The sequence below is a fragment of the Leptidea sinapis genome, chromosome 29 (assembly GCF_905404315.1).
Source record: "Leptidea sinapis chromosome 29, ilLepSina1.1, whole genome shotgun sequence".
Taxonomy (NCBI): domain Eukaryota; kingdom Metazoa; phylum Arthropoda; class Insecta; order Lepidoptera; family Pieridae; genus Leptidea; species Leptidea sinapis.
In genome coordinates, this window is record NC_066293.1 from 1,828,400 (window position 1) to 1,972,578 (window position 144,179).

A 144,179-nucleotide genomic window follows, 5' to 3' on the forward strand; every position below is an offset into this window, starting at 1 on the left:
CCGATGGTGGAATTCGGCCGCTGGAATCAACCCGAACAGCTCCTGTGACCACTCCCCGTGATAAATGCGGTAGAAGATACAGAGAGAACCCACATCTCTACGCAATGCTAGAGAATCAAGCCGATCGGAGATGACTTGATCGTCGATGATTCGAGCCGCTCTTCGTTGTATGCGGTCAAATGGAAGAAGCTCGTACTGGGGCACCCGCCCAGAGGTGTCGAACAGTACTCCATGTGAGGCCGAATTTGCGCCTTATAAAGTTGCAGGCGGTGGCTTTTAGTGAAGTACTGTCTCGCCTTACTGAGTACACCAAGCTTTTTGGAGGCCAGTTTGGCCTTCTCTTCCAAGTGACCACGGAACTGAACGTCGCTCGATATATCGACGCCAAGTATGCCAATACAGGCTGTGGCAGTTAGAGGAGTGATCTCGAATCGAGGGGATACGACAAAGGGAGACATTTTAGTGGTGAACGCACAAACTTGTGTCTTCTTGGGGTTGAATTGGACTAAATTTTGTCGGCCCCATTCCGAGACTTTGCAAAGCATTGTCTCGATTTCAGACACAAGTTTGTTCCGGTTCTCGTCGACGCTATCCCGGGACATGTTGGCACGGCCGGTGTAGGAAGCATAACCTGTGCTGTCGTCTGCATAGCAATGAATATTGCTGATTTGCAGCATATCATTGATATGCAGAAGAAACAGCGTAGGGCCCACAGCCTTGCGGGATACCAGCGTTTATGGGTTTTAAGTCGGAGCATGCACCGTTGATAACAACCTTGATGATCCGATCAGCCAAATCACATCTGATGTGTGTTGCATCCTCCATTGTGCAGTAAAAACTTTCTTCGACGTACCTACAATCGAATTGTGGCATATAAGTTCGATACGACATGGATTCCTTTAAGATTATCCTGTATATCTATCTGTCTTAAAGACCAGTGACGCTGCTGTGATCCTCTATTGCTTAACGGCCGTTTTCAATAACCTATCATTCCTTAGTTTAACTTACCAGAGGTAGACAAATCTATCCTTTTAGGCTTACTTACATTTCAATAACCTATCGACATAAGGCACTGGACTGTGGCCATTTTCAATAACCTATCTATCCTTAGTTTAACTTACTAGAAGTAGACAAATCTACCATTTTACGCTTACTTACATTTCAAAAACTTATCGACATAAAGCATTGGACTATAACTATATTGGAGAAAACTATGGATAAATAAGATCTTTTCATTAACGGTGACAGCAATGTATCCGTAACTAGAGATACGGTATTGAAAACGGCCGTCTAACTATGGATAGATAAGATCTTGTCATTAAACGGTGATAGCAATTTATCCGTAACTAAAGATACGTTATTGAAAACGGCCATAAGTGAACACGATCACAACTGTCACAGTCTATTTAGATTCTAGACGTATAAAATTACTTAACATGGTAAGGTTTACATTTTGGTTCATGATAACCAAAACCATCTCAATCACAATCAATTTACCTCTTAATAAACAGCACGGAAGACGCAGTGTTGGTAGGCCCCTCACAAGATGGACCGACAATCTGGTCAAGATCGCCGGAATACGTTGGATGAGGGAGGAGCAGGACCTATCGTCGTGAAGATCTTTGGGGGAGGCCTTTGTCCAGCAGTGGACATCATCCAGCTGATGATAATGAAACAGCACACCCAATTCACATCGAAACCAACAGCCTTCAAACAAGCTTTGTACTCTATAGACAGTGTATTGACATTGTAGTATACTTAGAATATTACTGCCTTGCGTGACCTTGATTGTCAACGGTTTTCAGTTTTCCAAATCATATCAACACTGCTCGGTAACGCAATTGTGATTTTTCTTTGTAACAAGGGAGTGTATGGGCGGCGGAGATCACATATCATCAGGACATCCGGATACATGTGTCCCAAAATACGTTTTGAACAACGAACCTTTATATATACACCGGCACAATTAGCGGAACACAATAAAAGCAGGATTTTAAAATCTTTTACTTGAGGAACTGGCCAGTTATGATATTTTTTTAATTTATTGTCAAATTTGAAAATAGAAAATTAGATGACATACACTTTTTTCATTCATTTGTTTTATTTTCCCGAACAATACGTATTGTCAACTTGTTCGAGTAATAACTACGTAATTGTAATTTTTTTGAAAAATGGCACTTAATGGTTTTTTATAAATTTGTTATTCTATAGGCAATTTTGTTCATTAAAAGCTCTTTATTATGCCTGACTTAACATTACTGGAAATCATTAGGGCTGATGAAATGAGAAGAAATGGCATACCTACCGATCGATTGCCTCAAGGCTTCGTCGTCCAGTATCAACGATTCATCGCAGCATCCAGCGGTACAGATCGTCTAATTCTCTTGTGAGGAGGAGGGTCAAGGTAGAAAAAGGTGTACATCGAGGCGAGATGACAGTTTTTTACAACTTGGAGTTCGTAGGAATACGCGATTAACAGCTGTACAAGCTCGAAATGAACTGGAAGACGTTCGAGGAGTACGAGTAAGTGAGCGTACAGTTCGCAGGAGATTTGAAGAAGTTGGTTTAGGGTCGTATATACCTGCCAAAGGCTCAAAACTTGAGAGACGTCACCGCGTAAACCGATTAAGCTATGCGCGAGAACATCGTCATTGGGATTTGAACGAATGGCAGCAGGTTCTCTTTACTGATGAGTGCAGAGTTCTTTTAAAACAGATCGATGGGAGACAGCGAATATGGAGACGCAAAGGAGAACGCCACATACAGTCTAATTTTGAACACACAGTGGCTTATGGTGGCGGCTCGATTATAGTTTGGAGAGGGATATGTTTGGGAGCTCGCAGGGAGTTAGTGATAGTCACAGGAGGGACCATGACAGCAGATCGATACATCAGAGACATTTAAGAAGAACATGTTGTACCATTTGCCCCATTTATTGGTGACGACTTTATTCTAATGCAAGATAATGCTCGTGCTCATAGTGCACAATCGGTACAGGCATATCTGAGCCACGTAGGTATACCGGTGATGCAGTGGCCAGCAAATTCCCCCGATATGAATCCGATAGAGCATGTCTGGGACTTGCTAAAAAGAAGGGTAAAATCCAGAATGCCACCCCCCAACAATAAGAATGAACTTGGAAACGCATTACTTGAGGAGTGGGAGCGGTTGCCTCAAGAAATCATCGATAACATAATCTGTAGCATGCCCAGACGAATGGAAACCGTAATCAGAGCAGGAGGGGGAAACACTCGTTATTAATTTTGCTTTAATTTTATTGTTAAATCATTTAATGCTTACTTTTTTATTTTTTGTGATGGTTCATAATCATCTAAAAATTTCACTTATTTCAAATTTCTTTATTTTTCAACTAGCTATGAATACCCGCTTCGCTGGGTCATTTTTAATTGTATACTTATTTGTTAATGTTAATAATCTATCACTACTTACTTCACAATTTTTTCACATAAAAGACACATTTTCTTTTTTCTTATTAATTTATTGATCTTACTTATTTTTACATTAAAATCTTACGACTAAGTAGACATTAATATCTTTTATCATCTAACATTAACTGATATCCTAAACATTTTTATTGAAATACATTCTTATATACTACATTTACAGTTTTGCATTCTGGTGCATAAACAAATAAATTTTCTTTCTGTCCTACGCGTGAAAAAGCTACATAGAGTTGACCATGTGAAAAACAGGATTCTTTTAAATTAACTCCACAAAATCGGAACGTCTGACCTTGCGCCTTATTGATAGTCATACTATAAGCTAATCGTACAGGAAATTGTAACCGTTTAAAATAGAATGGTAAATCATTCGAAATTATTTGAATTCTTGGTATAAAAACCAAGTTTCCTTTTTCTTTGCCAGTGAGAACTTCTGCCTCAATGATGTTGTTCAAAATTTGTTTTACGCATAATCTTGTACCATTGCACAATTTTGGCGTATTAAGATTTCGCATTAATATAACTGGTGATCCAATTTTTAGCTTTAATTCATGAGAAGGCATACCAGGTGGGTTTAATGAATTTAAAAATTCCGTTGGAAAGTTTAAACTTTCATCTTGATTCATCATTGTATCTATTGATTTATAGATTTTTTCCTCTCCCGGTATCATTTCCTGTATTTTTTCATTTATTCGTTTTACTGCATCATTTTTTGTAACCAAAATTGTTCGCTCAGACAACCATGTTTTATTTAAATAATTTTGTTGTATGGATGGATAAATTTTGTCTATAAGGTGTTCTTCGGTGTCTACCACATGACATATCTCTTCAGTTAAAATTATTTTACCAGACTGTGGATCTAGTGGGTAGGTGCCATTCCCAATTTTCAAAAGATTGTCGGCAAACTCTTGTGCTTTTGGATCTCCAGTAATTAACGCTCTCATATTTTCTGTCAGTGATAACTTTTCAACATTGTTCCAAAAAATTGATCGCTTTAAACATGCATTTATTTCGTCAGCTGGTGTTGATTTTGGAATAACTGGTAACGTTTGTCTAAAATCCCCTGATAGTAGCAATAAAGCATCTCCCATTAGTTTTGTATTTTTCCGAAGATCCTGTAATGTTCTATCCAGCGCATACAGTGATTTTCGATGAGCCATCGTGCACTCATCCCATATTATAAGTTTGCATCTTATTAAAATTTGGCCACGTACAGAAAATTTTGTGATATTACAGACTGGGAATTCTTGTTCAGCTACATTTAATGGCAAATTTAGTGCAGAATGTGCCGTTTTTCCACTTTCCATTAATGTCGCGGCAATTCCAGAGGATGCAAATGCTAATGCTATTTCATTTTTCACCCGAATTGATGCTTCACGATACCTTTCGCAAATGTAACCATCTACTGTTCGAAGATCTTCAAAAGAAGTTGGTCCACGTACTTCATGAAGTAGTAGACGTAAATAGAAACATTCAGCATTCTTTGGATGTACCGTATATACTCGACCAATAGCTTTATCTTTAAAGACACCTTTAAATCCTTCAACCGAAACTCCTTTCTTTCGTCGATTAAATACTTTTCGCGATGAGTCCCATGTGTAATAACTGGGAACATCTCCATAAAGAAGAGTTCTAGCAAACAGATCACTTCGACACAATTCGAAAAATGCAGTTAACGTAGTATTAACAGGTTGGTTTGCAACTTTTTGTGCTGTTTGATTAGTAAAATAGTAAAATATACCCGTTGCCCATTCTCAAGGTGAACTGCTAAGTGAAAAACAGCTGGATCCCTGCCATGAATTGGAAACCCCAATATACGCCAAGCTGCCTCATTACTATTTATATATCGTCCCATTTGATAACTTAAAATTTCATCATATCTATTTTCATTTGTAATTTCAAAGACGGCCATATCACTTCCTTTGTTAATATTATAGTTAATAACACACATATTGAATTGACTGAACTGAACTGCAATATTCTACATTTATATGTGCATTAAACATTTTCGATAATAATGGATTATAAGGGACAACCCATCGATTATCAATTTCGATTTCTTCACCCCGTACTCTAATTTTTGCTGTAAATCCTCCTTCACTCGGTGGTCGACGTCGGTATTGCGAATATCCATCATCTCCCGTTTGCGTCTCACTCAAAAATGATCTTGGATATCGTTTTGAGCATTTATTATCTTTTATACAGGGTGATTGCAGATTAAGTACCCCGCAAGGTCCATGTATCATTTGTTTCACGATTATTTCATATAGAACAGGATCTTCAACCGGATTTGGGAATTCTGCTTTAATAACGTCATCGATTTGAGTGAATTTTTTCTTTCAGCCAAATTAAATTGTGTGAGTGTGGCAACCCTCTCTTTTGCCACTCAATGGAGAACATCCAGCTATTAACATTTCCGAAAATACAACTCTTCACAATTGCATTAATGAATTTTACTTGTTTCTGTTTAAACACGCGCGCAATTAAATCATGTCTGTCATGTGACTTTTGTCCAAATTGTAACTCATCTTTAATTTCCTTCCATGACGAATTGCACGTAAACGTTATGAATAAGTCAGGACGACCATATGTTCTCACATACGCCATTGCATCTTGTGCATATTGAAGCATATGCCTAGGGCTACCAATGAATGTAGAAGGCAAAATTACTAATCGTTCCAAATTTTCAACATCCCCATCATTGGCTACCGCATCTCGTAAGTGAATATATTCATCCGTTCGTAATTTATTTTGATTTAGACGAATAAATAACAATCTTTCTGCTTGCATATCAACAATAAACTGTAAAAACAATTTCCGACAATTGAGTATATGATTGAATTTATTCACTCTCTCCATTATCCGATATGCGTAAAATTCCTTGGAAGAAACTTTTTTGTTTGTAGGGCTATTTGTTTGTGGATCAACATGCTGAATATTAAAATGGTAACCGTCTTCACCATGACAAAATATTAGTGGATACTGTAAGGCGTCATACATGTGATGAGTTTCAGCGATGCGTTCCAACTTATTACTTCTTCGTTGTACCACAATATCCCTATAACTACTTTCATTGTCCACCATAACTACGGCTATTTCATTTACTTGAGGTGCATTTAATCGTCTTTCGTGTTCGCCAATTGGCTTTTTATCTGCCCGAATTATTATTTTATAATTATCCGAAACCATTTTTTCCATCGCAGTCTTAAATATCTTTATCAACTCATTATTTTCATGTAGAAAGCGCTGTAAATGAAGAATTATATCTCGACGCAATTCTGTAAAATTTGAAAGCCTTTGATCCAGTTCGTCTTCTTCATTTCCTACAAAGTAAATTTGTAAAAACTTCGGAGTATTATTTGGGAGTGACAATAATGATCCAATTTTATGATATACTTGTCCCTGTATTTTAAATACTGGATTAAATCCTTTTTCTTCAATTACTGCAGTTGCTCCAAATGAAGTCATTTGAAAGCATGCATTGTAATTTCTAATTTGTTGTAAGAATTCTTTAGAATTTTGTGTTTCTCCTTTCATATATTCTAGAAATTCCGGTGGCAGTGATTTTAACTCTGGTAATTTAATTTTGCCACTTGAACAGCATATACTTTGCGTTTCTCCTTTGAATTTTTTAGCTTCACAAAATTTGCATACTTCATTCATTCTTCCGATCACTATACTTGAATGTTCAAAATAATTTCTAGTAGGATTATAATGAAACGCCTCTTGTTCAAGACTGTATTTTTCCCGACGTTTTTGACGAACAGAATATACAGTTGTTTTAGAAACTTGAGCCTCCATTTGTTCATTTAGTCGAAGATCACGCATTCTTATTGCATTTTGTATTCTTCTATCATCTGCCTGTTCATTTGTCTTTCTTTTTCTTTGCAATCTTTTTCTGATTCGGTCCGTTTCTTTAGAATCATTAAGCTGCTCTTCAGTCTGATTATTTCGACTTTGATGATAATTTTCTCGAAGTAATGTGAGACGTTGTTCTCTTTCGTCTGTAGTTTCATTTCTCCGTGACATTTTTTGCCTTTTCGATACAATTCGAGAACGTGAGAATACGCATTTACGTTTCGGCATCGTTAGTAATATTTTAATTTTTTTTTCACCTTTTTCACACTGCACTAAAATAAAAAAACTAAAAAAAAAAAGAAACAATATTGTGTATTACACTGCACGTTAAAACTTTTGATTCTTCACTTTAAAAAACACTATACGCTGTTATTTATGATTATTTAATTTTTAATATTTATTTTTTCGTTATACAATTCTTATAAAAAATCGACTGAAGCACGGGTTTGACATTTCGGCTTATATAGTCGCAAAAATTATCCCCACTACCGACCAAATTTTCCGGATTGTTCTAATAATTTCGACTTTTAAGTATCTCAAGAAATTTTAAAAGTTTCTAGAACGATCCAGCATATTTCTAATCTATCAAAAAGTTGAGATACATTTTGGAGCTTTCTAGATCATTGGAGGAATTTCCAGAACATTCTATATTGATGAGAAAATTAGCATACAAGCATCAATCTAGTAATATATAGAACATTCTTAATCGTTCAAAACCGTGGCATATAAATCATTTCTAAAACATTCTGGAATATTCTAGATCATTCTAGAAATTTCTAGGTGATTCTAGAATCTTTTCGAACATTTCAAATATATTTGATCAATCAGAGCCTTGGAATACATTCCAAAGATATCCAAATTATTCTTGGATGTTCTAGATTATTCGATAAATTTCTAGATCATTCTAGAATTTTCTAAATCATTTTTATTCAATCAGAATCTAAACGTAGATTTTAGAACTCTTTATATAATTCTAGAATTTTCCAGATCATTCTAGACATTTCTGGATCATTCTAGAATTTTCTAGAACATTCTCATTCGATTAGAATCTAAATGTAGATTTTAGAACTTCCCAGATCATTTTAGAATTTTCTAGAACATTCTTATTTAATCAGAATCTAAACGTAGATTTTAGAACTCCCTACATCATTCCAGAATTTCCCAGATCATTCTAAACATTTCTGGATCATTCTAGAATTTTCTAGAACATTCTCATTCGATCAGAATCTAAACGTCGATTTTAGAACTTCCCATATCATTTTAGAACTTCCCATATCATTTTAGAACTTCCCATATCATTTTAGAACTTCCCAGATCATTTTGGAATTTTCTAGATCATTCTAGAATTTTCTAGATCATTCTAGAATTTTCTAGAACATTTTCGATTGATCAGAACATTGGTATACATATTAAAGCTTTCTAGAACATTCCAGAAATTTCCTGAACAATCCAGACCATTTTAGATCAATCATAGTCACATTTTCAAAGTTAACATCTTTCAACCTCCGTATCTTTTACACCCTTATAATTATCAACTTGCAACCACCATAGTGCACAATGGGAACCTTGTACCTATTGCCACATACAAACACTTTTGGTCTGCGATGCGTAGTTTTGGCTGCAAGGTGAAATATAGGGACACACACCTCCAATTTTATATATATAATAGATAAAAAATAACGAAGACTTTTCAATGTCGTTGTTAAAAGATGTTAATCAATTTGTTATTTTGTGTCTAATTACATTTTCGTCAAATATATGCGTTATTATCTCATAGTCTCACTTTTTTTTCTGTTCCGCTAATTGTGCCGGTGTATATATATATATATTTATATATACAGTCAAAATCTGTTATAACGACATCGAAGGGACTACTCATATTGAGTCGTAAAACCAATTTTATGATATACTTGTCCCTGTATTTTAAATACTGGATTAAATCCTTTTTCTTCAATTACTGCAGTTGCTCCAAATGAAGTCATTTGAAAGCATGCATTGTAATTTCTAATTTGTTGTAAGAATTCTTTAGAATTTTGTGTTTCTCCTTTCATATATTCTAGAAATTCCGGTGGCAGTGATTTTAACTCTGGTAATTTAATTTTGCCACTTGAACAGCATATACTTTGCGTTTCTCCTTTGAATTTTTTAGCTTCACAAAATTTGCATACTTCATTCATTCTTCCGATCACTATACTTGAATGTTCAAAATAATTTCTAGTAGGATTATAATGAAACGCCTCTTGTTCAAGACTGTATTTTTCCCGACGTTTTTGACGAACAGAATATACAGTTGTTTTAGAAACTTGAGCCTCCATTTGTTCATTTAGTCGAAGATCACGCATTCTTATTGCATTTTGTATTCTTCTATCATCTGCCTGTTCATTTGTCTTTCTTTTTCTTTGCAATCTTTTTCTGATTCGGTCCGTTTCTTTAGAATCATTAAGCTGCTCTTCAGTCTGATTATTTCGACTTTGATGATAATTTTCTCGAAGTAATGTGAGACGTTGTTCTCTTTCGTCTGTAGTTTCATTTCTCCGTGACATTTTTTGCCTTTTCGATACAATTCGAGAACGTGAGAATACGCATTTACGTTTCGGCATCGTTAGTAATATTTTAATTTTTTTTTCACCTTTTTCACACTGCACTAAAATAAAAAAACTAAAAAAAAAAAGAAACAATATTGTGTATTACACTGCACGTTAAAACTTTTGATTCTTCACTTTAAAAAACACTATACGCTGTTATTTATGATTATTTAATTTTTAATATTTATTTTTTCGTTATACAATTCTTATAAAAAATCGACTGAAGCACGGGTTTGACATTTCGGCTTATATAGTCGCAAAAATTATCCCCACTACCGACCAAATTTTCCGGATTGTTCTAATAATTTCGACTTTTAAGTATCTCAAGAAATTTTAAAAGTTTCTAGAACGATCCAGCATATTTCTAATCTATCAAAAAGTTGAGATACATTTTGGAGCTTTCTAGATCATTGGAGGAATTTCCAGAACATTCTATATTGATGAGAAAATTAGCATACAAGCATCAATCTAGTAATATATAGAACATTCTTAATCGTTCAAAACCGTGGCATATAAATCATTTCTAAAACATTCTGGAATATTCTAGATCATTCTAGAAATTTCTAGGTGATTCTAGAATCTTTTCGAACATTTCAAATATATTTGATCAATCAGAGCCTTGGAATACATTCCAAAGATATCCAAATTATTCTTGGATGTTCTAGATTATTCGATAAATTTCTAGATCATTCTAGAATTTTCTAAATCATTTTTATTCAATCAGAATCTAAACGTAGATTTTAGAACTCTTTATATAATTCTAGAATTTTCCAGATCATTCTAGACATTTCTGGATCATTCTAGAATTTTCTAGAACATTCTCATTCGATTAGAATCTAAATGTAGATTTTAGAACTTCCCAGATCATTTTAGAATTTTCTAGAACATTCTTATTTAATCAGAATCTAAACGTAGATTTTAGAACTCCCTACATCATTCCAGAATTTCCCAGATCATTCTAAACATTTCTGGATCATTCTAGAATTTTCTAGAACATTCTCATTCGATCAGAATCTAAACGTCGATTTTAGAACTTCCCATATCATTTTAGAACTTCCCATATCATTTTAGAACTTCCCATATCATTTTAGAACTTCCCAGATCATTTTGGAATTTTCTAGATCATTCTAGAATTTTCTAGATCATTCTAGAATTTTCTAGAACATTTTCGATTGATCAGAACATTGGTATACATATTAAAGCTTTCTAGAACATTCCAGAAATTTCCTGAACAATCCAGACCATTTTAGATCAATCATAGTCACATTTTCAAAGTTAACATCTTTCAACCTCCGTATCTTTTACACCCTTATAATTATCAACTTGCAACCACCATAGTGCACAATGGGAACCTTGTACCTATTGCCACATACAAACACTTTTGGTCTGCGATGCGTAGTTTTGGCTGCAAGGTGAAATATAGGGACACACACCTCCAATTTTATATATATAATAGATAAAAAATAACGAAGACTTTTCAATGTCGTTGTTAAAAGATGTTAATCAATTTGTTATTTTGTGTCTAATTACATTTTCGTCAAATATATGCGTTATTATCTCATAGTCTCACTTTTTTTTCTGTTCCGCTAATTGTGCCGGTGTATATATATATATTTATATATACAGTCAAAATCTGTTATAACGACATCGAAGGGACTACTCATATTGAGTCGTAAAACCGATAAAATAGGAAAGATAATATGTATATTCATGTAGGAAATGAAACTGCATTTTGTTTACTTCAATACAAACGTATAATATAAAAGAACAATATCATTTTTCCATCATTTTTGTATGCATAAAATCTGTAATTTTAGTTTGTTTGAAACACTTCTGTCGTGCATACACATTTTGTAATTCACGTTGGATTTTAATCAGCGTATCGTCACAATTTCCCTGCATGTGGAACTCTTCATTAAAAAGAACAATCTTTCGTAATATACTAACAGCATTGAGACCTTCAATCAAAGTTGGCACTGTAAATTGTTCTTCCGAGTCTTCCTATTCATTTTCATTTTCCTCTTGAACTTCACGTACAATATCATCCTCCGTAGCTGGTGCACAAATTGCAATAGACTGATCTACATCAATGAACTCGTCTGTTTCAGTAGTAGATAAAGCAGGTCGTAAATTTGGGCTAATTGAGCCAGAGAAATATTGTCCTCTTCATCGTCGTCAATCACATCATCTGTGGTTCTTGTTATAAGACTTGTAAGATCTTTAAAACCTGCATGCCCAAAGCAGTTAGCTACAGTTTTTTGTGAAACTTTTTCCCATGCTTCGGATATCATCAAGATGGCATCAAGAACCGTAAAGCTGTTCTGATTATTACTGTCAATGCTTTGTATTAACTTTAACACTTGCAGTCTTCTATAATGAGATTTTAAACATCTTATTACACCTTGGTCCATAGGTTGCAGTACAGATGTAACATTTGGTGGTAAGAACACGAGCTTAATACACTTCAGATTAGTAACAGCCGGATGAGCAGGACAAATAATTGTCCTGCTCGTCCTGATAACAATTACGTCAACGTCGTCTTGATAACAACTAAAAGAAGAACTTTCTTATTGTTTGCTTTTTATTCAGCGTCCCAGTTTCGTAACCATTTTTCAAAAATTTCCGATGTCTCGTCTTGGACATTTTTCCTCCCGAACAATTCTCTCCTTTGAATTTTAAAGTCCTGTCTGGTGTCATATTGTAAAAAAGTCCGGTTTCGTCTGCGTTATAAATGTATTCTGGACTGTAGCCTTCGCATAATGTAGGACACTTTTGCGTAATCCATTCGTCTACAGCATCTTTATCCACACTGGCAGCTTCACCACTCATTTTCCCGCCGACAATGCCATGTCGAGCCCGGAAACGTTGAATCCAACTAGACGAGCAAACAAAATCTTCACCAAAACGTTGAGCAAAATCGTTTGCTTTTTGTTGAAGAATTGGTCCATTTATTGGCACATTATTTGTCCTTTGATTTTTAAACCACTTAAACAAAGCTTCCTCAATCTTCGTATGCCGCGTTGTTCTGGCTCGTTTCATTTTCAAAAAAATTCTTGTCGTAAAGGATTTGAATTTTCTCCCTTTCTTTCCAAATGGTTGAAATTGTCGAGTGAGATACACCATATTCTTTTGCCAGGTCTTTGTTTGGAATTCCTTTCTCTAGCTTTGAAATAATATGCGATTTTTCTTCGATACTGATTTGTTTTCTTTTTTGCGACATGTTACAATTTTCACAGTTAACTCAACAATAATGTCTTGTGTAAAGATAAGTAACAAACTGACTTAAGAGATATGACGAAGTGGGCCTTGAGGCTACGGCATGCATGTGCTTTGTTTCTAAGAATTATAAAAGACCCTTCAATCAAACAGAAACACATTGAACTTTTCACTAAATCCATTCGATTTCACTTATAAGATATACACAACAATATTGCTGCACAATACGTCAGCTGTATAGCTACAGATATACTGCTATAAGCATTTCGGTAACGCGAACTCACGAGATTACTTACACTCATCCAGAAAGTGTCTAACTATATACTAATTATATTATATATTTTTTTAATTATTTACTGCTAACCTATTTTTATCAACGTAAAAACGAGTTTTAAAATAATTTACAGCCGCGCTGAAATTACGTTTGATTGTAGGTAACTAATCAATATCGCATATTAATTACTGTTAAAAACTTAATATCTTAATATCTACAAGTCTTAATATCTACAATATACCACTGGTCAGTGAGAGGTTCCTTTGCAAAGGATGCCGGCTAGATTATGGATTACCACAAAGCGGCCTTTTTCTGTTGTGAACCAGTAGGTAATGTGTGAGCATTATTGTGTTTCGGTCTGAAGAGCGCCGTAGCTAGTGAAATTACTGGGCAAATAAGACTTAACAACTTTTGTCTCAAGGTGACGAGCGCAATTATAGTGCCGCTCAGAATTTTTGGGTTTTTCAAGAAACCTGAAGGGCATTGCATTGTAATGGGCAGGGCTTATCAATTATAATCAGCTGAACGTCCTGCTCGTATCGTCCTAAGTACAAAGTGGTTAAAAAGGAACATACCTTTTATAAATAAAGCACATTGACAATTAATTGTAACTGATAATACCTAGTCTTGCCATAAATACTGAAACAATGAAAAAAAACTCTTTTTCTGTCACAAACAGAGGAGGTCTCCTTGTAGATACCTATTAATATCCCGGTACACAAATATTTTACTTATACCAAGCGTATGGAGAGTTTTAAAATAATTGCATTTGGCTCCATACCTAGTTTGTGATTGCAATCACAGCGATTCAGTTCTCTTTATAACCTCACTCCATTTTAATATCGCAAAATATTGTACAATGTATTGGCGCCAAAATGCAAAAGCTCAATGAACAATTATATAAAAATTACAGATTCCAAATTCAAATGTAATATTTTGTTATTTTTTTTGTTACATTATCTATGGCCAGAATAAGTATATAAATTAGGTAGGTATTTAAAATAAGTAAGTTTTTATGATGCTGACTGTATGACTGGTTCTTGACGTCACGATCGTTGGTTGGGCATGATTAAGAAGCTCAAGAGATTTTCTTAATTTTGGTATTATAACTATTATATTATAACTGAAGGTTGCTGGACAAGGAAATCCAATCATATAATATTGAAAACACAATAGTTCTAATTATATTTATTTGTCTTTTTTAATATTCTAAGGGGCTGTTTCACAATGTCCAAGTAAAGTTCCTGATAGGCTCTGTGCTACTTACCTATCGAATAAAGACATCATTTTCGTTTCACTATGAATAGATGGTGTAATCTAGCAGGTTTTACTGTAATCTACCATTTAAATTATAGGATGGAAGTAGTAGCAGATATCATAGTTATTTGATGGATCGCCTGACAGAGTGACAAGCATTTGACAAAATAATTTATTTGTTTTTGGGATATAAACAGTATTTAAAACAATTACAAAAATACATATAAAATTGTACACACACCAATAAAATTTTCTACTAATACACATATCATGTGAGCAGTCTAAAAAGAAGATAAACAAAATAATAAACTTACAAAGTTATAGAGGAAAAATAAACAATCGGATTATTGCTAACTTAAATGAAATTATATAAACAAATATTCTCCAATTTCTTTCTCAAACTGTTTGATAATTTAATAATGTCAATTTATATAATGGTAGGGGAGCCCAAGAGACTAAATAGGGATTTACTCGAGCGTCGTGGGATTGGATTGTGTAGGTTAGATGCTAAAAAGAAAAAAGTTTATATGTGTTACTTGTCACTGGTGAAGAGCATGTACAACAATGTAAAAAAGCAGTCACATAGAAATACTCAAGCGCTACAGATATTAATAGTGTATGAGCCCCACGTGTTACTGATAAGGGAAAAATATTAATCACATTATAATCACAAGGTTTGCATGGTGGTCAAACGAAAGGATAGAAAATAGGAAAAAGAAATCTTATACACCGTGTGATTGACTGGAGATATTAAGTTATTCCTACTGTAGCAATTGGTCAAAAGACTGACGATTTTGACGTGACCAAAAGTTATGACTGATTGAAAATGCAAAAAAAAATCGGGACTATGACCCAAGCGCGTCAGATTATTATACAGACAGTTCACATTAATGTCCTTGTCGTTTCACCAATATGACAATTGTATGGAGGAATCCCCTTAACCTGACGGTTTGAATATAGCGGTGAAGTGATTGTGAAACGCAATCTGTTACATCTGGAACTTTTATGTAGCCATTAATTTATCTAGCCTATGACAATCTGCTAATTTACTTTGACATTGTGGAACAGCCCCGTGGACTTAGAGATTAATCTTTCATTCACCAGGTAGAAACTGTGATGGCTTGTTTGATATAATTTGTTAGAAAGCAGAGGTTATACAGTATACTTATCTGTAAAAAAATGGCACATTTTCTTCAATAATACATATAACATATCCTGCCAGTTCAATACTCCAAGACTCATTCTATTCGAGCGGATAAATAGTAAAATTTAAATGGCGGCTCGGTGATCCTGTACCGTCAGCATATTATGAATTACTACTTATCTATTTGCTACTAATATGTATCACGAATATTATTATATTTGTAATCTATACTGACACGCTAAGCAGTCGCTTATGTCTATTATTATTTAAAATCCTGATTTTATTTTAACCATCAATCAATCCTGAATCTGTATCTCAACATGTGAATCATTATTTCCAAAACCATGTAGCTTACCCTACCTGTAGGCCTATTGAAATATAGGGGTCACTATGGCGGTACAACCAGTCGCTGCTACCAAAAAAATGTATACAGGTCTATAGAGAGTTACTCACCTGGTGTCCGTTTGGTTGCGCAACCAATTTGGCGGCGCGACCAGCTCGGGCACGTGCACAGTATGTTATCGTATTAGTATGGTATATCGTAATGGTAATGTTAATGTGGCTGCTAGTGACGCTCCCACCTCATACAATTCAACATATTGTGTACACTGTTGTGTTTTATTTTTTAATGGATTATTATTTTTCAAAATAGGCCATCAATTTGGGATAGTTCCTCACCAGATTATTCCGATAGAGTTTTAAAAAAGAAATGTTGGGAGGCAGTTGCAGATTCGTTTGAAGAACATTATCAAATCGTTTAGCAATTGAGCAAAAAAGGAGCTCTGTTCCTACGGACATACAGTTGTAGTGATCTCTTTGAGGTCCATTACTGTCTCAGTGTGGTGTGGCGACTCTGGTGTTTAGTTTGGTAGCTTACGGACACCACGTTGGCGCTACTGGTTGCGCCACCGTGCTGTCTAGGTGCAATATAGCCCTTAAAAAAACTTTTGCTTGTCACATTCATACAAATACAGAATTATATAAAAAATATGCTTTCTACAAAAGATCGATTATTGAAATGCAAAAAGCAGGACTTTTAATAAAATATTATCAATTTCTGATCGCCACTTTAGAATTGCGATTTAAACCTGCTGTTAGTTAGGACAGTGTTAGCATATGTGTAAAGTGTGTAAATAGTGTCTCAACTCGGTCACTTAGAGCAACGGTGGGATACGGTAATGAAAGACAGCAACGTCCCAATACTTTCCATTGACAATCGGTACTCGTATACTTAATGGCATGTCACGTACACGAAATCAGTTGCTCGCGTTTGGATATCTTGTGCCAAAAAAAAACTATCTTATTTAGTGAAGTTTATTATCAAATTAATACAGTTATCACGCGAGTTGAAAGCAGTCGGTGCCTGAGATAAAGAACGGGAGCATCTCCCCCCCGCTGTCCGCACGCCTGCAGTGTGGTGCTATGCTGCAGTTGTCGCTTACCGTGATATCGCGTTAATAATAATAACACGAGTCCATTGGGTTTCGTTCCAAAAAAAATGTGTGTGCACTTATGTATGCACGCAAGAAGTTATAGTTCCATAATTTTTTTTTCATCATTTTGACCTGGTTTTAAATGGTGAACTTGAAGCATTATTTAAATTTATAGACACACTCATAATTATGGTCATCAATTATAATAAGGTCACAACACTATCATATTTCTGAACTCTGCATTAAAATCACGCTTAATCCTGTAATTTTCACTTTAAATATGCTTAGATCTGCGCTGTTAATGATTGTGTGGTGTGCGCTATATTTTAAGCAAGTGACTGTGGCAATATTTGCATAACTTTAGTAAACAGAGCCGATGCCATTTATAATCCCATTGTATATCCGCACGACTACTACCAGTATTTAAGTATTTAACAATCATTAAAGTCATTCTGTCCAACACACTCGCCGCAAACTGTGTCTAAATACGCGAATGGTACTAGTATTGTTGTTTCGTTGTGTTTCTTGTAGATAAGCACCCCCGTTGACTCCGACACAATCCTCACGCCATCATTGATTGGTACCAACCTGAAAATAAATATATACATTTTAAATTTTAGTCTATAAGAAGTTTAAAATTTCTTACAAATAATAATATAGAAATAAATTTAGGTATACACATGCTACCTATATATTCGCAATGCAAACAATCCAGTCAACCAACTGACACGAGCGAGCGCACTGAATGCTCATTGGTCAGGTAATGTTCACAACTTATCGTAATTTGTCAGTTAATCTGTTCCTATTTATATATTTTATAATCACAACATATTGTAAGCAATCACTATTCGCTACTGGCTGCTGTAGATTTATATAACATATATTATTATTTTTTAATTTATATAACTATTTATACTAAATAATGAGGAATAAAAATTAAACAAACATTCTTCTTACAGAGACTTCTTATTCTTCTTACTACGGGCTTTTTGAAAGTGGGAGAGTCACGCTGCTGTCTTATGACGTCAGCACAATCGGGCCAGACTCGTCCGGGTTACTTACCACACTCGCACAGAATACCGGCGTGAAGTAGCGGCCTAGTGCCGCTATGTTTCGCATAGGTTAGTGTCGAGGACCGGAGGCCATTCCCCCCCGTCCTTCCCCCCCCCCCCAACAAAATATGAGAGCGGTCCTAAAAAATAAATTACCCCATTCGCGCTCGGGCTGCCCCTCGTATTCTGGGGAGGGCACAGTACCGCGTATGTCACAGGACAAACAGGGCAGCAACACCACGGCACCCCGCTCCACGCTTAATGTGGACTTTTGTAACATCCGGGGAATTCACTCCAACTTAAACGCCGTCCACCACCACCTTGAGACGGCGCAGCCGGCCTTGTGTTTCCTTACGGAGACGCAGATATCTCGACCTAGCGATACGTCATATTTAACGTACCCCGGGTACAAAATTGAGCATAATTTCATGCCTCATGCCGGGGTATGGGTGTACGTTAGGGAGGATATCTGCTGTCGCCGTCTCGGCAATTTTGAGGGTAGGGGCCTATCTACTCTCTGGCTCCGCGTAGATTTAGAGGACCGCGTCCGCATCTATGCGTGTGTCTACAGGTCCCATAGTGGTAACGCAGAAACGGATCACCTCATGGGCTGCGTTCAAGCGGCATTTGATGACGTGCTTGCTCAGATCCCCTCCGCTGAAATCGTAGTCTTGGGTGATTTCAACGGGCACAATGCCGAATGGCTTGGATCACGTACCACAGACTACGCAGGGCGATCTGTGCATAATTTTGCATTGGCGTATGGTCTGTCCCAATTGGTTGAGTCGCCGACGCGGCTCCCGGATGTGGATAGCCACATGCCGTCCTTATTAGATCTTCTGCTGACTACACATCCCGATGGTTACCAGGTCTCTGTCGACGCCCCTCTCGGAACGTCCGACCATTGCCTGGTCAGGAGTGTAGTGCCTATCCGACGCCAACGTCGCAGACCACCAGCGACCCGCCGCGTTTGGCACTACAAGTCAGCAGATTGGGATAGGATGCGTTCCTTTTTTGCATCCTACCCTTGGGGCAGGGTTTGTTTCCTTTCAGATGATCCTAGTGCCTGCGCCGTTGCAGTAGCCGATGTGATACTGCAGGGCATGGATATTTTTATACCAAGCTCTGTAGTACCGATCGGTGGCAGATCACAGCCCTGGTTCGATGCGTCAGTTAAAGCAGCATCTGACTGCAAAAAACAGGCGTATCGAACTTGGGTTGCGGCGCTGGGCTCAAAGGATCCGAACTGCAAAGTTCTGAAGAGGAAATATAACCGTGCCTCCAGATTTTTTAAGCGGCAAATCGCCCGTGCGAAATCGAAGCACGTCGTCAAAATTGGCGAGCAGCTTTCCAGTTACCCGACCGGAACACGCAAGTTCTGGTCGTTGTCGAAAGCTGCTCTTGGTAACTTCAACCAGCCGTCCATGCCGCCGTTGCACATGAGGAATGACACCCTGGCCCATACGGCAAAAGAGAAAGCCGATCTCCTGTGCACTCTTTTTTCCTCCAACTCGACTCTTGACGACAACAGAAAAACACCGCCGACCATCCCGCGGTGTCAGAGCTCCATGCCTGAAGTACAGTTCCGACAGAAAACTGTTAGGCGAGCTCTGTTTTCGTTGGACGTCAGGAAGTCGAGCGGGCCGGATGGCATTTCTCCAATCGTGCTTAGAACGTGTGCCCCTGAGTTGACGCCGGTGCTAACGCGTTTATTCCGGCACTCTTATTCAAAAGGCGTAGTCCCTGATTCATGGAAGTCAGCCCTTGTCCATCCGATCCCAAAAAAAGGAGACAGTTCGGATCCGGCAAACTACAGGCCTATTGCTATTACCTCCCTACTCTCCAAAATTATGGAGAGCATAATTAACCGCCAGCTCTTGGTATACCTTGAGGGTCACCAGTTGATCAACGACCGGCAGTACGGCTTTCGCCATGGTCGGTCGACTGGCGATCTTCTGGTATACCTAACACACAGATGGGCGGCGGCTATTGAAAGCAAGGGGGAAGGCCTGGCAGTTGGTCTGGATATAGCGAAGGCCTTTGATCGTGTATGGCACAAGGCGCTCCTCGCAAAACTTCCATCATTTGGGCTTCCCGAGAGCTTATGCAAGTGGACCTCCAGCTTCCTCACTGGGCGCAGCATACAGGTCGTTATCGACGGTTATTGCTCGAATCCCAAGCCCGTGAACGCTGGAGTGCCCCAAGGCTGTGTGCTATCTCCCACGCTGTTTCTTCTGCATATCAATGATATGTTGGACACCGCCAACATGCATTGCTATGCAGACGACAGCACTGGTGATGCCGTATACACGGGCCATGCAGGTCTCTCTCGGGAAAACGTCGACCAGTGCCGGGTGAAACTTGTGTCTTCTATCGAGTCCTCTCTCGAGAAGGTCGCGGAATGGGGTAAGTTGAACCTTGTCCAATTTAACCCCCAGAAGACTCAAGTTTGCGCGTTTACCACTAAAAAAACCCCATTTGCCGTATCACCGCTCTTCGAGAACACTTCCCTTAAAGCCTCGCCTAGTATCGGAATACTGGGTCTCGAAATCTCGAGCAATTGCCAATTCCGTGGCCATCTGGAGGGCAAAGCCAAACTGGCTTCAAAGAAACTGGGCGTCATAAATAGAGCACGGCAATACTTCAAGCCGGCCCACATTCTAGCGCTCTACAAAGCGCAGGTCCGGCCTCACATGGAGTATTGCTGTCATCTCTGGTCTGGCGCACCCCAGTATCAGCTCGATCCATTTGACCGCGTGCAACGCAGAGCAGCTCGAATTGTCGGGGACCCAGTACTCTGTGAACGGCTGGATCACTTGGCGTTGCGTAGAGACGTCGCTTCATTGTGTGTCTTCTACCGCATTTATCACGGGGAGTGTTCCGAAGAGCTGCTCAACCTGATTCCTGCCGCCGAATTTCACCTTCGCACGACACGCCACAAGTTACGATATCATCCCCACCATCTGGATGTGTGGCGGTCCTCCACAGTGCGGTTTTCAAGGAGCTTTCTTCCTCGTACCACGAAGCTGTGGAATGAGCTTCCTTGTGCGGTGTTTCCGGGACGATAGGACATGGGTACCTTCAAGAAAAGCGCGTACACCTTCCTTAAAGGCCGGCAACGCTCTTGTGATTCCTCTGGTGTTGCAGGAGAGTGTGGGCGGCGGTGATCACTTAACACCAGGTGACCCGTACGCTCGTTTGTCCTCCTATTCCATAAAAAAAAAAAAAAAGAGACTCAAAAAGATACAACAGCTCTTTAGATTTTGCCCTGTGCTTCCCCGAGGCATAAAAAAAATAGGGAAGTCCCAGGCACCTTTAGACCTTAAGAGATGCCAGCTAGATTTTGGGTACCACAACGGCGCCTATATCTTGCGTGAAGCAATAATGTAAGTAAGTAAGTATGCATTTATTCATGACATCACAAAACATATATACATAGTTAAATTAACAAATAAAAAAAATACGGGGTCATGAAAAGGACACCCACTCAGTATTTTTGGAAATGATTTCCAGTACTGATTTTCAGTAGGTACCTACCAAGTCGACTCGTTGACAGTAGCTGTAGACAACACGGTTCCTTTTGTTATAGGTCTTAAAAGTGACCATCCAAAAATAGTAGAAAAATAAAATAAAAGAAACTAAAAGATTGAATTGGAAGACGAGTTTAAAAATATTTTTATTTTAATTTTATTAAATAAGACATATTTTGATTTTTTATTTTATTTATTCATGCTGTTTATTTTTGATTTTATGCCTCTGAACATTTTTGTTTTTCTAATAGAAAAGATTTCAGTTTGTTTCTAAAGGAGAACAAACTTTTTTGATCTTTAATAGGTGGCGGCAAATCATTCCAGCATTTGGAGGCGCTGTATTTAAAGCTACCCCTAAATGCTGCGGTACCGTGTAGAGGCACTTCAAGGAGAATCTTGCCGTGACGCGTCTGATAACTCTCATTTGAGTCCGATAACCACCTAAGCCTTTTATATAGGTAAAATGGTATTCTGTACTTAACCACGCTAAAAAGTAACGAGGCAAACTGAAATTGCCTACGTAATTCCATCTTCATTATTTTGTTGGTGTTCAAAAAGGGTGTTACGTGTGCACGGTAAGGAATATCATAACAAAATCTTGTGCAAGCATTTTGTACCCTTTGTATAAGTTTTTTTGAAGCCACCAACAACCTAGGCCCAATCACTGTATTAGCGTAGTTAAATTTAGAGAGAATAAGTGATTCACATAACTCTTTGCGAACCCAAACGCTTAGCGAATTTCTGATGCGATAAAGTAACTTTAACCTATAAAAACAATTTTTCGCGACACCAAGAATGTGATTTTGAAATCGCAAGGATTCGTCAAATACAACTCCCAGGTTGCGCGCTTCAGAGACTCTGTCTATTTGTTCTCCATTTATAAAAATTTTGGGTTTATGGTCTGATGTTGTGTTGACTTGATGGTTACTTCCTAATATCATATATTTTGTTTTTTTCGCGTTTAACTCAAGGCAGTTATTTTTTGACCATATAGAAATGCGATTTAGGTCTTCCTGTAATTTCACAAGAGCAGAATTGAAATCTCCTACTTTAAAAGATATATACAACTGTATATCATCAGCATAGATATGGTATTTGCAATTCTTTATACAGTTAGCGATATCCGCTGTGTAAAGTATAAACAGAAGTGGCCCTAAAATTGAGCCTTGAGGAACTCCTCTACAAACATGGGCGCAACGAGAGATACAAGTGCTAAGACCATTTTCACACCTAATGTTGACGACTTGTGAACGATTACAAATAAAGGTTTTAAACCAGCAAATAGTCTCAGATTTGAAACCGTAAAAAGAGAGTTTCGCTAAAAGTAGTTCGTGGTTAATTGAGTCGAAAGCCCGGGAAAAGTCTAATAAAATCAAAATGGTACACTCTCCTCTGTCCTGGGCTTCAAGAACATTATCAACCACATCTAATAATGCAGTAGTCGTGCTCCTATGTTTTCTAAAGCCAGATTGTAATTGTGGAAGTAGGTCATTTTTTTCTAAGAATCCTCTGAGCTGTTCATAGATTACTTTTTCTAGGACTTTCGACATACATGGCAAAATACTAATTGGCCTGAGGTCCTTAAAGGAAGAAGGATTTGTAATTTTTGGCAGCGGAGTTAGAAGGGATTTACGCCAAGCAGATGGAAAAGTTGAAGATGCAATGGAGAGATTGATTATAGCTGTAATAATCTTACTTGTGTATGGTAGAGATAACTTTAACATGTCTAATGAAATTCCATCACACCCCAATGCATTTGAATGTAAACTTCGAAGATGTTTAAGAATATCAGTTTCTAACACAGTTGTAATGGAGAACGTGAAATCCCCTCTCTTATGATTTAGGTTATAATCAATTTCAGAAGCAGGCGCAATTTTATTTCCAGGTACATCCAGGAAATGATTGTTAATTTCATCCGCCATACACAGGTGTTCTGGAAGTACATATTCCCCTTTGCTGTGTATGTTAATATTTTTTTTAATTGTCTTCCATAGAGTGCGCGGGTTGTTCTTATTTGAATTAACGTAGGTACTGAAATAGCATTTTTTTTCACGTTCAATGGCATCAAAAACAATTTTTTTTAATTCCTTATAGTATATTATATGTGCATTGTTCTTTGATATTTTAGATCTTAGGTAAGCTTCATCCCTACGTTTCATCATTTGCTTTATATTGAACGTGATCCACGGATAGTCATGATTTTTTACTTTAATGATTTTTACTGGAGCAAGTATATCAAATATAGAAAGCAAGATGTTATTAAAATTGGAAACATAGCTGTCTAAGTTTTCAACATCTGAAAAAGACGCCCAGTCAATTTGAGATATAAAGTCACCGAATAGGATTGGACCAATGTCTTTGATAGGTCTATAAATTATGTGTTTAGGAATGATCCTTTCCTTCGCTACATTAACTTCGCATGAAATAAAAGAGTGATCGCTTAGGTCACTAATGTGTTCCACTGAAACACGCCTTAATGACATATTGGTGCAGAATAAATCCAATAAGGTTTCCCCATGGAGTGAAAAGTGTGTCGGCTTGTTTACATGTTGTGACAGATTCGTGATGAGTAAAAAGTCCATCAGCTTCTTGTATCCTGAAGAATTTTTGTCTAAGATGTTGATATTAAAATCTCCTACTAGGATTATGTTGTCAGCCCAAGAGAAACTAATAAGTGACTCATGCAACGCTCCAATAAAAACATCAGTGTTCTGCCATGGTGGACGATAGCCAGTGCCAATTACAAGCTTTTTTCCGCCAATGCTTAAGCTTATCCACATTTGTTCGATATCATTGCAGCTGGGATGTTTTAATACTCTAGTCTTAAGATTATTTTTTATATAGAACCCGACTCCACCTCCGCGGCTGCGGATATGCTGAGAACGTGGAATATGGGCCAGCCGATAATTCGAAAAAATAGGCGCGCGACCCTCTTCTCCGTCCTGTAAGCCACGTTTCATTTAGTCCTAATACATCAATATCATGACGATTAACAGCAACATGAAGTTCTTCTTGTCCAGTGCCAAGAGAACATATATTTATGAAACCAACTATAAGATATTTTTTTCTAGAAATCATCATTTATGTTATCATTGAGAAAAGGACCGAATTTAATGCAATAAAGTATTTGCCTGGTAGTACTGTCAACAAGCCGATTAATATAGAATGGTTTCCAATAATAATATTTAATTAATAAAATTAAAAATAAACTTAATTGACTAATACACAGAAAACAGTTAATATCTACTATATGATGGGTAATCCTACTAATAAGTAATAATATGGTTACATTAGCGAGACTCGAAGGGGCTATATTACATAGATCCAATGGTATACAATAATAATATTTAAAGAATAACATTAATAATAAACATACTCGACTAATACACAAAAAATAGTTAAAATCTGCTAAATGATGAGGTAATAATATAGTAACATTAGCTAGACAAGAAAAGGCTATATTACAGAGATCAGTAACAAGTTTTAAATTGATTACATACAAAAAACCTTATCGATATCGTTTTCACAACGAATGTTTAATACTTTATTACGATTTTCGCGCCTAGCATATATTCGTCCTCCCCGGGTCCATATAAAACGCCAGTTTTTATTTCTTCCAAGCTTTTCCCGCGCTAAATAAAAAAGATTTCGGTTCATGTGTGACAGGTGTTCATTTATGTAGAAACGCCGTGACTCCCCTCCCACTCCGGTACCACTGGTGTCCGCACCGCGTCGCACCCGAGCAGCATGCAGTAGTTCGTCTCGTAGATGTCTGCGAGTGAAACGCATTACGATCGGCCGCGCTCGGGTATGCTCGCCAGTGGTTGACTCAGTCAGGCGTCGCGCTCCTCGACGATAGACGTTCACGATATCGCGTTCGTCTATAGTAATTCCGACCTTCTGAGCGAGTGTAATAGTCACGTGTAACAAGTTTTCTGCACTGCTTTCGTTTACACCGGTGATCTCAACGTCATTTAAAAGATTCTCCTGGTCGCATACATTTATTTGTTGTTGCAAAACCTCAATGCTTTTTCTATCTTGCAAGACTTGCTCGTTAGCCGCCTGTATTGAACACGAAGCGTCTTCCAGCTGTGACACTCGCTCCTCTACGCTATCCAACCGTGTGCTCAAGGTTGATACAAGGGTTGACAGGCGGGACATTTCTAATCGAAAACTAGAAAGTTCGGATCGAAGCATCTTCATTTCGTGCACAAGAGAATGTTCCGGCTGTTGTTCAACGTTCTGATATATTGTTTTATCATCATGCGTTTGCGCCGGCTTATCTTTGGCAGGGGAGGATTTTGCGTGTTTGGATTTGCATGCTTTGCACATCCACTTAGGATTATTACGTGCATCAGGGCTGCTGCATAATTTATGTAAAACGACATTGCACTTGTTACATTTTATGCCATCCATTGACGACACAAACTTTCCACACGAATTACACTTATTTGTCATAGTATTGGAGAATAATATGTATAGAAATTGATATGACTAATTATAAGATACTCACAATTAGGTGTGCTTTGTTTGAGGTAAACCAAAATACACACACTTCAAGTCAGAGGTATGAATTATGAAACTTGAATCAGCTGTTTAATATGGCTGCGCACAAATCAGCTGTTTGTTAGCGTCAAGGTAAATCATAAATTATCTAGTTCAATATCACAAATTCATTAAGAGAACACTGTACTGTTTGATTTTTATGTCTTATTTTTCTAACTTTACACTTTTACGGTGAAAATTTTCCACTACTAATTATTATAAACTTTATAAAAATACGGACCGCGTGTTGTCACTACAACTCTACATATATACGATTATGCACAGATCCTACATATATACGATTATGCACAGATCCTGCATATGATAATGTGTAAGCATTATTGCGTTTTGGTCTGAAGAGCGCCGTAGCTAGTGAAATTACTGGACAAATGAGACATGTTATGTCTCAAGGTGACAAGCGCAATTGTAGTACCGCTCAGAATTTTTGGGTATTTCAAGAAACCTGAGCGGCACTGCAAGGGCAGGGCGTCAATTACCATCAGTTGACATGGAAAGTATCCGCGGTAATTTGGGCCCGCTATGTACACATTACATATATTAGTAATTATTTTATTTGCAATCTTTCAACTTGGATTTTATTTTATACACTTATTTTATATACTTTTGTAAGGAAAACTTTCAAGATATTATATTACTTCAAGTTACACACTTATGACGGACCGATGAACAAAAATATAGAGTGTCTTTTTGTTTTCGTTCATATCATTAGTGTGGCCAGATTAAAAAAATCAAACCTTTTTATTATAAGTAATTGTTATCTTTTTTCATTTTGTAGATCTTTGACCACGGTTTCATAATCTTAATTAAGGCAAGTGATATCAAACCATGCAGTGAACCCCACGCTCGTTCGATAATAATATAATACTCACGGAGACCCGGCCGTTGTTCTGTTGTCAGCGGCGCTGTGGTCGACGTCGTACATTTTGATTCCGCCATCTTTTTGTCGGAGAATTACGAAACTGAAAAAAACATTTACACATCTGAGACCTTAGATAATTTATACGTCTAGATAGCTTGTGACAGCTGTCAACACATCGAAAATAATTGCTACGAACTGTTAGCCTCCATTTTCAACAACTCGACTATAAAACAAAGTGATTAATAAATCTATAAAATATGTAAACATAGCTTGTCATGCATACTAAAGTATTTTAGACAGCAGTAACTTAATAATAATATTGTTACTCAATGCTTGCGGCCAGTCGAACGAATCAAATTAGCTCTACGGGTACTGTTACTGTACCTGTCTTCTGTGAGTAACATCGCTTACACTGCAATCCTCTACCATCTAACTCAGCATCCTTTAGACTTTAGAGTTCTTCTATTCTATACTATTCTTCTTTCATCCTTCCAATCAGTCAGCTCCGAGCATCCAATATCAACACTCATATTAATTTTAATTAAATAAATTCTAGTAAAATAAATAAAGTTGTTTTTTAAGAAGCTTCTCCAAGACTATTAGTACGTTTTTTGAGGTCCGGTATGTTATTGAAAAATCAAAAAACAGTTGTCAGTTTAAAATATAGGTTTTATAAAGTTTACAACCTAAGATTAAGGATTGGTCTCCGCTGCGCTCCAACTAGATACCGCACTACCTATGAACAATAGCTTTTTATTACGGTAACTATTAGATGCTTGTGTGCGTGGCATCTTAACACTCAATGGCTTCATGTTATTTTACATTGAAATTATTAAAATACAAAATAGTTACTGATGATATGTGATCCCAGTGCCTATCTTATTTCTTGTAGTATTAATTTTACAAAGTTTTACTACCCTGCCTCGAGTACGCCCACTTCGTCGCCGCCCTTTGCGACTACGCTTGTGGTATCTAGTAGGAGCGCAACGGAGACCGATCCTAAATCTAGGCTTACAATATAGTTCGTTATTGTGAAAACTAAGTTTATAGTTATACAAAATACTATATTACATGTTTCAACTCATGTTGCAAATGTTGTAAAGTAGCCTCGCGAAACAATAATATTTGCACATTGCTACCTAGCTGTAATCCTGTGCAATGAGGCTTCTCACTGGTTAAAAGAACTGAAAGCAATCATAGGCCCTCCACGCACTAGGCAGCCAGGCTGCGGCAGCCAGTAAAACATATGACGTTGTATTGGAGCCCGCGCACTAGGCAGCCACTAATTCCTGGCTGCGGCAGCCAATACGACGCGCCTGTTTGCACTGCAGCCAGAGTGTGTATAGGCGAAGTATGTGGCTGCGGTCAGTCTCCGCGCACATGTTGTAGTAGCCAGACGTATTTTGGGTTCCGAAATTTTTTCGAAAATTGACTTTCGATACAGATATATTTTTTCGTTAAATTGAAAGCCGTAAAGCAATTCCACGTCCATATCGCTCGGCGGAAGGATCTAGACTAGTCGTCGATTCGAATCTTTCATCAATCTAAGACTAGTGAGTGTATGGACCCATTATTTGCAAAAAAAATTTGAACCTTCGAGGTGGGTATCCACACCATCGTAAAATGCAATACTTTTGTGTTTCTTCTGGTTTTTGAAGAGAACACGACGATTCAATATTATAATCCTTCTAACTTCTGCTAACTTACCTGGGCACTTCAGAACAGTCTGCCAGGAGTAAGGTCTCTGCGCACTGCAGGGGTTGAAGCTGGTCCACGGAGCCAGAAAGAGTTTCCACTGTTGTCGAGTGTACCTTACACTCCCCTGAAATTTATTATTTTGTATAGGTACAACTTAAACGTAAAAATATTTGAATCTAAAAATTTCACAGAAGGCATTCTGTGGTTATACTCGTAGATTGTAAACTTTGCAAGGTTAGAATTTAACTTTATAATATTATCACATTGGAACAATCTTATTTTGCGTGTGATAGTACTGCCCCGGACGAACACTGTACATACAGTTAGTTGTACTGCTACTACAGTAATATGTGTGGTGACAGTACTGCCCCGGACGAACACTGTACATACAGTTAGTTGTACTGCTACTACAGTAATATGTGTGGTGACAGTACTGCCCCGGACGAACACTGTACATACAGTTAGTTGTACTGCTACTACAGTAATATGTGTGGTGACAGTACTGCCCCCGGACGAACACTGTACATACAGTTAGTTGTACTGCTACTACAGTAATATGAGTGGTGACAGTACTGCCCCGGACGAACACTGTACATACAGTTAGTTGTACTACTACTACAGTAATAGATGTGGTGGCAGTACTGCCCCGGACGAACAATATAAACTTAAAACAAAAGTTAAATTTTGATTTTAGGGCTTAGTATCAAAAAGTATATTTGTATATATTCTTACGATATATTCCAAACTTCTTCATGAGCTGTGTTATAGTCAGGTTGTCCAAGAGCCACGCGAGACTTTCCGACTTGAACTGCATTTCTGGTCCTCTGTTCACCACTATAGAAGCTACTCCATTCCTCTCCTGTGGCAAGAGGTACAGTTTATCTCGATAAATTTACATCATCTTTAATATACTATCTCTAATTTTCCACCTCAATTTTTTTTCTTACCATAGTTATTTCACCAATTTCTATACTTTTTTGAAGTGTAAACTTATGTAACGGTGTTGAGCACTTTTCTTGGAATGGGCATAAAATGTTAAACTTGCGTCAGGACACGTGACCTCGTCCAAAAATTGTAAGACAGTCGTTGAAATTATGGATGAAACTTGATTTTTTTGAGAGATTAACTTTTTAATGTAAAATAATTGTAATAGTTCTGAAGTGTTAAATTTTTTATGTTATATAAATTGTCATTTTTGTGTACGAGAGCGCAGTAAATGAATATTGTATTGAACCACATAAATGCATGTACTTTTATACTGATAAAATATCAATTCGTGGAAAATTATTCCCTTACCATTCCAAAAAAAAAATCAAAATTACACAAGTTAATGTTCAAGTTTTCACTTCTGCCGACACTCCCGGAATGCAACTCATATTTTTTGACTATTGAATTTAGTCAATGATATTGATAAATGATTCAAAATAGGATTTTAAATCACTTACTGAACGACCGACCACCCATTCGAAATAGTGGGCCTCAGACCTAATAAGAACAGGCGCAACAAACTCAGCTGGTGTTTTTTTTAAATTCTTTACAATATCTGTACTTTCGTACAATAAACCAATAAACAATTATAATTGATTAAAACAAAAAACAAAAAACAACCGACTTCAAAAACACTATTCTAAAAAAATCGGTGTCCTCCCGCCGCGGCCCCGCTCTCGCCTCTCGCCTACTCACGTCACGCGTGCGACTCAAGCACATCTCACCTATAACTATGTATGTAGTTACAACCCTACCTTGGCTGACACCGAATCCAGAAATAACAATAATAGAAACTAGAATTTGATTAATTAATTAGACTGTATAAAAATACGCAATTGTTTTTATACTTTTTAGTACATATTAGATATACCAATTGTTTTTGCAATTTTTTTATTCTTTGTGAATCTGAAGTACACTAACTAATAATTTGTCTATATATGTGTAGATCTACTAAATTTTATAATGCAGCAATGAACGTAAGCGCATTGCAATTTGATTACAGACAATTCTGACACAGATCGCACTATTGGTCAGTCGGTGAGTGACAAATTCAAGAAATTTTCAAAATAAACTACTGGTTCAAATTGAATGAATTTTAAATATACTGTGTTTATACAATGCCTGCTTGGTAACTGAAAATTCAGGCTTCTACTTGAATCCACAACGAAAAGTTGTAAATTTCAATAAATGCGGTAAATTGCCACGAAGCTATCGTTCGACCTAATGAGGTTTGACGTAAAGAGGTTACTGTAGTATAGATTAGCCATCTCTATGTGGAGTGACTATATACAATATGGAGTACCTTTATAAGCACTATGGCGTTGATGGAGTCCTTCTCCATACTACCAATAATCTGACCAGCTGGTGTTCCACCCAGCAGTCCCAGCTTCGGCAGCAAATCGAAGTCGTGAAGCTGAAATTAATTAAATTATAATTTTTTTCTTTTCATAAATTATTATGTTTATAAATCATAGACGTATAATAAACAACTCAACTCACAATCACGTTCAAAAATTGTCTGAAGCGAAACTCTGCCTACGCGTCTATTAGGCATATTTTCGTTCAGCTGTGTTTCGACCACGCTTTGAATACAACGCCACGCAATCACAAAGTGTTCAGTGAGAAACTGTCCGAATAAGAGCAAATCGGAATTTAAAAAGGATGGAGTATCGTATTTATGATAAGCGTCTGTTTATATAAGCAAAATTGTGTATTTAATATGACCTTTTTAACCATTTCGCTAAATAATTACATTTCAGTTGCTAAAACAAAATATTCTTGCTTTTATACAATAGACTTTGAACATTTCTATGCCACAAAATAAGGTTTCAATTTGAATGAATGTTTTAATATTATCAGTATAAGTAATATACATTTATTCAAACAAAACAAATGTTATAACTATATTTACAACACTATGACTACATTAAATTAAATCTATCATTATGTGGAAGCGTACCTAAAATACTGGCAGCATTTCCGCGTTGGATAGCTAGGTTGATCCGTTGGCACACACTTGGCCCGTGGGGCCCAGAGGCGCGGAAAATATTCAAAATACTATATTCGCGCCTCAAGAAGGCTACTGGAAACCCGAGCGCTGGTAGCTATCTCGGTCAACGGATCAGTATAAGTTTATATAAATAACAAGTATGAAATTCCCGTTTTATTGTAATAGGTACTTCTAATTGACATAGGACCTTCATGGTTTGAGATTAAGTGAAAATTTTGTAGTTCGTCTGTTAAGAATGTGCAACGTTCGATTATTGACTTTCAGTTGTTTTTTTATTCAGCTTAGACGAGAAAGATGGATAGTTCGTAAATTCGAGTGATTTTTGAATACGATTTCCAATGCGGAACTAACGCGGCAGAATCGGCTCGCAATATCAATGTTGCGTTTGGAGAGGGAACTGCTAAAAAACGCACCGTGTGATTTTTATTCAAACGCTTTCGTGATGTAAACTTTGATTTGAAGAACGAACCACGTGGAAGACCGCCCACACTGGTGAATAACAATGAACTGAAAGAAATGGTGGAAGCCGATCCGAGCCAAACTACCCAGGAATTAGCGTCATGGTTTAATGTTACCTTACCAACAATATTGACTCTATTTCCGTCTAATTAATAACATTCAAAACTATGTAAAATGGGTGCCTCATGATTTGACTGATTTGCAGAAATAAACGCGTGTTGAAACTTGTATTGCCTTGTTGAATTGATACAGAATATCGGATCGAATTGTGACATGCAATGAATAGTGGATTCTTTACGATAGCGATAAGCAAAAAATGCAATGTCTGACCCCAAGTCATACGCCGCAACATTCTCCTAAAGTAATGCTTAACAATAAAAAAGCAATCTGTTTGGTGGTCTCAGCATGGTATTATTCACTATAGCTTTCTCCGATCTGGTCAAGCAATAACGGCAAATGTCTACTGTGCCGAACTCCGAACAATGATAGCAAATCTAGCAGTGAAACAGCCCCGATTCTTGAATCATTATTGCTCCATGATAACGCGAGACCTCATACAGCACGAGAAACCGTTTTAATCCTACAGCAACTGCAATTAGAAACAATTCGTCACCCTCCGTATTCGCTAGACCATGCTACAACGGGCTACCAATTTTTTCGTGATTTGTACAATTTTCTACGTGATAAAAAGGATTTTCTCAGGAGGCAGAACAACATGCTTTCAAACATTTTGTCGAATATGGATCACCATAGTTGTATCGCAAATGATGCGTTGCCGGCCTTTAAGGTACGGTCCCTAAGTCGTATCGGTTTGGGTAAACAGTAGACATAATTGGGCTGTGCGGGTTAGGAAAATCTCTTTAAATTATTCACCTTTTCTCCCATTATCTCCATTTCCATTTGCCTCTCTAACGTTCCACCCACATATTTCGGCAAGCCTCTGTAGTGCAGATCTATTCTACTTCCGTCATCCGTGGCACAGCTGATGAACCTGTCAGATGATCGGTACGTGATAACCACGCGACCTTCATATTCCGCTGGGGTGATGGTGATGTCCTGGTCCGCTGGGGCATGGCTTCTGTCGTTCTCGGAGTAACACAACTGGAATTTGAAAGGTTCTCGTAAATACTTTTGTAATTTCTGATTGATTGATTAAAGCTGAGGCATTTCTTTTCAATAAATCATATTAGTGTCTGGCGATCTACAACCGTTACTTTTGTACGAAATTCCTTCCATCCATCCATAAATACCTTATAACCCTATAAACTTATTAACCTTGTTATTTTGAAAGTCGGTTAAAAAGGGACGTAACAGGCAGATGGCAAAGATCTTAAGCGTTCACGTTTGTCCATTTTAGCGACAACACTATCGTAACGCTTCACATAATAAGTTATAGCGAAGTAAATCGTTAAATGATCCCTTTGACTTTAAGTATGTCCTATGTTCCCAATGTCATCTGAAAAATAGGCCCGCTGAGTTTATTGCGCCCGTTCTTTTCAGATTCATATGCTTTTCGAATCGATAGAAAATTCTGAAACCTAGTCATTCACAATGCATCATCGATAAAAGAAAGAATAACGGAAAGGATCATGGAGGCGAAACACAAGGGAATTATAAAACTAACTGATGTGCTATCAAAAAAGACCAGCTTAAGTGGAGAATGACAGGGCATATGATGGGAACCGCCAGGATAAGAGAAAGCAATTGTGATATGATATTTCCCCAGAGACGGTTAATGAATTGGAAGTCTGATAAACGGTGGGACGACCTTACAGTTGGTTTGACTTGGAGACGAATTGCCATGTACAAGGTTCAATGGAAAACTATTAGAAGAGGCCTTTACCAAGAGGAACACTGATGTCAGGGATATTGTTGTCCACCTATAAATAATAAATACGTAGTCAGGATAGTTCTTCTTATTATTACATTCTGAAGCATAATGATTTGACAACACAACTAAAACAATTCAAATTTAAATTTATATCCGCATCTCTTTGGACCAGGACAATGCAATACTGCCCGAACGTACCCTTAATTTGTGATTAGGATTATAGTTGTGTTTGGATTAAGATTTACCTTCCAGTGAGTTTTCTGAGGATCTGTGGCATGTGGTTGTTTCACGTATAAGTGCCATTCTACGGATACGTTCCTTCCAGCGCTTTTGACCTTCGTGTTGGAGTCTATCTTCAGATAAATGTCCTGTTCGTCGAAACTGCAAAATATAGTTAACGTTAGTTAAAGTTAGTTAACTAAATAAAACGAAGCTTATTTAGTTTAGCTTCTAGGAAACTTAGTTTTACGCGTTAACCTTATGTGCAAATTTACAATGTAAACCTAATGGTTTACACTGTTCAGATACTTCTGAAGTCTTTCTCAGATTTAAGAATTCTATATGACAATTAAAAAGTCAGTGCAATAAGGGGAAATCCATCTCCACCTAAAAATCTTGAGTAATAAGCTCGGAAATCGAAGTTTTTTTTCTCGACTACAAAACTTTAAATAATCTAAACCAAAAATGTGGAAACTTAATTGGAAGGGAAGGTTTTATTCGGCTTATTTAAAAAAATATCAAATAAGCAAGACAGAGAACTTATTTCATAAACATATTTTGAAAAACCAAGGAGAAAACAGTCGAGAACGTTTGTATGTATAGAAATAACCGTAGAAATAATATTTCCACTTAACAGAATTCAGCAACACACAAGAGGTGTACGTCTTCAAAAATCGCAAGGCTTTTTCAGCGCTTTATAATGTGACATTTCCGAATTGTTAAGCGATAGTGGAGAAGTGACAGACTAGCGCATAAGTGCGTTCAGAGTCCACAAACAGTTCAGGGCTTCATCTAAACTGTTATACGAGTAAGTAAAAGAAAATGTAGGAATTTTATAGTGAAATGTATGGAGATCATTAGGTCTGATTAAATAAGTAATTTTAATTAATTTTATATGATGTTCATTTCGAAAATATTAATTTTATGATAAGTGTTAGATTGGTTTTTTAATTATTGTAGAAGTTGGGCCAGAGAAAATTGTCTGCTTCAGTTCGTAAAAGTCTATATTTTGTTGTCCAAGTTGTTAAGGAATGAAATGCTAGTGAGAGGGAGCCGATGGGCAAGAGACTCCCATGAAGAAAAGTGATTAGGCTACCATGCCCTACACAAGGGGTTAAACAAAAAAAAAATCCAACTTAAAGAAGTTGGATTTTTTTTTCGTTTGAGTTATTGCTGTCATCTCTGGCCTGGTGCACCTTAGTATCAGCCATTTGACTGCATGCAAAGAAGGGCTGTTTAACTCATCGGGGATCCAATACTCTGTGAAAGGCCAGATAGCATGTCATTCCTCTATCTTCATTGTGTACCTTCATGCCGCATTTATCACAGGTTCAGCTCCGAAGTGTTGTTAGACCTGATACAACACCACACCCATATAAGTAAAACACGAAGAAAGAAGAATTTAAGAAAATTTCTTCCATGTAACAACCAAACTGTAGAAGGAATCACGTTCTAAGCGTGCTATAACAGTGATATGTGCTCTCACCCTCTTGAAATACGTGAGAAATCTTGCTTCCTCCGTCTTTTAGAAGGTTGTACGCACTTTTTCTGAGGATATAGTCATCCTCGAATGGTCATATGGTGTTTTCTGGCGATGACCATGTCGTATGGTTTTCTCTGAGGAAGATCACGTCGTATGGTTTTTTCTGAGGATGGCCATGTCATATAGTGTTTTCTGGGGATGGTCATGTCGTATGGTTTTTTCTGGGGGTGACAATATGGTATGTTCTTTTCTGAGGATGACCATGTCGAATGGATTTCTCTGACGACGATCATGTCGTATGGATTTCTCTGAGGATGATCATGTCATATGGTTTTTCTGAGGATGACAATGTGGTATGTTTTTTTTAGTATGACCATGTCATAATATGGCTTTTTATGAGACACTGTGGTAAAACAAGCAAGAAATTTTGGACGTAACTCTTGCCTGATGGTACTTGTCATCCTGTCCATAACAATGCAAGTATCTACTGTACCACGTGTGCCACGATCAGCCTAAACAGGTCTTCGGAACACCATCCGTGAACAATGCGTCAGAAGACATACAATGAAGCGATGTTTCTACGCAACGCCAAGCGATCAAGCGTCACAGAGAACGGGATGCCCAACAGTTCGAGCAGCTTTTGAACAGGTTCTAGCTGAGAGTTCGAGAGTGCCGATAAAAAGTAATGAGAATAAAGACCTTACCTATAATAGCTCAGTAGTACACCGAAGTTGGCTTCAACTCTGTCCACTCTCTCTAGCGATACATCCCCCAAGCTAAACTTAACTTTTATTACTTCATCTCCTCCCTGGTCTTGTCTGGTAGGAGGGAGTATCAGCCCGCACCCTGGCAAGGGGGTCAATTGGTGTATAGTATCCACGAGGGAGTTTTGTGATTGAGGCGTGCTGAAATATAAAATAATTATTATTAGTAAAACTATTAAGCATGTGTTTAATAGCTACTGGTTGAGTTCCGTGCCTCTAAAATGAAAAAGGAACCTTGCAAATAGCTCGGATGTTTGAGAAAAGAAAATAATTCTAAAGTAAATATATTTTATACATATCTCATACCTTTTTTTTATGAAAATAAGGGACGAGACACCGTCTCACACCGAAACACAGTAATGCTTACACATTACTGCTTCACGGCAGAAATAGGCGCCGTTGTGGTACCCATAATCTAGCCAGCATCCTGTGCAAAGGAGCGTCCCATGGTTAAACTATATTTACAATACTATTATTACTTGAATTTAAAATTATCGTTACAGGGAAGCGTACCAAGAATCCGAAGGGTTGTTCAACCTGATTCCTGCCGCCGAATTCCACCTTCGCACGACACGCCGTAAGTTAGGATATCATCCCCACCAACTGGATGTGTGGCGGTCCTCCACAGTGCGGTTTTCAAGGAGCTTTCTTCCACGTACTACAAAGCTGTGGAATGAGCTTCCTTGTGCGGTGTTTCCGGGACGATATGACGCGTACACCTTCCTTAAAGGCCGGCAACGCTCTTGTGATTCCTCTGGTGTTGCAAGAGAATGTGGGCGGCGGTGATCACTTAACACCAGGTGACCCGTACGCTCGTTTGTTAAAAAATACTGCCAGCAAATCATTTCATACATAGTCTTAGAATATTAAGCGTAGGTACGAGGGGCGGTCAAAAAGTTCGCGGAATGGCGGGGTTGGCGGGGGTGAGGTCGCTCCTCCAGGTAGCCGCTACTTGAGTAACTCATAATTACTATATATGCCAATTTCTAGCCTAATTGGGTCATTAGCTTTCGAGTTACAAACGAGTGAACAAGTAAATCGGGAACAAACTAGCCACTATGGAGAAAATTGAACATCGCGCCGTCGTAAAGTTCCTCACCAAACAAGGAAAAACGCCTCAAACTATTTTGCAAGAGATGTTAGCTGTTTACGGAGACTCTGCTCCTGGTAAAACCATGATTTACAAATGGCACGGCCTTTTCAAGCAAGGAAGGGAGTCAATTGAAGATGATCCTCGACCTGGACGGCCCATTGAGGCCACTACGCCGGAAATCATTGAAAAAGTTGAAAAACTTGTATTGGAAGACGGAAGGTTGAAGAAGAAACAACTTGCAGCATCAGTTGGAGTATCAGAAACCACAATTTTAAATATTCTTCATCAACATCTTGGCATGAGTAAAGTGTGTTCAAGGTGGGTCCCGAGAATGCTCACGCCGCTGCAAAAACGTGAGCGCGTCAACTGTTCCCGCGAGTATTTGGACCGCTGTGGAGAAGTTAGGGAAGAAATTATGGCCCGAATTGTAACCGGTGATGAAACTTGGGTTCACCACTATGAGCCTGAGTCAAAGCAGGAGTCGATGCAGTGGCACAAAAAAGGCACACCACCCCCAAAAAAATTTAAAGTGTCGCAATCGGCCGGAAAGATCATGGCGACTATTTTTTGGGATACTGAAGGTATTCTTTTGATCGATTATAAAGAACGTGGTGTTTCTATAACGGGAGAGTACTACGCTTCCCTATTGGACCGATTAAAAGAAGCTATTAAAGAAAAAAGAAGAGGAAAACTGACAAAAGGTGTACTCCTTTTGCACGACAACGCGCCCGTTCACACGAGTCATGTTGCGACGGCTGCCATTCATCGATGCGGTTTTGAACAACTACGCCATCCACCCTACAGTCCAGACCTGGCCCCTAGCGATTTTTATTTATTCCCAAAGATGAAGAAAGAGCTGCGTGGAAAAAAATTTAGAGACGATGATGAAGTCAAGTCGGCGATTTCGGCGTATTTTGACGCCCAAGACAAAACCTATTTTTTCGACGGTATTAATAAGTTATATGCCAGATCCCAAAAATGTATTCGTGTTAAGGGGGAATATATTGAAAAGGAAAAATAACATAATGTATCATTTCATCTTTTTTCCCAGTCATTCCGCGAACTTTTTGACCTCCCCTCGTATATACGACCCGATATTACATGACCACTTTTGATTTTTCAATGTGTGTGTTAGCTATTTTAATATTCAAAATACTCAGAAGCTGACGTCATGCGTGGCTTACTGTTACGACTTGTCAATCTAAATCGGTAACAGATTCGCTTTCCTTTTCTATCTTGCTGTTTCTTTGTTAGAGATTTTTTTTATGAAAATAAGGGACGAGACGAGCAGGACGTTCAGTTGATGGTAATTGATACGCACTGCCCATTACAATGCAGTGCTGCTCAAGATTCTTGAGAAACCTAAAAATTCTGAGCGGCACTACAATTGCGCTCGTCACCTTGAGACATAAAATGTTAAGTCTCATTTGCCCAGTAATTTCACTAGCTAAGGCGTCCTTCAGACCAACTTGCACATTACTGCTTCACGGCAGAAATACGCGCCGTAGCGGTACTCATAATCTAGCCGGCATCCTGTGCGAAGGAGCCTCCCACTGGTATGTTGTAATTCTAAATTTTATACTACAACTTCTTCGAAACTGCAGAACAAATAGACAGTAGAAAGAATCGATAGAACAGACAGAAGTCCAGAAGAAAGTAACGACTTTGAATCCAGAGCAAGCGAAGGATTCTATAATTGAATCACGAGTATAACAGCTATATTTGCCTAGTTATAAAAACCTACTATAAGTTCCAACACCAATAATAAATACAACATTTGCAAGTAGATTTAGCCCCTTTCGATTCATATTGTTAACCATAGAATGTAAATTGGTTGCCTACAGGACAGGCTACGCCTAGGGACCTAGGTAGGGACCAAATATGATATAATATTATGTGGTAAAGTGTCTGTATATAATAAATAAATAATAAAAAAAATATTTACTCTGAGTTAGAATCCTGGACCTAGTGAGGGTAGTTATAGCAAAGAATGTTGTAGTAAATTTGATATTTTTTTACGATGCCACAACCTGAGACTTGAACAAGACGTACAAGATTTATCAAGGAAACGTTACTCGAACAGTTGGCTCAGTCGAAAGAGGGCTCGCACGGAACGCAAGTCGCGGGTTCGTGACCCCGCATCGTTCATAAATTTTGTTTTCAAATTTGTATAATGTTGTAGATACTTTTGGTAGCAGGTTAAGAAAACTATAAGAAACATTGGACCAGAAGTACAGAGTGCTGTTTGAATTTTTTAAGTGTCCAGGTAGCTAAAACTTGCAATGCGAATTCGTACTAAAGGTCTCTGCCCACTACATGGTACCATGACCGTGCTAGGAGCGTATCAGGCACGAAAAGTAACACGATACGCTCTACTATGCCCACCGAACGGATTGGCACGCGACGGTGTTGGTCGGTGATGGAACGGTCTAGTGGGAACAGTGTCATACTTTTCAATACAAATAATATTTATTTGCCTGATACGCTCCTAGCACGGTCATGGTATGATACGGTGAAGTGGGCAGAGACCTTAAGTGCACATATAATGTGACCGTGTATTCTACTTTGTCTTAATTCTGATCATGACTTACTTGTAATTTATAATTTTAGACATGAGGTATTGTTCTATAACTTCCGCACCCGAAGTTTGCTGTTCGCAGTCGAAGAAAATACCCTTTTCATTGACCTGCAAATATAATTAGTTTTTAATTGTTATCCCTATATTGTGAAGGTATATAATATAGTACATTACTGAAGCGGCCAGTCAAAGAGGCATTGAGAGGAACACATACTAAAGCTAAAGAGGATATAAATAGTAAATACTACGTAATAAGACCAGACTGCACTGACCTGTATAAATACTACTGGACAGGCTGATATATGTTTGACAGCAAATTTTTTGTGCCTATTTGAAGCGCCACTCGCGAGCGTCCAGAGAACTAATTTTGACGTATAATACAAATGGCTGCGAAGGAACGTACAATACTCTGAAGTAATTTTGTATTTTTAATTAAATTCGTTCGTTTTCCGTGTTATTTATACCTCAAGATATGTTGATTCTAATATATAAAGTACACTTTTTTTGTAAGTAGTTTCCTACCATTTATCCATTTTTGCTGAGGTTGTTAGTTAGTTTTAGTACCACAGAAAACGCGAAAATTTCGAATATCAAATAGGCAGAAAAGCACTTTGACAGCCGCCAGTCCAGTGGTTTGAAGTAGAGGTCAGTGCGGGACTGCCTAAGTAAAAATGAAAAATAAAGATCTGCAATATGTTTGAAATAGTAATTACAGTATGGCGACGAAGTATAATCCGGCTAAGTTTGAAAGCGAACAGTTGCATAAACCGTAGTGGATTTCGGCTATCTCCGTTTTTTACAAGATTATAGCTTGTTATCTGTCAATGACTGCACGTTTCGTACAATTGAGTGAATCGCTGTTTTCTTAGAGAGTTTCGCTAGGCTGATTAGAGCCTTTAATTAAAAATTACACGGCTCTTGCCACCTCTTGATTACAGGTGTCGTTAAAGTAAGTTTATCACACTCATTTACTTCACTTGATCTGATTTCAGTCAAAAACAATTACTTTTTAAAATCAAAGTCAAATAAACTTCAATTATGCTTAAAATAAGCGCTTTTGTATCCGATCTATCAATATTTCTTTTAAATTACTGAATCAAACATATTATGTTCGCTAAAAGTAGAGCTCGTGAGAAGAACTTACAAAAAATCTCAACAGCCACTCTTTTTAATCAATAGAGTATTTTACAATAGTTGTAATATACATAACAAATTAGTTTGTTAGGTGCTGCATCCAATATATGAGTCGTATTAAAATAGTATCAAATATTTCATAAAAAATAAGAAACAATAAACTGTAGGTATAAATTATGATTATTGGATGCATCAACTTTTACAGCTTGAATTCATTGATTGTGTAAGGGTGCTTGACGAACTTAGTAAGTAGAATCAATGACGAACAACGAACAACACTAACTTTTATCGCCTTAAAGTGTTCATTTGTTTTTTGCCAATAAACTCAACTCCCTATATCTAAAAAATTAGATGCGGAATTCGACACTACTAATAATAATAATAATAATAAGCCTTTTATGTCATACAAAAAGTAAGATACATACAAAGATACATAACAAAATAAATAAATAAAAGAAAGTTTGTGATGTTATTTACACGTATTTGTTTAGGTCTGGATACTAAAATATAAGTCTGTTTGCATGAACCCCTCTTCAAGTGAAGGTGAAGTCCTTCTCTAAAGAATACCATGTGTCTCTTGAGCTATGTGCGACCAGCAGGTATATATAAAGTTCTGACGTTGTAAGTTACTATGTAGAGCTGATCTTTCTTCTTTTTAGTTAAGTTATGTATATCTTGGGTTTCTGATTCATTTCTTGTTATTGAAGATGTTGGAGTTTATTTTTAATTTTTTTTTTCGAATTCGATACTACTAGTTAGGAAAACGTGTAACTGTAACGTAAACGTGTAAACTGTGGTGAATTTTAAATTATGTCCTCAAGTACTTTTACCTTTTACCTCAATTACTTTTAAGAGGCGTAAGTAGTATTACAATACTTACATTTGATATGGGTTTCGACGTGACGGTATAAGCATCTTTTATGTGTCCGTACTCCAGGGTTATCTGAGCTCGAGAATGCATCGCGATACCCGCGCGTTGAGCAAACGGGTTCAACCATGTGAAACTGAAATTATAATAATAGTAGTAGTTGCCGGTTGGATTCCTCACACTGACCTGTATAAATACCACTGGACAGGCTGTTCCATATGTTTGACAGCAAATTTTTGTGCCTATTTGAAGCGCCACTCGCGAGCGTCCAAAGAACTAATTTTGACGTATAATACAAATGGCTGCGAGAGAAACGTACAATACTCTGAAGTATTTTTATATTTTGAATTAATTTCGGTCGTTTTCCGTGTTACTTACACTTCAGGAATCAACATAATAAAGTACACATTTTTTTTTCTAAATAGTTTTCCAATTGATGTTTGATTAGCTGCGGTTGTCATTACTAGCCTTAGTACCGCAGACTCTTGCTACATGGCCAACAGCGTCAAAATGGCGAATATCAAACAGGCACAAAAGCACTTTGACAGCTGCCAGTCAAGTGGTATATAGTAGAGGTAAGTGATTCCTAACTAAAGGTTTTTTCTCAATACTGCCTGTCAGCCATTAAGTTGGCATAGTGACATCCCATTCTGCACGGACGCACGCCAAGAAAGGGAAGATATTTGTAGGAATAGACCTTTCCATCTTTTGATTTGGCATTATTTTTAAAATGTATTCAAAACACAACAATGCTAATACATGAAGTATAAGTAGGTACTGTTGCGCTTCGTGTTATAAATACTTTAGGCGTAGGTACCTAAGGATCACTTTATTTTTACCCCCTTATTAATAATAGTCTGCTAACTTAAAGCATTTTTAATTCGCGCTCTGTCTTCTTCTATTGACCTAAGTCGGAATGAGAAAAAAGACTCCTTAGCGGCTGTTTAAAGTTAGCGGACCATTATGAATAAGGGGGTTAGAGTATTGGATCACGCTCGATTTGGTAAAGTCGGCTCAAGTTAACAAAGTCAAAGTAAACAAAATCAGAATAATTTATACGCAATTATAATTACAAATAAAAAACAAGAATCATTTATTCAATTAGGTCAAAATGACACCTTATGAATGTCAAATATTTCACCAACACTTCGGAAAAATTGAGCTTTATGAGAAGAAGTGGCCAGAAACTCTGTTAAATCTAGATTTACAGTTTCATCATTTAATACTATATATGTTATATGATATATTATGTTATATAATGCACCAAAAATCCTCAAACGTTTTAACTTACTTGTTACACAAGTAAGCAAACATAAAAATTCACTGTTAATAAGTAAAAGTATTATGCGAGCAAATATATATAAACAAGGTACCCAATAACTTAAAATGATTCCCCGAAGACAGCACCATATATATATTATGACTACTACTATTTTTTTATAAGAATAATAAATTATTTATTTTCAGGCATTACATCCATAGATCTACAAACAATCTTAACTAAAATCTAATGCATAAAATTCTCATGTCGCGGTGTTTGTAGTTAACACTTGGTTATAATCGGTTAAACTCCTTCGAAACGGCTTGACCGAATCTCATGAAATTTTGAGCGCATTTTGGGTAGGTCTGAGAATCGGACAACATCTATTTTACATCCCATTAAATGTTAAGGGTGGTCCACACGATTTTATTTTTTACATTTTTTTTTAATTTAAGATAATAAAATTGCGATACAAAAGTAACTGTTGATCGTAGATGGGTGAAAATTTGAAGTTGTATTTATTTTTAATGCTGACTCATAATCAAACATATTAAAAAAAATTCAAAAAATAAAAATAAAAAATTTGGCGTGGACCACCTTAACATTTAGGGGGATGAAAAATAGATGTTTTCCGATTCTCAGACCTACCCAATATGCACTCAAAATTTCATGAGAATCGAGAGAGTTTAACTACGAACACCGCGACATGAGAATTTTATATATTAGAAGATATATAAGTTGTCATAGGCGTCGTTATATTATAAAGGCGAAAGATTGAAAAAATGTATGTTTTGCGTTTTCTTTATTTTGAGCTACGGAATAATGAAGATGATGCTTACGCAACAGATCGCGTGGAGCTCTGCAAGGTGATGTTGAACTTGATGGGGAGGTGGGCTACCACGGAGCGCTGAACCCTGGCCACATGCTCCGACTGCAGGATAGGCGCAAACGTCGACAATGATATGACCTGCGTGCCCTGGAACCTGGAGGATTTAGCGAAATAAGTTACCTTGCTGTTGTTTAAAGAGGTCCTCCGTAGTTTGAAAAACTTAATTTATATTTAATTATTTATTTTGAAAATCTTAAGTAACTTTCGGATGTTTGTATAACAGAATTTTATTTTGGTCTTCAAGCATGCATTTTTTGCGAAATTCTTATAGCAGTGTATCTGTAGCTATACAGCTGACGTATTGTGCAATATTAGTACTGTGTATATCTTATAGATGAAACTGAATGGATTTAATGAAAAGTTTAATATCTATATACTGTGCATTGTTGAAATAGTGTTTTTGTATGATTAAATTTATGATTGAATATAAGTTTTAAAAATAAATTGAAATTATCCAAATGTTTTGAGTTTTCTTTAGTGTTAATTCCGCCAATATTTTTCTTTAAACAATACTTAGTTTGATTACATACATGTGAAAAAGGATTTCGCTTCAGCTTGTTAGAGCAATTAGAAATAATAAAAGACAAAAATAACATGTTTACATTTTTGAATGAACAAACAAATTTGGTCCCTTCAGCATTGTTACTTAACTCTTCCGGGGGTAATACGTCACAACAGCTGGCCAATTACATCGCGTCATTTCATGGGGCGAGGGTATAAAATAGCGATTTCTGGTTCATTTAATTCAAGCCCCCACCGCCTATCTTCATCCGAGACAAGGCAAAGTGGACTTATGTTGCACAGCTCTGCGCCGACAAACATACACCCGAGCTACCAACACGGGTGAAGCCATCCGCGTAGTCGTCCCGACTACGGAGGACTTCCGAGTCCTCACTCACCTCCTCACTCATAAGAGTGTTGCTTACCACACTTATGCGCTCCCGGAAGAGTGCAAAGTGAAAGCTATTCTACGTGGCGTCCCTTATGAGCTGCCCAGTTAAGTCATCCTGGAGGACCTGACCACACAAGGGTTCAAGGCCGAGGCTGTACACAAAATGTACAGCCGATCCGGCAAGAAATACCCTCTGGCTCTGGTTATCCTAACCAATGTCCCTGAGTCGAGGGAAATTTTCAAGAGAGAGCTCATCGTATGTGGGCTCTCAAACATCCGAGTAGAAGCTCCACACAGACGGGGCTTCCCAGGGCAGTGCCATCGCTGCCAGCTTTATGGCCACGCAGCTGCAAACTGCTCAGCCCCGCCTAGGTCAATTCGATTCAGGCAGGCAACGCGAGCACACGTGCCGCGTTATCTGTCCTCCTTCGAATATTTTTATTACCTGCGTTATCGCACTATCTGCTCAGGCAACCTGGGCTAGCTATTGTTATCGCGCGCTATTGTTCGGGACTCTTAGAGTCTCGCACCTGTTACGTTCCTTCGCGGAACGTAGCTTAGTTATTATCTGTGTTAATTACCCGGTTTTACGATCGTGTTAGTTAGCACCTGTGCTGTGTTTCGCGATTCTGCACGCTAATCGTGTGTATTGTGAGTGTTGCAGATCGTGCCGTGTGTGTCTTCTCCGTGGGTGCCTGCACAGCGTGCATCGGGGTTCCGGCCCAGCCAGTCTACATCCAGCAAAGCTAAGTCTTAGGCTTAATTATTATTATTAATTTCTTTTAATTTTGCATACTTTATTATTATTAATAGTATTTTATTAATGTGCAAGTGCACAACTAAACTATAGTTGTCCACTTTATTATTATATTCCCCCTCTGCCTGACTCGGGCAGCGGGGGTTGTCACCCGCTTAACCTAATTAATAACAACCATGGCTTCACTAATGGTTGCCGACGAGGGCCTTCTAAGCGCCCTGCTAGATAAGTTATTTACGGAGAAGATCGCTCCGTTAATTAAGGAAACGATAGATATCCAGACAGCCAAATCCAAAAAATATAAATCGTCATCTGACGTTTCGAATCCGAAATGGAGATAGGTAATGCGTCCGACGCAAGTTTCGTGGCCTCGGTCAAACCAAGAAAAGCGATCACCCGATCAGCCCGTCCGCCTGTCCTTCAGGCGTACTTTGACGCGCAGGCGACCCCTAAGGTCCCCGCGGTCAGTCCTGACCGCACGGAAGCCCCTCAGGCTTCCAGTGCTTCACCGGCCCAGCCGGAAACCGCTCTACCGTCGAGAGCGGAGAGTGTCGCGTCGGATGCTGAAGGTTTCATCACCGTCAGTCGCAAGAAGAAGCGCGGTCGCGAATCGCCTTCTCTTGTAGCGGACCACCGCGCCTTGACATCTCTTCTTAGAGAGCTGAGTGTGGGTTTCCACACGTACGCCCTGCCTGAGGAGAAGCGTCTGAGGGTCGTTATTAGGAACGTCCCCAGAGAATTAGACGAGGCCGACATTCTGTCGGACCTCAAAGAGCAGGGTTACCCTGCACACGAGGTGCACCGTATGCGCGGAACCACCAACAAACAACCATTTAACATGGTTCTCGTCGTCCTCGACCTCACGCAAGAGGGAAAGGAAATTTTCAATATTAATTCGATTTGCTCCCTTCAGGGCATCAAGGCCGAAGCTCCTCGCAACCGCGGGGGGCCCGGTGAGTGTCACAGATGCCAGTTATACGGGCACTCGGCACGCAACTGTGAACACACCCCGAGGTGTGTGAAGTGCCTCGGCAAACATGGCACGCCGGAGTGCCCTCGGCAAACATGGCACTCCGGAGTGCCCTCGACCAGCGCAATGCGCGGAGCCCCCGGCCTGCGTCTTGTGCGGGGAGAAGGGGCACCCCGCGAGCTATCGCGGGTGTCCCAAGGCACCCAAACACAAGCGTCACCCACGGCGCCGCCAGCCGCAAGGCAGAGAAGGTGGAGTTCACTCCGACCTTCAAACCTGCGCCGCCTCCGAAGGTTAACGCCTGGGCGAGGTCTCCTCCGGCTGCCAACGCTGCCACAGAGGCCACTCTCGCGGCCCCCGCGCCCCTCCGGCCACCGCTAGCGTCCCGCCCGGCGGCGTCGGTCCCGCGGCCGAGGCCACCGGCGCCCGCGTCCGCGGCAACAGGTAACAAAGGCGGCAGCACCTTTGCCTTCATGTTCGAACTGTCAGAGCTGTTCGACATTGATGAAATCACAGCCCTGGCCAGCAGGCTCGATGCTGTCCGGGACGACCCGCCGTCGCTCCTGCAAGTTATGGCAGACAACGGCAAAATATTCCGTGCCCTCACCGATATAGGGCGAAAGTATAAAAACATTCGCGATGCCTAATTACGTAAGTGGACGGGTTAAACCACATACGCTCCGTATAGCGTATTTTAACGCCCAAGGCCTTAAGCCTCAACTAGACTTGGTGAAGGAGTTCGCTCACGAACATCAATTAGACCTATTCTTAGTGCAAGAGACATTTCTAAAACCACGTATACGCGATCCGCGTATCGCTAATTATAACTTAGTCAGGAATGATCGCACCACCCGTATGGGCGGCACCCTCATTTATTTTAAAAGGTCTCTACACTGTATACCTATAGATCCTCCGGTCCTCACTAACATCAAGGCCTCTGCCATCCGGGTCAGTATGGCGAATCACCAGCCGATCACTGTTATTTCAGCTTATCTTCCGCCCAACAAAAAAGTATTATACACAGATATAGAAGCATTACTCGGCCACGGGGCTGCAGTCATAGTGGGTGGCGATCTTAACGCCAAACACTCCAGCTGGAACAGTAGAGCCACAAATAGAAACGGAATCTTATTAGATTCGCTGACAGACACGCTGAACTTTTCAGTAATAGCACCCGACGAACCAACACATTATCCGGATAACGTCGCGCACCGACCCGACATTCTAGACGTTGCGTTACTTAAGAACGTAACGCTCAATGTAAATTCAATCGAGGTTTTTCACGAATTAGAGTCAGACCACCGGCCCGTCGTCCTAAATCTAGGCCCACCGGTCAACTTTCAACCACCGACGAAAACAGTGATCGACTGGCAACGGCTGGAAAAGGATCTTGTGTCTATCAAGTCCGACGACCTTGACCTTATACCGGACGTCATCGACTCGGTCGACACGGCTCACAGTGCTATCTCTCATGTGACATCACACATACAGAATAGGATCAAGGCCTACTCCAGGCAGGTTCCGATGATGCAACCGCATCGCCTGAACCTGCCTCCAGAGGTCAGGAACTTACTCACACAGAAGCACAGAGCCACTAGAGACTTTACGACAGGTATCCGTCGGTCGAGAATAGGCGCCACCTCCGCTACCTACAGCGGGTGGTACGGGAACGTATCGCGGAACTCCGCGGCGAACGTTGGGACCGCTTGCTCGGCAACCTTAAGCCATCACATATGGCTTTCTGGAAGCTGCCTCGCACGTTCAAACAGGAGCCGCCCACTGTCATGCCTCCTTTGGACAGACCGGGACTGCAGCCGGCGCTCGATGACGATGAGAAGGCTGAATGCCTCGCCGATAGTCTCGAGAGTCAGTGCTCTCCAAATGCAGCAGCCGACCCGACACACGTTGACGAAGTTGATCGTGAAGTTGAACGTCGCTCTGCTCTGGGCCCTTCAGGCGATGTAATAAAACCCACCTCTTACGAAGAGGTGAAGCTAATAATTAAGGAGCTTCACTCCAAGAAGGCCCCGGGGCCCGACACTATAAACAATAGGGTTCTTAAAATCCTACCCTCGACTCTTATTACTTTATTGGTTACCATTTTTAATATTCTATTGTCTAATAGCGCGTTCCCCGAACAATGGAAAGATTCCATTGTTATCGGTATCCCAAAACCCAATAAACCTAAAGCTAATCCGAGTAGCTATAGGCCTATTAGCTTAATTAACTCGATCGGGAAACTTTACGAAAGATTAATTCTCGCGCGTCTTAATCATTACATCGCGGAGCTCAACCTGATACCCGACATACAGTTCGGATTCAGAACCGCTCACTCGTGTCCCCAGCAGGCTCACCGACTCACCGAGTACATTCTCGTACGGCGTCAACTTCACGCTACCACGGCAGCCGTGTTTTTCGATGTCGCGAAGGCATTCGACAAGGTATGGCACAACGGCTTAGTATTCAAGCTGTATCAACTGGGAGTGCCAGACAGGCTCGTGCGTATCATACGAGCCTACCTTACTGATCGCTCCTTCCGATATCGAGTAGAGGGCACCCTATCCTCACCCAGACCCATCAGGTCTGGCGTGCCACAGGGTTCAGTCCTCTCTCCCACTCGCTCTTCACGAGCGACATTCCCAAGTTTCCGAATGTCCAGCTCGCTCAGTACGCTGACGATATGGCACTCTACTTTGGCTCCGCTCTATTGAACCGCTCAACCTTGAGCAGGAACATTAAAGTGCTTCAAGCCGCCGTCGATGAACTAGGCAACTGGTTCAGAAAATGGCGGATTGAAGTGAACCCCACCAAGAGTGCAGCGGTACTCTTCGGTAACGCGAATAGCATCCGCGCTAAAAAACGACCGACTGACGTCATTAAATTGTATGAAACACCCATACCGTGGGTGAAGGATTACAAATACTTAGGAGTCACGTTCAACAGCAATATGAACTTCAAGAAACATATTGATACGGTATGCAATAGAGCCCGATTTTTCCTCAGTCGCCTTTATCCACTTGTGTGTGGGCGAAGCAAACTTCCGCTCAAACACAAAGTGACGCTGTACAAAACCATCGTACGGCCCATACTGTCATACGCAAGCGTCGTTTTCGCGCACACCCGACCGAGCTACTTACGTCGTTTGCAAGTAGTTCAAAATAAATTCACGCGCATGGCAACCGGAGCCCCGTGGTTCATCCGAAACGTTGACCTTCACCGCGACCTAGAGCTTCCGACGATAGCTCAACACTTTAAAGAGATCTCGCGACGCTTCTTTGACAAGGCGCCTAACCGTCCCAACATCTTGGTTAGGAAGGCATGTGGGTACACCCCCCTTCACCATAGTCTCAACCCAATAAGACGTCCCAGACACGTAACGGTAGACCCGGATGACGACATCACCATCGCGAACGCGACACCCACACAAACACCGACACAGACACGCACACACCGCCTTCGCAGGCGTAGGCGCGGTCAACCACCGCAAACCACTGGCACTCGTCACTCTGACGATGGCCAGCGGCCCGCACCCTAGATACACCACACATTGTTTTGATACCCGACGAGACGTTAGTCCTCGTCCTGTAATAGTTTCACTACACTCACTAACACACGGACTGACTGACGGACTGACATACACCACTTACACAACCACAAACACACTCCACAAACAGACACAAACACAAACATACATGCACACTAACATTTACACTACTTACACACATACAAACATACATACATACAATCATAAACACATACACACACACTTACATACATTACACTAAACATCACCACACTCGCCGGCGAGTGTGTTCTTCTCATCTTTTCATCTTCATTTCATCTTCATTTTCATTTTCATTCTCTCTCCTTCCCACAAGCACACAGCCGGTCTGAGGTTCGAGTCTCCTTAGGAGACGCCCCGCGACTGTTGTTGCGTAGTCTTTGCGGCCTCCACGGCCCACGTCCTACTTCGCTGTGAAAGCCAGGGCTGCTAACAGCACAGAGGAGGTTTTAGTGGGTATGGGGCGTCCGCTTACGCGGACACTCGAGTCCGACATATTACGCCCCGTTCCGGGGCGTAAATACGTAACAGTATTTCCTCCTCTCAAAAAAAAAAAAAACCCCGCCTAGGTGCGTCAAGTGCCTAGAGCCTCACACAACCAAGGAGTGAAAACGCACCCGCGACGCGGAGACTCCTCCCGCTTGCGTCCTTTGTGGGCAGGAAGGACATCCCGCGAACTACCGCGCCCCTTGTCCCTCAACAACGAAGACTGCTAAGAAGCAGTCCTCAAAACCAGGGCCACCTCCGGCCACTGGCGCGAACTTTCCTCAACTGAATAACAGGACAACCGGGCCTTTACTCTCCACTTCTTGGAGACAAGCAGCCCCGATCTCCCAGACATCTAATGTCAATTCCCGCCCCGTCACCCCGAGTGGCCGCAGATGGGCAACACCTCCTCAACCAGACTCAGGAGTGCATAACCCCCTGAGTTTCTTGACGAATGGAGAATTCGACATTAAAGAATTCAACATTCTAGCCAACAAATTCAAAACAGCAAGGTCTCCACATGAGCGCCTTATTGCGATGATAGAGCACCAAGACTTGGTGAATTCTATGTACTAATGTCCCAATCGCGTAACGCTTCATCACAGAACATGGGGCGAGTGAAGCCTCAGGGCGTATCACTTGTCTCATTCAACACGCGCGGCCTGCGCACCAACCTCCCAGAGATTAAGGAATTTGTTCGCAATAAGGACATCGACCTATTGCTTATCCAAGAAACATTCCTTAAACCCGACGCTTCAAAGGGATTATCGATCCCTTCCTACTCTCTTGTACACAATGGCAGAGCCGACGACCGTCGTGGCGGAGGCACAGCCATTTACTACAAGAGATCCCTTCATTGCTCGCAAATCGCTACTCCAGTGCTTACCAACATGGAAGCAACCGTTTGTCAGTTGGGCATGTCAGGACATCCGTCTCTGATCATAGCCTCAATCTACCTCCCTACTCTCAAGATCCCTCTCCAGAGCGACCTTGAGACTCTTCTCTCACTAGGTGACTCAGTCATCTTGTTTGGAGATTTCAACTCCAAACACACTGACTGGAAGTGCCTATCCACAAACGGGAATGGCATCAAGCTCCGCCGTCTAATTAGGTCTATGGACTTCTAAGTAGAAAGCATCTACGACGTCTACGTCCTAAGTCCCACCTCTCCAACACACTACCCGGATAACGTAGCACACTCTCCCGATATCGAGGACATCGCCTTGGTCAAGGGTGTCGCTCTTAATTTAAGGGCGATTGAACCACTCGATGACCTGGGCTCCGACCATCGTCCAGTCTCTCTCAAGCTCGGGCCCCATGCCCCCACCCCTACTACCACACACCCTAAAACCGTCACCAACTGAGAGGGTTATAGGGAGTCTCTTGCATCAACTTTTGATGCCCAAAATTCACCATATGCAATCTCGTCCAGCTATTTCGATAGTCCGGATAAGATTGACATCACGGTAAAAGCACTTACTCAAACAGTGCAGTCCGCTCTCCATGACAACGAGCGGGTGGTTAAGGTTAACAACCATAAGCTCCCGCTTGATGTCATGAACCTCATTAGAGCCAAGAATGCAGCTCTCAGAAGAGCCGCCAAGTACCCAACGCCCAACTATAGGTCACGCGCTAACTTCCTCCAGAGCCAAGTCAGGTTACGTCTCTCCGAATTCCGAGGAATTCCAATTGGGATTCACTCATGGAGAACATTTCCCCTTCACACCAGGCGTATTACAAAGTGGCAAAAGCCCTTCGTACTGACGCAATATTCCACACTCCGCCTTTGATACGCCCCGACGGCAGTACAGCTTTCGAGGACAGGGATAAAGCGGAGTGTTTTGCTGAAAGCATTGCTTCACAATGCTCACCCAGCACTTCTTCTTTTAAACCCCTCCACGTAGCGTCGGTGGAGAATGAGGTCAGCCGTCTGAACTCAATGCCTCTCACCGACGATCCCATTCCAACTACTGTGGAGGAGGTTAAATCCATCATCCATGGATTAAAACCTCGCAAAGCTCCAGGAGCGGACGGTATTTCCAACCTGGCGCTCAAATACTTCCCCGAGTAGGTGATCTTCTTTCTTGTCCTCCTCTTCAACGCTTGCCTCGACCACTGCTTCTTTCAACCGCTTGGAAAGAGGCCATAGTTATAGGGATTCCTAAACCAGGGAAACCCCTCAATATCCCCTCCAACCATCGCCCCATCAGCCTCCTCAAGGCTATGGGAAAAGTCTTTGAACGGGTTATTCTGTTCCGTATGAGAAAGCATCTCTTTCCAACGGACGGCCCTCCCTTAATAATACATCAACAATTCGGCTTTCGTGCTAAACACTCTTTTCCTCAACAAGTCCACCGCATTGTAGAGTACATCTACAGCGGGTTCTATCCCAAACGTAAGAAGACAATCGCTGTCTTCTTCGACGTCGCCAAGGCTTTTGACAAAGTCTGGCACGAAGGCCTAATATATAAACTCCACGCTCTAGGCCTCCCATCCCGATTAGTCCGCATAGTGGCTTCTTATCTTCACAAACGTACCTTTCGTTTCAGACACGAAGGTGTCCTCTCCTCCCCTCGCCTGCTCACGGCTGGAGTACCACAGGGCTCAGTGCTCTCACCACTTCTATACATATCGTATACCAACGATATTCCCATCCCTAGAAATGGAGTCCAACTCTCTCTCTTCGCTGACGATACCGCTCTCTACATCCAGTCCCAACAGATATCTTCAGTCCTCTCCAGGCTCCAACGCTCAGTTAATGAGCTAGGTGACTGGTTTAGGAAATGGCGTATTGAGGTCAACCCGGATAAAAGCTCCTCAGTCCGTTTTGATTTTAAGCGAAGACGCTTCTGCCGGGATCGACCCATTCATCTATTAGGCTCCCCTATCCCCTTCAGTTCCACAGCCAAGTACTTGGGTGTGACTCTCGACTCCCAACTCACCTTCAGGCCTCACGTCCAGAAGGTGACCGGAACCGCCCGCTTCTATCTGTACCGCCTAAACAGTATGTTAGGTAGGCACAGTAAAATGTCTTTTAGGAACAAGCGAACACTCTTCAAGGTTTGCATTCGACCGGTTATGACTTACGCCGCTCCAGTTTTCGCTCATGCGAAACCCAATATTATAGATAAACTCCAAACAGTCCAATCCATTTTCTGCCGTAAGGCTGTCAATGTCTATGTCACGCCCTCTCCGATCCCCCTAACAAACTCTCGTCTGACCTGGAACGCCTCTTGGCATCCGGGGATAATCAGACGCATTTAGATTCACCTCTAGTTTGTGATCATCCTTCTGATGTCACTAGCCCCAATTAGATAGCACCTTCTGTGCAATATCCCAGCGGAAACTCCATAGGGTGTGCCTCTCTCTCCCCAAGAGAAGGTCGCCTTCGATGTAGGCTTAGAGGGCACCTGCCCAACTGCAGGTGGTGTTTAGTGGGTAGGCACCTAGGTTTTCACGTGAGTCCCACATAACCAACGCAGACTTAGGCTGCGTTGGTATGCATGAGCATTCACCACCTCCCTCCCGTCGTTATCCCGGAGGGTAGCCCATTCCCTTGCTTGGGCGCAAAAAATAAAAAAAATTTCATTTAATTCAGTCTCGTGCCAGAGTTTGGCGAGTGCAAAGCACAGTGCATTGTTGAAGTAGTGTTTTGTTTGATTAGTATATTATTGAAAATAAGTTTTTTGTGAGAGAAGTCAAATGACTTTTTGATAATGAATAATTGTTTTGTTAAGTTAATAGATGTATTAATAATAAAATGAAAAAAAATCAAATAAGATCTAAATAAGTGATACTAAGCGATATACTCGATGGCCTCAATACAGATTCTCAAGGAGTAGGTCTTAAAATGAACATGGACAAGACAAAAATCATGTCTAATTTCCATGTTGCACCCACTTCCGTAACGATATTGTTGACGAGTACGTCTACCATGGACAAATAATCCTGTTGGGCAGGTCCAATTACGAAAAAAAAATCTAGAAAGTCTCCGACATAGTCCAGATGGTTACAAAAATGACGTGGCAGGGGGCAGGGCACATGAGCTCGACAGACAGATTGCCGTTGGGGCAGTAAATTCCTCGAATGGTGACCACGTCCCGGAAGACGTAGTATTGGTAGGCCCCCCACAAGATGGACCAAAGATCTGGTTAAAATCGCCGGAATACGCTGGGTGAGGGCAGCGCAGGACCGATTGTCGTGGAGATCTTTGGGGGAGGCCTTTGTCCAGCAGTGGTCGTCTTGCGGCCGAAATGATGATGATACTTGCCGTATATGTAAGTCATTCTCCCAATCCAGGTCCAAGATAGGGTCGGGAGGCGCCGTAAGGTTTCCGCGCACTGATGTGAACGATAATGTTGATGACCTTAACCGGATCGGAGTACCTGGAACCATACCAGCTTGGTCACAAAATCATATTATAAAATAATTTTAATTAAAATATTTTTAAAATTTTAGTTATTATTATTATTATAATAATAAAGAGAATAATAATAATAAGCCTTTAATTAATTCCAACAACCTCCAAATACATAATAATAAAATCTTAACATGTATAACAATAATGTTATTGGAACCCCACTGTGAGTATAGGCCTATTCCAGCTTACTCCATGGATCCCTCTTCTGTGCTTTTCCTCTCCATTCTTTTCCTGCTATTTTTATTATATCATCTACCCATCTGTTTCTTGGGCGGCCTCTTTTTCTTTTGCCAGATGGTCCTTCCCAAATTGTCGTTTCTACTGTCCATCTTTTATTATTAATTATTATTATACGGTCTATTATTATACGGCCTTACAAATAAACTTGATATGAAGTTATTCCTAGTATAACCCCAGAAAGAAATAGATATTTTGCATAATGGTTTATCGGACGTATAACGTTACCCGCGTTTATTTGTAAGGCTGCTTTACAGCGATATAGTCAACATTTTGCATATTCTTAGTTTATTATCAGGTATAACTTCATACCAAGTTTATTTGTAAGGCCGTTTGTGTTTAAATTTAAAGAATTATTTTTGTGTAAAACTGAAAAATCTTAACGATCATTCAACCTGGGGCCTATGGTTGTAGTTGTATTATGGTTGTCTTTAGCAGCAATAATGGTATCCTAAAAAGCGCAAACAAATAAAAAGATTATAACCATTTAGGAAGATAGGTTCCTTGAAAACCGAACTGTGGAGGACCGCCACACATCCAGATGGTGGGGATAACATCTTAATTGGTGGCAGGTGTGGAGGTGGAATTCGGCGGCATAAAGTGTATAACTCCAAAATAATTTAACAAACCTAGCTCAGTCGGTAGGTCGATGTCCATCTGCATCGGATAGTACACCATCTGCTGGTTGATGTGACTACCGAACCTCAGGAACTCCATTATTGATTTGGCCACTGTGGACAAGTAATATAATGTTAATTAATTTGAAATTAATAATTTCTTCAAACAAAACAAATCTTATAACTATATATTTACAAAACGTAAAAATGCGCAAGAAACTCTCCCAGCATTTTTTTTTATTTGTACATCAATGGCTATTTATCCAGTGTATATACTCGATTTTAACAATATGTAAACTTACTATCGTGCCCATTCCAATTGTTGAATCGTGTCTGGTTGACGTGAGTCGCGAACACCGTCTTGTCCTGCACTTTGATTACTAAGTCTATGTGCACCTGTAAGATATAATAAATACATTTTCAGATAGTAACAGTAATTAACGTAACAGATTTTATTGAAATATTATGAATAATACTAGGAATTCGACGTGATAGTAACGTTGACTACATAGAATCATGCGGGGCTTAAAATAATACCTTGGAGCACACCTAGATGCGTTTTCATACTCAAATAGATACATTTTCTTTCTAGTCTATGTATAATGTGTGGAATGTAATACGACGAGATAGTATAACACTTCCGGTAAAATTTAATAGTCGGAAAATGATTTTAGTCAAATGCGATGTGACCTTATATCACATCCCGCTAAAAGAGTAGAGTAGTATCCGGGATCTAATGCTTAAGTAATTAAAGATTTAAAGGTAAGTCTTATTTCACATGTTGAATTGAATATCTTTATTTCTTTATGATTTATTAACAATTTGTGTACGTTATTGCATTTACTGTATTTCTCTTTTGATTCGAGCACTTTAAAATATTTTTATGATTTAATGCCTCTAGGCTTAGTAGTTCAAATAATAAATCCACAAAAATTTATAAACGGGTATGAGTTTCTTGCCATTCTCATTAAAGCTCAACTTTTCCAAACTAAATAATAAGCTAATGGCAAAATGTACTTTAACAACATTAATATTGTTAAGTGACACCTATCTTAAATTAATTTGATCCAAATATTTACATCGAATTTATCCATTATCAAACCAACATCAAAATACTTTCCCAATTAACATACCTCTTCCGGCGTTTTCAGTGTCCAAATCTTCATTTTCTCTAAAAGTTTTATCAGGGTCTCTACTGTTGCGTCTTTTGTGGTCAGCTTTCTCATTCGCTTAAACATATGCGAAGACACGCCTTCAGCAATTAAGTACATCTGTTAAATAAATAAAATTATTTAAATGATAGATGATATTCAAATTACATTTCAAATATTTTTATTCAACATTATATATTTAAAAGCATTATCGAGATATTAGTTTAAGGTATGCGACTGTCTTCAACATCAGGCACAATTAACATATATTAGGAAGATAAATGGTCCAAGTTTAGACCCTTGCAGTATGGAGGTATTGATTGGAACCTAAATCTTGCGATACGCACGGAACTTCTGATTTCTATTATTTTAATATGAAGTCTTGAAATCTCGAGCGATTCCCACTTTGCGGTCAAATTGGATTTGAAGAAGCTGGGGGTAAAGAATACAGCGAGACAGAACGCTCAATAATAAAGGCGCTAGGTCTGGTCACGTATGGAGTATTGTTCTCATTTTTCTATCATCCGGTCCATGTTTGGTGCACCCTACTACCAGTGGGCAACGCAGAGCTGCAGATCTAGTTGTCAAAAAAAGTGAAAGGCTTGAACACTTTCCGCTCCATGGAGAGGTCGCTTAGTTGTGTGACATCTACCGCAATGATCAGATTCCAGGTGCCATATTCCACCTATGCACTGCACTTCACAAACTTAAATATCATGTCATTCATATAGTGCTTTTGCAGAAAAAAAGCTGTGGAATGAGCGTCCTTGTGCGGTGTTTCCGGGACATGGGTACCTTCAAAAATGCACGTACGCCTTCCTTAAAGCTTCCGGGAACGCTACTGTGATTTCTCTGATGTTGCAACAGAATGTAGGTAACATCAGTTGACCCGTTCGCTTGTTTAACCCCCTTCTCCATAAAAAATCCTCTTACTTCATCCTTTTCATAACGAAACGGCTTCTGCGGATCTACTGTACCATGCAGGAGATTTTTTAAATGTTATAAATGACGACCATTAGTGTTAATTCCACAAAAACTTACAAAATCACGACAATTGTTTTGCCACAACACGAGGCATCATGAGGAGTAGTTGACTCGTTCGTTGAATGGAATTGCAAAATAACGCCTATTAAAACAATTTGCTTTTCTTAAAGTGATAACTTCTCGGATTAATTATACAAATTAAATTTGTAACCAAAAATTGTTCAGATTTAAAAGAGCGACATCTCAAGTCAATTTCTTAATATTATGCAATTATTAGGGTTGAGCAGGTTATCAACTGTAAAGTAGATCCTGTAGATGGACCAACAACCTGAGAGTTGAACAAGACATACCAAGATGTAGAAACCATACGTCACCCGACCGGATGGCTCAGTTGGTAAGAGTGCTAGAGATCGTTGTTCGAGCCCCCATCGTTCATAAAATTTGGTTACAAATTTAGGTAATTTGTCTAACGCATGTGTCGTAAGAGGCGACTAAGGTCATACCAGTGAGAGGGTCCTTTGTACAGGATGCCGGTGTTGCGGTCTGAAGGGCGCCGTAGCTAGTGAAATTACTGGGCAAATGAGACTTATTATCTTATGTCTCAAGGTGACGAGCGCAATTGTATGAATCATCATCAGAATTTTTTGGTTTTTCAAGAATCCTGAGCGGCACTGCATTGTAATGGGTAGGGCGTATCAATCACTATCAGCTGAACGTCCTGCTCGTCTTGTCCCTTATTTTTATAAAAAAACTCACAGATGCTTGAAAAGGTCTCCTCCCACCGCTGGTGAAGGTCGCACTGATCATCGCCGGCATCCCGCCAGACTCCTCACCGATACTGAACAGCTGCAACCCCGGGCCCAACTCATCGTCGTTGGTGACGACGTAGTTGTTTGTAGCCCAGAACGTCGTGTCTGGGTTCGTAACGAGTTTAGAAACGAACGGGACGTAGTGTAAACTGTAATATAACATATCTAATATATAAAATTCTCGTGTCATGGTGTTATACATTGAACTCCTCCGAAACGGCTTGACCGATTCTCATGAAATTTTGATTGCATATTGGGTAGATCTGAGAATCGGACAACATCTATTCCCCCCTAAATGTTAAGTATCCACACGATTTTTTTTTTAATTTTTTTGACATTTATTTTTAAGTTTGTATGATTATGTGTCAGCATTAAAAAATACATACAACTTCAAATTTTCACCCATCTACGATCAACAGTTACTTTTGTATCGCGATTTTAATATCGGCAATACAACGTTTGCTGGGTCAGCTAGTCTTTATATTATATAACAGGAACAGACATAATCTTATAATGCCTACTGCTCGGCTAAGTCGAGATAGTAAGTCTTTTGTGGGCTGATGTTTATGCTTTTATAACAAATTACCAGAAAATGTTCAAAACAATTATTACGAAATTTAAAAGAATTGTTAAAAAACGTTTGTGTGGTAAATATTACTATAACATAAATGACTTTCTTAATGGTACCACAGACTGGGAATGGAGCGACTACCCTCAGGCTATTAAATATTGTACGATATTACATTGTAACCATATTTTACTGTGAGAAAAAGAAGCCCACTGAGTTTCTAGCGTCCGTTCTTCTCAGATCTGAGGCATACGTTTTTCTAATGGGTGGTAGTTTTTGACTTTCAATAAGTAATATCATATCCTATTTTGAATAAAAATATTTAAATTTATAAGATCATTGAACTTTTACAAATTAACGGGTACCACAACGGCGTCTATTTCTGCCGCGAAGCAGTAAAGTGTAAACATTACTGTGTTTCGGTCTGAAGGGCGCCATAGCTGGTCAAATTACAGAGCAATTGAGACTTAACATCTTATGTCTCAAGGTGACGAGCGCATTGTAGTGCCGCTCAGATTTTTTTTATGGAATAGGAGGACAAACGAGCGTACGGGTCACCTGGTGTTAAGTGATCACTGCCGCCCACATTCTCTTGCAACACCAGAGGAATCACAAGAGCGTTGCCGGCCTTGAAGGAAGGTGTACGCGCTTTTTTTTGAAGGTACCTATGTCGTATCGTCCCGGAACACCGCACAAGGAAGCTCATTCCACAGATTTGTAGTACGTGGAAGAAAGCTCCTTGAAAACCGCACTGTGGAGGACCGCCACACATCCAGATGGTGGGGATGATATCCTAACTTGTGGCGTGTCGCTCAGAATTTTTGGGCTTTTCAAGAATCTTGAGTGGCACTGCATTGTTATGGGCAGGGCCTATCAATTACCATCAGCTGAACGTTCTGCCTGTCTCACCCCTTATTTTCATAAAAAAATACCCACAACATCCATGTAAAACGAATCGAGATGGAAGGTGAAAGTTACAGGATGTTAACGCATGTTCAACTCTCAGATTTATCACCAAAAAGATGAGGAAAGGTAGTGCAAATAAATATTCTCTAAAAAAAGTCTTCTCTAAAAAGCGACTTTAAAAAAGGAGGGGGTTCTCAATTCGTCGGTATTTTTATTTTATGTTTGTTACCTCAGAACTTTCGACTGGGAGAAACCAATTTTCGGCCGAATCTTTTCTATTCTAGTAGGATATTTAAGTCATCTCCCATAACATAGTTATGGTAAAGTAATTGTCGTAGTGGAATATGATAATCAATGGGACTCCTACAGCAGGTGTGCGATCTGTGGCAGTATTTGTAACTGTCTGTAATCAGATTGCAATGCGCTTACGTTGATTGCTGCATTGCAAAATTTAGTAGATCTACACATGTATGGACACATTATTAGTTAGATTACTGGTTATGTATTTCAGATTCACTACAAATAAAAACAACCGACTTAACTCAAAAAATAAATAAAATATGCACTATAAAATATGAAAATAATTGCTTATCTTTATGCAATCTAATTATTAATCTAATTCTAGTTGCGATTGTCGTTATTTTTGGGGTTAGTATCAGCCAAGGTAGGTAACTACATACATAGTTACAGGTGAGATGTGCTTGCGGCGGCAGGACACCGATTTCAATAATAACAACAATCGTAAATAGAATTAGATTAATTAATTAGATTGTGTAAAAATACGTAATTAATTTTATTCTTTTTAGTGCATGTTAGTGCATTAGTATATCTATTGTTTTGGAATACTGTTTTTGAAGTATAAGGTTGTTTTTTGTTAAAATGTTTTTCTTATATAAACAAATTGTACTTTTTTATTACTTACACAAGATGTTCATCAAATAATAATATTAAATGTCAGCCTTTAGCAAACAATAGTATATTTTCGCAAGTAATAACAACACTTCTCAACAGACAGTAAAACACTTCTTATATATCAATAACACGTTACATGACATGAATACAGACCAACAATTATTAGTTTTATTTACTTACTCACGACTTAATATTAATAAAATAAAACTTAAATAATCAATTAAACTACTAAAATTAATTAATTATCAATAAATAAAAATATTATACTGGCACTTGTATTGCTTGTTAAAATCGAGCATGTTATTGTCCAGGAACACTCATTTACTGAATGAATTTAAATTTCACTGAATCAAGTGCCCCTCGATATATTATATATATACCCTTAAGGATTATTCTCAAAAAAAGATCGCCTGCGTACAAAGTACACATGTCAGAAGTGAAACCTGCATGGTGCATGAACCTCTAAACTGCAAATGAATTCCTGGTACGTGTTGCTAGGATGACACATGATTTCAACCGTTATGAAAGACATTCCTACCACCACTAATATATATAATAATATGTTCTCCTGGTGTCTATGTAGTAATACGTCGTGCGCTTGGAGTCAGAATATATTAAGGTATACTCGCGCCATACTTAAGACAATCTCTTCTTTAACTATGATCGCCTGGTACCAAAACATTGTGCTTACTACCTCACTATGCTTACTATCTCATCATACAACATTATGCTTACTATCTCATTATCTCCCATGTTAAATATTATGAATTGAAGTGACTGCTCTTTTTACTGTCGCTTTTTCGTTTCATCGACTTTCAAATCACAACGATGATAAAGAAGTTTTCACTTCAATAGCATGCATATTTCTGTCTCATTCTTTGCTGGCTTCATCCTACACATTTTTGTATTTGTGTCTCTTACCTGCCGTTTTTTCCGTTGCATCCGGTTTGAAATCACAACGATTCTTAATAAGTTTCACTTCAATAATCTCTAACAGTTTTGTAAATAATGAACAGAAAGATGTAAACAAATTGTTTAGCAGCTAGTTACGTCATTCTCAACCTTAGTACCGAGACATACGATCGAGATTCCTTTACGCTGGCTTCTGGGATTTCTTTTTAAGAGAGACGGAATCTTAATGATGCTTGATTAACATCTATACTTACATAGACTTGTAACCTTCAAAGTGTGGATTCGTCTCCAGACTCTTAATAGTAGTGAACCAGAATCTCTTGAGCTGATCACTGTTGGAGATGGTGATGTAGTTGTGGATGAACAGGAAGTCAGCGGGGCGAATGTCGGAGCTCAGGATGGCGTGCAAAGCCGCGATACGCAGTTGTATGTGCTCTGAATCATTAGTCAGGATTGGCAAGTTGGTCTCCAGAGCCTGTTGGCAGAATTATAACATAAAATAAATTAGCTCTAGCAGTATTTTGATTTTCGCTCAAATATTTCAACATAATCAGCAAATAATTAAAATATGTGTATATTATATTACAATAAAACGTTTTATTATAAATAGGTTATATTCATAATATAAGCGTATCTGATGTAAAAAGATAGATTTGATAATACGTGACTTAAGCCTAAACCTCCGATACCTAATGTCCCTGTATCCTATGCAGTGTTGCCATTTCGAAGAAAAAATTTACTTTAATCTATTTCTATTTATCGAGAAACTCACGCCTTGTTCCCATCGGGCTAGGCAGAGACAATAGAATGCCATTTGCTTCTATCCTTACAAACCTCACGCGCTTCCTCTACATTCATTACTCTTTTGGTACATGCTCGCCGGTTGCGGGTACTTCGGACCTCTCCTTTTCTCAAAACGTCTCCAATTTGGTCGACTAATGTTCTACGAGGTCTCCCGCGACCGACTTGCCCCCACACATTTGCCTGATATATTTGCTGCGTCATTCTTTCTTCACTCATTCGCTCCACGTGTCCAAACCATTTCTACGATACTTTAAGCCTCCAATAAATCATTATGATAAAGCCACTATATATCTGTTATAATGGAATAAATAGCAAACATTTTGGTTTAATAAAACGGTCACGACAACCACTCTTCCGTTGTCAAAATACACTACGTCGTACCTAAAAACATACATATTATCTAAATGTAACAATGCATATGGTAGGCGGAAATGGGAGTATTTATTGCCAGACACACTAAATGGTTTGCCTACAAACGTATTAGAATGTTTTGAGAAAAACCCTAAAAGGCAAAGAATATATAGAAAAAAACTATTTTAAAGAAATTATGTGTATTATAAGACGTGTTAATATAATTAGTAAAAGGAATCAATATAATTGTGTAAGTAATTAAGAGCGATCTCGTCCCCACGGATAAACCTTACATGGTTTCATGTGTTATATCTGTCAATACTTTTTTAGTGTGAACAATAGTTGAAAAAAAATTTGGTGATCCTTTGTTATAATATACTCACCACAAATCCTCGCGGATCTTGGCCACACGCGAGAGCTGCCCACAACCTCTCATGGCGGTTTCTGGAGCTGTCTCCATAAATGGTCTTGATATAGGAATCTGCCGTGTATCCCAGACTGCATAAGCCCTGGAGCCAAACCATCCTATCCAGGTATTGAGGACAATCTGGAAGTATTAAAACTCACATTAGTATTTATAATATAAGTTACGATAAATAGCATGATGTGAGATAAATTGGAGGATTAAGTTAGTATCACTACGTATTATAAAATAATGTCCTTCGCCGCGTCCGTCTGTCTGTCTGTTCACAATTAACTCAAAAACTACTGCACCAAAATAGAATGCTGGGAGAGTTTCTTGCGCCCGCTTCTTCTCTCTCAGAGCGCCATTTGTTTCCGAAGCGGTAGTAGTATCTAGTAGTTATTAGAAATGACATCAAAAAGAATTCTAAAGTAATCAATTTTGAGAAAATAAATGCCTTTTATGTATTTTTTTTATCGATTTTCATGATGTTTTCACCAATAGTTTCGAACTACAAGTCAGAAGATTGGGATAGCATGCGTTCCTTTTTTGCATCCTACCCTTGGGGCAAGGTTTGTTTCCCTTCGGATGATCCTAGTGCCTGCGCCATTGCAGTAGGCGATGTGATACTGCAGGGCATGGATATTTTTATACCAAGCTCTGTAGTACCGATCGGTGGCAGATCACAGCCCTGGTTCGATGCGTCAGTTAAAGCAGCATCTGACTGCAAAAAACAGACGTATCGAACTTGGGTTGCGGCGCTGGGCACAAAGGATCCGAACTGCAAAGATCTTAAGAGGAAATATAACCGTGCCTCCAGATTTTTTAAGCGGCAAATCGCCCGTGCGAAGTCTAAGCACGTCGTCAAAATCGGCGAGCAGCTTTCCAGTTACCCGACCGGAACACGCAAGTTCTGGTCGTTGTCGAAAGCTGCTCTTGGTAACTTCAACCAGCCGTCCATGCCACCGTTGCACATGAAGAATGACACCCTGGCCCATACGGCAAAAGAGAAAGCCGAGCTCCTGTGCGCTCTTTTCGCCTCCAACTCGACTCTTGGCGACAACGGAAAAACACCGCCGACCATCCCGCGGTGTCAGAGCTCTATGCCCGAAGTACAGTTCAGACAGAAAACTGTTAGGCGAGCTCTGTTTTCGTTGGACGTCAGGAAGTCGAGCGGGCCGGATGGCATTTCTCCAATCGTGCTTAGAACGTGTGCCCCTGAGTTGTCCGGTGCTAACGCGTTTATTCCGGCACTCTTATTCTAAAGGCGTAGTCCCTGACTCATGGAAGTCAGCCCTTGTCCATCCGATCCAAAAAAAAGAGACAGTTCGGATCCGGCGAACTACAGGGCTATTGCTATCACCTTCCTGCTCTCCAAAATCATGGAGAGCATAATTAGCCACCAGCTTTTAGTATACCTAGGGGTCACCAGTTGATCAACGACCGACAGTACGGCTTTCGCCATGGACGGTCGGCAGGTGATCTTCTGGTATACCTAACACATAGATGGGCGGCGGCTATTGAAAGCAAGGGGGAAGGCCTGGCAGTTAGCCTGGATATAGCGAAGGCATTTGATCATGTATGGCACAAGGTGCTCCTCTCAAAACTTCCATCGTTTGGGCTTCTCGAGAGCTTATGCAAGTGGGCAGTTCCTCGATTGTCCTCCTATTCCACAAAAAAACAGCATCTGTCGGGTCAGTTTTTATTATTAAACTAATATAAAGAGTGAAGAACTTAATCGTGTTATCATCGACCAGTCAACATCGACCAGTCAGTCACTCTTGCGACTCTTGGCTCAAGGCTCTTGCCTTGGATCAACTATAGCTTCCTCAGCAATATATCGCTATATATCTGACTACAGTTCTATTGAGTACAATGTAAACTGTTTTAAAAATATTTTAAAAATCACAATACATTATCCATTCTATTTATTATTTGCCAGAGGCCAACTTTTGCATGGCGGTAATTTTATAATTAATAATAATAATTAAAATAAATGTAATGATAAAGGTATATGAAATGTCAAGCTTACCGCTATACATCCTGAAATACTTGACAACAATATTATCGAAGTAGTCTTGTTTGACCCGATCAGCTTCAGCAGTCTTGTAGGCCAGGATCGCGAACGACAGGATGCCGGCGTGGCGGATATCGACAGAGAAGTCTAGACCCAACTTGCTTAAAGCCTCCAACTCTTCCAGTAGACTCTGGCTGTGGTTTGCCACGTTGAACGGTAGTTTCCTGATCAATGAAAGGAGCGCAGCATCTTCAACGTTCTTCTGTGAATCACATTTAATCTTATTTAGGTTTAAATAAAAAAGTTTATGGAGGGAAGCTATTAACGAGTGTATTTTGATATAGATATTTTGACTTACAACCATCATCTGGATGGGTGGCGGTCCTCCACAGTGCGCTTCAAGCAGCTTTCTTCTACGTACTACAAAGCTGTGGAATGAGCTTTTTTTTACGGTGTTTGCGGGACGATACTTCATGGGTACCTTCAAGAAAAGGCCTCTGGTGTTGTAAGAGAATGTGGGCGGCGGTGATCACTTAACACGCTCGTTTGTCCTCCTTTTTCCACAAAAAAAAGAAATCATTCTTCTCAGCCAGTTGTCAAGCAGGCAGTTGATTTTCACTATCGGACATTACGGCAAAATGCGATATTCCACTCGCATATCATGTTCATGTCTGGCATTCCACAAAAGCGCGATTCGCGAGAAGCTTTTTGGCTCGCACAGCCACCTTGTGTAATCCTTTGCTGGCTTCTGTATTCAAGCCTACAACATACTCCCTTAAACAGCCTCAATGTGTTCTTCTGTCTGCAGTAGGGTCGACCCTTGATTATCCATTCGTGCAGAATGTGCGGCGTGCAAAATAGTATATTACGCACCTAGGGAGAAAAGTAGGTCATTCTCACCCGAGGAATATTGACTGGATTGGCAATGTCCTACTTATCTCACGTGGTGCGTTTAGGATTTTTTTTCCAATTGGATGACAAACTCGCTTTTAGTCCCTGGTACGAGGGACAAAAGTCGTCTTACCGGAAGGGAATCAGCCACTTTTCTCGTACCAGGGACTCAAAGTGAGCTTTTCATCGAGGTAGGAATAAAATATTTTTTCGCACTCTGACTTTTCAATTTTCCTTTTTATGTACTTAGCCACAAAACTTATTTAATTCATTTAGGTCCAAAAATGCCAATTATGGCCACCGGTTTGGATAAGTTGATCTTTAATGAGAAGAAGGGACAAAAAACTCTTAACCACCAGCTTCACGTACCTTCTCTTCAACAACGATATATTTAATAAATCTAGCAGAGGCATCGCTTCTGGAATGGGGCAGAACCTCCAGGAATATGTTTCTCGCAGTTTCCAGATCGTAACTGGTGCCTAAAACAAGATCGTCGAACACCTTCTTCAGGGAGTCGTAGGAGAGCTGGGATACAGAGCTGAAATTAAAGAGAGATATTATTGTTATGTTTCGTTATTTGTTTACTGTGCACTAAAATATATTTAATCTTAATTTTAACATGGTAAAAAAGTTGCGTCTCAACAAGCAATACAAAATTTGTTGAGTCTAGGATCCCAGAGTTCTACCGTAAAGGCATAGAATATGACCTTCCAGTGAGATGGTACAAATGTACAGAAAACGAGGGTTAATACTTCGATTAAATATACTTTTTTTTTAATGAAATCAAGGACAAGATGAGTAGGACGTTCAGCTGATGGAAATTAATACGCCCTACCCATTACAATGCAGTGCCGCTCAGGATTATTGAAACGCCCAAAAATTCTGAGCGGCACTACAATTGCGCTCGTCACCTTGAGACATAAGACGTTAAGTCTCATTTGCCCAGTAATTTCACTAGCTACGGCGCCCTTCAGACCGAAACACAGAAATGTTTACGCATTACTGCTTCACTGCAGAAATAGGCGCCGTTGTGGTACCCATTAACTAGCCCGCTTCCTGTGCAAAGAAGCCTCCCACTGGTATACTTTATAATGACTGAATTTTTCAGTACAAAAGGCAATTAAACCATAATTTAAAAGTAAAATATATGTTTGTGTTGAACATCAAAAATAATGAGAAGCATTTAGGTACCCGACGTTTTAAATTCTACTTAGTGTGATAGATAATACAGAAATGAATACGAGTAGTTATATAACTTTTATTATTTTTATTTATTTAGTTATATTACTAATATTAATAGTTGTATTATCTGTTACTGCTAAATATTATTTTGTTTAAGACTAATTTATTTTATATAAAACATTGCTGTGCCCTTGCGTCTTCGTATCTTATTTAGATGGTCATAAGGGTGGTCCTTTTGTAATAATGTGACTTGCAATAAAATATTTTGATTTGATTTGAAAATCACGTTGAAAGAATCCGGTACAAACATACATATAGAGATACCTGATACAGGCGACGCTGGTAGAAGTCATAAGACGACTCGTGGAAGGTTGGCATTAAAATAAAAACAGTTTTCCAATTCAATACCTACTCCAACAAGTCCACGAAGTCAAGGCTGTGTATCAAAGACTCGTTCCTCACAATGTTGTCTGCGTCGATTCCTTTCATGACTATCTTCATGAGAACCTGAAATATAAGATTATTTTATGGAAGAAGAGAACTAACGAGCGTACCTGATGTTAAGTGATAGATGAGAAGGTGTACGCGCTCTTTTTAAAGGTACCCAAACTGTCAAACACCCCACAAAGGAGTTCATTCCACAACTTGATTGTATGTCGAAGAAAGTTCAAATTTTAATCTTTAACCTTAACCTTAAATTTTAGTCTTAAACCTTCCTTGAAAGATTGTATTTTTTGGATCATGATTTTTCCCGCTGAGTTTTTTCGGTCTGAGGCATAGATTTCCGGATGGGTGCAAGTTTTTGACGTTCAATAAATGATTTAAAATAAAAATATTTCAGTTTTATTGTGCAATATGCGGTGTCGGACACATAATTCTATCAAAAACGTCTCGTCGCAGTATTCGGAGGGTCAGACATTATGCAATTTAAATAATACTTTGTTGATTTATTGTATATTTGATCTTGTTTTAGAATTAAATATACAAATGATTTGTCTTCTTTAGTGTTAACTCCGCCAATAGACTGGCCAAAGTAGTTTAGTCTCGTGCCAGATTTTGGCGAGACAACACGTCCTGAGGATGCCTCGTGTAGAGGCGAAACACGTGTCGAATTGTTTTTAAAAAGAAATATTGGCGGAATTAACACTAAAGAAGACTTAAATCATTTGTATAATTATGGATTTCCGCAAAGTAACGCCTAATTCAATAAATTTTCTTAGAATTAAATGACAGCATGAAAATCCTAGTGACGAAACATTAAGGCCGAGTTGCACCAACTAACTTTGCAATAACAAACATGTAAAATATTGGTTACGCAAAAAATGAGTTGCACCAATTGAAAATTTTTAGATGATGTCATAACTTAAACTATTAACCGTAACCGTCCAATCTTCGCCGGTTTAAGCTATTGTTAATGTTAAATAGCTAAATAGTGACTTATCAAATATCAAAATAAATATATTATACTATATAGATATTGATTTGAAATTTCAATTTTCAACTTTAATTTTAGTCATGCCAGTGAACTCCATGGTGCAACACATTCCGCAGCTAATGTTAAAGTCAGCGTTACTGTTGTTCCTGTCGTCTCATCGGCGAGAGTGGGGACTTGCGTTCTGTGGCTCTTGGGCAGAGTCACCAATGTTCATCCTGGGTCTGACGGGCGCAGCAGAGTTGCCGACATTACGACGAGAAAGGGAGTCATAACACGGGCATACAACATGCTTTGCCCTTTGCCCGTGCCTTCATCGGAGACTTCTTGAAGCCTTACTACTTCAACCCGGGGAATATGTTCCTGTCGTCTCATCGGCGAGAGTGGGGGCTCGCACCGAGGCCGACGGCGGCACCAGTCGCCTTAAGAACTTGACCCGCACGCACATGCATTAACGATAGCATTATATTAACTTACATGTTATATATATTAATTACGTAATACAGCCCTTTTGTGAAACAAGGTATTTTAATTCAAGACCACCAGAAGCTACAACTGGAGCTTGATATTCAACAACTGTTAACGTTAAATTTGACTTAAACTTAACTATAACAGCTTTTATCATGCAACCCAGCCAATCACGCGCCCGGTAAGTGCACACGCCCAAACTTTAATATGTAACCAGATTTAAGATAAAGTTTTACCCCCTTATTCATAACAGTCTGCTAACTTAAAGCATTGCTAATTCTCACTCTGTCTTCTTTTATTGACCTAAGTCAGAATGAGAAAAAACACTCCGTAGCGGCTGTTTTAAGTTAGCGGACCATTATGAATAAGGGGGTGAGAATATAAGAAAATTTATTACCCCATAAGTTCTTTTCTTGAGATAATCTTGAGTGCGCTCCAGTATCCCATTGGTTGGGTTGTTGAAATCTGTTGGCTCGTATTCGATATTCTCTCGGGTTATGTACAGCTTCTTAACACTTTCCGCGGGCGAATCTTCATGTAAATACAAGGAAAGCCTGCAACAAGTTTTTATTATTGGCAAGCTATTAAATAATTTAAAGGGAGATAGATAGATACTTTAATGCGTACCATAGAGACTTAAAAATAAAACTTTATAAAAAAGATCTTATGCTAGTTACAGTCATAGGCTTGGCGGTCTTATCGCTTGTAGCGATCTCTTCCAGACAACCCAATACAGAATATAATTAGTTATTAAAACAGGTATCATGAAATTATCGTCTGTGAATACTCTTTTATTTAATTTAAGTATATTAATAATAACTATAATAATACATCGTCGTTACAACGTTGCATTAGATACTTACTCAGTGGAGACAGTGAGAATGTGATCGTGGACTCTGAATAGGAAATCCCCGTTTGTATAAAGACTGGTGAGGCCATGCTCATCCAGCTCGTAGATCCGAGCTGATGTGGAGATGGTCTCTGGCTGAAAATAAATTAAGAGGCGACGCTAGCAGCGTTATTCCATACAAACGTATTCCCCTTTTTTCTCCTGGATAATGCATCTAGAGAGGAGATTTTTTGTCAAAAAATCTAGATATGGTAAAGCTATGTTGGTACGTTTTAGTTTTTTTTCAATCAACTAACGACATAAGAAAATGTGACTCTTCAAACATTGTAGAAAATGCCATTTTTATACCGCCCTGTTCAGACGAATACGTAACAATTTTGAAAAATTTTTTAGAAAAATGGAAAACGTACCGACACAGACTCATTCTTCCCGAAAATAATGTACCAAAAATTTTTTTGGTTGTTTCAATATTCTAGAGGAAACGAAAAAAAAACGAAACCTCTATTTAGTCAAAATTTTGTAGGTAAAATCGGTCTGAGCTGCATTTGTTCCTATCGCACTCTTCGGGGAAGGCTGGAGGTGAGGGGCGTTTGTTGGCCAGTCCGGAGTATAACTTGTGAGTTATGCACATAAAATATGGTGCATCGCCCACGTACTATGGGTTTGCTTGTCGATTTAGTAGAATTTATTTAATGTTAATTTTCGTGAATGTGAGATGTATAGTATGTAGTGTGTGATGATTGATTATATTAATTTATATAGAATAAATTATACACGCAACCACAAGTATAAGGGCGCCTTTCCACTGACACGGAGCTGGGCGAAGCTAAACTTGAAATAGATCAATCACAGCTGCTTCCATCAGCGACATGGAGTAGAGTTTTTGAGTAGGTAGACTGTGATTGTTCAACTCATGAACCGATAATGTATATATTTATTTTGATATATAGGTACTGTAAATAATATACATAATATGTAAAAGGGGGCGCTTTATGAAATCGTTATTTCTACTCTGCCCCGTACTGGTATTTCTTGGAATACGACTGTCAATCAATTCGGGTAGTAGCATTCGTAAAAAATTTACGCAATAATACGCTTGCGCGTATCTAAAGCCTCCAATTAAAATTAAAATATTAAGGGGCGTACCTACTTAGTATTAAAAAATATTATTTTTTTTTTTTTAATTTTTTTATACGCTATAAAGCGATTCTAGCTCAGCTGTTTGCTGGTTTGAAAAACAGCGCTGGTTCTGATGGTAGAATTGTTAACCGAGAGAACCGGGTCGTTGGGATGTTAACCGGGGTTAAATTAAAATAGCTTTACTTAGGGCTATTAAGTATTTCAATTCTTTCAACACTTCAAACTGAGTTTAATAAAACCGTGAAATCGTGAAATCGGTTTGGTAGGTACCAGATTGCTGTGCGAGGATATGAAATAGTTAAACTGTCCGTGAACAGCATGACAGAAATAGAAATGGAAATATATTATTCTCAATAGGGAGTGACAATAAATAACATATTGCAACAACACTTGGTTAACGTCATAAAGCTAAATCAGTTCGTAATTGAGCTTTGACGCCAATAGACTTACTTGAAAAATGATGGCATTAGTCATCTAATGTGCTTTCCCAACTACACTAGTCAGCAACAAAATTATCGCAGTTTTATTAAAGTATTTTAATAAAAGGCAACCTTATTGCTGTGACATTTAGTTTGGACTAGAATATACGATATTATGTTGCTCTGCAGTACTTTGTTACCTACCGTACGGCTTTGCGGTGAGATCGCTTGTGCATGTGTGGCGAGGTTATTGGTCATCGTTTTTTGATTATTGGCCAAACGATAAAAATTTTGTCATATATTTGGACGTAGTTTCTGAAAAACGTTCCAAGCCACAAACATCACATTTAAAGGAATGTTTAAAGTCAAATTCAAATTCACATATTTTTATTTAAAATCACTTATTGAACGTCAAAAACTACCACCCATTCAAAAAAGACTGCCTCAGACCAGAGAAGAATAGGCACAAGAAACTCAGCAAGACACTCTAAAGTTTAATAAATGTTAATGTAATCCATTCATGTGGGTTGGGCTACTAAGTCATGATGTCATTTAAATAGTGACTGTAGGGCTGCCATTTTTTGTCAGTCCGTTAATATGAATCATGTGACCACTTTTGTGTTCTTAATTCAATTTCGACATGATTGTGGTTTGGAACATTTTTCTTTAATTATTTATTCTTTTTTACTACTAACACAGTTCGCAATTACACGATTGACAATTGACGAGCATAAACCATAAAGCGTGCCAACCATCGCTCTCTTTACCCTATCTTATAGAAGTAAATGACCCACCTTTCGACACCAGTACAAGCGCTGAAATTTAAGTGTTTAACTTCACATTCTTAAAAAAATACTATAAGTACCACAGCACGGCCGTAATCGTTGCTCCAGGGTACGGAGCTCCAGCTTCGCTCAGCCCCAGCAGACATCTGCATGGTGCTGTACTTCTTGATCCTGCTGCCGCTGCCACTGCTGGTGTACAGCATCCGGCAGCTCCCGTACAGGCACGGCTGAGATCATATTGCGATATTAAATATCTATATTGCTGGACGGAGAGCTTCTTTTTTAAGACAAGTCACAAGACGTGGAAGAAGTTCACTTGATGGTAATAAATAATACGCCCTGCTCACTATCACGCCGAGTAGATCAGAATTATTGACTTTCAGACATAATACATTAAGTCTCATTATCCCAGTAATGACACCAGCTACGGCACCCCTCAAACCGAAACACAATTAGTGCTTGAACTTTATTGTTGGCTACAGATAAAGGCGCCATTATCTATACTACGGCCATCGAGACGACATAAAGAATGTAAACAAACGGACCGTTACTGAGTTACATATTATACCTAATTTTTTTATTATTAATCCATTACTGTTACTTTTCTTGTTAATTTTTATTAAATCACAGCCTGGGAGTTCTAGGCAACCTTTGAAAAATATTAATTTACCACGCAAAAAGCGTCAAAATTATCTGGATCACATCATAAATAGAAAATTTAACTTTAATTTCAAACTTTAATCACGCGAGGTAAAACAGTCGAGTCGAAAGAGAGATCATGTCCAATCAATGTTAAGGTCATGTCGCAGTTTTGCGAATGTCGATATGTGTAAGGACAAGACTGAGTCAGCTATGCCATAATCGACTTTAGCTTGTGAGACATTAGGTCGAGTATGATATAACTTGCTGTTACGTAAACACTTGTTTACTGGTTTATTATTTACTACACTACATCATTCGGGAATAATCTTTCATAGTGGTATAAAGAAGACGCAAATGTCACCTTTTATTCTTTCCTAGTTGACTGACAATAAAGATTATGAGTCATTCAATGCTAGACGAGTCGCCAGCATTCAAAATTAAAAATACCTCATCGCTACTGTAGGAGCCAAGATCCTTCTTCAGTTGAAAGTTGATGGATATGGCCCTCTTCATGTTGAGCGACCAGGTCGTCTCGTTGCCGACGTAAATACCGTTGATGAAACCATTCTCCTGAAAACAATTATGGCGGGTGAAACTCAAATAAGCCAACTGCATTTTTATGGACTAACTGTAGGTATGCCTGATCTTAACGCAACATAGTTACTTTAGTACCACAAACCATTAAGAGATGACGCCACCAAAATTTCTGAAACGCGCTATGGTTTTTGGTTTGGTATCGAATCTGGAGGACGTAGCGACTAATACTAGCTAAATATTCCAGCGGTTACTCCATAAGCAGTGCAGCTTTCGACTCTTTCTCCCCAAGAGAAGGTCGTTTTCGATGAAGACTTAGCTCGGGTGATATTTAGTGGGTAGGCACTTAGATGTTTACGTGAGTCCCACATAACCAACGCAGAGTAAGGCTGCGTTGGTATGCATGAGCATTCAACACTTTCCTTCCGTCGTTCTCCCGGAGGGTATCTCTTTGTTTGGGCACAAAAATAAACTTATTTAATACTTTCCAAGTTATTGAAACTGTCTATATCAGCCTCCAAGTATTTGCATTTTGCACTTGAATACGAAAAACTTCTTATACTCGTTCAAGTTTTAACGATATAAATAGTCATCGGTACATATTCACTTTAAAATTGGTATTAATGGTATTTGTCTTTACATCACCGGACCCTGAGGAACCCATAACCCTTACAATATTTATTCGTATTGCGATGTTTAGTAAAATTGATAGTGGAAATCTCAGAATTGTATTTATTCAAACAAAACAAATCTTAAAACTATATTAACAATACTTGTGGAAGTGTACCAAGAATATTGGCAGCATTTCCACGTAAGTAGCTGGGCTGATCCGATGACCGAAATAGCTGCCAGCGCTTGGGATTCCAGTAGCCCTATTGAGACTCGTAGATAGTACGTGGAAGATCCTCCGTGCCTCTGTGCTCCACGGGCCAAGTGTATCGACACCAAACGACACAAAGATGTAAGACTCACTGAGACTGAGATATTCGTGACGTTTGCTCTCTTGATTGGTGATATCTCTCCAAATTTAATCCGAGCAGAGAAGACTCAATGTGCTATTACTAGTATTACAGCTTCTAGATAATAATTACCCGGTAGTCCACCTCCCAGGGCTGTTCCAGATACCTCGTTGATTCTCCTGACTCGTGTGGAATGTCCAAGTACCGATGACTGATGTGCAATGATGTCTGTAACAATCGCAACAAATAACACAGAAGTAAAAGTTTTTTTTATATACAATTTGTTATTTTAAAGTGATCTCACTTCTGGGATTTATTATACAAATTAGATTTGTAACCAATATTTATGAACGATGCGTGACTCGAACCCGCCACCGGGTTTTTCCCGAGCGCTCTTCCAACTGAGCCAACCGTTCAAGTGACGTATGGTTCGTATATCTTGGTATGTCTTATTCAACTCTCAGGGTCTGGATCCATCTACAGGATCACCTTTACAGTTGATCCTCAGAGGGAGAAATCCTCAGCTCATTTTTAAGTGTTACTCACATCCTCCCTCACTGTACCAAAATTTATGAACACTTAGGTGATAAATTTGTATGACTTTCTAATTTAGATTTCTGTGATGTCCACCATCTTAAAGCGGGTTCGTAATTATTCCTGTGATTAATTTGGTATAGCAAAACAATATTGTCTTTTTTAAGGCTTTTGATTGCGTGGTTTTTACTTCCCTTTTACTTTAGCTTAAGTTTAAGTCTTTGCAACAATTCTTTAAAATTAATGACTTTTTACTTAAAGATTCGTAAACAGTTTTGTGGTATACAACAATGAAAAGGCTCCGATGCAGAGATAGGCGTGCTTCAGGGTTCGATTCTTGGCCCGTTTCTCTTTTTAGTCTATATTAACGATCCTCCATTTATATTTATATATATACATATATCTATCTAAACCATAATGCATATGATTTCAACCCAATGTGAAACAGAATTTATTGAAGTGTTACGAGGGCTGCACTAAAAGTATCGTGAATGGAATATTTCCACTGTTCCTGTCATATTAAAATCTTTTTAATTGAAAACTCCTTGGTTTTAAAAATCGAATACCATTTATTTATTTAAAAAAAGATTCTCGGTCTTGTCACAAGGTTTTTTCAAACTTGTTTAGTCGTTGAGAAAATGGGATTGACTCGAGAAAATTAGAAATAGAGCGTAGATTTATTATGACTTTCGAAGTGGTTTAACATAAAAACAGTGTGTTGACCGGATGATTTCTGCATTTGGCGATGAAGCCCCATCCAAAACCACAATTTATCGCTGGTTTGCTGAATTTCAACGTGGACGTGTCAAGCTCAGTGATGATCTCCGTCAAGGTCGTCCAAAACCTGCAGTCACCAAAGAAAACGTTGATGCTGTGCGTAAGCTGATTGAGGAAGATGTCGATACATGTGACATACCGCGAAATTCAGGCAACTTAAGACATTGGCATGAGTCAAATACAAATAATCTTGCATGAACAATTAGGTGTAAAAAAGTTGTGTTCCCGATGGATACCGCATTTGCTCTGTGAAGAGCAAAAAGCAGCTCGCGTTACTTGGTGCGTCAGAACTCTCGAAAGATTCCACGCAGGATCCTCAAATTCTGTATACAACATCGTATCAGGTCGTCACCTGATCCTGGATATACGCGTACGAACCCGAAACAAAAAACCAGTCACGAGTTTGGGTGTTCGAAAATGAGTTAAAGCCAACAAAAATTGTTCGTTCACGGAGTGTTACAAAAAAAATGGTGGCCACGTTTGTCTCCAAAACCGGCCATGTTGCGACTATTCCTCTTGAGGGACAAAGAACGATTAATGCAGAATGGTGTGCTAGCATTTGTTTGCCACAGGTTGTTTCTGAACTCCGTAAAGAGAACTGCAACCGCCGCATCATCCTCCATCACGACAATGCGAGTTCTCACACCGCGCACAGAACAAAAGGGTTTTTAGAGCAAGAAAACATAGAATTATTAGACCATCCGCCGTACAGCCCCGACCTAAGCCCTAATGATTTGTATACTTTCCCTAAAATAAAGAATAAATTGCGTGGTCAGAGATTTTCATCACCTGAAGAAGCTGTGGACGCCTACAAAACGGCCATTTTGTAGACCCCAACTTCCGAATGGAATGGTTGCTTCAGTGAATGGTTCCATCGTATGGAAAAATGTGTCAAATTTCGCGGAGAATACTTTGAAAAGCAATAAATGCATTTTTAAATAGTAATCACCTCCTTGATTCCCGAAATTTTCAGTGCCGCCCACATTCTCTTGCAACATCAGAGAAACCACAACAGCGGGAAAGGTACGGGCTAGATTCCAAAACTCTGGAATATGTAGATTGTCGGTTTTTCTTGGCTGTGGTAAGGTATTCATAGCAAATACATTGATTTCTGCAGCTTTTGCCGTTAAAAATCAGACAGTTGACTGATGTGAACACAGCTCGTTTGGTTTATAGCATTATCTCAAATGTTTTGTTATTGTGGGGAAATGATGCGGTGCCTATAGTAAATACATCTATTTCTATAGGCAGCAGTGGTCGCTAACCATACTTTACCTTCCTTTGTCATTCCTTACCTTCAGATCGTCCAATTTAAACCTGACTCTGGTATAGTTGTCATAAACAACCACCATCAGTCTGCCGCTCAGGGTCCAGTAGGTATCGGAGCCCAGGATCCCAGTGGACACGTTGGTTTTCAGCTCGTAGGTATACTGCTTCATTTCCGGGAAGATGGATTGAAGACCTGATGCTGACGTTAGGGTTATACCTGGAAAGTATATTTTGAAATACTAAGGAGCTAATGTAAGTAATGTGATGTAATTTTGGAAAAACAAAATTCTAATCTGAATTTTCTACTCCTTTACCAACACGCAACAAAAGGGAAAGGCTTTCACAATATGTTGTTGATATCTATATACTATAGGATAAATTGCCGACTTTTGTTTGTCCAAACAGATTAATCTAGATGTATCAAAGGTCAAAGTAAATAAATACCGAGTTAGTGAATGCGAGATATTGAAGAACACTGTTCTATCATATTTATATTTTATAATGAATTCAATATCAAATAAATACATGTTGGAATTGGGGTGATCCTTATTTCAATTCCAAAAATTCTGAGTGGGTGTCCTTTTCATGACATCCTTTTTTTAATTTGTTAATTTTACTATATAAATAATGTTTTGTGTTGTCATGAATAAATGCATAATTAACTTTACTTTACACATAAATTCAGCGTATTTTAAAAATATATGCCACCGAATCCCAACTTCGAAGGACACGCCACAAATTAGGATATCAACCCCACAATCTGGATGTCTAACGTTACACCACAGTACGGTTTTCCAGGAACATTCTTCCACGGACGAACAAGCTGTGAAATGAGCTTCCTTGTGCGGTGTTTTCAAACGATAAGACATGGGTACCATCAAAAAAGTGCGTCTTTTCATATTTTTAAAAGGCCGGCTTCTGTGATTCCTCTGGTGTTGGAAGTAGATGTGGGCGGCGGTGATCATTTAGCATCAGGTGACGCGTACGCTCGTTTATTCTCCGCTTCCATAAAAGAAATAATCAGCATTCAAATGCGTTATGGCTATCAACGCTTAGCTTAGACTTAATGAGTTGGCAGCTGGTCACAACTCGTATTATAAAAATTAACAGTCAAGGTGAAACGTCTTCTACGGCACAAATTGAACCGCAAACAGCTATTGAAGTCAGTCTCGACAGCTCGTAATTTCTTTTTTAGTTTTATTTATCTAGAGCATTGGTAACAAGACCATCAGCTCAAACCAAAACACAATAAAAGATGATATTTAAATCATTTTTCAATATACCTACACGATTACAAGAAAAACCCTCGTTAGGCTTATGGGCAAAAAAAAATCTTTGTCTAAAAATATCTAAAAAGCTGTCACATAACAGACTTTGTTAATAAACTGTACTTAACTGGCCAATGTTGATTTCGGTCAAAATATTCAAGATACCAAAAAAAAACCGCAAACTTGTTATAAATTGAATTTCATTGAACTTTTCTACTCGCATATATTTGTACGAAATAAAGGACACACTTTCGTATATTTTCGCATTACTTTACTGCATTCGCAATACTGCAGTGGCCAGCAAAAGAGGCATTGATGGACGAACGTAAACGTGAACGTAAAATATCAATTTATTCTACAAGTTAATTTTAAAAATCAATGACAAACAACATTACATTCTTCCACGTTAGTGTTCTTTTTTTTCTATAAATATTTGCAAGCAAAGCTCCAAAATTTAAATAAAGTTACCTCCTTGGTTGCCATGATTCGGAGTAAACGATCGTTCCATTTTTAAATTACACTACAGATATAATAATAATGAACTTTATTGGCAACATAATTACACTGCTAAAATAGGTCATAGTTTATAATATAATAACTTAAACAAACAAGTAATTTTAACATAAAATATTAGATTAAAATTATAAGTTAACAAAATTATAAACTTAAACTATAAAAACCACTAAAAAATAATTAAAATAGACCTAGTAAAATTAAAATAAATAAAACAATTAGATTGAGGATATGAATTTGCTATGTAATTAATTTAGCGGTTAGCCGCCAGACCACGACAAATATGGATTTTCATACAACTTTTGACGGCCGCTACTCGTATATATTTGGTCAGTACAGCCTTTCCGATTTATCTCGAAGAAGGTTGAAGAACAATATAATGCCCTCCAAGTATGTTTGAGAAAAATATATTTCCTTATAATTTGCGCTACGATGGTCACTTGGCAGAAATAGTCCTCAGAGTATCCGGACTATGTAGATTTGCCAAGTGGCCTATGAAGGCCCTAAAAACATCCTTCTGGAGTGTGAGGCCATCGCCACAGTGAGAGCGGGAAGCTCAAAATTCTCAAAATCCAGGCATAGGACCTACCCCACTTGTGCCCCTAGAGGATACTACTTAAAGGTCTGGAGGATGTTTTTATTGATACAATTAAGACTTAGATTATTTGAAGAAAATAACTTCTCTAAACGTTGCCCAACTACCTCATCACAACGAGCAGTCATCGGTAGGGCGTGCGTCCGAGCACATGTAGTTGGCACAATAGACCTACACATTTAAGAGCTACTTTCCCCAATAATAATTATAATATAATAACAACTTACGCTACATGATAGAAATACTGCTTACCCGAGAGAAGAAGAAGACACATATGCATCCTAATCTGTAAGACACAATGGTATATTTAATATTAATGTTGTCACAGTGTGTATTGATGAGCAGTTTGACATGACGCCTGCCGCTGGGTTCCTTTATACCTTCTTCTTTTCACAGGATGCTAGGCTAGGTGGGCCACAGTGGCGCCATTTTCTGCAGACAAGCAGTCCTTTGCAAGCATTTTTGATTTAGTTTTTAGGGCGCTGAAACTTGTGAAATTTCTGGCCTAACGAGGCTACATTGTGTCTCAAAGTAGGTGTCTCAAGAATTCTGAGCGGTACTGCATTGTGATGGACAGGACGTATGAGTACCATCAATTGAACGTCTTTCTGGTCTCGTGTCTTTTTCCATAATGAAAAAAAGATCAACTGGATGCGATACTAAAATGTTGGTGTTGGAAGTGCCTTGAAAACTGTAAAATGGAGGAACGCGACACACTCTAATGATTAGATAAATTTATGTCGTATACCGTAATCATTTAGTAGCGGTATCAAGTCAAACAGCTCTTCAAAACACGTCTGCGTATCGCCAAGTTATGGAGACATTAACAGAGTTTAGGCACCCCGATCATTCTTTAACTTATCATCACTTATTTCACTGCTTTTATGTACACTGTTATATGTTAGTCTAATACCAAAATAAAGTATATTAACACTTACATATTTTAATGTAAAATTTCGCAAATCGTCAACTCGTCTTGGGTATCAATTTTACAATGATGAGTCTCATTACACATAACGCATAGGGTTGTCAATCATCAATAATAATTAATACTCATAATTTTTGTTTCATTAAAAAATATTGCTAATTGCCATACTTTCATGGCTTCTGTAGACATGAGAGAATTGTTTAGGATACAAATGAAAGGCATAGCCATGCATTGCTTTTATTAGACGAATATTTTCACATAATAGTTTGACATAAATATTTATTGATAATGTTAAATTATAATAACGCTACACTTATGTTAGTTATTTTTGTTAATCTATTTTGCATTTCATATCTTTTCATGCTAATAAAATCTTTAATGTTGACTTTATCGTCGCCCATGAGTAACTAGTTTTGTAAGTCCTAGCCAAAATAGGAGAAGAAATTTACTGGAGGATCAATCGGAAAGAGGGAAGTTCGTTCTTATATTCTTAAAGCTGATATCTCGCGACTTCGTCCGCGTACATACAGAACTGAGCACGTAGTAGCGATATTTCAATTATTATTATTTTAAATAAAGGAACACTTATAACACTTTTTTAAATAATTATGTGGTGTGCAAAGTCGTAGTACATTATTTTATTCTATTATCAGTCTATATCAATACCTTTAACAGCGCTCGCGATGTAAGATCTGCATGTGTTGCGGTCATCCACAGTGCGGTATTCAAGGAGCTTTCTTCCACATACTACAAGGCTGTGGAATGAGCTACCCTATGCGGTGTTTCCGGGACGATACGACATGGGTACCTTCAAAGCGCATATACCTTCCTTAAAGGCCAGAAACGCTCCTGTGAATCCTCTGGTGTTGCAAGAGAATGTGGGCGGCGGTGATCACTACGCTCGTTTCTCCTCCTTTTTTTTTAAAAAAAAGAACATTTATGGTAATTTTTGTACACCTTGGGTTACATTATTGGAGTTTTAGTAAGGATCCCTAATTTTATGAAAATATAATATAGCCTATGTCACCAGGGGATAGTGTATCGTCCCAAGAGTGAAATATATTTTAAAATTGGTTCAGAAGTTTCGGAGCCTTTTCAATAAAAACAAACAAATCTTTCCTTTATCATATTAGTATAGATTATAAGGGAAAACTAACATGGATAAGAGAAAATAAGAGGATACTTAAGTGGTCATTTTGTGTTACAAACGTTCTCAACTGTTTTGTGCTGGTGTTTGATCAATGTATTTTTCAAAGAAGATCAACATTACTATTATCTATATTTTGATATTTTCATTTTTTATTACAATGTTGTAATACATTATATTGATCTATCTCTTAGGGTTCAGCCAGCGTTTGTTTACAAACTTACTTTAGTAAGCGCCAAAAAATGTGTTCATTTACGATATCACATTAGAAACCTTTTTTTTTTTATGGAATAGGAGGACAAACGAGCGTACGGGTCACCTGGTGTTAAGTGATCACCGCCGCCCACATTCTCTTGCAACACCAGAGGAATCACAAGAGCGTTGCCGGCCTTTAAGGAAGGTGTACGCGCTTTTTTTAAGGTACCCATGTCGTCTCGTCCCGGAAACACCGCACAAGGAAGCTCATTCCACAGCTTTGTAGTACGAGGGAGAAAGCTTCTTGAAAACCGCTCTGTGGAGGACCGCCACACATCCAGATGGTGGGGATGATATCCTAACTTGTGGCGTGTCGTGCGATGGTGAAATTCGGCGGCAGGAATCAGGTTAAACAGCTCTTCGGAACACTCCCCGTGATAAATGCGGTAGAAGACACACAATGAAGCGACGACTCTACGCAACGCCAAGTGATCCAGCCGTTCACAGAGCACTGAGTCCCCGACAATTCGAGCTGCTCTACGTTGCACGCGGTCAAATGAATCGAGCAGATACTGGGGTGCACCAGACCAGAGATGACAGCAATACTCCATGTGTGGCCGGACCTGCGCTTTGTAGAGCGCTAGAATGTGGGCCGGCTTGAAGTATTGCCGTGCTCTATTGATGACGCCCAGCTTCTTCGAAGCCAATTTGGCTTTGCCCTCCAGATGGCCACGGAATTGGCAATCGCTCGAGATTTCGAGACCCAGTATTCCGATACTAGGCGCGGCTTTAAGAGAAGTGTTCTCGAAGAGCGGTGATACGACAAATGGGGTTTTTTTAGTGGTAAACGCGCAAACTTGAGTCTTCTGGGGGTTAAATTGGACAAGGTTCAATTTACCCCATTCCGCGACCTTCTCGAGAGAGGACTCGATAGAAGACACAAGTTTCTCCCGGCACTGGTCGACGATTTCCTGAGAGAGACCTGCATGGCTCGTGTATACGGCATCACCAGTGCTGCCATCTGCATAGCAATGCATGTTGGAGGTGTCCAACATATCATTGATATGCAGAAGAAACAGCGTAGGAGATAGCACACAGCCTTGGGGCACTCCAGCATTCACGGGCTTCGGGTTTGAGCAATATCCGTCGACAAGACCTGTATGCTACGCCCAGTGAGGAAGCTGGAGGTCCACTTGCACAAGCTCTCGGGAAGCCCAAATGATGGAAGTTTTGAGAGGAGCGCCTTGTGCCATACACGATCAAAGGCCTTCGCTATATCCAGGCTAACTGCCAGGCCTTCCCCCTTGCTTTCAATAGCCGCCGCCCATCTATGTGTTAGGTATACCAGAAGATCACCTGCCGACCGTCCATGGCGAAAGCCGTACTGTCGGTCGTTGATCAACTAACTGGTGACCCCTAGGTATACTAAAAGCTGGTGACTAATTATGCTCTCCATGATTTTGGAGAGCAGGAAGGTGATAGCAATAGCCCTGTAGTTCGCCGGATCCGAACTGTCTCTTTTTTTTTGGATCGGATGGACAAGGGCTGACTTCCATGAGTCAGGGACTACGCCTTTAGAATAAGAGTGCCGGAATAAACGCGTTAGCACCGGCGTCAACTCAGGGGCACACGTTCTAAGCACGATTGGAGAAATGCCATCCGGCCCGCTCGACTTCCTGACGTCCAACGAAAACAGAGCTCGCCTAACAGTTTTCTGTCTGAACTGTACTTCAGGCATAGAGCTCTGACACCGCGGGATGGTCGGCGGTGTTTTTCCGTTGTCGCCAAGAGTCGAGTTGGAGGCGAAAAGAGCGCACAGGAGCTCGGCTTTCTCTTTTGCCGTATGGGCCAGGGTGTCATTCTTCATGTGCAACGGCGGCATGGACGGCTGGTTGAAGTTACCAAGAGCAGCTTTCGACAACGACCAGAACTTGCGTGTTCCGGTCGGGTAACTGGAAAGCTGCTCGCCGATTTTGACGACGTGCTTAGACTTCGCACGGGCGATTTGCCGCTTAAAAAATCTGGAGGCACGGTTATATTTCCTCTTAAGATCTTTGCAGTTCGGATCCTTTGTGCCCAGCGCCGCAACCCAAGTTCGATACGTCTGTTTTTTGCAGTCAGATGCTGCTTTAACTGACGCATCGAACCAGGGCTGTGATCTGCCACCGATCGGTACTACAGAGCTTGGTATAAAAATATCCATGCCCTGCAGTATCACATCGCCTACTGCAATGGCGCAGGCACTAGGATCATCCGAAGGGAAACAAACCTTGCCCCAAGGGTAGGATGCAAAAAAGGAACGCATCCTATCCCAATCTGCTGACTTGTAGTGCCAAACGCGGCGGGTCGCTGGTGGTCTGCGACGTTGGCGTCGGATAGGCACTACACTCCTGACCAGGCAATGGTCGGACGTTCCGAGAGGGGCGTCGACAAAGACCTGGTAACCATCGGGATGTGTAGTCAGCAGAAGATCTAATAAGGACGGCATGTGGCTATCCACATCCGGGAGCCGCGTTGGCGACTCAACCAATTGGGACAGACCATACGCCAATGCAAAATTATGCACAGATCGCCCTGCGTAGTCTGTGGTACGTGATCCAAGCCATTCGGCATTGTGCCCGTTGAAATCACCCAAGACCACGATTTCAGCGGAGGGGATCTGTGCAAGCACGAAGTCAATTGCCGCTTGAACGCAGCCCATGAGATGATCGGTTTCTGCGTTATCACTATGGGACCTGTAGACACACGCATAGATACGGACGCGGTCGTCTAAATCTACGCGGAGCCAGAGAGTAGACAGGTCCCTACCCTCAAAATTGCCGAGACGGCGACAGCAGATATCCTCCCTAACGTACACACAAACCCCGGCATGAGGCAAAAAGTTGTGCTCAATTTTGTACCCGGGGTACGTTAAATATGAGGTATCGCTAGGTCGAGATATCTGCGTCTCCGTAAGGAAACACAAGGCCGGCTGCGCCGTCTCAAGGTGGTGGTGGACGGCGATTAAATTGGAGTGAATTCCCCTGATATTGCAAAAGTCCACGTTGAGCGTGGAGCGGGGTGCCGTGGTGTTACTGCATCGTTTGTCCTCGGTCATGCGCGGTTTTCTGCCCACCCCAGAATACGAAGGGCGGCCCGAGCGAGAGTGCTCGGGGAGGGATTCTCCGGCTCTGGTAGAGCCGGTACCCTCCTGGGGTAATATCTTTTTACGGACCGCTCTCATAATTTGTGTGGGGGGGAAGGGATGGCCTCCGGTCCTCGACACTAACCTATGCGAAACATAGCGGCACTAGGCCGCTACTTCACGCCGGTATTCTGTGCGAGTGTGGTAATTAACCCGGACGAGTCTGGCCCGATTGTGCTGACGTCATAAGACGGCAGCGTGACTCTCCCACTTCTAAAAAGCCCTTAGTCGCCTCTTACGACACCCATGGGCCTGGGACTCCCCTATTCTTTTTACGCCCCGGGGAAAGTACAGGGCACCACACCTACAGGGACCTCTAAAATTATCAGTGTTTCTCTACTATATTATGCATATATAACCTTCTTCTCTCATATAAACCTTCCTCTTGAATCATTAAAGAAACCGCAAAAAAACCGTTGCGTGATTTTAGAGATCTATGAAAACATAGGGACAGAAACACAGTGAACTATTTTGTTTTATTTGATGGAGAAGCACTTTATATCTGTATTTAAGAGAACTTGCTGGAATTTTCTTGATCATAATAAACCAGAGACAGATGTTGCAAAAGTATACTAGAGTAAATAGCATTGTTATATGCATTAAACGATACAGCCGTAAGAAACTTATTTTTAATCCAACATCTCTATTTGCAAAATCTTCCATATTAAAGGACTCATGAGATGTTTAAGGCTCAGGCAATATGGAAAATCTTTATCAAACTGCTCTTGTAGATAATATATCCTTTCCATTATAAACAGCAGAAGTATTGCCCAGAAATACTCAAATTCAAACACTGAGTCACTCATTTTTTACCCTCTACCATAATAATATGATATCCAAATTTAGTTTCAATTGATGGATGGATGGTTTTAATCGTGGACAGTGTACACGGGACTAGTTACTGTGGATATTGGCAAGGCTGCATCTTGAAACGAGCCCACCAAGGAAACTCGAGTCATCCAACCTAAGTCGCCTCCTTGCCTTGCCTTATCCTCGCTGTATGCTTATTATATTGTGTACTATTTATATTTACATATATAGTGCTTCTTTACTACTATCATTTATTTTGAGATCCTGGGCAATAATAAATCACTGTAATATTTTACAGTGTAATGTTGTATTATCGAACTAAAATTAAACAATATAAAAGTTTGTTGTGACAACCCTGATCCCTCAATCTTATCATCACCGACGACATTTGCTCTCTGACCCCTAAATTGTAGCTAATACCTGACCATTTTAATTGACCCCTCGCATATAACACGACGCATTATTTTGTATAAAACATATGTTTGTGCAGCGGGGAGGGGAAGATCATTAACTACTGGTACATTCGTTTAGTTAAATATGGCGGATTGAAAAGAAATTTTTACTTGTGTTATATTTATTCACATATATAACTTAACATTAATTAGTATTATCTTGAGCGTCATTCCTTTAAATTGTCCATTATCAGGTCATTTATTAAACGAATGGATAGTTTGTATCTAATGAGAGAGTTTTAAGTTTAAAACTTGTAGCTTTGTTTTTATTTCCTAATTAAATCACAATAATAATTTTACTAATCATACAAACTTTTTTAACAATACTTTTAAATTTCGTAACACATTTGTTTTGTACATTTTCGGGGATCATGTTGTAAAAACATAAACATCGCTCAATAAAAGACTTACTAACTGGAAGCCATAATGTTTATGGTTGTTTCTCGTGTTAACATTATAATTGTCGCAGTTTCTAGCAAATTCCTTAATGTGCTTTTGAACATAATATAGAATAATAATATAATAATTATAATAATTATATTTAAATAGCATGAGGGTGGTCGCTCCATTCCCAGTCTGTGGTAAAAAGGCATTTATTTTCTCAAAATTGATATCTTTAGAATTCTTTTTGATGTCATTTCTAATATACTAGATACTACTAACATAACATAATCTTTGTGCCGTTTGGTGTCGAGACACTTGGCCCGTGGGGCCCAGAGGCGCGGAGAATGTTCAAAATACTATCTTCGCGCCTCAATAAGGCTACTGGAAGCCCAAGCGCTGGCAGCTATTTCGGTCAACGGATCAGCCTTGCTATCCAACGCGGTAATGCTGCCAGTATTCTTGGTACGCTTCCACGTAATGATAGTTTTAATTTCATGTAGTCGTAGAATTGTAAATATAGTTATAAGATTTGTTTTGTTTGAATAATAAATACACTATAGAACATTATCAAGAATATATTGAGATGCAACAGTCAAAATGTTTATTTTTTTAAATTGTTCTCTTAATTATTCTTTAGATAACGTAGGTTACGTTATAATTAGCCCTCTTCTACAGCACATTCAAAGGAAATGGTGAATTTTATGACATTAAACACTGAATAACTGAAAAAATATATTTTTTTATAAGAATTTATATGTATAGAGATACATATTGTGATTAAATCGAATGCGTGCCGTGCGAGGCTAATAACTTTTACACATTTCGTCTGTTTTGTCGATTTAGCCATTGGCGCTTCGTTCTTCTGAGAGTGTGAAATGGTCAGGAAAGTGTACGCAATTTGGAAGGGTCCCATGTCGTATCGTCCTGTAAAACAAAAAAAAGAAGTTCATTCCACAATTTATTTGTACATGGCTTGATAGCCACACTGTGGAGGAACGCCATACAACCCTCTGGTTGTATCGTATCATCCTATATATTATCATCCTGATCATCTGATCAAGATGATATCCAGTATTGTGGCAAGTTGTGCGAAAGTGGAATTCGGTCGCAGGAATCAGGTCAAACAGCTCTCTCGGAACACTCCCCGTGATAATGCGGTGTAAGATACACCATTAAACCACGTCTCCAAGCAAACTCTATTCAAGTTTGATTGTTTTAAGAATAAAAATATGAAATAAGAATAAAAAGGAAATATAAATATTATAACCATTAAAAAATCATTAATCAATGATTTGTTTGCGATATACAATTATTAATGTTCCTTTTTTTTCTTATCATTGTTTTCTTTTTACTTTGACATTGGGTTATTCTTAATTTCCAAATAATTTCCGAATATTTACAATAATTGTTAACTTTATTATAATTTGTTCGCGCTCAAGTTCCTTGCCTATTAAGTTTTCGAATAAGAAAATTTTTTGTACACGACTGTTTAAAATAAAATAAAAAATATTTAATAATTCTGTTTCTTCATAAAATTTTCAGTTTAGTCTTACAGTTGCTGTTTTGGTCAAATTAAATATTTTATTGTCCTCTTTTTTACATTATTGTTTTAGGGAAGGCCCAAAATATATAGTATACTAGCTGACCCAACAGACGTTCTGTCGTTCTGTTATGTATTCGGGAATAATGTAGTCTAAAGCTAATAAAATGAAAAGGATTAATATGGTATTTGTGTAAACAGCTTTTACATTACCGCTTTATAATTGGCAATTTGCAAGAAGTATTTAAATGGATATAGAATGTTATCCTTAACAATGACATCGCGGACTTATTTGTAGATATAATATATAGGATACACATTCCACCATACATTATTTTGTTATATCTCAAAGGGTTTAGACAGCGTTTTCGTTGAAAGCTCCCAGATGGCAAATTTTTAACCGCCACCCGTAACAAAAACAAGCCTCAAAACTTAACAAAACATATACTAAAACCTTCCTCGAACATCACGCGTTATACATTGGTCAAAACAGCATAAAAATTAGTGCAATAGTTTTTGATTTTGACCCGAACAGACACATAGACAGACACAGCGGAGGACTTTGTTTTATAAAATATGAACTGATAACCAAAAAAAAACAGAAAAAAATATAATTTATTCACTTTAATTAAACTAATAATATATTTTAAGCTAATCAAGTTACTAACACTATTTGAAATGTAAAATACGGGTGATGGAATAAAGGGCTTATTATTATTAATTTTACATTATTACCATCTCGTATACATTATCAAAAAGAGTTCTTTACGATAACCACAACTATTTGAAGAGAGACTTAAGTATTATTTATTACCTACAAACTGACATTGCGCCCCTGGTGTGTATAGAAGTAGCCAGACCATGGGTAATGGAGGACCTAAATCTGTGCCCACCGCTCTAGAAGACAGCCGTGGTGGTTTATAAAAAATCTCCATTTTGAAGTTAAGGGGTATATGCGTTAGTTGGTTAGTTTATCTAAGCTAATTTCATAACTTCAAGTTACGTATACTTATCGCTACCATTATTATAATCTACCCGCATAACACATGATACGCACATAATTATGACAACTTTAAAATATATATATAAAGGAGTATTTTTGCACATTTCATTTCAAAATGGCTTGTTGTAAAATCGCGTTTATATTGTTCATAATTATTTTTAACGGTGAGTGTCCTTCTAAATTCTTAAACTATTGTATGAGTGAATTAGAAGCGGTTATAAGTTGTAAATAAATAAAGTTTTTTTTTCAGAGACCTATGCCAAAGCGTTATCCAGACAAAAGCGGTAAGTGAACTCCTCAATAAAAATAAAGCTCTATAATTAGTTCCAACTAAACACCAATATTTTAAAAGATATCCAAATTCTGCCTGATGTGGGTTCCGTACTCACAATCAAATTAATATCATATTTTTGATTAATGTCAAAGACACTTTTAGATGTCAAAATGTGTATTTGACTACAATTTTAAGAACATGAAGCAGAGTTCCCGGTGCCAGGATCATCCAGCTACCACAAGTAGAATTCCGCCTTCGCACGACACGCCACAAATTATGCCACCATCTGGATGTGTGGCATTCCTCCACAGTGCGGTGTTCAACGAACTATATTCCACGTGCAACAGAACTGTGAAACGAGCTTCCTTGTTTCGGAGTTCAAGTTCGGAGTTCCCGAGTTTCGGGGACGATACGACATCGACATACGATCACTTAACATCAGGTGACCCGTACGCTCGTTTGTCCTCTACGTCCATAAAAAAGTACCGCCTCTTCCCGAGCATGACGTATGAACCAGCCACCGCTTTCAACGGCACCCCTATACCTAGGACTAGGAGTGTTATTAAGAGAAAAACTGATTTTACACGGGGAGAATTGATAAGAAACTCCCAGCCATCTATTAAATCAAATAACAACAAAATTGTTTAGCCTACTTAATATTATAGGTACTTTACAATTAGGTGGCCTGCGCAGAGCCAGTCAAGAATAATGAATTAATACCTTCTATATTATTCTACTATACTATATTAAACCATCTTTGTCAAAGAAGTTTTAATATATTTTTTAAGTTTGTGCTCAGTGAGTCCTAGCATCATTATATCAGACGAAAGACGTCCACAGCTGGGCATAGTTCCACAGATCTCCACGATGATCGGTCCTGCGGTACCCTCATCCAACGTATTCCGGCGATCTCGACCAGATCATCGGTCCATCTTGAGGGGGCCCTACCAATACTGCGTCTTCCGGTACGTGGTCCCCATTCGACGAGATTACTGCCCCAACGGCCATTTATCCGTCGAACTATGTGCCCTGCCCAAAGCAACTTCAGATCTCATTTCTGATTCGAACTCGCAGAGAACCTCCGATCATAGCCCTCCCCATTGCCTTCTGAGCGACCATGAGCTTTCTCATAATTTTGGGGTGTTTTGCCATAATTGGCACGTTTGGCAGGCGGGTTGGCGATCGCAGTAGATGTTGATGCTTCTCTGAAGGATGCTGTTGCCCATGCTCTGTTCTCTGTATCCCTTTGTCGCCTCTTGTGACACCCACGGGAGAAGATGGGGTGGTGCTATTCTGGTGCGACACCACACGCGTCGAGGCCTAGTATACTGTCTGGTATTTTATACCTATTAGCCCAATAATTTCACTTTCATCTTTCTACCTGCCTGTATTACTGTTGCCGCTGTTACAAGAAACATTTTATAATTTGCACTGCGGCCATTTTGAAATTCTCCCTCTTGATTTTATTTACTATTCATTTTAATAGCGGCAATATAATAAGTTCAGCTGTTCTATTGTGGTTTTTCAGGTTACAGCTCGCTATAAAAGATCAATAGAAAAATTAACGGACAGTGATGTCTTAGCCTGAGATCCAAAGAGCGTACTTAGACTTTGCTGATATTTAGTTACGTATAACTTAGCTAAGTGTGATAAAACGCGAACTTGACATTTGGATTGACTGAGCTTAAGCTAAGACAGCCCGTTTTTGCTTAATCAAATGACTATAAAAACAATGTCAAAGATTATTTTAAGCTTACACTCAGCTAAGTTTTACGTGAGTAAAGTCTGAGCAAAGTCTAAGTACGCTCTATAGATCTCAACCTTAGTAATGAGGGACCCGTTCCTTACCCTTCGGATACGAAATCGTAAAAGTACGCTCAGTATCACCCAAAAATAGTAATTCTAGGTGTATAGTTGTCCAAAAGCAATCAGGAGCGTCATTGCCAAAAGGAGCAGCAGGGAGTCCCGATGACAGTGAAGAAGATGAGGATACCGAGAAAAAACCAGAACCTCGTCATCCAAAACATGATAGAAGATATACTGGACTGCACGATGTTGAGGTACTTTTGTAAAATAATACCAGCGACAGCAACTTGATTACAATAGCCGAAGATCGGTATTCGGTCAGGTCGATCGGTTCAGTGACGTACACTGGGATGGGCCTACGTCCAGAGGACTTTTAAAATCTTATAATAGTGATGACAGAATGGAATGAACTTCCATTATTTATATAGGAGGCATCAGGCAAGTGGATCACGCGATGGAAAGTGGTTAGGCAACCGCACATGGACATCCGCAACACAAGGGGTCAAGACATGCGTTGCCAGCCTTTGAGGTGGGAGTATGCATCTTCAAGGTGCCTATGTCGTATCGGTTCCGGAAAACTGCAGCCGGTAATTGAAGCCACAAAGTGGTGCTCACGCGATATCTGTAGTGTATATGTCAACAGCGAGGCATAGTTTTACCGGCCTCACTTATCTGTTCACAAAGGTCTGTCTCAAGTTTTATATTTCATCTGAGTTTATAGTCAGCTGTTGGGATCTTGAATTAATGGCGAGACCGGACGGAGCATCTACATAGCAAGATAGGTAAGGAATGGGCGAACGATATGCCCATCAATTTGTATGACATTTGTAAAATAATCAGGAATTTAATATCTCAGCTACAAAAATATATATCATGCGTACTTTAGAAAATAGAGAGAGAGAAAGCTACGCGTATTAGTCCATAACTCTATTTACCTATCCATCTTTTTTGGTCGTATATAGTACCCTAACATCGAGAGAAAGTTATGTGTTTTGGGGAGCGTCCTGGCTTTCAATCAAGGCCAACTTTGTAATTACCCAAACTTACCATCCATCCTACATATATTTCCTAAAAGCGACTCATCTAGATAGATAAATATCTATCTATATAAAAATGAATTGCTGTTCGTTAGTCTCGCTAAAACTCGAGAACGGCTGGACCGATTTGGCTAATTTAGGTCTTGAATTATTTGTGGAAGTCCAGGGAAGGTTTAAAAGGTGAACAAATAGGAAAATGCTGCTAAATTAAATAAAAACAACAAATTTGTTTTTCCTTTGATGTGTCCATACATAATTTCTATGAGAGAATTTATTGACGCACGGTTTGACAGTTCTGCTGTGAAACAATTTCATTACGACAGCAGGGTGCATATTTTACGAAGTAATTTTTGATGTTATGATATATTATTTACAAATTCATATAAAAACATTATATTATTTATTATATACAGAACAACGTCTGTCGGGTCAGCTAGTATTTAATAATAATAACATATATTTTCTTTCAGAACATACCCGACGTCTTGCCACGCTACAGGATCGGACCGATTAGAAAAATCAACGATCTCGTTCGCCTTAGAAATAAGCTTGGTTATTGGTAAACTTACCAAAATACTGTGACAATAAAAATATATATCACATAAAGCGAGCTTCTCATTATCCGAGTATAGCCGGACCAAGTAAACTCGTACGAACGAAGTAAGAGTTGAACAAAGCAAACAGAATTTTATAACGAGGCGGTACCCGAACGGTTAGCTCATTTGGTTAGAGCACCGGCACGGAACGCCGGAGGTCGTGGGTTCGAATCCCGCATCGTTTATAAAATTTTGTTATTCAAATTTTATTTGTGTATCAATCCTAGATGTGAGGGTTATCACTTTAAAAACATAACATATTGTTAATTAAGAGTTCATTCGGATCCTGGGGTTCAGTACAGATATCTGAGAAAAAAAAAGAATGTGTGGCCAATGGCCAATGTCCGAGACACGTTTGTCACCTTACACAATCCTTTTATTTAGGAAAACAAATCTGTTTAATCTGACATACAGGCTGAAGTACAAAATCATTAAAGAAAAATAAAAGAGAACAAAAGTTTGTTATTTCACCATAAAATTAGATGAGCAAAATTATTTTATTTACCTATATTTAAATAAACAGAAAGCAGATAGATACTCATTTGAGGAAGTAATACCTGCTAAAAGCAAACATGTAATTGTTGTTGTAGTATTTTTTTATGGAAAAGGAGGACAAACGAGCGTACGGGTCACCTGGTGTTAAGTGATCAGCGCCGCCCACATTATCTTGCAACACCAGAGGAATTACAGGAGCGTTGCCTTTAAGGAAAGTTTACGCGATGTCATATCGTCCCGGAAACACCGCACAAGGAAGTTCATTCCACAGCTTTGTAGTACGTGGAAGAAAATGTCTACCCCACCAAACCTCTTTTTTGCAATAAGATGTAGCCTATGTCCTTCTCCAAGTTCTAGTTTATCTCTGTACTAAATTTCATCAAAATCGTTTCGGTGGTGTAGGCGTGAAAACGTAACTAACATACTTACATTTGCAGTTATAATATTAGTAAGTATGTAATAAAACACATGAATCATTAAAATAAATTGTATATTTCAATATATTTTGTACGCTTCGCGCGGGTTACATATAATAGTAATTACATTATGTTAATAAAATACAATCTTTACATTACACCCTATCATACATTACATACAATTCGTATTTCAATTGAATCGCCCCAAATAGCAGTTTCGACCAAAGCTTTTGACACCATGACTCAAACAAAACCGATAACCTTACAAGGAATTATTTAACCAACCATCGGACAACAGACCATTTTAAACTACGTTTTAATATTATAACCAATATTAAACTTAATCAATACATATAAAACTTAAGTTAATATACAATAAAATCCCTCGTGACACCACAAGGGAGAACACTGGTTCCACTACTTTATATTATCAATACTAGTGGTATATATACATTATTTAAATCGTCTATTAATTTAGAATTCTAAACAATTGATGATCAAGATAAGGCATATAAAAAGCCCGTGTAAATATATAAGATAAAAGAACAATAGCTAACATAGTTGTAATGACACTTATGAGAAGAAACCTCAATTTTATTGCTCCTAGTGCTCATAGCGCGTTCCTCCTTAGAATAAATCGTTTTCGTAAACATGTTTAGTATTACAATTTATTTGTTGATGTAAAATCTTGTTTAGTTTGTTTTAGTGAAAAATCAATACTAGGTTTTTGGTAACACGTAATTGAAAAACGTACAAACAAATAATAATAGAAACAACTATCGAGCTACGAGCTTTGGCGAATAGTCAAATACATTTTTTTCGGGATTCTGCTGCCCGTATACCATGATTGCGATAAGAAACAATCTTTCAAGGCTCACAACTAGAACCGCCATAAATATATATACAAACACGACCATCTCATTAATTATTGACAAATATTAGGTACTATATTCAAATGCAATGCAAGGCCCATATTACAAAATAACAATTATAATACTATATACATATTATAGGGACATAATATAGACAATGTTTAGAATTAATATAAGGCTTAAGTCTTAGGCTGAGATGTATAAAGCGTACTTAGACTTTGCTCAGTCTTTACTTACGTAAAAGTTAGCTGAGTGACTTTTATACTTGCCATCATAATCTTACCATATTACTTACTTACCTTATCACCTTTGTATTCGTTTTTATAGTCACATTTGAAATTGTGATGAGCTTAATCTAAAGACCAATGCAAAAGTTAAGTCATTTTATAACACTAACTTAACTTTTACATAAGTAAAGTCAGAGCAGAGTCTAAATACGCTCTATAGATCTCAGCTTTAATCTTGGTCTAACCTCATTAAAATGAACAATGAGGGTAGTTAAATATTTGCATAAAACAGCAACTTGCAAAGTCATCGTGCGATAACATAATGCAGAAACATGACAATTTTAGGTCCCGTAAAAGATTTGAAAAGTGGACGAAATCGATCAAGTGCATTCGTATTATACAGCACTATATGTACGCTGCCCTTCGGGACCTTATTTTTCGTAATACCCTCTATGGAACATGAATTCAATCATTATAGTACATAGAAAATTTTAACCTAATATAAGAGCATATTTTTATATATTTACACAACTATCAGCTGTGAATCATTAGTTTTTTCTTTTAGTAGACAATGAAAAATATAGAATACGCTGTACCTTGGTGCTTGATGCGTTACATATCAGAAAACTCGCTAAGGCTATGGACATACAGTCAAAAATCATTTGAACACATCACTCTTATCATATCAATTACTCCAATTTAAAAAGGGATCACCGAAATACAGGCTATAAAAGCAAGACCACATATTTGATTAAGATAGTCAGATATAATAAATATAGTAACTATAAAACTTCAGCCGAGAAAAACGAGAGCCTCTTGCTGCTAAAAGGAAAACAGGCTAGGTTTATTACTTTAGTGTGCGTGACAACCAACGTCCAACACTCGCGATATGTATGTCACTTTGTGTTAGTGTGCGTGCATAGCTCAATATGGAGGTTAACTGTCAACTTCAATCACGTTTTCACAGCTGTCACAGTCTATCTAGACGTATAAATCATATATATATATATATATATAAATCTGCTTATTCTGCAGGATTAATCCCACGATATAAATAAAAAAAAAAGAGATGCACTTCTGTCTTCACAATATGTTCTTGATATCATCAGTCACAGCTTGTGACATTCCATTGTCACCACAATTGGGGATTTAAAAATTTTATAACTTCAACAGTGTTGTTAGACTGAACATATTTGCTTAGATACAACCATCGCCTGATCTGAGCAGGAGCTCCAGACCATAGGACACAATTTGTTGCTCTGCATTTGCCCCGGGCATAGAAATAATAGGGAAGTCACAGGCCCAAGGGTGACATAAGAGGTGACTAAGGGCATTTACAAGTGGTAGACTTCTTCGCACATGATTCCGGCTAGATTATGGGTACCCCAACGACCATAACACAATAATAATGTGTAAACATTACTGTGTTTCGGTCTGAAGGGTGCCGCAGCTAGTGAAATCACTTGGCAAATGAGATGTGACGAGCACAATTGTAGTGTCACTATCATAGTATTGATTACCATCAGCTGAACGTCCTGCTAATCTCATCCCTTATTGTCATTAAAAAAAAACTGAAGTGAACCCAATATGCTCTATGTATATAGTAGCAGTAATAACTCATCAACAGGTTTTGATATTGTTTTCTAATTAGGACCTTCATTCCACACATAGACACTCAGCGGACAAATAAGAAACTGAGAAGATAATGAAATCAGTAATGTGGAATCTTGATAAATTGTACGTAATTAAGTGTAAACCCCGAAAAGATAATACAAAAATGCTATTTTCTTCCTCCAAACTGTTAAATATCTTTTTATTTAGAGTTTTTCAACTACAAAAAGCATGCTAAATTATATTATACCTATGAAAACTCATTCTTTCGCTAAGTCATAATAGAATTAAATGTTAACATGAAATTTTCAACAAACAACGATTCAATTAATTAAAACCTTATAAAACCACTTGTTCCATTCGCTCAATGCATGTTTGATAATACTGAGTCCATAATAAACCTCAAAAAATTTCCATTTTAACTTTATTAATAAATTAGCTTCTTAAACCCCAAAAATATTAAATATATGATATATACCAACATTAAAAGACCCGATAATACCCAACTCAAATATGTAATTATATTTTTACACATCATAACCACACTAAGAGATAAGTAGCAAGAGCAATTATACTCTACATAAGTATATACAGTAGATATAAATATATTTTAGTAAATTCACAGTAGTACTCAGTTCATTAGTAACTTTCAGTTAAGGTGTCTCATGCAGAATCACACCCGATTGACTACCATAAGTATCAGCATGAAGAGCAAATAATAGTATCATATAATCCTGAAAAGTTTAGATTGATACCTCTGTTACAAAGTGTTACAAGTTTAAAAATTACTATGTGGGAAATAAGTATCAGAAATTGTAGCATAAAGGATAACCCACCATTACCACAGAGAATTAAGTTGATAAGTGAATACATATAAGTTGTTACTTACACTATATACCCATAAGTCTACAATATTATTGTTTCAAACAGTAGCAACTTAAGTTCCTTATTAAATTTTGTTTGCAAAGTTTTTCTGAATTGTTACTCTTTGGAACTGAGGTATCAGGATAATTTTTTAGTATATTTGGCAATTTTCTCCAGAATTACTCCACAATAAGACAAACCATAAAACCTACTCTTTTGTATATCTGTCAACATGTTATGGCATTAAGATTATTATTAATATGATACCAAGTTTTAATTTCAACTCTAAGGCTGAGATCTATAGAGTGTACTAAGACTTTATAAACATCACTTTGAGTGTGAGCTAAGCTTAAATCCACCATAACGACCACTTAGGAAAAACTCACTATAAGCCAAACAAAAATGAGATCTAAAACTCTTGTCCGTAATGCATTAGCGTCTTAATTGAAGTCGTTAGATGTCTTTTATGTGTTTTTACAATTTTCCATTTCTCATACCAAACAAAATAACATGACCACATTTGATATAAATTATTCATCAATTTCCAAAATAAGTCACTGTCATAAATGAACTGCCACAGGATTTGCTAAAAGATGTTTCCTCTATAAATCACCTTAAACAGATTTTCACAAAACATTATGATTGTGCCCATGAAATGAATTTATTATAATTTTAACTTTACTATGCCGTGTTAATTTACAAATACGAAATAAGTTTAATGCTGTACATTAGGTTTAATAGTAGTTTTAGGTTAATAGTGTAAATTTAGTATTATAGTAAGTAGTATAGTTAGTATTATATTTATTATTGTTAGTATTATCTTTACACGAGAGCTGCTGCCGACAAACTACTTACATAGTTTGGCAGACTTTATTCATGAAATTTGTAAAGGCTACTCCAATAAATGAATTAAAAAAAAGTTACTATATACTAGTGTATAATTTTGTACACTTTTTTATATTGTAAAAGTTTGTTTAATAATAATCATGTACTGTGTATAATGAAACAAGCGCTATACTTTTCTATTGGGCTGTCTAAGCCTGAGCTAAACTCAGCTGTCAAATGACTACAAATACCAAATCAAAGATTGCGCTAAGCTTGAACTCAGTTAAGTTTTACGTAAGTAAAGTCTGAGCAAAGTATATGTAAGCTCTATAGATCTCAGCATTAGTTCGGTGTATTCACTAAGGCTGTATCGTCCATACAGATGCACAAACAAGCTCTAACTGAATATGGTTCAACAGTAAAACTAAAGATGAGCGTTGATATACATCGTAAGGGAGCCCTATAAACTTACACTTGAATTAACGGGCTTTGGCACTCATGGCCACATGATGGACGAAGGTCCCACTTGGCGAACCATGGAATACTAACATCATGTAAATCATAATAATAATTTTGGTACGGTTTGCCATTATATAAGGTGATATATTACTGTCTGAAGACATAAAATAATTTACGGTTACCACTTCAAGCAACTATTAGCACCGCAATTCTCTTTATTATGTTAAAAATGCTGCCAATTTCTTCCAAAAGGTAACTCTGATCACTTGAACCTATCCTGGCACTATGTTGGTGTCTTATTAAAGATAATTCATATAAAGAAAATGGAAACAACATGATCACTACATGATTGGATTACTGTCAATTATAGTTGTCACTTCTACACAATAAGGGTTTCCACCTGTTTGCACTGAGGTTGCCACTGTCCCCACCAGGCTTGTCACTGTCCGCACTACGAGGGATGTCAATGTCCGCACTAGGGTTGTCCCTATCCGCACTACTAGGGTTGTCACTGACTGATTTTATAAGTGTTTTTGCCACATTAGAACGGGTGCTGGTAGTATTGCTGGGGTCACCAGTCGGCCGCGGTACGCGGATAGTCCAGCATGGGCGTGTGTCAGTGATAATGGTGCGGCTCCAAGGTGCGCACGCGCACGCGCTGCCTGTAGTGGTACTCCTTGAGGTAGGCTCGTAGCCGGCCCGGCAGTGGGAGCTGATCAACACCTGGAAAAGATAACCAATCAGTGAGGAGACTCCTGTTTAGGAGGAATAGCTTGCGAGTATCTAATGATAAGTGACTATTTTATCAATTTATATAATGTTATCTATTTAATTTAACTAATTATTTTTGTAGTCCTTAAAGGTATTTTTATGTATATATCCCAAAATCTGAAGAAGATTTCGAGGAAGATTTATTACAGATTTTGGGTTTAGATATAATACAGAATAAATTAAATAAAAAAACGTATTAGACGAAGATGATACTGGATTAATGAAATAAATGAATTTCATTTTCACAGCGAATGACCTTACTTTACTTCACTTTTGTGGGCGATCGACAACTTGTCGCACTTGTTGCGAAATGGTAGATATTCCCGAATGAGTAATACAAAATAAAAATGCGGGGCCAAATGTGGGGTTAATAAACTATTCTATTAAGAGCGAGTGTTGGTTTTATTTTTCCTTTAAATTCACAATATAACACACTGGTTGACACGTTTCGCGTAGTGTGTGTTCCCCCACTCTTGGCAACACGCCCATCTAGTTCGACTGGATATTACCGCGTGTGGGGGCGTGTGATCACATGGCGTGTTGCATATATGTTTCTGAACGTATTAAATATATGGGATTGATTAGTACTGACACCCGCCCGATGGCATGGAGTGGCGTCGCGTTTTGATAGTATCTCTTGAGCTTAAGACCCCGGTTCGAATCCACATGTCCTATTAATGTTTTTTTTGTTCAAGTTTTGTACCTTCTTAAAAATTCGAGCAAGGCTCGGCGGTCCGGATATTGACTATTAAGAGGTGTAGTGTATTGACATCTAGTCTGAACTGAGTTTGTGTTAACTATCATTGTCACTGTCATGACATCGACAGTGACATTAACCGTGTGACGTTACAGCGGAAGGCCAGTTTACAGTTACAGTTTCAATCGGCAATCGGTTGGGAGCGGACGTCCCGGGTATAGTGCTACATAGTAAATATAATATGTTGTTTCACTCGTGAGCAAACGAGGAACATTACAATAGGTACATGTGTCTCTTTTATTGCCACATGATGTATTGTAAGTTAGTCGTATCATTCAAGCGGGTCCGTACCGTCGTAGTTGAGGTGCGACACGATGACTGCGCGCGCCAGCTGCTGCAGGCTGAAGGGCTGCGCGCGGGGCAGCGGCGCCGTCAGCATGGGCTCGAAGAACATCACGCACGCGGGGTCCTGCGGACAGACAGACAGACATCAAACTACGACGCCTATTCACCTAGTCGAGACTACAGGTTGAATCAAATCTAGAGTAGATTACTAATAAAGTATATTTTTTTAGGCTCTTGCAATTTGTATCGGGTATATATATATATAAATAAAATCATTTTGTTGCAGGTCAGGGACCCGTATAAAACATGTTTACATAGTATAATTAGGTAGTCAAAATATTTTAAAATTATAAACGAGGACCTGTATAGCCGAGTGGTTAGCGATCCTACCTACTAAGCTAGAGGTCCCGGGTTCGAATCCCGGTAGGTGCAAGCATTTATATGATGAATATGGATTCTTGTTTCCGAGTCATGGATGTTTAAATGTATTTATGTATGTTTATATGAATTTATGTATGTTTAAGTAAGTATATTGTATTAAATATATCATTGTCTTGTAACACATAACACAAGCTATATATGCTTAACTTGGGGCAAGATCATTTGTGTGAAAAGTGTGTCAATAATATATTATATTATAAAAAAAATAAAATATATATCATTATCATCAGCTAGAAGACGCCCCCATTGCTGAACAAAGGCTTCCCCCAAAGATTTCTACGAAGTAATACGTTGGATGAGGGCAGCGCAGGACCGATCGTCATGGAAAATATGTAAAAAAATCATTAATTAATATAAAATTAAGGTCAATTATAAAATGAATGGTAATTTTACGTTAGGGATCTGGTGTACCCTAACCCCCTTATTCATAATAGTCTGCTAACTTAATGCATTAGTAATTCTCACTCTGTCTTCTTCTATTGGCCCTTAGTCAGAATGAGAAAATACACTCCCAAGCGGCTGTTTAAAGTTAACGAACCATTATGAATAATGGGGTTAGTGTTTGTAAATCACATTGTCAGGGGATGCCAGACAGACGTCTTTAACCATCTTTTTATTAGAAATACGGACGGTTTCCCATAATCCCGCTATTCAATTCCGTATAACGGCGTAATAGTCCGTCACTCCAGCGTCGGCGAACATGCCCGACGCGCTACAATATCTCGGCATTTTTAATAAAATGCGAAGGGCATCATTATATTGTACTCCGAGGATGTTAAAGGAACTTTTGGTGTAGTTGATCCATAATTGGACCTAGTTCCTGAAAAACGTTCCGAGCCACAAACATAACATTTTAAGGAATTCGTGTTTAAAGTTTTATAAGTATTAGTGTATTAATACATGTAAATTGGGCTACTAAGTCATGTTGTCATTTACAGAGTGACAGTAGGGCTGCTATTTTTTGTCAGTCCGATATGAATCAAGTGACCAGTTTTGTGTTCTTAACTCAATTTCGACATGATTGTGGTTTGAAACGTTTTCTGGAATTATAGGCTTCAAAGATACATAATAGCTTTAAGGGTAAATGTATACACTTCTATAATAAAGTCCCAGCCACTGTTCAGGCATTATCTATAAATAAATTTAAATGTTTTATAAAAAAAATGGTTCTGTCGTAAATCCTTTTACTCCACTGCTGAATATCTAAATGATCGGACAGCCTGAGACTAGATTGTGATTATTTTATAGCGATAGAAATGACTGTACAATATTGTATATTTTTATTGAAAAGAGCGCAAAAAAAGAATGCTGGGAGACTTTCTTGCGCCGCTTCTTCTCTCTCAGAGAAGACAGTAGACAGACTCTCTCAGACTAGTAGTATAAGAAATGACATCAAAAAGAATTCTAAAGGAATCAATTTTGAGAAAATAAATACCTTTTATGCCTTTTATGTATACATGAGTGCTTGTCGTCACGTTAATGTATGGAAGTGAGAGTTGGGTATGGCAGAAGATGCATAAAAGCAGAATTAACGCAGTTGAGATGCGATCACTGCGTAGTATGTGTGGGGTAAGGCTGACTGGTAGGTAATTCCAAATGCGGTAATACGAGCGCGCTGTGGTTGGAAAGAGGATGTTGTGACAAGGACTGAAAAAGGAATGCTGAAATGATTTGGACACGTGGAGCGAATGAGTGAAGAAAGAATGACGCATCAAATATATACTAGTCAAAACAAAATAAGGGCCACTTGATTTTTTTGGCCTTGCTAGCGATAATTTATTTTTTATGCATTCTCAAGTAGCTGATACTTTATTGTGGTGTTACCTTATTTGTTTACACACTTTTTTTGAGCATTCCACCCGCATAATTGTTTAAAGTGGGTAGTTTTAGATAATTTATTGCAACCACTTGATTCTACCCGATTTTAAGACGGATTTCAACTCAGTCAAATTGACGATTCTCTCAGGAACACTGTAACTTTCGTTTGACTAGTGGCTGAATTAACATTTTAAAAAAGTTATGCCGTGAATTCGAAGTCATATGGACTTGCCAACCGTAACTAGGGCCGTAACATTGCTTCAAGAAGGCCATTCGCAGCGTTCTGTGGCGTTGCAGCTAGGTTTTTCCCGGCGAGCGATCCAGAATGCTTGGAATCGTTTTCAAGAGACTGGGAGACTAACCAGGAGACGGGGATCTGGCAGAGTTCGAGCAACTACAGCACAGGAGGACCTCTACGTGCGCTTGGCTGCGCGTAGAGAACGCTGTACAACAGCCCGTTCGTTACAAAACCGTTTGCAGCAGGCGACCGGTACACGTGTTAGTGATCAAACTATTAGAAATCGTTTACACGAAGACCAGCAGTTCTCCAGGAGACGTGTAGTGCGGATACCATTAACAAGTGCTCATCATGCAAACCGATTATCATTCGCAAGGCAGCATCTGGCATGGGATATAAATGATTGGAGGACTGTATTGTTTACGGATGAGTGCAAAGTTAAATTTTTTAGTGATGACCGTCGCATTAGGGTCTGGAGGCGTGAAGGTGAGCGATTTTCGGATGCTTGCATCCATGAAAGTGACAGATTTGGGGGCCCCAATGTTATGGTATGGGGAGGAATCTCTATGTCAGGCAGAACCGAGCTGGTAATTCTAAACGAAGGCACAATAACAGCTCAACGTGGTCTCATATGCACATAGAATCGGCGCAAGATTCCATCTGATGCACGATAATGCTCGCGCTCATACAGCTAGGGCCACCAGAGAGCCCTAGAGGAGGCTGGTATACAGGTGTTGGCCTGGCCTGCAAACAGTCCGGATCTAAATCCCATTAAACACGTGTGGGATTTACTGAAATGCAGTGTTCGAAGCACAAACCAACCCGTGCACAATGAAAGACAGCTAATAAACGTTCTGAAATCAAGCTGGGAACAAATTCCTCGAGAAACAGTGGTTCACCTGGTGGAGAATGTACCTTCTAGGCTTCAAGAGTGCATTAGTAATCGAGGACGGCATACTAGATATTGAGGAAAGTCATAAATCAAGAAACATTTTATGTCTTTTTTTTTTCAGAATTTTTTTCCTCACTAATTATTTTTGCAAAATGTCAATTTTTAGAAAAAGTGGAGCAAATTTCTTTTTTTAATGGAATGCATCATTATTTTATACTGTCTACAATAAAAATCAATCAATTTATCCAACTGAAACATTGATCAACCTTTAAACCTCAAGAATTCATGAGAATACTGTAAAAACGTGGTGGCCCTTATTTTGTTTTGACTAGTATATATTAAATCAAATCAAAATCATTTATTCACGTAGGTCACGGAAATGACACTTATGAATGTCAAAAAACAAAGAAAATCTTATTGAATCTACCGCTACTTCGTAAAGGGTTGAGCTAATGAGAAGAAGTAGCAAGAAACTCACAGCCACTCTTTTATATCAAGATTTACATTTAAGTACATCGATTTACAAATAATTTCAAATTATAATATAATATGTAAAATGATGCAACAGACATATAAGCAACAAACATATAATATAGGGCAAGTGTGTGTGGGCAATTCGGTCGCGGGAGACCTCGTAGAACATTCGTCGACCAAATTGGGGACGTTTTGAGAAATGGAGAGGTCCGAAGCACTCGCAACCAGCGAGCATGTATGAAAAGAGTAATGAATGTAGAGGAAGCGCGTGAGGTTTGTAAGGATAGAAGCAAATGGCATTCTATTGTCTCTGCCTACCCCGACGGGAACAAGGCGTGAGTGTGTGTGTGTATGTATATATTGATGCGGTACCTTGTAGTGCTCGATGAGGCCGGTGACAGTGGGCGCCGCGAACACGGCGGGGTCGTGACAGTCGAAGCTGAACCGGTGCTGGTAGTGCTCAATTCGCGCGTGCAGCGAGCGCCCGTACTTGCGGAACGACACCGAGAACAGGTGCTCCTCCTGCGCAGAGTCGCGGAGCAGGAACGTGCCTGCACACGACATATACATAGATCTATATATTTCTTTAAAAAAATCTCATAATAATTCTTTAGAACTTTTGAGAGACCTAGCCCTTTTCTACAGCACAAAGACGGTATTAGTTTCGGCTGCACTACCCTATATCACTATACCATAGGTAAATAGGTACTATGAAACTAACTAAAATAAACTAGTCGCGCCGATTCTATCTATCTTAAGCATTATAATAATATTCGCGCTCAATTGACTTGAGCCGACTTTACCTTGACGATCGTAATCGTTCGTGACAGCTCAGTCTCATTCATAACCACAAAAAAGATGCTTGATATTTCTTTTACGAAAGTATTAAGAAAGTACATCTTGTCCGACTGCGATGGTTTGGCAGCCTTGATGTGCTAGCCCGACGCGCACTTGGCCGGATTTTTTAAATACGATCATCTACTGCGTAGAAAATTGCATTATTTTCATGACTGACTCTAAAATTGCTATCAAAAATATACGAGGTACCATAAATATCAAGCGAGTAATACCCACTAGGAGCGCCGTAACTTAATCTTATTAAATATTTGAGAGCTTCGCTTTTGATTGAGCCTATCAACATTGATTGGGACACTTTTAAATCAAAACTATCATACTTTCTATTTAACCTTTAAAAGAAAAACGTCTAGTATAGATCTGTGGTTAGTGACCCTGCCTACTGAGCTAGAGGTCCGTGGTACGTGCAATCATTCATATGATGAATGTGAATGTTTGTTTCCGAGTCATGCATGTTTATTTGTATTTATGTATGTTTAAGTAAGTATATTGTACTAAATATATCGTTGTCTTGTACCCATAGTACAGGCTATGCCTAGTTTTGGGGCAAGATAATTTGTGTAAGAATGTGTCAATATTATTATCATTATATACGATTTTTTATAAAACTCTTAAAAATGAACTTAATTGTCTTGCAGAACTACCATTTGAAAGTCCCATGCGGAATCCCCCGACAAGCAACCGGTCTTTCAACGCTGCCAATATTTTTAATACAATATTTGTGCTGCAAAAGAATCATTGAGAGCAAAATTTAAAAACAATAACGTCTTGACTGTTGCTTCTCAATATATTCTTGATAATGTAATGTATTTTCATAGGCACATAAGTGAATTTGCTAGAAACTGTCATAACCATAATGTTAACACCAGGAACAGACATAAGCTTATAATGCCTACTACTCGGCTAAGTCGAGTTAGTAAATCTATATTAGTTAGTATAAAAGCCAGAACTAACCTGAAGCAATTCTCCGCTATACCAAGGCTAATAAAAATTTACAATTCCATTAGCAAGTGACGATTATTATTGAAATATTTTTAATATCTTATTTTTTTTGGAACTCAAATTGATGTTAGCCAATATGTTAGAAATCAATTTCATTGTACTTTAGAATTTTGTAGACTAAAACAATATAACGCTACCGCACGCACGCTGGCGGTCGCGCCGATTGGTCGACACACATGACAGACTTTTTAATGACCTTGACATTTTCTTTTCAACAAAACCAAAATTTAAAAAGCAAGTAAATGGTATTTTAAGTGAAAAGGATTAATATATATATAGTTTTTTTTTAAATATATATATATATATAAAATCTCATTAGGTAACTCTTTTGTTTAAATATAAAGTAAATTTTGTAAATAACTTAGTTTTAGGACTTTTATGACTTAATGTTAAACTTTGTTATTCATCATGTAAGATACTAGTAACTATAAAATTAACCTGTGGATAACGGTGTGGGTTCTCACTAAAATTAATTTAATATCTACATACTTTAATTTGAAATTGTAAAATGTATCGTGTGAACTTTTTGTTGTCCCTAAGAAATAAAATAAAATAAAAAAAAATAAAATAAAAATAACACTGTTAAAAATAATTACGGTGGTATGATGGATTAGGTGCTGAGCAATTTCGACGATGTACCTTTCGAATTAAGTAACATTCCGCGCTTGATTTAAGTTTAGTGCTAAAATGTACGGCCCTACCTCCGATATTGCGACCTTCTACAGCAAGCATATAGGAGACGCGCGGATTAATAAGTGACGTAAATTTATCTGCATAATTATTCTACGATAAAATATTCTCATGTCCTCTTGACATATTTTTGAGATTATAAGTTTATGATATAATACGATTGATTTGAAAGCTAAACACATACTGACACACACACACACACACACACACATTCACACGCAAACACACAACACACGCCCTAAATTATATATAAAATAGTTTTTGTGTTCATAATTTATTGCATAACTTCCATTGTTTAAAAATATGTTGATGTTTGTTATTTGACATTTTACATTGCACAACTGGGAAGAGACTGACCCCCATGTCTCGGGCGGTCCTAATTTGGGGGTCGAGGGTAATTTTAAGCAAAATTGTATTTTTTTTGCAAAAAATAGATTTATTATTTATTTGTTTTATACATAACATTTTAAACATAAAATCTTGTTGAATTGTCTCTGGTGTTATATGAGGGTGTGGACTGTGGTGTTAAACTCAGCATCAGTTCGCTTCTTTGTCTAACTGGTAATAAAGTCTCATAAAGGAGTGCTCACCCTCAGGCTTATTATCCAGGAGTCGTTCTGCCTCGTAGCGGTCCATCTTGCCCCAGTAGAACGAACAGGCTGTTATCTCCTGCAGGTCTGGCACCAGACAATGTTTGTAGTCCACCTGCAACCATTATCAAGCATTTTAATATGAATGAATTACACTTTGCACAATGACGGTGTTAGAAAATTCTATTCACGTTAAAGCATTTCATATAGTTTTCATTTTATAGAAAAGGAGGACAACGAGCGTAAGGGTCAACGGGGTTAAGTGATCACTGCCGCACAAATTCTCTTGTAACACCAGAGGAATCACAGGAACGTTGCCTGCCTTTAAGGAAGGTGTACGTGCTTTTTTTGAAGGTACCCATGTCGTATCGTCCCGGAAACACCGCACAAGGAAGCTCATTCCACAGCTTTGTAGTATGAAGAAGAAAGTTCCTTGAAAACCGCACTGTGGAGGACCGCCACACATCCAGATGGTGGGGATGATATCTTAACTTGAAGCGTGTCGTGCGAAGGTGGAATTCGGCGGCAGGAATCAGGTGAAACAGCTCTTCGGAACACTCCCCGTGATAAATGCGGTAGAAGACACACAATGAAGCGACATCTCTACGCAACGCCAAGTGATCCAGCCGTTCACAGAGCGCTAGGTCCCCGACAATTCGAGCTTATCTACACCCATGCTTTAAATCCTCCTAGCTAAAAAGCCGGACAACGAGCGTAAGGGTCAACGGGGTTAAGTGATCACTGCCGCACAAATTCTCTTGTAACACCAGAGGAATCACAGGAACGTTGCCTGCCTTTAAGGAAGGTGTACGTGCTTTTTTTGAAGGTACCCATGTCGTATCGTCCCGGAAACACCGCACAAGGAAGCTCATTCCACAGCTTTGTAGTATGAAGAAGAAAGTTCCTTGAAAACCACACTGTGAGATTTGTTCACTAGAACGTGCGAACAAAAGCACTTAATTTCGCCACTACTTAAAATATAAGTATTAGTAGATAATTCGTTTAAAAATTTGAATATTATTTTTAAGGGCAGTCCATTCCTTAACAATATCATTCCCACTGAAACTTATTAAAATTATAATAAATCATTTTCAAGCATTAAAAATAGCTCTAATTATCTCATCCAATCTCACTTTGGGCAGGGAACTCCGCAAATACTAGGGAAGGGGGAGGGCGTCATGCAACATCTCACATCTCTCTAAGCGCGAGGGGAGCGTGGCCAAAATCATATAAGGAATGCTAAGATAATTTATCTAGATAGATCCTCTTGCTGCTAGACAATCAATGAAATCAGGCCATGTTTATTTTTTTAGTGTGCGTGACAAGCTACTCTAGTCTTACACTCGCGATTTGTATATCACTTTGTGTTAGTGTGCGTGTATTGCTCAAAAAAGAGGTTAATTGTCATCCTCAATTTTGTTCGGCAGTTTTGCAGCTGTCACAGTCTATACAGACGTATAAATGATCTAATAAGTAATGGAAGTGCCCCCTATGGTAGTATGTCTCATATACCTGTAGCTACCTACACCTATAGGTTTCCCCTCCCATCACAGTCGCGTTAAACGTCACCAGCGAGAGAGAATAGTAATTTAGTATTAATCGGAACGTCGATCATGAAACAACTCGTAAATGTCGTGTATTTCAGTATAACTCCTAAAACGCTAACTGCAAAAACTCTTCCACAACCAACCCTATATTGGTCGATAGGTTTTATTTAAAACAAACTGTTGTTTGAGAAATAAAATATATGCCGAATGTTTTTCACTATTATATAGAGGACTAGCTGACCCAGCAAACGTTGTATTGCCGATATTAAAATCGCGATACAAAAGTAACTGTTGATCGTAGATGGATGAAAATTTGAAGTTGTATGTATTTTTTAATGCTGACTCATAATAAAAAATTAAAAAAAATGTCAAATAAATTAAAAAAAAAATTGGCGTGGACTACCCTTAACATTTAGGGGGATGAAAAATAGATGTTTCCGATTCTCAGACCTACCCAATATGCACTCAAAATTTCATGAGAATCTGTCAAGCCGTTTCAAAGGAGTTTAACTACAAACACCGCGACATGAGAATTTTATATATTAGAAAATGACGAACGAACTGATGTAGCTTCATGACATTTACCAAGTATTACTGTAATATGTCATGTCATTGTCACTCTCTACGGTTATTTTTATGCAACTGTTGAGTAATAAGGTCATGTGATAATAGTATCACATGAGTGTTTTAATACCTAATTATCAACAGTTGCCTACAATACTTTATCCACACCCATAATATGAATCCTCTATAAAAGATTCTAAAACAGTTAGCTTATCGCCAACATTAAAACACCCAATGTTCTAATAAGCATTACATCATCCAAACGAGTGTTGTAATGAAATTTAGTACGACATTACAACACTCGTTTGAATGACGTAATGGTTACTATGACCGGCTTTTTAGCTAGGAGGATTTAAAGCATGGGTGTAGATAAGCTCGAATTGTCGGGGACCTAGCGCTCTGTGAACGGCTGGATCACTTGGCGTTGCGTAGAGATGTCGCTTCATTGTGTGTCTTCTACCGCATTTATCACGGGGAGTGTTCCGAAGAGCTGTTTCACCTGATTCCTGCCGCCGAATTCCACCTTCGCACGACACGTTACAAGTTAAGATATCATCCCCACCATCTGGATGTGTGGCGGTCCTCCACAGTGCGGTTTTCAAGGAGCTTTCTTCCTCGTACTACGTAGCTGTGGAATGAGCTTCCTTGTGTGGTGTTTCCGGGACGATACGACACCCATGTCGTATCGTCCCGGAGGTACCCATACCTTCAAAAAAAGCGCGTAAACCTTCCTTAAAGGCCGGCAACGCTCTTGTGATTCCTCTGGTGTTGCAAGAGAATGTGGGCGGCGGTGATCACTTAACACCAGGTGACCCGTACGCTCGTTTGTCCTCCTATTACATAAAAAAAAAAAAGACGTGTGGCACTCGGGGACAGCCGCGGTGAAGCTATTGCATAGCATTTTTTATGAACTTATGCAATTATAATTATCTATTTATTTTATTTATGCAGTATTATTTTAATAAAATTAATTTTATAAAAAGCAAACGGGAACTGAGTAAAATTTAACTTGCAAAATTTGATTACAGACAGACAACGGGACAGGTGAAACTGAATAACAATGCTTGCCAAAATAATAAAAATTAAAAAAACGTGATACAAAAAATAAATAAATTAAAAAAAATCAAGATGTACCCCAGGCTCGAACCTGGGACCTTCTGCACAACGAGCATATGTGATGACCGCTGTTCCACGGCAACTGTAAAAAGCGTGCCGAAATATCTATATATATGTAGTAAGTAAGTGTTAGGTTATTTTCGTTACGGAATTTCTGGATTCGATCCCCACGCTCAAGGCCCGCGATAAAAGCTATGCAATAGCTTAAAAAAAAAGATAAATAAATATATTCGTATTTATAATGATAACAGTAGGTCAACATTACCTGCGTGTGAACCTTGGTGTGCTGCGCCGGGAAGGGCAGCGGCAGTGAGTGCTGCAGCGACGGCGCTCGGAGCAGCAGAGCACGAAGCTCTCCGCCACACACCACCTGGAGGACACGCCACATACATACACTACTAGTACATACTTGGTAGCATGCCTTTCCAACTCGTAACCCTAGCCTTTTACATACTCCCATGGCGAGGTGTAACTGTTTTATTTATTTATTTTATTTTATTAGCAAAACAAACAGTATTAGACATGACATAAATAGGTTAAAAAAGTATACATCTATTAACCATTTACAGTTTTCGCATATAAGAGACTATAAGCGTGTTACAAATAATGAACAAAAATACAAAAAAAGATCAAGAAGTAATACAATAAAAGTATATAGATATAAATACACGAAGACAAACTGAATGGATATTATAGTATTCAGGCATTCGGCAATCAAGAGAACACACACTCATCCAACACCTCGTCAATGTACCTCTTAACGCGTTTGGTGACGTATTGAATATATCAAAACCTTATAAAATATGAATGTTGCCTGTAATTAGTACTGCAATGAGGAACGTATATAGTACATTTTGTCCTGGTGTAGTTATTGGGCGCTTTGATACCAATTTGTGATGTTAATTTAGAAGAATCTATCTTAGAGTGAAGTAACTTATGGTAAAAAACAGTATGTATTACACTTATATTGTAAATATCTTGAGATCTATCGTGCAAATAGCTTCATTACTAGATCCTGCAGAAGTTATAACGACTAATTGTCAAATGACATAGATCTAGATTTATTTTCTATGTCTTGTACTAAATAACTTTAACTAATAAGTTCTTCCAATTTTAATAATTGTATTAATATAGTTTTAAAGCGTAAAATTAAATAATATCAATAGTTCTACATAAATGTGGAAACTTTTAAGTAGCCTTCATAAATTTTAATTATTTCAAAAGTTATAATTGTAAGCTAGCTGTAAGTCTCCCAAATATTAATAAATAAAAAATAAATAAAGTAGAGACAGAGGCGATTAGGCAGTGCCTATCTCGTTATGAACCTAAATAAATAAAGCGATGTGGGAGGCCCCTTTGCACAGGATGCCGGCTAGATTATAGGTACCACAACGGCGTCCATTTCTGCCGCAAAGCAGTAATGTGTAAACATTACTGTGTTTCGGTCTGAAGGGCGCCGCAGCTGGTGAAATTACTGGGCAAATGAGACTCAACATCTTATCCTTATCCCTTATTTTCTTTAAAAAGAAAAAAAAGAAAAAAAGAGTTAGTTCAGTTTAATTTGGTTCCGTTATTTTATAACCAAACTTTTATTGAACATCCACTCATAAAATCTTTCCTTACCCTAGATACGAAATACCTACGATAAGTAATCTTTGCATATTCCAATGCTCAACTACGACTTGTTGGATCCACAGTGCCTATCTTGCTAGAAAATCATTGCAAATATATCACGAGTGGATAGTCGAAAAATTTATGTCAGTGTTGATGACTCTAAAAATAAGATAAGAAATACTATAAAAATTATGTCGCTTACATTGAGTCGCTAATGAGTTATAGTAAATTTTCCTTATCGTTAGATTTACAATATATATTGATAAGTACTTATATATTTTGACGACCTGTATAGCCCAGTGGTTAGCGATCCTACCTACAAAGCTAGAGGTCCCGGGTTCGAATCCCGGTAGGTGCAAGCATTTATATGATGAATATGGATGTTTGTTTCCAAGTCATGGATGTTTAAATGTATTTATGTATGTTTAAGTAAGTATATTGTATTAAATATATCATTGTCTTGTAACCCATAACACAGGCTATATATACTTAACTTGGAGCAAGATAATTAGTGTAAAAAGTGTGTCAATATTGAGTTATAGTAATTTTTTCTTATCGTTAGATTTACAATATATATTGATAAGTACCTATATACGGAATAAAATTAAATCAAATATCACGCCTTCTTATCCAGCGGTTGGTTTGTTAATAATATCATTTATAAATGGATTAAAAATCGATGTTTGAATGTCACTATCACAATTAGCATGTATATAATAATAATAATAATAATATTGACACACTTATTGCACATATTATCTTACCCCAATTTAAGAATATATAGTCTGTGTTATGGGTTACAAGACAATGATGTAATTAATACAATATACTTACTTAAACGTACATAAATACATTTAAACATCCATGACTCGGAAACAAACATCCATATTCATCATATAAATGCTTGCACCTACCGGGATTCGAACCCGGGACCTCTAGCTTAGAAGGTACGATCGCTTACCACTCGACTATACAGGTTGTCATGTATATGTGGTATAATATGTATTTATGTGGAGGTTCTTATGCTTTCTTATTTGTTTCAGCTCTCCACCTGCAGTCTAATAATTGTCATTTTTTGCCAAAGTTATTCGGAATACTAACTAGCTCGCTTTAGACATTTACCAAAAAAAAATACTTAATAAAACTTTATGTAATTGATTTAAATGAATGACAAAATACTCATTTATCAATATTTATCTACGTGTAATTAATATGTAAGGGATGGGTAGATGTATACCTGGAACCTCCTGATGGATGGGTCATTGGACTGAGCCAGCTCACTGTTGCCCTCTGCTACTGGTTCTGTCTCACTGCGAAAATATCAAAAAACATCTCTGATAAAATGGCTGACAAAATAAATAAAATACAGTAAGACCAACGAGACAAGATAATAAATGTAAACAAAGTTTCAGGAGTTCAAAACATTTTCATTGATATGAATATTGAAAATTGAAGAATGAAATATTGAAAAGAATTGATATTTCAAAGGTTGTCTAGAGATGCCAGACTGTGATTCAATAATTAAAATCAACAACAAAACTATCAATAACGGATTAATTATATAAAAAAATAAAAATATAAATACGGAATCGAAAAAATACGTATCACTTCGAACAATCCGAACAGAATGGAACTTGTTCACAAATTGGCGGACAAAATGTTGACAACTACGGTATTGACTGTTTCCATGTACCACCACGAAACACGCAACGACAGCTTTCATCGACCAACTAACGCCATTACTACGATTACGAGTGATAATGAAAGAGAGAATCGCTCCTTATCGCAATGTAACTCAGTAACGGCCCGTTTGTTTACATTCTTTATCTTGTCTCGTTGGCCGAAGTATAGTAAGTTCTAATCTAACACCCGACAGCACTAGAAACTATTCTCAACTATTCGTTGCAATTGAAACCCAATTCTGAACATAATAAATTATTAATAAACTTTTTAATTTATGAAATTCTCCTCTAGAGGGCAGTACCCATCTACATTAATTGGCTTTCTGTACATGACATTAGAAATTAATAAATTCAATATTAATTATTTGAAATCATTTCATCATTTCTCTCTGATTATTATCAATATAAAAGTCTATATTAAATGAACCTTATTTTTTTAAGGATTTGGTAATTTTTTTGTGTATGTTCCAGTGTATTCGAGAGTGGTTTAGACTCACAATTGAACTCATCCTAAACGGCTGAATCGATTTTGGTGAAGTTTATATGTGTGTTACAATTCAGTCCACTGGAAATTATATGATGTTCGATATTGTAATATGTAATGTTCTAATAAGTAATCATCAATATGGTCAAAACTGTTGCGGCTTATTGAAAAGAGTTTAAAATTTTCAAATTTAGGACTTGGGTGTACCCAATTACCTGCTATCCGTTTCATCTCTAATAATAATACTAGCGCACCCGACACACCTTGCTGTGTATCCTACAGGTTACCGGATACCGGATATTATGTATGTATATATGGTTGGCCATGTGGCCGAATAGCCGAATATCCGGCGGAACTTAGCCGTTTGGTGTATCGCACACACAAACACAGACTTGCGCAGGTGGCGCGCGAACGATCGAGTAGACTCGGTTAGATTCGGTTGAGAGAAGCGAAATCGCTTGCTACCTCTCAATGCAGAGAAATTATTATTTATCCACCATAATTTGTGCAGTATGAGTACTAAATAATTATTTTTAATCTATTACATTCATTTACTATGGTGTGATTTAAAATTTACTAATTATATTTCTTAAGTGATACTAAAACTAACTAAATAAAGCAAATAATTACTTAAAAATATATTTTTTTATACAGATTTTTTTTAGTTAAGAGGCCTGATGCCTATCCGGCCGAATATTAGGTAGTTATCCGGTATTCGGCCGAATAGTATTAAGGCCGCCGGATAGGCCGGATACCGGATAGTTACCGGATATCCGTTTCATCTCTAATTATTATATCTATACATATAAATAAAATTGGAGTGTCGTCTGTTTGTAATATTGAAATAACCGTTTTTTACTACATGTATATATACGGTACATATACCAAAATATTTTTTTTTACAACTTTTGTCTGTTTGTTCCGCCTAATCTTTGAAATGGCTGGATCGATTTTGACGGAACTTTTATTGACAGTAACTTAGGCAACGTTTATTTAAGAAAAATAAAGTAATGTTGCAATATCCCAGAAACGGTCTACCTTTAAAAATTAATTTATATGGCAAAACAACGTTTACCGTGTCAGCCGGTACTTAATAAATTTATAAGCGGACTCTTGTATAATACATGAATGACTTACTTCCTGTGAGCGACGGACAGTACGTAGACTTCAGCAGTGGGTTCGCCATTGTCTCTCAGTGCTTCACTCTCTGAAAATACATTCATATTCAAAGATTTTTATACAAAATAGGATTAAAAATCACCTTCCTGAACGTCAAAATTACCACCCATTCGAAAAGCTCAGACCTGAGAAAAAGGGGCGCAACAAACTCAGCGGGCTTTTTTGTTATTTCGTTAATTAAGAAAATAATTTATGTTATGGTAACCTTTACCACACAAAATATGTTATTTCAACAATTCTATTGAATTTCGTAACACATTTGTTTTGTAAATTTTCTGGGATCATGTTGTAAATGCATATACATTGCCCAATAAAAGACTTACTAATTCGACTTAACCGAGTAGTAGGCATAGCAAGTTATGTTTGTTCCTCGTGTTAATATTATGGTTGTCGCAATTTCTAGCAAATTCTAATATATTGAAATGCAAAAGTTAAATTTTTTATTTCTTAAAATTTTTGCTCTCAATAATTCTTTAGAACCTTGGTTATAAATAGCGCGAATAGCGCTCTTCTGCACCATAAAGAAAAAGAAGAAGTATTAATATCGGTTGCATTGCCCCCCCCCCCCCCCCCCCCCCCCCCATAACAATATACCATAGGACATAATACTATGAAAATTATTAAAGTAAACTAATTTATGTGTCTTTGTTAGTTAATTGTCTAATTTATTTAACCGCATATGCTGCAGAACTAAGTCTATTCGCCAATGATTCAATATGGGGCCCCAATTGCTGTTTGGAATCAAGAGTAATGCCAAGAAATATAGCAGATTCCACCAGTTTAAACATCCCTCCATTTAACAAAATATTCGCATCTACATTTTTGACATTTGGCGCGGTAAATTTAATATATTTCGTTATATGACTATTTAACAATAAGTTATTGGCGCTAAACCAGTTTTCATATAGTTACGTAAAGTAGTAGTTACACCGGCGCAAAGGAACCTTGAAGTTGTTTACAAAACATGTCTTTGTTGTTACTACCTACTCCTACACCTGATAATAGATCTCCAGTTTGCAACACAAAATGGAATTATAGTTGATATCAAGATTACTATTAAGGTGTTCACATACCGGTGTTAATGACGATAGCGTCTAATTCCCGCCGCAGGTCGCGCGCGCCGAGTGTCAGTACCGCCGCCAATCTGTAAACAATAACACGATAATATTAATCATAATATATTGATAAATACTCTATCTATATATATAAAAATGAATTGCTGCTCATTAGTCTCGCTAAAACTCGAGAACGGCTGGACCGATTTGGCTAATTTTGGTTTTGAATTATTTGTGGTCCAAGGAAGGTTTAAAAGGTGAATTAATATGAAAGTGTTCGGAATTAAATAAAACCAACAATTTTGTTTTTCCTTTGATGTGTCCCCCGTCACCCGATATTTGTTTTGTATGGACATATTTTCTATGAGAGAATTTATTGACGCACGGTTTGACAGTTCTGCTGTAAAACAATTTCAATACAACAACAGGGAGTATATTTTACGAAATAATTCATAAAAAACTTTTTTTTTATCATCTACAGAACAACGTCTGTCGGGGCTGCTAGTAATATTATATATTAAAAATCAAAACCAGATAGCTTTATTCTTAAAGGTAAAAAATTACACTTAAGAAAGTCGGAAGTTAGGCATCAACAGTTAGGCAACAAAAAATAAAATGTTATTTAGTGTAGTACATGCCTAAATCTCCACATAGTGTAAATGAAGAAAGGTATACCAGCACTATATGAATTATAGAATATATAAAATATAACTGACAAAATAATTCTTAACTTACTTATGGCTTGCCCAAGGATAAAAGAAACGTCTTATAAAAACAAATTTCAAAACATCCGAACAAAATAATAATAGTAGTGCTAATGTTTACTTATTTTTACAAAAAATAGTAACTAGAATTCGTAATAAAGTGGCTGTACTATCCTGCAGTCAAACCGTATAGACAACTTTGAAGGACAATGTTCATTTATTAAGTGTAATAAAAAAAAGCCAGCCAACACAAGTAGCGGCAGTTCACGAGCATGATGCGAGGACTACTGATAACAAAATTTCCTCAAATCGATATATGCCGCTCATAATTTTGTGTTTTCAAGAACCAGGAGGTCTACTCGCAAAATCGACAACGATACATTCGGAACGATACGATAATATTCCGAATATATCGCAACTATCCTACTCTAACAAATGTTCGAATTCCTTATCGTTTATCGTTACCATAGACTAATACTTGGATTTTTCTACGATGTTAGTGTGAATGAAATATGTTCAAACCTAAACATTATCTGTGCTATGTCGACAGCCTAGAAGGTGTCGTTGAGATTATCGTAAAAGTAACGTTTGATTATTTGTGAAATTTGAATATTCGTCTCTGACATTTTCAACTAAGAGAAGGGTTAGGACCGATAATATCGAATAATGTTTCGTTCGTTCAATCATCGTTTCGACATTGATTACGATGTAAGTAAGAGTAGGATTCGACACGACTAATGCCACGATTTATCGAATATCGATTTTAGGAGTAGGCCCTCAGGCCTGAACGATACTGCATTATAAGGTCCAGGACGTATGTAGCTATTGTTAATTCTATGTAATGAATTATTTACCTGTCGTCGTTGCAGGCGTCGCTAACGCGCCTATAGGCCGTGCACACACAGGCGGCACGTCTCCAGCGCCGGCGTCTGCAAACACACTGCCGGCCGCCCCATCTGGAAACATCCTTACATTCACCCGTTCACTTACAACCAAGTCAAATATTATGAAAATCGGATTGTTGTGGCGAAATGCTCGAAGAGTATAACGGACATGAATGGTGTATTCGACATTATCGCAAAGCTACATTATTACAAGTCAAAGACAACAGTCTGCACAATAGGCAACAAATCGTGCGGATTAACATCTTTCCCTGTTACAAATTCATGATAACCACGACCGCTTTGTTCAGATCCTAACGACTAAGAAAACCCATAGAGAATTTCTCTCGTCTCTGTTTTTCTAAGAGTTTTTCTTATATAATATAATTATGCATATCTTAGAAACTACATGTAGCATAAGGGGTACAGTATACAGGATGTTCCAGAAAGATTGGATAATCCTTGAACCCCGCACGGGACAGCTCTCCAGCGCTCAGAAAAAAATATCTAAAAAAACAATTCCAAGTGATACCCAAAATATGACTTTTTTTTAGAAAAAACATACTATTTTTTACTTTAATTAACATTCATGTGCACAACGCCCACAAAGTAATGAAATTTGTGGCGTTTTTAACGAATCAACTTTAAAAAAAGACGAATACTTTAATACGCATAATCTGCACAGCTGGCAAATTTCGAATCCATTAAATTTGGATTCGAAAGCGAGAAGATAGGTCGCAATACCAGTTCAAAGTAAATTATTGGACTGGTATATTAAACGGGATAATTATTGGTCCTTTCGAACTGCCGGGAAATTTATCTTCTAATAGTTATTTAAATTTTTTGTAATATGATCTCCCAAACTTAATGGAAGAAGTGCCTGAGGAGGTAAGGGAATCCCATTGGCTACAGAATGATGGCTGCGCTGCACATTATGGTACAAACGTCCGTGCTTATTTAAATGCCACGTATCCAAATAAATGGATTGGTCGTTTGGGTCCCATTTTGTGGCCTCCTCGATCCCTGGATTTAAACCCACTGGACTTTTTTTTTACTGGGGCTGTCTAAAGGAAAAAGTGTACTCGAAAACAATTTCAAATTTGGAGGAATTACGCAGCCGTGTTCAAGAGGCCGTTTCAAAAATAAATGAACGATGCTATGCACGTTATCTTAGTAGAGCCTTTATTAGAAGATGTCTAGCGTGTATTAGAGTCGGTGGCAGACAATTTGAGCACCTGTTGTGAATAAAGCTCGATTTATGTACACCCGGTGTTTTTATTATTATTAAAATTTACTAAGACTTATCTTTTCTTTTTTTAGTGGTACTCTTTTTGCATCTCAATAGCAATAACTTCGTAGTGGTATTAAATAAAATGATGTATTATATACCATTTTGTAAACTGTACGATATGCGCATTTTTTAAAATAGCTGTCCACTTACGTTTTTATACTTTTTTTTACATGAAACACTCTCAAACTATGCCAAAATTATTTTGCTATCAAATTTCATGTCAAAAACTCAAGTTCTTATTTTGTTTTTGAAAAAAGTATCATAGATACTTATATTATTAAATGTATTTCTAGTAGTATAGTCTATCAGGAATAAGATGACACCAAAAACGCCACAAATTTCATTACTTTGTGGGCGTTGTGCACATTAATGTGAAGTAAAGTAAAAAAACGTATGTTTTTCTAAAAAAAAAATCATATTTTGGGTATCACTTGGAATTATTTTTTTTTAGATATTTTTTTCTGAGCACTGGAGAGCTGTCCCGTGCGGTGTTCAAGGATTATCCATTCTTTCTGGGACATTCTATATATCAATTGTAATATATGTATATAGCAGAATAGAGGATTCGTGTAATTTACACTTGATTGACACACCTCCAGGGGTCAAGTGAATATGCTCTAGATTTAATAAAAACCAGTGTACGATACAAACCTGACACAATTAACAACGTACGTTAATAAATAAAATTTTCACCTGTCTGTAACAGCGCTAACGTATCTGTGCACGCTGCTCGGCGACTCAACATATCGTCGTCTGTCCCACGCACCGCAACCGCACGTGCATTCTCCACCTGTGTGAACATATCATTACACATATTTTTCAAAATTTTTCTTTGCTCCATTTTTATTTTTATGAACTCTCGATTATATTTATATAAAAAAGACGGAGTATATGTGTCAGAACTTTAAAAGAATTTAGTTACAAAATTGTTTTTTTTTAACTAACTTGCATTAAAAATAAATCCTCATATGAATTTAGGGTTGGATGGAGGCACAGTGACTCCGTAAGCCACAAGTATTAGAAAACACTTCTACGATCTAACCAGCAGCCAACACGTCCACAACTTTCGACTGCACCAGCAAGAAGTGCATAATAGCTGAGAGCAATTCTTAACAGTTGTACTACCAACTTAATGATATGAAACTACCAACTTCAGAATAAAGATTTTGCATGAATTAAATGTAGCATAACATACTTGTTATAGTATTTGCTGACGATACACAAAAAATGAACGAAATCTGTTCACTAATTAGGCCAAAATGTAGAATTTTAATTTTGAGCAAATATGAATGCACTGTAGAATTAGTTCACTAGATCAATGATTCAATGAACTTGAATCTTTGAACATCAAGTTCAATCAAGCGCGCGTCAAGTTCAAAGTCTCTAATATAAAGGAAGACAAACAAGCGTACGGGTCACCTGGTGTTAAGTGATCACCGCCACCAACATTCTCTTGCAACACCAGAGATATCACAGGAGCGTTGCCGGCCTTTAAGGAAGGTGTACGCGCTTTTTTTGTAGGTACCCATGTCGGATAGTATCCTATAAACAAAATTATCAACTTACTTTTCCGTGATGTCTGCTGTCCCATAGTTGAAGCTTATCAGGGTACTATGAGTAGTTTGGCCTGCAAACTACCATCTGAAACAATAAAATTTGATTGAATACCTTTTGTGAAAGAGATCCCAGAAAATGTACAAAACAAATGTGTTATGAAATCTAAAAGCATTGTTCAATAACATTTGTGTGGTTAAGGTTAATAAATAAATAACAAAAATAATTTTCTTAAAGATATCACAGACTGGGAATGGGTAAACACCCACAGGCTATTTCAGCATAAAAGTTTAGTGTGGCCTAAGATTATATTAAAGCCACATTATTTTAAACAGTTGATTGTTTTTGTCGTTCAATAGGTTGGTTAGATTTTAAAACCTATTTTAAAAATATTTTAATTTAAATTTACAATACCTTTGCATAAAGTTGTAAGAGCAAGACTGAATCATTCAACAAGTTCAATCACATGGATACCGATTATGTCACAAATTATGCGGATAATATTTTACACATTGTACAATCCCGGTACTAGATACACAACAATCCAGTGATACTAACAATAAAACTTGAGTAAGTTACTGCGAGACAAATTTATTCCACAAAAAACAGCCTTACACACTCTTTCATAGAAAATAGTTATAGCATGATGCAAAGTGAATACAATTAAATACAACGCCATCTATCAAGTGGAAGTGTAAACATTTTGGATAATATTGATTAAAGCGTTATGAATGAATACATTCTGAGCAAACATCACTCACAACCCTGTGCCTTTTGTATATGCTATTCTTATTTCCATACAATGTGTGAGTAACTGATCAAATCAAAATTGCATAGGCAACATTCTTGGTACACAGTCATAAAGCATATATACTGCATAGCAGGGGTGTGCATATCATAAAGGCAATTAAGCAGTGCCTACCTAACTAAATGTAGTGTTCAAGTTAATTTAGTTTAATTTGGTTCCGTTATTTTATAACCAATCATTAAACAACACTTAAATTATTCTAGATACTTATGGTAAGCAATCTCAGGGTAGCATATTCCAAAGCTCAACTACGACTAGTAATATATATAGGGAGGGTTCGTAGCTTACATAGTGTAAGTCGGTACTGGCTAGGAGCCGATCTAATTCCTAGCCAACAGATATGTTACAAGCATTTAGGCAAAAAGCAATCATATATCATGAACTTATAATGTCAAATAATGTCAAGAAAAAAATACAGTGCCTAACTTGCTAGAAAAGTAATGCACGCCCCTGCTGCATAGTGTGTATGAGTAATAAGTGTATGTGTTAATTGTGATTTGTAATAATAATAACAATCATTTATTTTAGGCATAACCAAACCAATTGGCATAAAGATAATATTTAAAATTTAAAATTACAATTAAATTAATAACAAGTTGCAAAATCAATTAATTAAATGAATTACAATTACTTATATTTAAAAAATTCATTGTCTGTTTTTATAAATATGGACATCAATCCATATTTTGAAAATATCATTATTATTTACATTGTCAATATATAATGTAGGTTGTTCATAATAATAAATAAAAGGAACAAGTCTAAATAATAAAAATGGACAGTTTGCTTACTGGTTCAACAGAAGAAAGCTTTAAACGGTCACATGGAAGCACCTATTACATCCATATATTTATAACAATGGCTGACTCATAACAAGAGAATTAATTAAACCCATTCAAACTAATTAGTTGTGATGATGTCATACACAGTTCACTTGCTATATACATAAGAGGCATTTATTTTCTCAAAATTGATTCCTTAAGAATTCTTTTTGATGTCATTTCTAATAACTACTAGATACTACTACAGCTTCGGAAACAAATGGCACTCTGAGAGAGAAGCGTCGCAAGACTCTCCCAGGATTCCTTTTTTTGTGCTCTTTTCAATAAAATATACAATATTGTACAGTCATTTCTATCGCTATAAAATATTCACAATCTAGTCCCAGGCTGTCTGATCATTTAGATATTCAGCAGTGGAGTAATAGGATTTAATATAAAAGTGTATACATTTACCCTTAAAGCTATTATGTATCTTATGAAGCCTACTAGAATTAGTTACAAGTAATTCCTTGTTTCTAGTGTTATAATAATGAAAATCACTATTAAGAGCAATAAGGTGACGATTTTTGTGATTATTAATAATATCATTTAAAATTAATTAAAATGGTATTCAAAATACATCTCCTATAATATTATCTAAGTCAATCTTTAAAATAAGGAAATCCATGAAATAAGAAAAGTTATTGAACAACAAACAAAACAGATGCACTGTTATAAGTATTATCTTCTCTGTAACATTAAAATCCCACACATTTAAAAGTTACATATTTTTGGGCTAACTAAAATAATAATAAAAATGTAACTATTACACAAAAACGAATGAAAAAACACAATTACAATTACATGTGTTTTAATCCTTTAAAAGTATAATATTTAAATACTAGCCACATGACATTATATCACCTGTGTGCTGAAAAATGGCTGTAGAAATCTTTGAAATAACATCTTATCAAAGCTAGAGACAGTAACTGCCTGCAGTTATAATGCTACAGAGCTGAATGAGTATCCCAAGTCTAGATTCTGTTCAGAAAATGATGAGACATCTCATCCATATTCTAAAAATCCTGATCAGAACATGGTAAGTAAGTAAGTAAGTCAACCATTCCAATACATCTATCAAAAATCACGTCAAACAAGTAGTATCATAAATGTGTAAAAATATAACAAAAATCTTATAATCTCTAATAACAATCAATAGAAACTGAAAAAATGTGAGATCAAATCAGAAATGAGGAGATCCATATGAGAACCAAAGTCACAGACATAACCGAAATGATTGCAAAACTGAAGTGGCAGTGGGCAGGGAACAACAGGGAGAAGCTCGACAGATATATTGCCTGTGGGGCAAGTAAAGTTGTTGAATGGCTACCACATACCGGAAGATGCAGTTTTGATAGGCCCCCACAAGATGGATGGAGAAACTGGTCCAGAAATCTGGAATACATTGGATGAGATTCAGAGTGAGGCGTTTTCATCTTTCTTCCACACATAAGTGTCTTCAGTGGCTCAGTAATCAAATATATTATATTATTATTCGAAGTAGAATTTTAAATGACATATTAAATATTGACTATCATCCATTTGAAAATGGCACTTTCTACTACTCCATTTTCAAGCTGTGGTATCATTAAGTCATTAATGTTATTACCTTACGTTGGTAACCTTTGACCACATGTTTATTAACAATTCTTTTGAATTTCAGAATAATTAATATGGGAGAACTATTGTATTATTGTATTTTCTCACATGGCTACCTACTAAACTGATGAGGTATTATAAATATGATGTAGCAAGAGAGTGGTATGATATGGCTGTGGATACCCATTTGCTGTCAACCATATAATATACTAAGATTACCAAAAAACTAACTAACCAGTGGCATGTTTTTAATCTAAAGCCATAGGATATGTTTCATAGGCAGGCTGGAGGAATCTTGTATAATATATTATATAAATATATATATATTTGTACACTTCACATTAAAATAGAAGTAGGCAAATGTATTTACCCAACCAAGTAAATAGCTCATGGGAAAATCATGAGAGATAATATTATTCGAGTAGGAAGTAGGCAAACCGTAGGCAAACGAACTTACGATGCTTCATCAAAAAAGAAACATGTTTTGACAGGTTCATTCACCTGTGTATAAAAATATCTTTCATTGATGAAAAGATAGACATATACTATATTAAATATCTGCAGAAAAATATATGCAAAAAAGGAACAAAAAAGGCGTTAAATAAATTACCTATCATGTGTAAAGAAGAGAAATACGAAGTTGGGGTCCGCCATTTTGTTCATCTATAATCCATCCATGCTAATTTAAAGAAATACAATTGTGAAATTAGAGTATTGTATTCAAAAACTTACGTCTACTTAACACAGCTAAATGTTCTTCGATATTATCGTTCGTCTCGATGTGTTAATATCGATGTTGATACAATCCACAATGGTCAATCACCATAACAATATTAGATCTGCACTTGAAGGTTCTCTACAATCACTATTCAGTAACATCGATATATTAACCAATCTAATATATATTTACAAGTTGCGTATGAGTTTTGCAAGTATTTACACAACGCCGCACATAACTAAATGAATAATCACTAATAACAATAAAAATAAAAATCGCACAACAAAAATAAGGTGCTCTGTTTTTTTAGTTCAGTGACATATTTGTTTTTTTTTTGGTTGGTCGTGCTTCTTGATACGTACACTCACAGAACACTTTTATTCTAGGACACTCTACAATATTTGTTACGAATTAAAAAAAAAACACATGTTAGCCATATTTTGTTGTAAAACAGGAAAGAGGATGACTTCATTCCTCCACATATTTTGGTCAATAGCTAATAGGGTGTATGCACGCAATTTATTCAGTTCAAATGTTATTTTTTTAATCTATATCATTATTGACTTTATCTTTAATAGTTTTTTTTTTAATTTTAGCTGCATAATAAATATTAAATAAACAAAAGTGCAATAAATACGTGCGAAATATAAAACATCGAAACGTAATGCTATTGGTTTCAAGCGCAGTGTGACGTAATAATCTAGATAAAAATAAGTAATAGTATGGTTCCTAAATATTATTTTCGGTGGTTAGTGATTCAATAAATTGTCGGCTTACTGCAAGAACTCATAAACGGACAAAAACAGAACTAGTACTTTTAGTTTTGGTAATATTATTTTCCCTATATCATCTTAAATATTATTATGTTGAAGAAAAGTAAAATACTATTATATAGCTGAATATATTTATAATAAAACCAAGAGAGTTTTTTTTTTAAATTAACAAGCAATAATTAAAAAAAAACATTAAAATATGAAGTTAATGAATTCTTGCCATTGAGCCTTTGATCGAGGTGGCAATTAAGTATTTCTTAAAACAGAAGTCTATTTTCGAAAATACGTACTATTTGAATAGAAATAATGTTTTTTTTGTGGAAAAAGAGGGCAAACGGGCATAAGGTTTGCTTGATGGAAAGTGATCACTGCCGCCCATGGAAAACTGCACCACCGGAAGGCTTGCAGATGCGTTACTGGCTTTTCAGCAAAAGATAATAACTGCGCGAACATCGTCTTGACGAGCTCTAAAAAATGCAAAAACTAAGTATTTTTAGCTATTCTTATTTGTAAGTTATTACGTATGCATAAAGTTGATAATTACAATTTTGGCACTACTGATTCTATTAAAATCATTAAATCACTTTATTATTTAAAAAATCATAGTGAAATAGTGAACAATAACTTTTTTACAAAACTCATTTATGTTATTTAGTGATTTTTTTAAATTATGACATACGAAAATCTCTTTAGAACGAAACTTGGTTAAAAGTTATTAACTGCGCTTAATTACTTATTATAAACAATAATGTTTTAATAAGACATATTAAACAATTTTAATTGATTGTATCAAATCAAGTGATTACAATCTAATTAAACATAATTTGTCAAAAAATAATTATCCTTTTTTTTATGATTGATCAATGCTCTTTTAATAAAGTACTAAATTCATTTTTATATCGATTAAAAGCAGTTAGTACCTTATGATGGAAATCATTATCCCTCTATTATTATTAAGTGAATTTTCTCAGCTCTCTCTTCTCTAGCTTAACTAGCGCTTCTCTAGCTCAGGAATGAAACGCGGGGTGGAATAAGTGCAACTGCTGACTCGCTCTGTAGTTGGTCAATTAAATCAACTAAACTAAATTAATAAAATAACTATCTTAATCATTCAATTAAGTTGTAGTAGAAACCGGAAAGTATATGAAACAAATCTGCGGAATTTTGCATAATCATTTGCACATGCAAAAGGTGCGACGCGCTAGATGCCAAAATGCTTACGCCACTGGTAAGCAGCGTCGTTCACAGCTTTGCAGGAGTTTGTGGACATCTGTAGCGATAATCCTGATGATATTTTTACTCGTATTGTCATAGTTAGCGATACATGGATTCGACAATATGATCCGGAGTCAAAACAAGCGTCATTGCAGTGGATAGAAAAAGGTTTGCACGTTAGAAAGTTTCAACCATGTTTCGTCAGTAAACACGACATTATCCCAATCTGTAATTTTAATTACTTGGCGTAAGAATGTTACTCTCATCAAAATAATATCGTATCGTTCTAGTAGGATTTTCCGCTTGTCCGATTTTTTAAATCTAAAGCCAATCGATTTCAAAACTTTTGATAGAGACGATTTACCGCCAAAAAATAAGCTTGCGTCTTTTAACGAACTCATTAGCTTTTCCCTTGTAGGATATTCTTTTCTCGAGTAATATCCATTAATGTGATTGCCAAATGCAGCAGCATCAAAATAATTATCAACATCAAGAATTTTCTTGACCCTCTTTCTTTTTTTCGGTGTTCGTAAAGCATTATCTTGCCTGATGGTTCACATTTCTCTTTCAGAATTTCAGTAACTGTCCTCTTCCCTATTCCCAATGCTTCGGAAACGCGTTCTCTCAGTTGCGTCAATGGTAAAAGAGGCCCATCGTTAACTGATTCACGTTCAAAATAATTATTCAATTTCACCACTAGTTTGCCAGATTGACTATTTAGCGTTTTCCCCCGTTTCGACATGATAAGACTAATGTTGTTCTTGTTTACTAACCGTTAAGCAATCGGAGTCGAATATATAGCCAGGTAAACGTAGTCAGTAAGATCAGTCCAATAAAAAGTGGGTCAGAATAAAAATAACAGAGAGCAGACCAAAAACGCACAGTCACTTCGCACAACAACAAAAGACTGCCAATAACTCAAATTGTACCTAATATCAATTATTTTTCTATTTAATTATTTTTTGTATTTTTATACTTAGTTAAAAGAATTATAAATATATATAATTATGTATTATTATAATTATAATTTATGGTGAATTCTCCACAAGTAACCAATGCGATTTTATATAATTATTAAATTGCGTTACATGCGACTTAGTTACTAAACAAAATTGTAGTACTAAATAATTATCACATGCACCTCGTTTTTACTTATTCTACGTATTTAATTCTACTCGTCAGCTTTCGATTTTTAGAGAAATATCGCTAGTGTTTAAAAAGAAAAAAGTTCAGATATTTAGATCAGACATTGTTATTTATGTTTAGAATGGTTATTAGTGAAAGCAAATCGTAAAATTACTCGTATCGGTCATCAAACAATTGTGCAGTTCTAAGAAAACAAAAAAATATATTATTTTATGCATGCCGTTACAAGCTTACGTTGTTAAATTTTGATGAACTGTCAAAAGTTACGATGACTCTACTTTAGCAATATATCTTATATAGACAACCCTGCACTTACCTGTGGAAACAGGTTATGTGATCAGCTAAACTTTTACTTGGAAAACCATGGCGTCAAAAACTATAAGTATCGCGCCTGCAAAAGCGTAACTACGATAGTACATGGAAATTTCATGCGGAGACCATGCTTACCATCAAGCAATGAGCAGGATTGCGAGCATTCTTGACCGGTGAGGGAAAGGAGAATCAGGACCTTATGGCCAAACCCGAGCTCCAATCAAATCCAAACAATCGCGCGACAAGAGTTACGTCTTGTTTAATTCTGTAAGACTGCCATGGAGGTGTTGGACCGACTAAAGAACACGTATACACGTACGTACAGCAGGTATTTGATAGGGTATGTCACACGGTCTTACTGCTTAAAATCAAAACCCTATTACCATATCTCTTCTTTGGGTTGCTTAAATCATACATCTCAGAAAAAATATTCCAAGACAAAGACACACAACTGTGTTCTATTAAATTAAGTCTGCCGTAAGTACCCCAGGGATCACTTCTGGGTCCAGTACTGTATATAATGTTAACCGCTACGTCTGCCGACGACACCGTCTGCAGACGGTTTAGACTTAGCGGTTACTTGCAAGTAACAAGAATCGCAACCATGCTTCACAAAACCTTCAGCGTGGAGTAGATAAAATTGAAGACTGGCTCAAAAAATAGCGAATTAAAGCTAGTGCATCGGAGTCAACCCAACGAAGAAAGGTTGATGGACCGCTCTCCCAAAAAAAATCTAGTTAACCAACATAATTGGTCATAATTTGGGGACTGATTACAAAAATCCACTCTGAGCAGGAAGTAGCTTCTGCTTTTGAGAATTTTTTTTTCTGACATTCCAGTTTCCATCTCAAGCACCCTTGTCTCCTCCACCAGTGTTGCCGAGTCACTTCTTTTGGAAAATGTTGAGGAATGTAAACAAAATTTCAAATTCAGTGTTGTTAGCCCAGTAGAAATAATTAAAACTTTCAGATCCTTAGAAATGAAAAAAAACTGCTGATATATGGGGCATATCTGTAAAAATAATAAGTTCTGTTATTGACGTCATAGCACCATATCTAGCACTAGTTTTTAATAGCTGTATTGAACGTGGCGTGTTTCCTGACCTTCTGAAGTAACACTTATAAGTTACTTCATATAAAACAATTTGGCTTTACTAGGGGACGCTCGACTACGGATGCAGGTGTTGAACTCATCAGGAATATTTTTGAGGCCTGGGAGGAATCACAGAATGCACTTGGTATCTTCTGTGATTTATCTAAGGTTTTTGATTGTGTTCAACATTCAACGCTGATCAGGAAGCTATGCTACTATGGTATAAGGGGATCTGCACTCGATCTTCTGATCTCATATTTAAATAATAGGATTCAGAGGGTCAAAGTGAATGGCAGCAGATCTCCTGGGACTCCTCTCGGTATGGGGGTACCACAAGGGTCTATTCTTGGACCCTTCCTCTTCCTAATTTATATAAATGATCTACCTAACCTTGTAGAAAAAAAAACACAATTTGGTATTGTTTGCGGATGACACTTCACTTATATTCAAAGTGAAACGAAGCCAAGTTTTGTATGACGAAGTAAACAATGCTCTATCTGACGTCGTGTACTGGTTTAACGCCAATAACTTATTGTTAAATAATCATAAAACCAAATATATTAGATTCACCGCGCAAAATGTCAAAAATGTAGATGCGAATATTTTATTAAATGGAGAGGTAGTAAAACCAGTGGAAACTGCTATATTTCTTGGCATTACTCTTGATTCCAAATTGCAGTGGGGCCCCCATATTGAAGGATTGCCGAATAGGCTTAGTTCTGCAGCATATGCGGTTAAGAAAATTAGACAGTTAACTGACATAAATACGGCGAGATTAGTATACTTTAGTTATTTTCATAGTATTATGTCCTATGGTATATTGTTATGGGGCAGTGCGGCTGATATTAATACTATCTTTGTGCTGCAGAAGAGGGCTATTTGCGCGATTTATAACCTAGGTCCTAAATTTAAGGAAATAAACATTTTGACTGTTGCTTCTCAATAAATTTTTGATAATGTTTTATATGTTCATAAGCACATTGAGGAATTTTCTAGAAACTGTGACATTCATAATGTTAACACGAGGAACAAACATAAACTTGTTATGCCTACTACTCGGTTGGGTCGAGTTAGTAAGTCTTTTGTTGGACGATGTATATGAATATGATCCCAGAAAATGTATAAAACAAATGTGTTACGAAATTTAAAAGAATTGTTAAAAAACGTTTGTGTGGGAAAGGTTATTATAGCATAAACGATTTTCTTAATGACATTACGGGCTGGGAATAAAGCGAACACCCTCAGGCTCTTTAATTATAAATGTTTATTGTACGATATTACATTGTAATCCATATTTTATATTAAAAAAAAAAAAAGCCCGCTGAGTTTCTTGCGCCCATTCTTCTCAGGTCTGAGGCAGTCTCTTTTGAATGGGTGGTAGATTTTGATGTTCAATAAGTGATTTTAAATCCTATTTTGAATAAAAATATTAGAATTTGAATAAGATTAATAGATATATAGAAAGATTTTTTTTTATTGATTAAGTAATAAACACCAGTTAACGAACAATTGAAAAATCAGCATAAAATTAAAAGCACTCTTCAAAAAATTATGAAAATAACTAATGATTAATACAATTTTTTCACTTGTTATTGGTGACTTGCAAATAGTGTTCTGTGGACTGAACCAAAGACTGAACAGCAACTCTTCCCTATTTCATGATAATTAGAATTACTCATTGGTGGTAAGGTAACGCAATAATTAAAAAAAAAGTCGTATTCGTTGTCGCCATTTTGAACAATTTTTCTGTAATTTAAAAATTGTACATAAATTCCAGGGATAAATCGTGTCTCATTTATTTATGTGTTAAAAAATATGTCTAAGCGCAGGATAGAAGTAATGGATCCCTTTATCAAGAAAAAAAGGTATGGTGTATCATACATACATTGTTTTCAGAACTTCAATACCATGCTCTCAAAGATTTGGCTGGTGGCTGCATTGTTTTACCGATGAACATAACATATTTTAGTTGTTAAGTTTTTTTGATCTCGCCAACTGAAGGAGTAAATTTTAGCAGCTACAGCCATGATCAATTTTTCCTTCATGTTCTAGGAGTGCCAGAATGGAACTGTTAAATTATTCAGGAAACACGAAACGGTCGAAAACTCAGTTGCAATTTGCAAGTAATATTTATGATCTATTGTCCCGTATAAAGTCGAAATATAGCAAAACTGTACTAATAATTGATATTTACGAGTTCAAGCCTGTCGATTTATCAAGATAACAAAAACGAATCTGAAGTCATCTTTTTATAGCCTGCTACACTTTATAAGTACATATGCGATACAAATGCTTGAATTATAGAAATGTTCTCACAGAACATGCATATTTAAAGCTTCATACTTTAGGTCACTTCACATAACAGAAAGTTAAATGATAATTAACCTTTGCTACACTGATGCAGCAGTGACATAAAAATCCTGTTATGGTGAGCAAACAGTGAAATCTCGCACACATTTGATGTTTTTTGTCGAGATGATTGGTTGGATCAAATTTGGGATTGTTTTCTTAGATATTGAGATTTGCATGCTTTAGCTAGGTGTGTAAGTTAGTGTAATGGATTGTTAAATAATGCTGTAGTTGTAGCTATAAAAGATATATCACCTTGTACTTTGTTGGGCTATTTTTTCACTACACCATATAACATAAGATATATAAATTATATGAATCTTAATATATCATCTACTAATACATTTAAAAGCAGAATGGGATTGGAACATCAGCATCTTCTATTACTTTACAAAGTTTATTGGAAAATAACAAGCCTCAAGGAGTATGTAAATACTATTGTAAATGACTTTGTTTTAGTGGGTTGGACTTACAAAATTACATCTGAATTTGGGGTTGGTGAGGGTTTTATTTTATGGAGGTTTTTTCACCCCTTTCAATTGACACCCCTCCCACCCGTAAATAATTCGTTTTTTTTAAAAATTGGAAAGCTACATACAAAATACCAATTTTTCAAGTGTACAGAAAAAATATATAAAGTAAAGCGGAATGTTTTTCAACATTTTGATATGACAGCCTTTCTTGGAACTAATAAAAAATATTTGTAAAATATAATAAAATAATTTTTGTTATTTTTTACAGTTGAATCTTACAATCTGAGTTATTATTTACAATTACCATTTTTTTTATCACTACACTGTGACAGAAGCTTATCTAGTGGACCATAACATCCTCCCAGTACCAGACTAGTACTTGACTCTGTAGAGTGTTTTATAAAAGCCTCCCAAATGTATCTCTTGCTCCCTGTTACTACACATGGGCAGTTGGGCGACCATGGATGTCCGTACCTAGTTATGCAATGGTGGAGGCTGCCCTTCCTGCATGGAGAAGTGCAGATCCGAATTAGTCACAAAAACTTGTATTTATCTACTGAAACGTCCGCGCAACTAGAGCGGCTTTTTTCTTTAGACAGTCAAACATCCAGGCAACCAGAGTGGCCCAGTCGACTTGCGTATTTATTTTGTGTTTTAATCTGTAGTATGAGTGAATTAGCTTGTCAAATACGATTTTTTAAGACTCTATGGTAAGTAATTGTAATAGGCTTATCTTTAAATATCAAGTATCCGAACAAAAATTTAAAGAAATAATTTATTGAAAATCACTTTCCGGGCGGAATTGTCATTTGTTTGTGTTTGTAGTGTCAAGTGTTTTGTTATTGTTTTGTGTATCATGTAAGTGTAATATTTAGATACGTATTATATTTGTTTTATATATGAAATTAATCCTCATGATATCTAGTTTCCGATTTTATCTACAAATTACATATAAAATTCTTCTTACAACATTAAATTGACATGTTATAACAGTATGATCGATACTACTGTATCGATTTGGTTTAAATATTAAACTTTAATTGTAATCCAATTAATTAACAGTAAATCATTGCTTGTAATAGGGACAAAATATCATAAATATAATGTTTATAATATTCAACAATCTGGATGTATTGAGACAACCAAGTATTTCACGTTTTACTTGTGCATTCCGCATATAAATTGTAGGTATATACTAAGAATGGGTGCTTTATTTTAGTTTAGTGCAACAATCCCGTAAATTGAAGTAACGACATATTAATATCAAAAAATAGGTTATATAGTCTATTTCAATAATAATCAAGTTTTATTAACATGCACGCTAATATTTTACATAAAAACTTAATATAATGAAAATTTTATCACATTTCTACCTATAATCTCGAGCTTTAACCTTTTATTTAAATAACTTGGGTTCAAAAACATAATTTATTATTTTACATGTTGATTTTCTATACTTTTAACTATGTGAATGTATTTCTTATATAGCCATAGGTGCAGTCGTTATGTAATTATATCACTTTTAATAATGATGAATCTCGCGCTTGCCGTCGGATAATCTTAATCGCGTCATCGGACGTTTCACTACCTGCCAGCTGTCATTGGTCGGATGTTGCAATAGATATGAGCACACCATTTTCACAAGTAACCTTCTGTGTAGTCCTTTCCGTGATTTTATTAAGGATTTTCTAAGGCAGACCTGTTTTGACTTGTGTAAACTTTCATTTCCTGCCACATGAAGTTTTGCTGAATATTGAGACATGTATTCAAACTTACAGGATATAAGGCAAACTAAATAAAAGTGCAAATCATTCATGAAGCTTGGTCATCTTACAATTTAATAATATAGCCATTATCTGTAAGACTAATTATAAGAACAGATGTAAAACAAAATGTTTTTAGTATATTTTCTTTGTTTTTCACATCTGGGTTAAACAATGTTTTAAAATCAACTATAACCTTACACTATGGTGTGGACACAGGACAGCTGTTCTCCAGTATGTATGTAGTCCGTGAACCTCTTGCACAAGTGGACTCTATTAGATACTTGGACATTCACCTGTACCAATAATGAATCTAAAGTTTAGAAGCTAGTACTGGCCCATTTGCAGGAACTCCCTTATTTCACTGGATAACAATCTGCTTGTGTATAGAGCAGATATTAAGCTCGTCTGCTGAACCTATGGCATGCAACTCTAGGGTACAGAGACCCACTCAAATTTATAGTATAGCCTGTATAACCAAGTGGTTAGCGGTCCTGCCTACTAAGCTACAGGTCCCAGGTTCGAATCCCGGTAGGTGCAAGCATTTATATGATGAATATGGATGTTTGTTTCCAAGTCATGGATGTTTAAATGTATTTATGTATGTTTATATGAATTTATGTATGTTTAAGTAAGTATATTGTATTAAATATATCATTGTCTTGTAACCCATAACACAGGCTATATATGCTTAACTTGGGGCAAGATAATTTGTGTAAAAAGTGTGTCAATATTATTATTATAGTAATTTGTATTTGTTTAAGAATTTAAAAAAAAATTAACCTGTTGTATATAAACACTGAGGATTACCAAACTAGCCTTATAAATTCATCATCACTGTACAAATACTCTATACTTGGTGGCCTACCTCTACCTGACATGAGCTAAATTGTGGGGGCTCTTTCACTAAAGCCACAATAAAAAGGATAGAAATGCATTGCACAGTATTAATACCTCTGTTGTTGCAGGGAAGAGAAAGCAGCAGCCGCAGCTAAATCTGGTGGCAGTGGAGAGTCATCATCAGATTCAGCAGTGGCTACACTTGGCACAGCCTTAGCGCCAACATCTACTAGCACCCCCGGCATCAACCCCTACACAGGTAACGTAGAACATGTCATAATGATAAACAATTTGTTATTTGTAAAGTGATATACCTGCCATTATTTAAAATAAATTTGTAACTAAAATTAAGAACAATGAGGCAATCGAACCCGAGAGGTCTGGGCGATTTGAATATTGAAGTAAATTTCCTAATATTAAATTATTGGGGTTGAGCAGGTTATCACCTATAAAGTAGTTCCTGTAGATGCCACAACTTCAGACTTGGAAAAGACATCCAAGATTTACAAAAGATATGTCAATCGAATGTATGGCTCAGTGGATGTGTGCTCAGGTGGAACCCGACAGGTCGCGGGATTGAATACTTCATTCATCCCTCAATTCAAATTCAAAAACACTTTATTCATGTAGGTCACGGAAATGACACTTATGAATGTCAAAAAAATAAAAATATTTTTTCTTATTGAATTTACCGCTACTACGTAAAGGGTGGAGCTAATGAGAAGAAGTAGTCATGATCCAGTAAAGTCGCCTAAGGGAATGTGTTCATCAAAATTTACCAGAGTATTTACGAGGGTGGTCCGATAAGTACTTAGCCTACAAATTAAAAACGAAAAATTTGGAAAAGTGTCGATTTATTTCTCAGCATAATCTCCTTTAAGGTTGATACACTTGACCCAGCGATGTTCCAACTTCTTTAACCTGTCTGAAAAATACGTTTTCTGTAGGTTTGCAAAGTAGGCCTCCGTGGCGGCGATATCCTCCTCATTCAGTTCAAATCCGGTGAATACGGTGGATGGGGAAGCAGTTCGAAGCCTAATTCAACCAATTTGGCCGTAGCGACGGCGGAGGTATGAGCCGGTGCGTTGTCATGATGGAAGAGCACTTTTTTCGTCGCTAAATGGGGCCGTTTTTTCTGAAATTCGACGTCAAATTGGCCCAATAATTCGGCAGTCTCTACTATCAGGACTCTCCCTGTGAATGTTTTGCCCTTCTCCAGGAAGTCGATGTAGATAACACCTTTTAAATCCCAGAAAACGGTGGCCATCATCTTTCCGGCCGATAGGATAGTCTTCGCCTTCTTCGGAGCGCGTTCGCCGAGTAAAATCCATTGTTTCGACTGTTCCTTGGTCTCTGGTGTGTACCAGTGTATCCATGTTTCGTCAACGGTCACGAAACGACACAGAAACTCCTTTCGATTGCGCTTAAACATCGTCAAACACTTCTCTGACTCACGGTTGCCCTTGATGTCCAGAGTGAGCAAACTCGGCACCCATCACGTCGACAGCTTTCTCATGCCCAATACTGCATGAAGGATATGACCCACGAGGTCTTTTGAGATGCCTACTGTCTGAGCTATCTCGCGCACCTTCAATCGGCGGTCTGCCAATACGAGATCGCTGATTTTTGCTACATTATCATCCGTGGTTGCCGTTACATATAATATATTGTATTATAAAACTAAAATTAGTTGTATGTATTTTGCATTGCTTTTGGTCTCAACCTAAGTAAGAACATTCTTGTAATCTTACCCTATATAAATAAATATTATGTGTTATAATAATAAATTTTTAACCGAATAAAAAAAGGAGGAGGTTCTCAATTCGTCGGTATTTTTTTTATGTTTGTTACCTCAAAACTTTCGACTGGGTAAACCGATTTTCATAATTCTTTTTTTATTTGAAAGCTGGTGGTTTGAAAGTGGCCCATCAGAAAACCATATGTCTTAAATTTTGCTATACATAGGTATAGCAAAGTAATAAATAAATAAATAAATTATAAATAAATTTACGAATAACTCAATATCGCGTCAACCGATTTTGATGATTCTTTTTTTATTGGAAAGCATATACTTCAAAGATAGTTGGGTTAGTTAGTTCTGATCACGGAATCCATGACAAAGTAACGGAACACTGTCTGTTATCAAATTGCAAAGTACTTACGTTCATTGCTGCATTGAAAATTTTTGTATATTTACACATATTTAGACAAATTGTTAGTTAGTATACTTCAAATTGACTAAAAATCATAAAATAAATAAAAAATTAACAAAAAAAAACAACCGCCTTCAAAAACACTATTCCAAAACTGTAATGTTTTCTGTAATTGAGATGTGCTTGAGTTATGAGGAGGCGAGAGAGGGTTGCAGCGGAAGGACACCGATTCTAAAAATAACAATAATCGTCACTAGAATAACATTAATTAATTAGATTAGATTATAGTATAAAAATACTTATTTTTATACTTTTTAGTGCACATTATATCTATTGTTTTGGAATAGTGTTTTTGAAGGCGGTTGTTTTTTTTTTGATTGTTTACATGGTGTCTACACATATTTAAAGACGCATTTTGGTTTGACTTTGAAATTTTTTAAATAATCTGATTTTATGTTCAGATTGCAATCTTAATTCCAACAGATATTGTGATGAAGATGTTACGCTTTCATACATTAACTACTAAACGGTAGATTTTATCTTGACTTATTTAAGTTTTAAGTGTTCTCCAAGATGTGCATGTACACATTTTAGGTCCACATGTAACAAATGACAGCAAAAACAAAACTTTGGAACAAAATAGGAACAGCATGTTTAACGAGGCGAGTGAAAGAGACACTTTGCTTTCCTTTGTTGTATAAATATTATCATAGTTAGCGGGCACATACTAGTAATAAATATATGCAAGAAAATGTATTTAGTTATATATCAAATATTTTGTTACAGAAAATTACTTAGTTTAGTTAGTTTTAGTTTCGTTATTACTAATCAAAATGTTTTAAATACATCCAATTCATTGTGAAATTATTAAAATGCCTATGTCCCATTACACAGGTCTACCACATTCAACTCGCTATCACGAATTACTTCGGCGGCGTCTCGGCCTTCCCGTTTGGGAATACAAAAATGACTTCATGAGACTCCTCAACACCCATCAGTGTGTTGTACTTGTTGGTGAAACTGGATCGGGGAAGACAACGCAGATCCCTCAATGGTCTGTGGAATTTGCAGCAGTCACTGCTGGCAAGTCCAAAGGAGTTGCTTGTACACAGCCGAGAAGAGTAGCAGCCATGTCGGTGGCTCAAAGAGTTGCTGAAGAAATGGATGTAGCTTTAGGGCAGCAAGTTGGTTACAGTATTCGTTTTGAAGATTGCTCAGGACCGCAGACAGTGCTTAAATACATGACTGATGGTATGTTGCTTCGTGAAGCAATGTCTGACCCAATGCTCGAACAGTACAGAGTGATTTTACTTGACGAGGCCCATGAAAGGACACTAGCTACAGATATACTGATGGGTGTTTTAAAAGAAGTTATTAAACAAAGGCCAGATTTGAAGCTAGTTATTATGTCAGCCACTTTGGATGCTGGCAAATTTCAGCAGTACTTTGACAATGCGCCACTTATGAATGTACCTGGTAGAACCCATCCTGTAGAGATCTTCTACACTCCTCAACCAGAAAGAGACTATTTGGAAGCAGCAATTCGAACAGTAGTGCAAATTCACTTATGTGAAGAGATAGCAGGAGACATACTTCTTTTCTTAACGGGCCAAGAGGAGATAGAAGATGCCTGTAAGCGAATAAAGCGTGAAATAGATAATTTGGGTCCTGATGCTGGAGAGTTAAAATGCATACCATTATATTCTACATTGCCACCGAATTTGCAGCAAAGAATTTTCGAGCCAGCCCCCCCAAACCGTGCCAATGGTGCCATAGGACGAAAGGTTGTAGTGTCTACAAATATAGCGGAAACGTCATTGACTATAGATGGTGTAGTGTTTGTAATTGATCCTGGTTTTGCCAAACAAAAAGTATACAATCCTCGGATAAGAGTAGAATCTTTGCTGGTATCACCTATCAGTAAGGCATCTGCTCAGCAAAGAGCAGGACGCGCCGGCAGAACCAAACCTGGGAAATGCTTCAGGCTCTACACAGAGAAAGCATACAAGAATGAGATGCAGGAGAACACTTATCCGGAGATTTTGAGGTGACTTTTGGTGGTTTGAATTTTATTTAATTATTAGACTTAAGCATGCAATTGTTTTTGGTTTGATATGCACTAAAATTTGTTTAAATATTTGTAATGTACCTTAAAAATCGCGTCCACTAAACTAATCTCTGGTGTTGCAAAAGATTGATCAGTTGAGACTTACACTACTTTTGCCCTCATAATTTCAATTATTTTGTAATTAATTTGCCATAAAACCTGTCATTTTTATCCTACAAGCCAAGGAGATTGGAATCCTGGTGCAAATTAATAGTTATGAAATTACGTGTGCGGTTTTTCTGGGATGATACAACATAGGTTCACCTTCAAAAAAAGCGCGTACACCTTCCTTAAAGGCCGGCAACCTATGATTCCTCTGGTGCTGCAAGAGAATGTGAGCGGCGGTGATCACTTAACACCAGGCTACCCGTACGCTCGTTTGTCCTCCTTTTCCATAAAAAAAAAATATAAATGCTTGTTTTTGAGTTATAGATATATGTATGTCACACCAGCGCTATTGTGTTCCGGACTGAACGGCGCCGTAGCTAATTAAATTACTGGGCAAATGAGACTTAACTTGGTACAGTCTCAAGGTGACGAGTGCAATAATAGTGCCACTCAGAACTTTTGAGTTTTTCAAAAATCCTGAGTGGCACTGCATTGTAATGGGCAGGGCGTATCAATTAGCATCGGCTGCACGTCCTGCTCGTCTCGTCCCTTATTGTCATAAAAAGTATTAAAAATTGTTTTATACATATTGCTGTTTTATACAAAAAGTTGTTGTTTGAATGAGTGACAATTATTAATATTGTTACAAATAAATGGATAAAAATATTTTTGTCCGTCTCGAGCGTGGTTTAAGCGTGTGTCTAATGGGCGACGCCTTACCCTTGCAGATCAAACTTAGGATCTGTAGTTTTGCAGTTGAAAAAGCTGGGCATTGATGACTTGGTGCATTTCGACTTCATGGACCCGCCGGCGCCCGAGACTCTCATGCGGGCCTTGGAGCTTCTGAACTATCTGGCCGCTCTCGGTGAGTGCATCCAAACATATTTAAAAAAAAATAAAAAAAAACAGCCGTCTTCAAAAACAATAGACATAATAATATGCACTAAAAAAGTATACAAATAATTGCGTATTTGTAAACAATCTAATTATACAAAGGATGCCTCGTGTAGAGGCGAAACACGTGTCGAATTGTTAAAAGTCAAATATTGGCGGAATTAACACTCAAGAAAACTCAAATCATTTGTATAGTTATGGATTTCTGCAAAGTAACGCCTACTTCAATAAATTTTCAAGAATCTAATTAATTAATCTAATTCTATTTACGATTATTGTTATTTAGTTACAAGCAATTAGACCACACGGGAAGCACCACCAGCTTTCAGATAAAAAAGAATTATCAAAATCGGTTCACCCATTTGAATGTTCTGAGGTAACACACATAAAAAAACATACTGACGAATTGAGCACCTTCTACTTTTTTGAAGTCGGTTAATAAAATTGTATCTAAGGCTAAGATCTACAGAGCGTACAGTAGCGTAGGCTTTGCTCAGACGCTTAAACTAAACCCAATGCTAAAGTCAAGTTGGCGTATTATCTAAGTTTTGCACAAGCAAAGTCTAAGAGCCCGCGCAGACAGAGAGCGGTCAGAGTTCTGCGTTCTAGTGACCGTTGACCGCCCAAGAGTTCCAACGCACACAAGCGGCGTGCAAATTCTCGTGTTCTAGTTTCGTTTGGGTCTTTGCACATGCAACATGTCACTAGAAAGTTCGTCATCCGATGAAGTATTATTGCTCTTGTGGAGTTCAGCAGCTTCTAAGAAGAAAAGGAAGTATTGGGTGCACCCAATTAACACAACGCGAGAAGAACAAGGCGATTCAGTAATATTTTTCAGGATTTACTTAAAGATGAACAACGATTCTATATTTATTTTCGAATGTCGATTAATAGTTTTAATGAATATTGTCTAACATCATAAAACCTGATATCGAAAAACAAAACACTAACTGGAGGAAATTTATTTCATCAAAATAAATTATTCAAAAAAACAAATTTCAAGCCAAGCTTCAGCTTTTTTGTGGCGGTTTTTATAGTCTAATATAGACTTACTTACTTAAATCGTATAATAAGCTCCTTTCCCTAACCAATTCAATTAACTTTTTACTATGTTATGGAATAACTCGGACATCGCGGCGTTCTCTTTCTTGGCGTGAAAAGAACTCTTGGAACGTGACGTTCCGCTTTGACCGCCGCGGTCAGACTGCCCGCTGTGTGCGTTGTTGTTACAGACTCAGTATATTCTAACGAACGCCGAACGCGGAACTCGGATCTCCTGACCGCTCTAAGTATGTATATCTCTATAGATCTCAGTCCACTGTACTCTATTATACCTCTACCACTGGACTGGCTGCTGTCAAAGTGCTGTTGTGCCTGTTTGATATACGCCATTTGGCGCTGTTGGCCATGAAGTGAGAGTCTGCGGTACTAAAACTAGTGATGACAACCTCAGCAAACATCGATAGATGGTGGGAAACTATTTACAAAAAAAAAAAGTGTGTGCATTTTACGGGTCAGGTCATTATCAGGTTCTTGATTTTCTCTTTTATTTTTATTTATTGATGAAAGTGTAAAATGTTAATGGGATTCCGCCATTTTATTTGACTGATTATTATTTTCATTATATATTCTATTTATAATTCAGATCATTCGCTCATTTTAAAATTTTCACTCATTAATAAAATAATTGATAATAATAAATTGAAGGTTATATTATTATTAGCACATATAAATATGACGTTGATATTGAATATTAATATTAATTATTAATTAAATTTAATTAATAAGGGTTTGAGCCCATAAATATGGCTTTATGGGCGCAAACCCTTTGCCTATCCTAATAATGGAAACGAAAAACCAAGAACAAATTAATGGATGTCAGAAAATTTCTCAAAACTTATATATTATTTATTACAACTATTAAATAAACAATAAAAACACTTAAAAAAATATTACTGAGCAATTGATTTTTTTTTAAAACCATTAAATTATTACGGCTTAAAAAATTCTTTCAATTGATCTTTGTACTGAGCGTTACTTCCGTCACTAAAAAATTCTGAGTTACCCCTAAGTCGCGCCCAAAGAAGTTTTACTTCAACAATTGTGTACTTTATTACGTTGATTCATGAAGTACCTATAAATAACACGGAAAACTAACGAAATTAATTAAAAATGTAAAAATACTTCAGAGTAGGTATTGTACGTTCCTTCGTAGCCTGATTTGTATTATACGTCAAAATTTGCTGTTAAACATATGGAACAGCCTGTCCAGTGGTATTTATTCAGGTCAGTGTCTCAGTCTAATTGTTGTTGGTACCGAGGTCCTCAGAGATTTATATTCAAATTCAAATATATTTATTCAAAATAGGATTTATAATCACTTATTGCACGCCAAAAAAACTACCGCGTATTCAAAATAGTAGTAGACCTGAGAAAAACGGGTACAAGAAACTGAACAGGCAAATGTCCTTAATTTAGTTAGTAGTATCATACAATAACGACGATCTGTATAGCCGAGTGGTTAGCGATCCTACCTACTAAGCTAGATGTCCCGGGTTCGAATCCCGGTAGGTGCAATCATTTATATGATGAATATGGATGTTTGTTTCCGAGTCATGGATGTTCAAAATGTATCTATGTTTGTTTATATGAATTTATGTCTGTTTAAGTAAGTATATTGTATTAAATATATCATTGTCTTGTAACCCATAACACAGGCTATATGCTTAAATTGGGGTAAGATAATTTGTGTGAAAAGTGTGTCAATATTATATTATTAATAAAATTAAGTCTAGCTCTTGCTTGGCTCAGTAGCATAAGAACCGAAAGTTTTTCTTGATAGAAAAAATAAATAAATATTGTCTTTATTGAGG

At 37.7% G+C, this 144,179-nt stretch overlaps 3 protein-coding genes, 1 long non-coding RNA gene and 1 pseudogene across 4 annotated transcripts in view; 2 read left to right on the forward strand and 3 right to left on the reverse strand.

Annotated features, from left to right (window-relative positions):
• Window positions 1-11,637: 11,637 nt before the first annotated feature.
• On the reverse strand, window positions 11,638-13,148 carry LOC126973284 (tigger transposable element-derived protein 4-like; annotated as a pseudogene).
• A 3,947-nt stretch (window positions 13,149-17,095) lies between these two features.
• LOC126973221 (uncharacterized) lies at window positions 17,096-81,509 on the reverse strand. The gene is made up of 29 exons (XM_050820410.1): window positions 81,465-81,509; window positions 80,779-80,812; window positions 78,177-78,367; window positions 75,703-75,798; window positions 74,525-74,647; window positions 73,516-73,662; window positions 71,105-71,226; window positions 70,639-70,795; window positions 68,754-68,848; window positions 67,529-67,697; window positions 66,284-66,530; window positions 64,232-64,395; window positions 62,948-63,168; window positions 59,343-59,544; window positions 57,585-57,722; window positions 56,754-56,847; window positions 56,464-56,565; window positions 55,448-55,562; window positions 44,461-44,604; window positions 42,373-42,496; window positions 40,372-40,466; window positions 36,628-36,828; window positions 34,467-34,602; window positions 33,264-33,491; window positions 31,224-31,334; window positions 29,666-29,792; window positions 28,943-29,057; window positions 27,246-27,335; window positions 17,096-17,816 (listed from the first exon to the last, which is right to left on the reverse strand). Exons 2-29 carry the CDS (start codon window positions 80,804-80,806, stop codon window positions 17,660-17,662), a joined length of 3,939 nt encoding a protein of 1,312 aa, XP_050676367.1. The 5' UTR covers window positions 80,807-80,812; window positions 81,465-81,509; the 3' UTR covers window positions 17,096-17,659.
• A 10,666-nt stretch (window positions 81,510-92,175) lies between these two features.
• On the forward strand, window positions 92,176-93,892 carry LOC126973294 (uncharacterized). The gene is made up of 2 exons (XR_007731320.1): window positions 92,176-92,503; window positions 93,757-93,892. It is a non-coding gene; the product is annotated as an uncharacterized LOC126973294 (long non-coding RNA).
• Window positions 93,893-94,850: 958 nt separating this feature from the next.
• On the reverse strand, window positions 94,851-126,408 carry LOC126973263 (suppressor of cytokine signaling 7-like). Its single transcript, XM_050820474.1, has 12 exons — window positions 126,096-126,408; window positions 122,148-122,222; window positions 121,275-121,371; window positions 119,264-119,365; window positions 117,724-117,794; window positions 116,609-116,678; window positions 114,543-114,615; window positions 111,957-112,061; window positions 108,465-108,579; window positions 105,700-105,878; window positions 101,471-101,588; window positions 94,851-100,374 (listed from the first exon to the last, which is right to left on the reverse strand). The coding sequence occupies exons 2-12, from the start codon at window positions 122,170-122,172 to the stop codon at window positions 100,268-100,270; spliced, it is 1,062 nt and encodes a 353-aa protein (XP_050676431.1). The 5' UTR covers window positions 122,173-122,222; window positions 126,096-126,408; the 3' UTR covers window positions 94,851-100,267.
• A 5,907-nt stretch (window positions 126,409-132,315) lies between these two features.
• LOC126973231 (putative pre-mRNA-splicing factor ATP-dependent RNA helicase PRP1) overlaps window positions 132,316-144,179 on the forward strand; it is a 22,183-nt gene continuing 10,319 nt past the window's right edge. Inside the window, exons 1-4 of the mRNA XM_050820419.1 lie at window positions 132,316-132,484; window positions 136,173-136,303; window positions 139,092-140,244; window positions 141,141-141,277. Of these exons, the coding sequence (XP_050676376.1) occupies window positions 132,435-132,484; window positions 136,173-136,303; window positions 139,092-140,244; window positions 141,141-141,277 (1,471 nt within the window). The 5' untranslated portion in view covers window positions 132,316-132,434. The remainder of the gene's footprint in view (window positions 132,485-136,172; window positions 136,304-139,091; window positions 140,245-141,140; window positions 141,278-144,179) is intronic.

Coding starts and splice junctions, on each gene's coding strand:
- LOC126973221 (XM_050820410.1), bottom strand. CDS start 80,806: ATGCATATGTGTCTTCTTCTTCTCTCGG. Junction 56,566..56,753: donor CAATTGGAATGGGCACGATA/GTAAGTTTACAT, acceptor ACTTGTCCACAG/TGGCCAAATCAATAATGGAG. Junction 29,793..31,223: donor ACGCCATAGTGCTTATAAAG/GTACTCCATATT, acceptor CTCTTGCCACAG/GAGAGGAATGGAGTAGCTTC.
- LOC126973263 (XM_050820474.1), bottom strand. CDS start 122,172: ATGGGACAGCAGACATCACGGAAAA. Junction 116,679..117,723: donor CGCTATCGTCATTAACACCG/GTATGTGAACAC, acceptor ATGTATTTTCAG/AGAGTGAAGCACTGAGAGAC. Junction 105,879..108,464: donor CCTGGATAATAAGCCTGAGG/GTGAGCACTCCT, acceptor TGTCGTGTGCAG/GCACGTTCCTGCTCCGCGAC.